Source organism: Sinohyriopsis cumingii, chromosome 8 (genome assembly GCF_028554795.1).
Source record: "Sinohyriopsis cumingii isolate HCF-2022 chromosome 8, ASM2855479v2, whole genome shotgun sequence".
Lineage (NCBI taxonomy): Eukaryota > Metazoa > Mollusca > Bivalvia > Unionida > Unionidae > Sinohyriopsis > Sinohyriopsis cumingii.
Genome location: NC_142968.1, coordinates 44682418 through 44826596, shown reverse-complemented (window position 1 = coordinate 44826596; position 144179 = coordinate 44682418). Strand labels below are relative to the sequence as shown.

General features: G+C 36.4%; 3 protein-coding genes across 4 annotated transcripts; 1 reads left to right on the top strand and 2 right to left on the bottom strand.

The window, feature by feature from the left end:
* Nucleotides 1-57655: 57655 nt before the first annotated feature.
* Nucleotides 57656-82057, bottom strand: LOC149793404 (uncharacterized). Its single transcript, XM_089967386.1, has 3 exons — nt 81945-82057; nt 75225-75293; nt 57656-67609 (listed from the first exon to the last, which is right to left on the bottom strand). Exons 2-3 carry the CDS (start codon nt 75289-75291, stop codon nt 65001-65003), a joined length of 2676 nt encoding a protein of 891 aa, XP_089823512.1. The 5' UTR covers nt 75292-75293; nt 81945-82057; the 3' UTR covers nt 57656-65000.
* An 8186-nt stretch (nt 82058-90243) lies between these two features.
* On the top strand, nt 90244-102277 carry LOC149793403 (uncharacterized). 2 transcript variants are annotated; one of them, XM_089967383.1, is made up of 6 exons: nt 90244-90346; nt 92501-92706; nt 95021-95189; nt 96074-96283; nt 100092-100564; nt 101689-102277. In XM_089967383.1, the coding sequence occupies exons 2-6, from the start codon at nt 92542-92544 to the stop codon at nt 101809-101811; spliced, it is 1140 nt and encodes a 379-aa protein (XP_089823509.1). In that variant the 5' UTR covers nt 90244-90346; nt 92501-92541; the 3' UTR covers nt 101812-102277. The 2 variants fall into 2 exon arrangements, with proteins under 2 accessions (XP_089823509.1, XP_089823510.1); XM_089967384.1 differs by lacking the exon at nt 96074-96283.
* Nucleotides 102278-108076: 5799 nt separating this feature from the next.
* Nucleotides 108077-126470, bottom strand: LOC149793402 (uncharacterized). Its single transcript, XM_089967382.1, has 6 exons — nt 126270-126470; nt 125735-125853; nt 116500-116563; nt 114139-114316; nt 113503-113611; nt 108077-108313 (listed from the first exon to the last, which is right to left on the bottom strand). The coding sequence occupies exons 1-6, from the start codon at nt 126394-126396 to the stop codon at nt 108143-108145; spliced, it is 768 nt and encodes a 255-aa protein (XP_089823508.1). The 5' UTR covers nt 126397-126470; the 3' UTR covers nt 108077-108142.
* Nucleotides 126471-144179: the final 17709 nt, after the last annotated feature.

The window sequence follows — 144179 nt, the reverse complement described above, 5'->3', positions numbered from 1 at the left end:
CAATGATGGAGAAACCGGGAGTAGATGAGTGTTGATTGCAATCCAAGATAAGGTGACAATCAAATTTGAGTGCAACATCTGGTACCAAACTAGTCTGCAACTAAAATTTCAACCGTGCAATATATGACAAATTCAAAACTAGAAAAAGATGTGAAAAAAGATCAAATAAGGTTTATGAAATAATGTAAAATAATATAGTTTTGAATTTAGCTGTAAAGTACTTCAGCGGGTATGATTTTATAATACATGATTATCTGTTTGTGTTAAGCCAACTTACCACTTTCCTGGAAATGAATCATGCTTCAGTCAAGTTAGCACATACATATAACGGATCCATCTTATCTTTTATCATGGATTAATTTAAAAGCCTGGCCATCGTGCAAGGTTTTGTATTTTGGCCTAAATAACGCATCTCATGCAGGATTTAATGATAGTTTCGTATACTATACTGAAATGCCAGTTTCGTTCATTTGAGGTAAAGTGATGGTTTTCTAACTCAGCATTGAACTTTTCTAAGGGAAAGTCCCACATGTACAAAGACAAATTCTAAGTCATTATCTGTGTATCTGATCAAATATCTGGTGGTAAGATTTACCTTGGGATTCGTGCACACCTGTCAAGTCAAGCTCGGATCATGCTGTTAACCTGTACAACACGAACGAGAGCTTCCTATCTGCTCCACAATCTGTCTGAATCGACTCGCATTAAATCCATGGCTTGATGATATTTGTCCTTGTAGTATCTAAAATGGTGAAGGAAAGTTAGTTATGGTGGAAAACAGCGCAAAACATTTAGTCTCCTACACAACAGGAAGAAAACACAGGTGAGAAGGAGCTTTGCATTATCATGAATTCTTTGTAGTAGGATGAAATTCATACAATTTAAGATTTCGAAAATTTCAAACTGTTTTGTTCTGCTCATTCTGATCAAGCTTAAATGTAATTTATGTTCAACAGTATTGTAAGCGACCTCTACTTCCTGTTTGCTAGGGAGGGTTCATTGCAGAAGTTCCACGCAGAAGTAAAATCAACAAAAATATTTAATGAAAGTGACGCAAATAAGAAGCTGTAATGCTGTCATCAGTACAAAATATTCACTTGGATAAGACATACAAACTCTTGCAATGAAACACTCGTTGTTTGCACTCTTGTATCGAAACAATTAGATACTGAAGTTAATTTTCGATGGCTTATAGCTGGATCATTTCAATAAAATGTCTCAGAAATATAAATATATAAAATATAATCTTTTTTCAATGTTAAATAAAGGAAATAATGATTTGAAATCATGGAGTGACCCCAACAGACGAGAGTTGAAGATTTGCTTCGTATTCGTTTAACTCAGGTTAATAATGTGGTGGGAGATAACTGCACGACAATTTGGAAGATGAATTTACTTACTAAAGCATTTCTTACGTAAATACCAACTTGCTTGCCTCTGCAAACAGTTGCAGATAAGGAGGTACAGATGTTCAAAATATTGCTTCTTTTACTAGCTTTTAACCTAAATAATGTCCAAATAATTCAGAGTATTATTATTACTTTGCCAGTCCGTATTATTATTATTATTATTATTATTATTATTATTATAGCAATTTATATATGTCATTACCTAAAATGGGTGCTGGACTTAAAAGTTGACTAATGTTATTTCCAGTTTTGAACTTGACTGCGCTCTGCAATTATTTGGTAAGTACTTCTTCGACTCCAATCTGTAACCTTCGGTTTTTAACCACGTGACAGTAATGAATCAATCGGAACTGGCAAACCGAATCCACCAACGAATCAGATGTGGCGAACGGGCAAACCTCAGTCTAACGCAGTTCTTAGGGTATCAACCACATACGAATAACGTTCGATATACTCAGTGTATAAAACATTCTCGCATCTTATATCTTACTCTGTCCAAAACTCTAAGACATAAACTCTATATCCTAATTTGTCTACATAGTTTCAGTAGCAGAACAACACTTCTCTAATGGATAAACTGGCAAACCAACTACAGGGTATAATGGTACTAAAATAATTGCGGATATGCAAAATAAATCAATAAATCGAACCGTTTTTATATAAAAATCGGTATGTTTCAGATATTACTTTCGGCAACAAATTCACTGTGACTTCATTCGAGAGTAAATGTATGTGAATCACATACCTGTAATATCGAACCATCGATGGCATGGGTCACAAACAAACAAACATGGCGTCCATAAGAACTTGACACGATAAATAAAAAGTTCGTTTATCGCGAGACACAAGCAACCTGAAGCTTCATATTTAATACACGTGTCATGATGTTCCCATTAAGCAACTACATAATGAGAAAATACATTTGGTGTTAAATGGGGGTATTACAGGCATTTCATTTTTGCAAGAAACGGTGCTGAATGTAAACTAATGAAACCTTGACAAGCCAAGTGTAATGATCAACATGGTAATAGCTAAAACTCATTGACAGAGATTCCCTACAGGCATAATAAACATGGGATTAGTCAACTAGTGATACAATATAATTTGACTCCATGAACAGCAGGAAGTCTGAGAACATGTCTAGGAAATGGCGCTTATCGAAAATAAGGAGAAGCTATACATTAAAATTTATGTAACCACAGAGCAACTATTCGCCATAACTACATGCTCTTGTACTGCCCAAAGTCCAATGAGCTAAACATGTTGCACTAATATCTTTAAAAGAAACCATCTCTGATAACATATCGAGATTTCACATGTTGTGGTAAATATCCACCCCAACCCCATTATGGTGCACATCTGGTTAATCCTGAGTCTATGACAGTATGTATATACTTTGATCTACGGCAGATCAGACAGTTGTTGACATATAACATAGTCACCTCCTGAAGTAAGCTATTTTACACTACAATTAATATGATGTTGAATAAGGTAACTGACAATATCCTGCCTTGAAGATCTCTGAAAAGACAGCATTCAGAAAGGGCGCTGTAACTCAGAAATGTTTCTCTTTTACAAAATTTGCCATCAAATTGTATAGGCGGACTCTTAGACTTTGGACAGGTCATTTTTGCATCGTACTTCACGTGATGCCTTAAGCTTTCTCCAAGCCGAAAAAGGCAGGTTGGTTAAAGAAAATAACTATTTGTCATTTCTTGATTGAAGTTTCTCTATCAAGTCTGACAATGTGATTTGTATGGTTCTATGTCATCTAAATCCACCTTGAACGTCTCATAACAGATAGTTTTATTCGAAAAACCACATTACTTTGTAACTAATCATCTGCTCCTTGATTTTGCAAATACAACTTGTACATCATATCGGACGATAGGTGCAAGGGCCCGGTTGGTCTTTTCCAGATTTAGGTGCTGACATCACTGTTGCTTCAAGCTAAGACTGCACGAAGACGCAAATTTCTCAGACTGCATTGAAAATGTCTAGCAGTGTATCAGCAGCATTATCAGATAAGTGTTTTAAAAGCTGATGATGTATACCATCTTATGAAACGTCATGGGCATGATCGCGAGTTTTGAAATTCTCTGAGAGTGAAAGGTTGGTTGTAATATTCAGCGTTATCAGATTTGAAAGTTAGAGGAATCTTTACGTTCAGACTTGTGACACCGGGGAAGTAATTTCGTGAGAGCTTGTCGATAATATTTCAGGCAATGTGTTTAAGATTTCTGGTACGGTTCTAACTATTTTATCAAATTTCAAAAGACTGATTTAAAATATTATCTGCAGTTGACTTACACAATTTAAATAAATTTAAATAAAGAACGAATGTTCAACCTAAAGATCTATGATGTCCAGGTTTTTCTTCTAACTTTAACTCTCTATCATTTCTGTATTTCTTCCTCTCTTTCTTTCATGTCACGACTAGTCTCTCTCTCATGGCACAAGGAGTCTCTCTCTCTCTCTCTCTCTCATGGTACGACTGGTTTTATCTTGGAATATGCGGTATTTCTTCACATTCCCAGTTGTTGCATTGGTACTGAAAGGTTTCAGGATTTTGTTTTGTTCACTGATGGCATGTATGCATACATCGTCAAATCGTAGATTGTTAACACTTTTCCGAATTGCCGAAGTTTTTTATATTGTATCTCCATCAACACCCAAGATTATCATTACAAATAGGGGTACTGGATCCAAATTGTTGTCAACTTATCAGCTCTCATAAGCGAAACATTTCCCAGTCTGTTTATCTCAATTTTCATTGAGGGTTTGAAATACTACTTCTTCAGCATTTTAGAATTTTGTTCGCTGTCACATATATCATCAACTTCCCCAGAAAAGTCTCAAAAAATATATGGATTTCATATAGTGAGATCTAAGGAAGGGAAGTATTAAGTGGTTGGATTCATGTAGGTATATGACTTATAATAGATAGGGCAACAATTGTATTTTTACACAAAGACTTACGTCTCATTTTTTACTCGTTGATATATTTACAGCCCCAAAGTCCATGGTGGCCGTGAAAGTCGTAGAAACGTATTGACAGCTATTCAGTAAGATGATCATCGATACGTTGCATGCTGATTGGAGTGCTTGGAGTTAAGTGAAGGAGTTCTGTGTCGGGATACACGAAGGGCTATATCCAATAAAGTAGTATAGACAGTGAGGAGTTTTGTTTATTATGATGGTGGAAACTCCTTCAGCAATGTTTAAGTACTTCTTGACAAGCTTCCGTATATGGTGAAGCTTTTAACATTAAATCTGTGATTTTCGTTTAGAAAGGCCTCCTGAAGTCGGAAAACTATAGGACCGTGTTCGTTAAAAGGATACTAGTTTCACAATTATGTGCCTTGAATCCTTGACTATTTATTGTGCTGTGGTGTAAGGAAGGTATATCAAAGTGGTGTACGTACTAAACTTTTGGGATCTTCCCTGGTGCGATGTCAGTGGCCTCTCCAGTGTACATACTAATTAGACCCCCAGAACTATAGAACTTAAGATGATCATCATATCCTTTCGATATCCTTGTTGATTCCTTAACTGTTTCTTTATTTCGTTTGGAGCATGTCCAACGGCTACAATGGTCTGATGCTCTTCTGGCAGCCCGGATATAATCGAGATCTTGTAATAGAGTTGAGAACTGTATGTGACACATTGTCGTTATGTCCACGGGGGCCACAGGTTTGTTGTTCTCTTCGTGGGCTGCGATTAGATGTATTTCTTTATTGTTACACTGCCATATTGATCATCTGGATTATCTACGTAAATATTGGTTTAGGTGGCTTCTAGGACGGGTATTTGCGGCGTGAATTTGTTTGGTTTTTTGGATCTGTAACATCTATTTGCACTGGAGTAGGATTTGCCAACTGTGTTAAATGGATCTGTTGCTTCCAAAACTTTCTAGCATCAGGAAATTTCATATCTTTCTCCTCTTTACGAGTTTAGGGTACTCTCTCGAGCTGGCATATGCTACGTCATCCAGGGAGAGGGCCGAATAGTGACTTTTTATGTACCCCTGTAATGTAACCGAATAAAATCAATTCGCGTGACCGGATGCGACACGCGGGCAGTAGATTGCAAACCCCATCTCATGAATATGACAAATATTCTGCCTGAAAACTCGGACAAGATAGTTTCTTTCAGCAGGATAATCTATCTGACCCCCTGCACACTTGCGACAGACAGATTTCCTCTAGCAGCCATTTTTGAGGTGACCATTCTTCTGGCAGTTGACACTGAGCAAAGAATTAGGGGAATGAAATGGTGCACAGGGATGTTCAAAAACCCGGCGTTGACTGATATAGGCAAAGAATCACAGTCGAGTTTCATGACAAATGTGTTTGTGGGAATCAGCTTGCTGTTACGGCGAATGTTGATTCGTTTCACTTGCGAAACGTTGTGAGAGCATCTCAGCCTCACTATAGTCATCCAAAGTTCTAGATCGAATATCAGTTCTTCACCAGGTGGGAGATTTGTGTGGAAATACATCACAGGACATCTACACAGACCACTTTGAGAGAAGTAGAAGGTCACGGTGAATTTTGCAAGTAGTTAGCCAAAACTACGCTTTCGTTTTACAATTATAGGTACTTGCGTTTCTCGTGTCAAAGCTACACAGGTAGCTATACTCGAACAAAGAAGAAACTTTATTCAATTTATCGTTGCTATCGCCACTGCCCTCAGCGTATGTGTTCTTTATACGGTTTAAAGAATAACAATATGTTGCTTTAATCGCAAAGGTACAAAATTCAGTGAAACTAAATGTCTTTAACATAGGCTCTGAAGTTCGGCGTGATTAGCAGATTCGTCGGGCCTGATACTTCTAACCAGCCATCTAGTTGATGTTTAGGCCAAGGTAATGAGTTGCATCAGAGTGATCACTCCAACGAAAAGACGCAACCGACGGCAAACGGGTTGCCTCCACTCATTCGTCCTTACAACATGCAGTAAAGACGCGTCGGGCCTATTTCACAAGTCAATGTCATAAAAATGCCAAAATAGCGACTTAAGAGAGGTTTAATGTATGAATTGGCTGAGCGAAGGCATTGACATTTTCATAATGGCAATTCCTCCATGATAGATTGTACGTTGCAGCTTTCAGCTTGTATTTGACCTTTGCAAATATAACACATTACAATCGGACCTGGTTATATGCAGGCATTCATGTTAGTATGGACCTCATGATAGGTGATGATCTCATTTAAATGGGATGGGGTGGGGGAGAATAGCACACTCGAAGATTTGAAAAATTCGTGAAATATTCATACGTGAAGATGCAAAGATTACAAGTTTGGTAAATTAACGGTTATGTCACTACTGGTTACTTGTTTATTAAATCAATCGATCAGACCCGAATTCCGGATATATCTTGCTTGATATGATAGTTTTCTTAAGCACAGATTATTGTAATTTTAGTTTTACTTTGATACATTTGCTCCCCGTAGACAAGACACTCTGTAGAGTCATTTCCGTTACGAAAACAGTTTTATTATTCTGGACAGCAATTCAGTAAGTTTGTACCTGACAGCAATTCCATAAGTTTATACCTGACAGCAATTCCATAAGTTTATACCTGACAGATGCCTATATGTACCGTAAGCTTTACATTCACTAGTAGTCCTGAACATACCTTAGCTTTTGTTTGTATGACTCGGTGTACCAGTTTCGAGCATTACCGTTCGGTCTAATCCTTAGTTATTTGATCTTCAAAATGTTTGTGTGTGACTTTCCGCATCTAGACAATTACTTCAACATAGACCGAGGCCTGCCTGAACAAAGTGAATACACTTTTGCTTCGACCTAGGACAACTGTCGTATCTTTTCATTCTTTGGAGTTTGCACTCAACTAAACCTGGCTCGTCTCCCTTCAAAACGAACTTACGGAATCGAAGATTTAACGTTTTCGTGTTTTATATACGCAGATTACGACGAAAGAATTTCTGAAATTCTTCGCCATTTAATTCAACAGTTGATCCACTGCATCGGGAACGTGTGTACATACATTCAAATCTGGTTAGGATGCACGAATGTTAGGACTCTCGGGCCACATTATCTGATCACGTGGTTTTTGAAGTTACTCTTGGGTCTGTATAGTTCCATTCACGTACTGCGTTCATCCAAGGCACATATAAAGAGGTCGTTTTCATTTCAACAAGAAATCGGTTATTGCTTACGCGTCTAGCCCGAACCCGAGCGTTTGATAAATTCGTGTTGTGCACATTAAAAAATGTATCCACATACCAAGCAACATGGCTATGTGGCCAATGTACTTGAAAAATTGACCACATTTTTGAACGATAAAACACGTTCACATTTTAGGTTAATATAGGGTGTGGACGGGCGGAAAGACACACCAACGCCAATGTGATCGCTATGGCCAACTTCCAACAATTAGGGGTCACCAAAAAGTGAGTCGCGGTAATCCAGATGTAGTGGTGTAGTGGCAGCACTAATGAATGTGTAGTGACAAAATAAAGTGCCATGGGAACAGGAGCGATAACTTGTTTCTGTTGTAGTGGCCTTTATATATATATATATATATATATATATATATATATATATATATATATATATATATATATATATATATATATAAACTGTTCTTATTATATTAAACGATATTGTATTATTACAATATACAAGCAGTTGTTGAAAACAAACGTCAAAAATTATCTAACCCTTTTTCCTAAAACAAATTTTATCGACTTGTTTCTTCAGACATCAGATTAGCTAGTAATAATATGTGCAGGTATAAACAACCTCAAAAGAAAGATATTAACTTCTCAAGAACTTTTTAAATTATTTATATGTTTTAGTTCAATAAAAAGCAAATAATATCATGGAATGGAAGTCTAAATTATTTATTGAAGTTAAATAGCAATCTCTACATAGGACAAATAGTCTTTTTTTTTAAATAGAACAACGAAAACTAGCAAAGCAAAGTCACGAAAGCACACATGTGTAACTACACACTAAATAAACCCGGTCTTTTAATCACGGCTGGTTTTCCTATGATGATTATTAAGATCAATTCAAACTCGCCATCATAAATCAAATATAAATAAAATATGTCATGTGTATATAGCAAATTGCAATAAATGGCAACTATATTATGACAGTTATGTCTTCTACTGGATATTCGTCGTTAAAATTATCTGTGTTTAAAATGTACCATGTAAATCAAATTCACCAAATTATCGGCGTATGCCATCTACCAGTGTTGTCTTTGGAATACTGGTGGAAGTATTTATAACAACGTGACATTTACGCATATTTTTGATCAGTGTAGATTAGCTAATATGATACACGATGTAAATGTATCTAAAAAATTGTATTATATCTTCAAGCGTTAAGCTGCTGTGTTCGTATATTCCAAATTCGTTTCCTTTATTACAGTACTTGTAATGTCTTCTGCAGCACTGACCACAGCACAATGATGGTACGATACGCAAACAGTACGAAAAAGGTTCCCGGACAAGAAGTATGGTTAGGAAGGCCATTTAGACCCGTACGGAACATATAAACCATTGATCGGTTGTTTTAATATTTCGAACTTACAGTTGTTTGAATAGAATTTACTGGGAATCGATTAACATGGTTCAAGTTGAATTAAAGCGGGTAATGGAAATTTCAATAAATGTAAGGGCGAGATGTTTGGAATCTATTCTGAAACAGTACGAAACGGTACGAAGACGACAAAACGATTGCTGGACGGCATGAAAATGGAACGGAACAAAAGGCAAGGAATCAGGATGGAAACGGTATAGTACGGAAATGGTACAGAACGGACACAGTACACATAAAAGGTTGCAAAAGAGTTCCAAATACTGTAACAGACCATTATCAACAAAAAGTATTAGGTTTGCTTTGTTCCATTGAAGCAATAAAGCTGCACGTTTGCTGGCAAAACAACCATCTCAGTTCAATGAATAAGTACATCACTGGATTGTGAGAAACATCAGTGTTTGGTGAAGATGTCTTGATTCCAATGTTTGCACAAAAATTACTTTTGTGAATAAACTAAGTAATACACACCAAAAAGGCTATTAGATCAACCATATTTATAATTTTAACCTAAGGGTCAAAATTCCGTCCTAGGGAGATTAAATCCGGTTTTGTCTCCAGGCCATGATACAAGTTACTTTATTTATAATTCGGTTCTCGTGTTGTCTTCGCTCTTAAAGCACTCAAAGATTTAAATATTAACACCATTATCATAACCTTCTTTTTAAATAAACTCACTGTAACATCTCAGTCAAGTATGTAGCTAAGCACTCTAAAACATCCAATTTCAAAATGTACTATTAAAACTGCCTAAGCTTGATTGACATGGAGAATTTTAGAAACTTAAATAGATTTAAATAAACGATTAGGCTTATTATTGACGTGGCTTGTTCAGGGAAGAATGTGATAATCCTTTATTTGGAAGTAAAACCACCGAGATGGTAAGTGAAAATCGATAAAACTCCAATATCCTTGAAATACAGAATTACAATTTGAGACAAAAAAGGAAAATAAATTTGATGGGGTTATTTTCCCTCCCTCACTTACTTCAAATAGAAAGGCATCAGTCATACACACGAATCTTTCACAGCGTGACATTACCAGAATAAAGGCCACACTGTGAGATTATCTTATGCTGCATTTAAATAATAAACTGAATTTGTTCAGCCAAGTCTAACATTTTTTTTATCTTTTGGTGCCTGTGACATTTTGAGCACTTTTAAACTTAATTAATCTACTAGCTGACAAATTAAAACTCGACACAAATATTTCATCCCTAGAGACATGTCATACTATTTCTGATTATCTAGGATATTTTAACGTAAAACTGGTGTGTGGGTTGCATAGCTAATTATCTCGGCGTGCTCGTGCTGTTTGAAGTTTTGACGGCTGATAGCGGATGGAAATACTTTTGATCAAATGCTAGTATATGCTAGCTGAGAATAAATTGTCACACGTATGTATGTATGTATATATGTATGTATGTATGCATGTATGTATGTATGTATGTACGTACGTACGTACGTACGTACGTATGTATGTATGTATGTATGTATGTATGTATGTATGTATGTGTTTAGTATGTATGTATGTATGTATGTATGTATGTATGTATGTATGTATATGTGTGTGTGTGTGTGTATGTATGTATGTATGTATGTATGTATGTATGTATGTGACTCCGTATGTGTGTGCGTGTGTATGTGTGTGTTTATTTTATAAGTTTGTATGTCTCGCAACGAAAATTGGAGGAAGATATAGTATTACCCTTGTTGTCTGTCACATCTTGATTGCTTTATGTGTTTAGGTCAGGGATTCCATACATTAACAAACGAGACGACCAGCAGAAAAGGGTTTTATGCCGTTCGTTCAGATGATGTCAAGGAAACAGGGTGGGTGTTTATATGTGGACGCATTATGAGACAACAAATATGGGTTTACGATGGTAATTTGGATCAACACTTGAGATGATTATATGTTGTATTATATTGTGAGGTATTACCGACATAATTTTAAGCAGGTATGTCCTAATCTTCTCTTATGCAAAATTGTAAATAGCTGCTCGCAATTCTATCCATGTGTATTGTGTTCTTTATTGATGCAAATTTATGTGGCAGTTTGCTAGTGCTACTTTCCTTCTGCATTATTATCAATGGCTGCTTGCAAGTGCTACATTCATAATTTTAATCATGAATTTTCTATTCTTCATTGATGCAGGCTGTAAATGTCTGCTTACAAGTGCTAAGATTTACTTTCCTTCGGCGTCATTGTATCTTGCAATTTGTAAACTACTGAATTGGTTCTGTAGTTTGTCGTATGGCAAATGATATGTCAATTATTGCAAGTTTTAATATTCTATTCATAAGCTTGCTACATTACAAATTACAGATTGCACCTTCTAAAACCATAATTATAATGTAGCATCAAGCACGTTGCAAGTTAGCATCACGGAAGATAGCATGAAATGATGCCTTATTATGACAACAGATGACGCTGTGCCACGTCAATTTCTTATAATACGACTACTCTCCTAACCCTAGCAACAAGAGTTAATACCACTTTACGGCATGTTTAGGCGTCTTATTTAAAATATAATTCGAACTATATTACCGCATTACAGTCAGTTGATTTCTCAGAGTATTAACATTCGGAAGAGAGGTGGCCAGCAAGAAACACAAAACAAATTAAACGTATCAAATTGTATACAATTAGATGCTTTTACACAATGTTATATTTCCGCTGACACTTCCCATCCCATTTTTATTTGGACATTTTGTGGGTGTAATTTACCGCTACCACACGGTGGCAGAATAAGGTAGCCGCTTACAAGCAAGATTTAAGGTCCTAATTTGTTTATATATCCTCATTCACATGGTTATCAATTATGAGCATGTTTATTATTTTATATTGCAGTGCAAATTCTGCTTTTTTATCAGCAAAGACATCATAAGGTTTGAGCAAATTGCAGATAAATGCATCTATATATATATATATATATATATATATATATATATATATATATATATATATATATATATATATATATATATATATATATATATATATATATATATATGTATGTGGGGCATTGATGATTATGCAATAACCAGCAAGTATTGGCACCAGTTGTCTGTGACAAGCATCTCATATCTCCAATTTCATTTTAAATCTCCAATTCCAATACAATAGCAAGAGGCAAATGACTTAAAACAAGGACATCACATACAAAGCACATACTGTATCATAGCTATATGCAACAAACTTAATTCATTATATAAGAAAATAAATTCTAAGAGCATGAAATATATTTTATATATCAAAACATAAAGAACATTTCCATGCAATTATGAGATGCTTTATTTCCACAGATATCAAACTGGAAACTATATTTTTTATTATTTAAAATAGTATTCATCCATCTATGAAGCGATATTTATAGCACAGGTAAGATGATTGATTGTAAGATTCTTCCTTGAAAAAACTTCAGACTCCTTTGGTATCAACTATAAAAATATAATTATATTGAATATAAATAACGTTGCTACCGCTACCAGTAGTCAGCTCGATTTGTTTTTATTATTACTGCTACAATACAGAACCAAACTTGATACATTTGGATATGCAATTGATGTAGTAGTTAAAAAGAGTAATACAAAGTTTTACATGTATCTTCTATACATGGGATTGTTTTCTGTTAGATGGGTAAGACGCACCCCACCCGACCCCACCCCATAACTTAAAAAAAAAAAAAAACTTTTAGATTGTCTACTTTAAGCTACTCAAAACTCACGCTGTTGTAGCACGCATCCCCTTACCCGCATAAAAGTATTAATTTGTCTGTGATTTTATCATTATTTTATCTGGTTTAACATATGCTAATATTGTCATGACACGTGAAATATCAGCACAATACAACTATGCAATGAAGCAAAATAAATAAATAAAAGCTATGTACAATCCTGTGTTTAACTTGTCATAGGAAATATTAGAGAATAATGAACATTTATTGAATGACCCCATGACTACCTTAAGACTGTCCTAAAACACCCTCAACTACTCAGATACAGGTAAATCAGACCACATAAAAAGACAGTGATCAGTAAAATTCTATACCCTATAATTAACGATTAAGATCAGTAGAATTTCTTCTCTTGTTGATACTTGCTGAAGGAAAAACCCTAAGACTGTCTCAAAACATACTCATCGACAAAGGATATATGTATACATTTACAATGACTTAATGAAATATGCAGTTCTTGTACTCTCTCTCTCTCTCTCTCTCTCTCTCTCTCTCTCTCTCTCTCTTACATTGCAAAGAGCAACGCATTTGAACCATTGGAATCACGCGTCACTTCATTCATATTTCAAAAATTCTTTTAAATTTTTAAGAAAATATTTATTGTGACAAAGAGCAGCTGAATAATCAGAACATAGGGTTGCTATATTTATATTCTTGACCCAATTTGTTATTTTAATTGGTTTGATAAAATATTACATGATTCGGAAGTATATTTACCTGTGCAAGCGAGATACGACGTGGCTCAAGCAACTGAGTTTGAAGAAAACTTGTAAGGTGATAGTACTTTTAAAAGCACCAATGGTTAACCAAATCGAATGCTTTTTTAAAATCAATGAAGATTGCGCTAGCAGGTTCGCCTTATTCGATCGCAAACAGACACTGGTATTTAAGTTTTGTCAATGCAGTTTGACATAAATGTTTATGCCGAAAACCTGACTGTAATGTATAGAGGAGTTTGTACTTGTTGAGATATCCGAAAAGATGCCTGCTTGCACGTTTCTTTAATAATTTTTGGAAAGTACAGATTTAACCGATACGGGTCAATAGTTGGATGGGTCATTATTTTCTTGTCCCTTACAGGGTACATTTATTTCAAGGGTACATTTATCTCATAGAGATTGTCAGGGTGGGTAGTGTAGACGTGGTCTATCAGGGTAGAAGTACATGCTATTACTCTTGTTAGAGCATTGATTACCTGTGTAATATCATGCAGTTGTATCATACGTAGCCGTTTAGTGTTAGTGTCAGAGAGGAAATCATTAGCAAAGTCCACCATTATAATTATTTCATTGTTTAAAGATAAAGAAAGTTCATGTCTTCCTTTGGAACTAAATTCGTGAACTTCTTGGCAAGGTGTCATTTCGTTTGCATCGGTACAAATAGTTTCTATATGAAGTCATCACCTTTCATTATTACTTCGCCATCAATCAATAAATGTTTTTAAGGATCTTCCGTCCGTAAGAACTATAACGGAAAAAAAATCATTTTGTGTACTAACAATGTGCATGCGTTGGGTTTTGCTTAAAGGTACATCAACACAAACGTGGCTATATAGTCATTCTAATAGCATGACGTTTTATAAGCGTAAGTGCAGTAATGAATACAATACGATTCATTTTAACTTAAATAAAACCTTTATAATTCTTTCAGAAAGGAAGTATGACCGGTTAATATCTGTTTTTAGGGGAGGCGAATCTGGTTAGAACACACAAAACATACATAAATAAAATACACCGAATAAACCCGTCCACTGTTTGCAATAGGCAATACAAAACGTGTGATGCATCTGTAACATTTACTCGTTTGCCTAGAAACACATCTCAGTTACACATTCATAAATGTTCAGGGCATTTGTAGATTCAGAGAACACACACACACACACACACACACACACGCCTCTTTTTTTATAGAGAAAATCGTGTAAGTTCGGCCAGTGTGAATCTTTCACATAATAGGGAGGCCACCAAATGCCACTGTAAAATAAACTCACGCAATTCAAACAATCGTACGGAAGTATTATCTGGTTATTTGCCTATTACGCGAATGAAGGCAGTCGTTTGGTGCATTTAACATTTCTCCGGAAAACATAAGGACTTAGCTTGCCATATCAGACCATTGGGTTTTTCATAATCAGTCACAAAACATTTGCATGTTTAAGTACCCCAAAAGAGTTAACTGGGACTTAAAACGAAATATCTGCATCGACTGCATAATCAATAGTTTTTTAAATATGACGTCACACAATTACACAGATTAAACCAGCTGGAACAGATCTGATAATGCACGTATTATTTCTTTAGAAGTTCATTGCGTTTCTCGTGACTCATATAGAAATATAATATGTTAATGTCAATGTAAAACTAAAAGTTAATTTTATAAATCACTTCACTAATACAGGCATATTCTTTATAAGTTAGATTTAGTCACTTGATGCATTTTATATTTAAAACATGGTTGAAAACAAAAATATGTTCTAAAGTCATTAAATGGGTCCATAATACATTAATAAAAATAGTTTTATATCATTGTACAGCACATACATCTACATACTGAATGCTTCTGTTTGATTCATAACATCCAAATGCCTAGAAAATCAATCATACATATATCTGGTTTGCATCGCGTACTATAACCATACGATAAACACAAGCCAGCTGGCCGAATCCATTCCGGGACCTGGATTTACTCGCATCATCGGGTTTGGCTTTTTCAGCCTGGGCCTTGAAGGAATTCGCACATGCCCTGCTTATCTTTTACTCTAACTTTTGGTTCACTGGCTATGTTTAAAAACTCGTCGGTGTTATTCAGTTCGGAGTAGTAAAAACCATCCAGCTGAGAGAGCATTCCGCTGGTGCGTACTGAACGGTGCAAATGCGAAACATGATATCCACATAGCCTGATATAATTTTTTCCTTGCGAACATCGTTATTTGTATCTGTAAAATACCATTCATAATGGGAAATACTACGAGTTACATGTTAGTTAGGTGTACGGAATGTTTTGACCATCTTTAACACAGTACACATTGAGCCTAAGATAAAGGATGTAGGGGACAAAAAACTATCATAACATTCCGTATACCCCGATTGTACACAAACAGATCCCTCCCTTCTGCTGTTTATTGTGCTTCTCTGAAAAATATCTAGCTGTGTGTAGTCATTCCATTCAAAATTGCCCTGCCTATTATGTTAATAATATAAATAGTAGCTTGTTTGCTTCAGTGTAAACACTTATTTTTATCAACATGCCCAATAGTGTCAGCACAATCAACCTTGGTGTAAGCTAAATAGTACCACTACAGGTTTAAAATCACACCATTTACCACAATTGGTGTATATATAGCAACGTCATCTCGTATGAGGAATTGACCGCTTAATTTTCGGGGATAGGGGAGGCTGCCATTCTATCCAGCAGGCATATTTTATACACGTTTATTTCAAGATAGTTTATTTTCTTTTTCAAAATAATATGGTGTTATTTTGCTGTCAATCATAATATGGTGTTATTTTGCTGTCAATTTATCATAATATGGTGTCATTTTGTTGACAGTCATATATATTTCTTCCAGCTATTTAAGAGACTGAAATTTGAAGAATATATATATATATATATATATATATATATATATATATATATATATATATATATATATATATATATATATATATATATATATATATATATATATAAGAAATTTGCATTTAAGTTCTGAATCGGAGGATGTCCGCCGTTTTCTTTAACCCAGCTATGTATTACCAGTCGTCATGTGATTTACGTAGCACTCAGGTTGTCATTAATATAATAGTCTAGTTATGACCCAATTGGAATATATATACTTAATTGTAAACTTGATAAGTGAGCAATTGTATTCCTGAATTATGTTTATGAGGTCATAAACAGAGGATATCTACAAGAATCAAAAACATAACGGATATATTCAGGGACATCATTTCAACATTTTTCGGGGGGGGGGGGTAAAACTTGATTCATGCAAATATCAACGCGCTGGCTCAGGCTGAATAACACGTTAGAGAGATAGTAATAGCAGGAACGTCATTTCAATTTTTTCATGGGGGCAAAACGTGACGGGCTTGTTAATTTTCGTATATATGCTACAGCAATTTTACAGCACATGAGAATTTGGAGGGGGGGGACGCCCCCAGCCCCCCCACCCCGCCCGCAATTACGTCCCTGGATATATTTCATCAAGTGGAAATAAAAAAAAAATCAATACTGTCACGAGTAGCGAAGCCGCGACATAAAATATATCAATTATTCACAGGTAAATTTTCATTTGATTTTATGCTCTAACGCAGTGGTTCCCGAAGTGGACGGCACCGCCCCCTCCTCCCTTTGGGAACAGTGGGATTTTTGGGGAGGGTGCGGTAATGCTGGATCATACTTTTTGCGAGGTAAGTTAGGGATTTGCTGAGGATAACCAAGGGGGCGGAGGCCCGAAAACGTTTTGGAAACACTGTTCTATCGTATTAAGCAGTGACGTCACTGGGGGGGGTGCGAGGGTCCGGACTGCACCGGATGACATCATCAGAGTAGTTGACACCAACATGACATTTCTAAGAATTCTGCATGGTCTGTTACGGAAGGAGGTCCATGAGGGTGACATCATGAGTTACCGCACTGGGTGACACCAACCCTAGTGACGCCGCTGATATTAGGTAGCAATATGTATAACAGATGTTAGTATCACATTTCTTATTACAGTATCCCAGGCGATTTTGTCAGCTATTTACCTTTTGCGTTCTGATGTGGTATGTTTTGTATATTTGCACGGAAAATAGGATTAGTAATATAATTCTTTCCTAATTCAAAGCAAAAACCACATAATCCAAAAACTGAAGAAAAAAGCATGTCATGGGATTTGAAACTTTTTGTGACAGGTGATAATACTAACCGTTAGACCAAGAGAGTGAAAAATGGAAAATTACATTTCTTTTTCATAACGTTATTTGTGTCTTTAGAGCGCAAAGAAAGAATATTTTTCATACTTCACTCCAATGAATATAAAAGCAATTGCTGTTGAAAAATTTACTAATTCACATACTTACATAAAATATAATACTTGATAGTTGCGCTGCCGAGAATGTAATGCATTTATCTCGCTGGCTGCTAACGTATTTAAGACTATATTTAAGTAAGTTAAACATTGATTCCGATGGATGGTCGTGTCCATTTGCAACTTCGAGGTCAATCTTACGGATCATAAGTCGAATGTATGTACACAGTTCCTATTCGGACCACTTTGGCCATTTACCAAAACAAGGATTGACCGATAAGTAACGAATGACATAACTATTTTTATCTTTGGAACGTCTCGGTCAATCGTACAGTCACTCCGAAAGCAGAAAGATTAGGTTTCTTTCTTGCAGAAAAAATTTCCGGCGAACAGATTGTATGATTTTTCAGAAAATTACGGCCTCAACATACTTGCGAGGGATATTTTAGTCCTGCAGAAATGGTTAGTTCCGAATAGTTATAGTCAGCACGAAGCGGTCAGATAGGATAAACAAGAAGCAGTCGGAACGAGACAGGTGGTTCTCTACACGACACAATCAATGAGGCAGACGCTTTCGACAATAGACGCAGCGGATGACGCAGACATTGTCGACAAGATGCGATCGGTATGAGAAAAACGGCACAACTACTTTATCCAGATTATATAGCGTTCTTTTTAGATGTGCTGGATCTTAAGAGTTTGTTTTGTCAAGGGTAAATTAAGTTTTATCTTATATAAAAAAGGCAAAACTTGGCTCTTTTGGGACTTGCAAACAATCTCAAAAGATATAGAAACATCAATATGTCAAGTGTAAAATAAAGCATGGTAACAGTCAGTATCAATCAAGCGATTATACGATAAAAAAAAAAGACTGCAATATATAGGTATCGTGTTTCACAATCATGATTTTATAGTGCCAGTTAAAAATTGTTCGATAAGGAAGAGTGTATAATATAATAGAAAGTTCCGTCACGATATGGTGCTATCTTTAATGTGTCATACAAAAATATATTTTGTAAATATACCAGTAATGGTCATCATTTTAATATCTGGTTAAGAAGCATTACGGTTGATTCTTAGGTCAATTTTAGATAATGATTGTTGATCGTAACAAACTTCACAAAACATACAATTTTGTTTTTGTATATCATCGTGTCCCCTTTTTTGTAAAAAGTTGAAAGCAACTTTGTTAAGGAGATTTTCATCATGTCAGACTTTCAAGATTATGTTGAATACAATTTGTGGAATATTTCTTTGCAGGAGTAAACACAGGTAATCTTGGTTGTTACGTTCTATGGAAAATAATAACATCCAAAATCATTGTGTAGAAAATGAACTTTAAAAGGTCCTTCTTGTAGAAAAAGAGATTTAAAAAGTCCTTCGTTTACGAAATATGCTTGAAAGGTCCTTTTATAAAATAAGCTTTAAGACTTTCTTGTAGCAAATAAGATTTAAAAAGTCCTTCCTTCAGAAAATAAGATTTAAAAAGTCATTTCAGAAAACAAGATTTAAAAAGTCCTTCTATTACAAAATAATCTTTAAAAGTTCATTTTATAAATTAAGTTTTAAAAAGGCCGTCTTTCAGAAAATAAGATTGAAAAAGTCCTTTCACAGCTTTAAGAAAATAAGATTTATAAGGCCCATTTAGAAAGCAAGCTTTAAAATTCTTTGTTAAGATATAAGCTTAGAAAGTCTTTCTTTCAGAAAATAAGTTTCGAAAGTCCTTATTTTACAACATAAGCTTTCAAAGGTTATTCTTGTACAAAATAATCTCTAGAAAGTCCTTCTTTCGCAAAATAAGCTTAAAGGTCCTTCTTTATGCATCGAATCTATACATTAAATTTAAAAGCATTTGAATGACATAAAATGACAACAGGATAAGGCAATAAGTTTTGCAAACTTAGAAAAGTTTTCTCTTACACTCTTTAGTTACAGAAAGAAATATTGGTATACAATTGCATTTTCGCAATCTTTCCTTTATATGCAAGATTTAAATACTTCCGTCAAATATGAAAAATCAAAGAAAAGTTGTTTAGAATGTTACAATGTTAAGCGCATTAAGCCTTGCATCGGCGTTAATGAAAGGCGTACATTTGGACACTCTCCCTCTTATTTGCCTTAGTTCAATTCATTATCACATCATCTATAAAATAAAAAAAAATTTTAACGTGTCAATGTACATATAAAAGGCATTTCCTTCTCGGAAAACAGTTGAGAGAGAGAGAGAGAGAGAGAGAGAGAGAGAGAGAGAGAGATTATACTGAATGTACTGAAGGAGGAGCATGACATGGTTTTAAAGTTTTGCCCCATATAGTTACATTCAATCATTCATAGCAAGCCATACAGGAGAAAATTTAAATAAAACTCAAAAACGTAAAAAGAACTTACAAAATTAACTATAAGGAAATCCTAAAGCGTAAAATTCAGTTTGTATTCCTTACACAGCTAAGCTACAATACATTGGAATGTACTCGTATTTACGCACTGGAATAATACAAAACAGAAAGGTTACAAGAGTGCTTTCATATGTGTTTATCTCGAATCCTCCCAAAACGTACGTTCTGCGGCAGAGGATAATGGCAACCCCGTTGTGAATAATAACTCTTTGCCCCTTTCTCTGATGGTGAAGTCTGTCTGTTAAGGTGCAAACGTAGACAGGGGTCCTGATGGTGCGGGCAGGACAATGACGCGTACTTCCCTGTATGTGTGAGGCATAAAAATCCTTTTGGTGCCCTATATCAATATCCAGCAACTCTTAAAGGTGGGCGCAATTTAAATTTAGGTGAGATTAATTTGTACGCTGATTAAAGATATTAATCTTTAATTTCATCCAGGAAGAGGGAGAGTTGTATCCTCTCCAGCAAAAAATTTCAATTTCACAAAATCAGTTTTAAAAATTCAAAGCAAATGCTCATCTTGGGGAGACAGCCGATTGAAGAATTTTTCAACAGGCACTCACACCGAAAACACTTACTGATATTTCATTAATTTTACGAATCAATTCCGTAATAAGGACGTCATAATTCTTGAAATGATTTATGATAGTACGATGTGTACCAAGTTGATCTTTCTCGCAAGTTAAAAGTGAATAAAGAAACAAACAAAGAAACATATATTTTAGCGTCATTCTAAAATAGTACGATGCTTCATGGAAATATAATTTTCTGAGGAGACACGCATTACGCACGTTAAGCAAGTCGGTAAATAACTTTTAAAAATGAAATCTAAGAATCTCGAATAGCATATTAGCCAATAACAAATTCGCAAATGTACAGACTGATTTATATTGACACAGTAGAAGCTAGAATACTAACAAACTGTAGTATATAGCATACAAATGTAAATATAAAAAACAGTGCAACTAATTCCTACAGAAATATAACGAAAACGGTATAACAAAGTACACACACTGACTTCTATATCGTGGTCGATGTAGAAATAAGCGTATCATGTGTCTTGGGTTTTCTGAAAATTGCAAGATACGGTTAGCATAGTAAGCATAATAGTCTATATCAGTTACGATGTACGGTCAATATCGTAAACACGGCACACTGTACCAATTACGATTTATGGTCAATATCGTAAACACGACACACTATATCAATTACGATGTACGGTCAATATCGTAAACACGACACACTGTACCAATTACGATTTACCGTCAATATCGTAAACACGGCAGACTGTATCAGTTGCGATTTACGGTCAATATCGTAAACACGAAACACTATATCAATTGCGATTTACGGTCAATATCGTAAACACGACACACTGTACCATTTACGATTTACGGTCAATATCGTAAACACGAAACACTATAGGGGGCGCTCACCAGTTAATATGTACTTTTGAAAGAGTGACGTATGTAAGGTGAAGTAGTTCGCATTTAAAACATGCACAGTGGAGAGAATGTTGGCATATCTCTATGCTACATTAATGTAATGTGGAGGAAATTTCTTCGGATATTGTACTTTTGGAAATTTTACATGATTTAAGCACACTGCTAACTAAAATGACTGCTCCCTTGTGTTAAAAAATCAGCCTGAATTAGTCTAAAGTACACTATTCATAGCAGCTATTAAAATAAGGAAAATGAATTTTGCTAGACTAGACAATACCAGCTTCTGAAGGTGCAATGAATGAATTAACAAATATATAAAATGTAAAAAATGTTATCGGCTCTTTTTTGTACAATTTACCTCTGAAGTTCAGTAAGTGAAAATGACCAAGTAGAGCTAGCACATTTTTGAAAGGTGCACATCTGAAGTAAGGCCAAGCTGTACACTCTATAAACTATCGTACACCCATCAATCATACACCAAAATAAAGGGAATTAAAGGTTCTTTGAATTAAACCTAAGATATACAAGGTCTTTTCTAAATAGCCAGTGGGAAATCCGGGGAAATTCTTTTTCTTTAAAATCCTATCCCTATGCAAAATAAGAAACTGTAGGGCGCCACCATATCAGTTGCGATTTACGGTCAATATCGTAAACACGACACACTGTATCAATTGCGATTTACGGTCAATATCGTAAACACGAAACACTGTATCAATTGCGATTTACGGATTGCGATTTACGGTCAATATCGTAAACCTACACACTGTATCAATTGCGATGTATGGTCAATATCGTAAACCGACACACTGTATCAATTGCGATTTTACGTCTATATTGTAAACATGACTGTATTAACTACAATATAAGGTCAATATGGGAAACATGAATACATGTATCAATTACGATATAATGTCAACATCGTAAACATGAATACATGTATCAATTACGATATAATGTCAACATCGTAAACATGAATACATGTATCAATTACGATATAATGTCAACATCGTAAACATGAATACATGTATCAATTACGATATAAGGTCAATATCGTAAACATGAATACATGTATCAATTACGATATAATGTCAACATCGTAAACATGAATACATGTATCAATTACGATATAATGTCAACATCGTAAACATGAATACATGTATCAATTACGATATAATGTCAACATCGTAAGCATGAATACATGTATCAATTACGATATAATGTCAACATCGTAAACATGAATACATGTATCAATTACGATATAAGGTCAACATCGTAAACATGAATACATGTATCAATTACGATATAATGTCAACATCGTAAACATGAATACATGTATCAATTACGATATAATGTCAACATCGTAAACATGAATACATGTATCAATTACGATATAATGTCAACATCGTAAACATGAATACATGTATCAATTACGATATAAGGTCAACATCGTAAACATGAATACATGTATCAATTACGATATAATGTCAACATCGTAAACATGAATACATGTATCAATTACGATATAATGTCAACATCGTAAACATGAATACATGTATCAATTACGATATAATGTCAACATCGTAAACATGAATACATGTATCAATTACGATATAATGTCAACATCGTAAACATGAATACATGTATCAATTACGATATAAGGTCAATATGGGAAACATGAATACATGTATCAATTACGATATAATGTCAACATCGTAAACATGAATACATGTATCAATTACGATATAATGTCAACATCGTAAACATGAATACATGTATCAATTACGATATAAGGTCAATATGGGAAACATGAATACATGTATCAATTACGATATAATGTCAACATCGTAAACATGAATACATGTATCAATTACGATATAATGTCAACATCGTAAACATGAATACATGTATCAATTACGATATAATGTCAACATCGTAAACATGAATACATGTATCAATTACGATATAAGGTCAATATGGTAAACATGACAAGTGTATTAATTGTTAGGACTCAATGGTCTTAGACTAAGTAACAGAAAAGAACGAAAACCAAGAAGTTTCGTAAAACTTATTTCCTTCGAATACTAAGTGAAAATTAAAAACAAAAAATCCCAAATAGTCTTAAAAGTTCTATCGTAACTCCAAATATATTAAGTTCTAATTAAATTCCATTGGTATTCAAACTAAATTCCTATATTGACGGTGTTGATCTGCCTGTAGTCCTGAACGTCCTAATGTTAAATGGCCTGTAATATAATGATGTGCTAACAGTCCATTGATGTATCACACTAACATAATCTAAAATGCCCTTGTCTGAATTCAGTATATTGCATAAATAATGTTTCAGTCCAAGAATATTATTGAGCACTTTGTAATTAAAGTAAATAATAATTTGTATAAATTAATCCACCCAAATCGAAACGTGAACGCAACAATGTAAATGATTCTGCTTGAGATGTTATGGCAAGAATGATAGTTTTTCAAGTAAACGATCTGTCATTTTAATGGAATTTTCCACTCTAGAAGTTTTAAGGTCAGAATCAAGACCATAAACAATGTTTACCGTTAATAATATCTGAATATTTATTAAAGAAAAATATTCAGCTATGTATTATGTTGTTTACAATATAAATGTCACTGGTTAGGTGCAACATGAACTTGATTTTGGACAAGGTCAAGTACGAAATGCAGATGTACATAACATAACATATAGTCACTACGAAAAGCCAACAAACAAAGTTATAATTTAATTCTGTCATACCATACCTATGAGGCATTAAAAGAAGATAGAATATACCAGGTTAAAGTATGAAAATGCAGTTTAAAAAGAAATAAAGGATCTCTGGATAGAAAGATTTCGTATACAAGGAAATAGAGCGTTGGACAAGTAATCAAAGGGTCGCGGGTTCTACAACCATCCAGGCCAGAACGGGTCGGCTGTCTCCGGTGTGTCCTTGACAAAGGCAAGTATTTCCAAGACATATAGTCAATAAAGTGCTTTAAAGTGCCGTTGAAACCTATAAATCAAGGAAGCAAACATTCGCAAGTCGCATGGCTAATCTCGCACAAAATCACACGAGAGTCTGGTTCAACAAGACTATATGCCCTCTTGTATTATTGATGTCTCTACTCTACAAGTTGAGTACACGTCACACCCTGTTCTGTAGGACCATTAATACAAGTGGCAGAATATTACTGAATGAGAGTTTAGGTTAATGTTGAATCTCGTTCATGAATGTGTTTAAATGTATTTTTTTTTTAAATTTTCGTCCCCGGTCAAAACTATAAAGAAACGTAGGAAGACTTAACCTCTTTCTTGTTATTCGCCCAACCCAATTTATTTCCCTTGTTAGTCACGATACAATTTTAACAGATGTAGCAAACGTTGAATATATCGCATATTTATGGACATTATGCTGTTAACGAGCCTTGGTACATCTACCTGTAAGGTACCCGAGTGTAAAACGTAACGATAGACCGGAAGTTCATGACTTCCTAGAAATTGCTTTGCCATTGGTGCCGTCATGAATATAAGGATTAAACGTGATCACCTCATGTTCGCGATGATCGTTTAACTCCAGTTTGATAATGTTTTCTGCGCTAACGGTCGAAGGAGGATCAAGGTAAAGCGACATACTTCTTTATGGAAAAGTATGATATGTGCATTTTCTGACAGAAAGATGTGGAATATAGCTTTAGGGAATATCTCTCTTGCAAGGAAGAGATACAGAATAGAAGAAAATATACGAATCCGTTAAGCAAAACGAAACTGTATCTTCGTTCCGTTTCATACGTGTTATTTATTGTGATAATTATATATACACAGAGAGAGAGAGAGAGAGAGAGAGTATAATCTTTTTATGCAAAATGATTTTCGTGCTAGGATTACTAAAATATAAATTATAAAATAGGTAGGGGTATGCAGTTTTAGCAAAGAAACAAAATTGTAAAACTTTTTTAAAAAAACGTATAATTGCAAATATGTCTGATTGTTGAAGTAAAGTGTTATATTATTACTTTCAGTCGGTAAAATAGCTCCAACGAACCAATATTTCTTATTATGTAATGCAGTTCCGATTAATAACAGAATTTGTCTACTCTCTATTTTATTATTTTAACAATTTCCTTACCACTCGATTTTCAGAGGTGAAAGCCAGAACTCGCAGATACCTTACTACTGAAACACTACCTTGCTTGTGTTATATTTTAAACATGACTACTGTATTATATAGTTATTATAAAATGTTATAATTATAGTAACTGATCATCAGATATATTAATAACAATCATCGAAGTGAAATGATGCATATAAATATTAGATATTAATGTTGTCTAGATTGATCATTTACAAAGCAGCATGATTGGAGGAGATGAAAAGCGTATTTTTACATCCTTACCGAGTTTGACGATTACATATTTAGATGTGTATATGTGGTAGGACCATCGTTACAGACGTTTCCGCCAGCATTTAAAAACAAACACACATAAACAATGTGAAAAGGCAAATAATTTATACATTCAAAAATGAAGAGAAAAAAAAAGAATGAGAGGCAAAATTAGAAACAAATACAATGTTTATGTAAAGCAACCAATACAAACGAGAGAGTCTGGTAATTAACTCTAATGTGTCATTTGTACGATCTGATTACTTTAATGCAATGATTCCCTCTACCCCATTTATTTACATAACATGTACAAAGCTCTCTCTTTTTCTCATGAGAATGCTGTGTCACTTATATGTATGAAAGGCCAGGAACGTCAATAAGACTGGGAAATTGCACATACCAGAGGTATATATGCAAGGCCAGAAACATCAATAAGACTGAGAAGTTAGGCATAACTGAGAGCTATTCAGACTGGGAAGTTATATATACCAGAGGTCTATTCAGACTGGGAAGTTATTTATATCAGAAAGCTGTTCAGATTGGGAAGTTATATATACCAGAGGGCTTTTCAGACTGGGAAGTTATATTTACTAGAGAGCTATTCAGACTGGGAAGTTCTATATACCAGAGGGCTTTTTAGACTGGGAAGTTATGTATACCAGCGAGCTATTCAGACTAGGAAGTTATTTATACCACAGAGCTATTCAGGCTGGGAAGTTATATATACCAGAGGGCTTTACATACTATGACGTTATATATACAAGAGAGCTATTCAGACTGGGAAGCTATATATACCATATGTATATATCCAATGTCAGAAACATCAATAAGGCTGAGACGTTTTACATAACTGAGAGATATTCAGACTGGGTAGTTATATATACCAGGAGGATATTCAGAATGAGAAGTTATTTATACCAGAGGGCTATTCAGACTGGGAAGTTATATCTACCAGAGGGCTTTTCAGACTGGGAAGTTTTATATACCAGATGGGCTTTCAGACTGGGAAGTTATATATACCAGATGGCTTTTCAGACTCGGAAGTTATAAATACCAGAGGGCTATTCAGACTGGGAATTATATATACCAGAGATATATATATAAGGTAAGAAACATCAAAGAGACTGAGACATATATAACTGAGGGATATTCAGTCTAGGAAGTTATATATACCATATATGCAAAGTCAGAAACGTCAATAAGACTGGGTAGTAATATATACCATATATGCAAGGTCAGAAACGTCAATAAGACTGGGAAGTTATATATATACCATATATGCAAGGTCAGAAACGTCAATAGGACTGGGAAGTTATATACACCAGATGGGCTTTTAGACTGGTAAGTTATATATACCAGATGGGCTTTCAGACTGGGAAGTTGTATATACCAGATGGCTTTTCAGACTGGGAAGAGATATATACCAGATGGCTATTCAGACTGGGAAGTTATATATACCAGCTGTGCTTTCAGGCTGGTAAGTTATATATATATATATATATATATATATATATATATATATATATATATATATATATATATATATATATATATATATATATATACCAGATGGGCATTCAGACTGAAAAGTTATATAAACCAGATGGCTATTCAGACTGGTAAGTTATATATACTAGATGGCTTTTCAGACTGGAAAGTTATATATACCAGATGGCTATTCAGACTGGGAAGTTATATATACCAGATGGCCCTTCAAACAGGGAAGTTATATATACCAAATGGCTTTTCAGACTGGGAAGTTATATACACCAGATGTCCTTTCAGACTGGGAAGTTATATTTACCAGAAGGCCTTTCAGACTGGGAAGTTATATATACCAGATGGGCTATCAGACTGAACAGTTATATATGCCAGATGGGCTTTCAGACTGGGAAGTTATATACCAGATGGCCTTTTCGGACTGGGAAGATATATATACCAGATGGCTTTTCAGACTCGGAAGTTATATATACCAGAGGGCTATTAAGACTGGGACCTATATATACCAGAGATATATATAAGATAAGAAACATCAGTAAGACAGATACATATATAACTGAGGGATATTCAGTCTAGGAAGTTATATATACCACATATACAAGGTTAGAAACGTCAATATGACTGGGTAGTTATATATACCATATATCAAGGTCAGAAACGTCAACAAGACTGGGAAGTTATATATACCATATATGCAAGGTCAGAAACGTCAATAGGACTGGGGAGTGATATACGCCAGATGGGCTTTCAGACTGGGAAGTTATTTATACCAGATGGCCTTTCAGACTGGAAAGTTATATATACCAGATGGGCTTTCAGACTGGGAAGTTATATAAACCAGATGGCTATTCAGACTGGAAAGATATATATAACAGATGGCTTTTCAGACTGGAAAGTTATATAAACCAGATGGCTATTCAGACTGGAAAGATATATATAACAGATGGTTTTTCAGACTGGAAAGTTATACATACCTGATGGCTTTTCAGACTGGAAAGTTCTATATACCAAATAGCCTTTCAGACTGGGTAGTTATATATACTATATATGCAAAGTCAGAAACGTCAATATGATTGGGAAGTTATTTGTACCTTATATGCAAGGTATGAAACGTCAGTAAGACTGGGAAGTAATAAATACCATATATGCAATGTCAGAAACGTAAACAAGAATGGGAAGTTATATACACCAGATGGGCTTTTAGACTGGGAAATTATATATGCCAGATGGCCTTTCAGACTGGAAAGTTATATATACCAGATGGACTTTAAGACTGAAAAGTTGTATATACCAGATGGCTATTCAGACTGGAAAGTTATATATACCAGATGGCTTTTCAGACTGGAAAGTTATATATACCAGATGGCTTTTCAGACTGGGAAGTTATATTAATTAGATGGTCTTTCAGACTGGGAAGTTATATATACCAGTTGGGCTTTCAGGCTGGGAAGTTATATATTCCAGATGGGCTTTCAGACTGGAAAGATATTTATACCAGAGGGCTACTAAGACTGGGACTTATATATACCAGATGTGTGTGTGTGTGTGTGTGTGTGTGTGTGTGTGTGTGTATAAGATCAGAAACGTCAATAAGACTGAGACATATATAACTGAGGGATATCCAATCTAGGAAGTTATATATGCCATATATACAAGGTCAGAAACGTCAATAAGACAGGGTAGTAATATATACCATATATGCATGGTCAGAAACGTCACTAAGACTGGGAAGTTATATATACCATATATGCATGGTCAGAAACGTCAATAAGACAGGGTAGTAATTTATACCATATATGCAAGGTCAGAAACGTCAACAAGACAGGGAAGTTATATATACCATATATGCAAGGTCAGAAACGTCAATAAGATTGGGAAGTTATATACACCAGATGGGCTTTTAGACTGGTAAGTTATATATACCAGATGGGCTTTCAGACTGGGAAGTTGTATATACCAAATGGCTTTTCAGACTGGGAAGAGATATATACCAGATGGTTATTCAGACTGGAAAGTTATAGTTACCACCTGGCCTTTCAGACTGGGAAGTTATATATACCAGATGGGCATTTAGAATGAAAAGTTATATATACCAGATGGCTATTCAGACTGGTAAGTTATATATGCTAGATGGCTTTTCAGACTGGAAAGTTATATATACCAGATGGCTATTCAGACAGGGAAGTTATACATACCAGATGACCTTTCAAACTGGGAAGTTATATATACGAAATGGTTTTTCAGACTGGGAGGTTATATATACCAGATGTCCTTTCAGGCTGGGAAGTTATATATACCAGATGGGCTATCAGACTGGACAGTTATATATGCCAGATGGGCTTTCAGACTGGAAAGTTATATATACCAGATGGCCTTTTCAGACTAGGAAGTTATACATACGAAATGGCTTTTCAGACTGGGAATATATATACCAGATGTCCTTTCAGACTGGGAAGTTATATATGCCAGATGTCCTTTCAGACTGGGAAGTTATATATACCAGATGTCCTTTCAGACTGGAAAGTTATATTTACCAGATGTCCTTTCAGACTGGGAAGTTATATTTACCAGAAGGCCTTTCAGACTGGGAAGTTATATTTACCAGATGGGCTATCAGACTGGACAGTTATATATGCCAGATGGGCTTTCAGACTGGAAAGTTATATATACCAGATGGCCTTTTCAGACTAGGAAGTTACATATACCAAAAGGCTTTTCAGACTGGAAAGTTATATATACAAGATGGCTTTTCAGAATGGAAATTTATACATACCAGATGACCTTTCAGACTGGGAATTATATATACCAGATGGCTATTCAGACTGTAAAGTTATAGTGTAGTTTTGCATATTAAATTTAGTACCACCTTAATAGATAAAGATGGCCACAAAAAATGAAGATCAAAACCTCTGCTCGATACATTAAAAATATTCCTACGCAAGCGATTTTGAATCAACCTAGAAAGTCAGACCTAGTGAGGAGCTTGCCAAGTGCATATATTGGACGCTTCGTAATACTGTGGTAGAAAACAAACAGACGACCAAATGAATCAGATGGGTAGTGAAGGGGGCCACTATAGCCTCAATGGGAATTAGCATTACAGAACCCCCCCTGGGCCACTATAGCCTCAATGGAAATTTAACATGGAGAAAAACCCTGGGCCACTTTAGCCTCAAGGGAAATTTAACATGGGGAAAACTCATGGGCCACTATAGTCTCAAGGGAAATTGAACATGGGGAATAGAGTTTGGGTTTGTCTAGGGACAAGGGGAATTTAACATGGGATTTATTTATTTTTTTTTTAAAAAAATTTTAAACAAAGGGTAGGCAATCGAAAGTCATTCTCTTTTCTAGACCTATGAGTGGCCCTGAAAAGGGCCTTTGGGTTTATGTTAATGTATCCATTAACATAAAGGGCACCGCATTCGTCTTCTTCTTGTCCTTAGGCTGCGTCTCACTGTTGGCCCGTAAATCAGCACTCTTTTGAGGCATCCTTGTCTTTCTACGTAGATCCTACGTATCCACAGACTGGTGTCTGTCCTGTGGACAACGGTCCACTTGGATCGGACATACATTAGCATGTCCGTCCTAAACATCATTGAAGACACAAGAGTGGATGATTCAAGTGTGGTCCACATCTTGAGGCGACGAGAACAGGTGAATCAATGCAGTGAATTGCGCTTATTTATAGGTAGAGGAAGGATTGAAATGGATTGAGTTCATTCACCAATCCAAACACGCGTTACAAAATTCAGTCAGTCCGCATCCAATCCGAAGAGAACAGTCTGTGACGTCACGTGGTCTATATAGATTCGCCAGCGCCTGTGTGTAGTCAATCTATGCGACAGTGACTCAACATGACGGAAACTCAGAAAACGATTCATTGGGGTGCACCAGCAGTGGAGACCACCCAAGGGAACCCGGACTTACTTTAAGAAGAGGTAAATTGGGATTTTGTGGATTTTCTCTCCTCGCAAGAATTTGTTCCGGAACCTTCGTTACCTTCTTCATTTCCGCAAGTGGAGAATTTTAGACAGAGACAGAAAGAAGAATTGGAGAAATTTATACAACGACAAAAGGAAGCGGAACAAGCTTTTCTCCTACAGCAACAAGAAGAAGAGGTAAGAAAAAACAACAACAACAAGAAGTAGCAGCAAAGAAACAAGAGGGTGAAAATCAAACGGTCACGGTACTGTTGGACATTTTAGCGGAGTTAAGAAGTCTGAAACAAATGTATCAGACTTCTTTATTACGACCAAAGAGAATACGACCTTCCCGAGCTAAACACGTCAACCCTGTGACTAAGCCTACCGTACCACCCTTAGTGATTTCAACCAAATCATCATCATCATCATCAACAGTACGCAGTCCAGAAGTAGGCCTCGGCCGTGGCAAAGGCTTAAGACAGTTAAAGTTGATTGCTTAAACTCACCCCTACACCATAAAAAAACCAAAGGCCCTTTTCAGGGCCACCCACGTCTCTCGAAAAGAAATACAATTTCAATTGCCAATAACCCAAAAAAAAAAAAAAACATTTTACCCCATAGTACGTGTATATGAGTGCGTAAGTGTACGTTCTTATCTTAAAATCAAAACTCAAAGACACTTACCTTATATAATTAATTTATTCTTTTATCCATAGTTACAATCCAATTCACAATTCACATCAGAGCACTTTAAAAAGTTCATTAACTTCTTCTGTCTCATTGTTTACTCTCTCTGTTTTTTTAAATTTCTTCACCCTCACAGGCTTTTCCACTTCTTCCTCCTCACTTTCTTCCCTTCTTCTTTTCTTCTCCTGTTTCTTTTTCTTTACCTGGCTGCTTTCTTCCTCTGAAGAATCCCTCTCTTCCTCTGAAAAATGCCTCTTTTCTTCTGACTCCTCTTGTTTCTTTTTTGGGCAATCTGGAGACCAATGTCCTTTTTCTTGACAATAATAACAGGTATCTTGACTTTTGTCTTTTCTAGCCCCTTTTTTTCTTTTTTGATGGTCTGGACACTCTGAAGACCAATACCCTTTCTTCTGACAGATATAGCAAGTATCTTGACTTTTATCTCGAAAGGAAGGAGAGTACTCCGTCGGCTGGTCTGAAGAGAATTTTCTAATGACCCCTCGCAAAGCTCTGACGAAACGTTCGATTTCGCTAGTCTCTTCCATCGTTCTCCTCGGTTTGAGAGTGAAATGAATAGTGAAAGGACAAGACACACACCCTTTTATATACGCTGGTCTGCCATGACTATAAATTAGTTTATGGTGTTTAAACTTGAGTCATTTGACGTTTTGCACTCAAGATGAAACGATCCAATTCATTTGAGAAGAAAGAAGAAGAAGAAAGTAAGAGGCAGAAACGTGATCTATCGCCTCGTACCAGAGCTGAAGTCTTGGCACAAATTTATGCCAGTGATTTTGAAGAGGACATGAGTAAACCAGAATTCGAACCCTCTAAACAAAGTTCGCCACCCTTAGTCAACCCTGAAAAATACTATTCCATTCGAGAGACGGAAAAGCGCTCCTCTAGAAAATTTAGAACCACGGCTTACAAATACACGGTGAAGTTTAAAGATTTCAAGGCTGAAGTACCGTTAGAGAAAACAGAAGGGTTCATCACCGGAGTGTGGGATTCTTTAGTCACCACACTCAAGCGACAATGTCAACCCAAAGAAGACGATCGCTTGAGACTTTCCATACAACACGACGGTTTGAAATCCCCTGTTTGGATCGAGTTTAGCACCCCTGCAGAATTGACCACTTCCAAAGTCATGGACAAAATTCAACACGTGCAACAATCTAATGACCAGTTTGACATCACCGATGGAAAAGCCACACTGGACATGACCCACGTCTCTCCTCCTCAAGGGACTGGACGCAATAAGGTGTTACTGGTGAACGACCTTCGCAGTACCAAAAAGAGTCTCGTCCAAATTCACAATTCTCAAGACCAGATGTGTTTAGCCCGTGCCATCGTGGTGGGACGAACCTATGCCAACAAGAACTACACGGTAGAATGGAAAAGAGCCTGGAAAACTATTAGACAATCGGACCGAGCCAAACAACGAAACGAAGCAGAACTCCTGTTGCAACAAGCTGGCCTGTCCAAAGACACACGCTGTGGCATTCCTGAAATGCAAAAATTGCAAGATGTCCTAGCTCCACGCTACACCATGAAAGTGCACTCTCAAGAAGTGCGTGGGCCTCTATTGTTTCGAGGCCAAGATTTTAAGGATGGAAAATACATTCATGTCTATTATCACGACGAACATTTCGATACCATTACCAGTATCACCGGATTTCTAAGATCCAGATATTACTGTGAGAAATGTGACCATGGTTATAATAATCGAGAGCAACACAAACATTGCGGATTGAAATGCTCAGGATGTTTGGCCTCTCCACCCTGTCTGAGTGAAGGACCAGTGCCTTGTTCAACTTGTCTGCGCATGTTTATCAGCCCTACCTGTTACCAACAACATTTGGAGACGCAAGGTTCACAGCTGAAATGTGCTTGTCAACTGCTAAGATTGTGTCCTACGTGTGGACAAGGCATACGTACCAATAATGACAAGGCACACGTATGTTCAGGAAAGAAAAAATGTCACATTTGTCACCACATCGTGGACTTGGAACATCAATGTTACATGCAAAAATACCAACCCCCACAAGAGGAAGAGGACGGTCTCAAGAAGACGAAGAATAAAGGCAATTTCATCTTTTTCGATTTCGAATGCATGCAAGAGACTGGCATTCACATTCCTAATTTCTGCGTGGCTCATCGAGCGTGCGAGAAGTGCATTCAAGAACCTATTTTCAGTCATTGCCCTCACTGCAGCAAGATTCCTGGAGGGCGTGAAAAAATCTTTCGAGGACCGAACACGTTAGCCGATTTTGCCCAATGGGTCTTAGACCCCATCGACAAGACGTGGAGCCAAGAGGACATCGAACATTACGGAGATTGTCATCGTCATGCCACGGTGATGGCTCACAATTTCTCCGGATACGATGGACAGTTTCTTTTGAGATACTATACGGAACAAGGCACCGAGCGTCCTAAAGTGACTTTGAACGGAGCCAAAATCATTTTCATGCAAGTGGGACAAGTACAGTTTAAAGATTCGATGAGCTATTTGGCCATGCCTTTGAGTCGAATGCCTAAAACGTTTGGAATGACAGAAATGGCTAAAAGGCACTTTCCACACTTTTCAATACGGAAGCCAATCAACATGCCGTTCTACCCCATTTACCTGAGGCTCACTATTACGACCCCGACAACATGCGTACCGAACAACGAGAAGCTTTCTACGCTTGGTACCAGGCTCACACCTCGGACCCTTTCGACTGTCAGGAAGAAATGCTAAAGTATTGTCGTTCCGACGTGGACATTTTACGGCGTTGCTGTGGAAAATTCCGAGAACTGTTCATGGAACACGGAGGGGTCGATCCTTTGAAAGAAGCTTGCACCATTGCCAAAGCGTGTTCCTTAGTGTACAGACAACGATTCATGCCTGAAAACACCGTGGCTGTCATCAGCCCTCAAACGACCAAATATGTCAAACGTCAATACTCGGTCAAAGCCCTACGCTGGTTACATTACTTGTGCGACAAGGAAGACAAATGGATTCAGCATGCCCGCAACGGAGGAGGCGAAAAGACCATCGGAACGTATTCGGTCGATGGCTGGGACTTAGAAAACCCCAAGATCGTGTACGAGTTTAACGGTTGCTTATTTCACGGATGTCCCGTCTGTTACCCTGATAGTAGCACTAAAAATCAGTTTTTACAACGGACCATGGAAGACTTGTACCAGGCCACTTGTCAGCGACGCCTAAAGTTAGAACAGGAAGGATACCAGTGGTGGAAATGTGGGAACACGAGTACGATCACCGTATGAAAACCGATCCCGAGTTTAGACGCCTCGTGGAAAGTTACAAGCTGATGGACCCCCTGAACCCGAGGGATAGTTTGTACGGAGGAAGGACCAATGCCACCTGTTTGCTGTACCAAGCCGCCGAAGAGAAAGGAGAAGAAATCAAATACTTGGACGTGTGTTCGTTGTATCCCTACGTGTGCAAATATTGTCGCTTTCCTGTAGGGCACCCGCAATTGCTGACGGAACACATCGACCTGAAAAACATTCGACAATACGAAGGTCTAATCAAGTGTAAAGTTTTGCCGCCCACGGACTTATACCATCCCGTGTTACCTCACCATTGCCAAGGCAAACTGATGTTTCTTTTGTGCCGTACTTGTGCCGAAACGTGCAACCAAGACCAGCCTTGCCATCACACCCAGGAAGAACGGGCCTTGACGGGGATGTGGGTCAGCGTGGAATTGTTCAAAGCTCTGGACATGGGATACCAACTGTTAGAAGTGTACGAAATTTGTCACTTTCCCAAGACACAACAATATCACAAGGGTGACCCCAGTGAGAAAGGCACTTTCGCCGACTACGTGGATGCTTTTTTTAAACTGAAGCAAGAAGCCAGCGGCTATCCTTCCTGGTGTCACACTGCCGAAGACCAAATACAATTCAAAGAGAAATACAATGAACAATAAGGCATCACTTTAGATCACATCGAGAAAAACGAAGGCAGGCGATCGTTTGCCAAAGTGATGTTAAATTGCTTGTGGGGTAAAATGGCACAACGACCGTGTTTACCCAAGACGGAATATTTGACAGAACCTTCCCGCTACTTCCAGATGATTCACGACAAAACCAAATACATGAAACACGTGGACGTCGTTCGCGAGGATTTGATCTTGGTCAATTACGAAGAAGATCTGGACTTTGTACAAGACGACTCTTTTGGAAATGTCATCATTGCGGCTTACGTGACAGTTCATGCTCGCTTAAAATTGTACGAAGCTTTAGAACTGTTAGGGGAACGCGTCCTGTACTTTGACACGGACAGTTGCATCTACGTTCATCACCCGAGTCAACAGCACCCTGACATCGAAGGAGACCGTTTAGGAGCCTGGACAGACGAGCATCCCGACGACAAGATTCTAAGTTTCGTCAGTGGCGGTCCCAAAAATTACGGCTACGAATACCGGGACCCACAAGGAGAAGAGCACACGACGTGTAAAGTGAAAGGATTGACTCTGAATTATCGTACCAGTCGAGTGGTCAACTTTGGGGTATTGAAAGAAGCCTTGCAATCGGGAGAGGATGGAAACTTTAAAGTGACCACCTATCAACCCAACAAGATTGTACGTTTACCCACTCACCACATCGTCAGTCGACCCTTGGAAAAAGTCTATCAAATCGTGTACCAGAAGCGAGTTCGACTTCCCAAAATCATTTCACCTTGCCGTATGGACAAGTCGGTATTGGTCTGTATATAAAAAGGAACCCTAGGCAAGATCGATAGTTTATTGGCACTACCAAGACCGAGCGAACAAGATGAATACTTTCAGAGAAACACAAAACAAGTTTAGACAGGTACACTTCAAGTGTGGGACTTCTGATGTGGATTGCGATTGTGAGCCTTGCGATGGGTACGATGCTGTACGTTGTGACCTTAGCGATGCCGTAAAGCATCATGGGAACTTTAGTGTCACTACCCCTATCATGGAAAGTGATGCTGTGCGTGTCAAACCTGAGGGATGCGAAAGCGATGCCACTCGTCCTCTTGGACATTTTACTGGGTTTCGTTTTAAAGGGGAATGTTCACCTTCACGTCTACCCCCCTACGGATGTCATCCAGCCCTGAGCAAACTCCTGTCCATGTCACCCAACCCTCATTGAAACGAACCTGGGAAAGACGAATATTCGTTTCCTGTGCGTTTGTCGGAATACTGCGACTTTGAAAATCGTCTTCAATCGTTCAAAGGAAAATGGCCTAAGTATCTGGGAGGACCGACCCCCGAAGAATTAGCCAGAGCTGGATTTTTCTACTTGGGCGAAGGAGATAAAGTCAAGTGCTTCAGTTGCGGCGTGTCACTTCATTACTGGGAACCACAAGATTCGGCCTACGTAGAACATGCTCGATGGTCACCGAATTGTCATTACTTACCCTTAGTGGGACCGAGACATTAAAGTAACTTACCATGTCGTTGACGAAGAAGAAACCAGTTTGGCTAGGAGTCAAATGTTGGACATCAACGAGACCAGTATTTAAACTTCATTTCAAAAACGATATTGAATCATTACCTAAAGAACTGCAAGAGAAGATTTACAAGGAAGTTTGGCAGGGACTTACCAGAGTGAAATCTCAATGGGTGACTGTAGAACTTTTGTGCCGAGAAATTCACAAGAGGAAAGTGCAAAAAGTCAACCAGTGTGTTAGATTCCTTTGGGTCAAGTGTGCATTCTTCCTATTGTATTACTCTAGACCGTTTACATCAAAAGAGTTCAGTGACATTCTTGGACGTTACCCTGAATGGCAGTGGTCAGAAATTACTCACTATGTGGATTACTTTTGCTCTAGGAGAAGATTGTGAATTGTACGGACTGACCTATTCATGGATACTTTACAAGAGAGCATTCGTGCTTTGCCTGTGGAATTGAGAGAAAGGATTTACCGAGAGCTGGTCAAAATACAAGTGAAACGTAAGGAACAATTGCATCCGTTACATCACCAGATCTTTAACCACTGGTACCTCAATGGTATAAGAGAACTGATTCGTCAGAAATTGTTTCAGTGGTCAGACCTTCTTAGTGAGTTAGTGAATGAACGAAATGTTCATCATTTTGGTTACTTCGAGATTCACCTAGAGCAACGCTTTGAGGAAGACGAGTTAAACGATTACCAAAATATGTTGCGTGGAATCTGCTTAGTGGAAGAGAAAACTTCTAATCGAAGTTTGAACTGTAGGTTACAGTATTCTATATTTCCTACTGGAGAACGAAGATGTCTGGGTAGAATGTACGTGTATTGCTTCCGAAAAAAAGAGAGTATAAAAACAGGAATCCATGCCAAGGCTTATGTTGTATGTAATTGAACACATTCCGTGGAAGGAACTCAATGACCATATTCAAACCGTGGATCATTACCATCAATTATTACAAGAACTGTATCCATTCAATTTGGGTCGACAAGTGGTGTGTGTCTTAGTGACTTGTTTTCTGGGATTTCGTTTACCAGCCGATTCCTTGTGGACTCTTTACGAACAGTACTTACCACCTCAATGGCCTTAAATGGTCACGAAAGACTCCTTTTGCTCAAAGCCTTGCGGTTTCATCTGGATACTTCTCGACCTCAACGGGAAAAAAAGATTCGTCAACTTTTAGCTACCCAAGACGTGTATGACGATGTGTGTGTAGCTTGTGACTTACATCCCCATTGGACAGATGTCCGTGCCTGGAAAGAATGGGATTTTGAGGCTTGGACCCAAGAAGTGGCCCAGTATGCACGAGAGTTGTTCAAGGAAAAAAGTTACTTTTCAACCTGTGTTAGTGACGGTATCAGAAGAACCCGTCACTCAGGACAGGACTGTCGAGGACAGGCCTGAAAGACCCTTTCGGGAGGACACTTGTGTGACCTTACCCCCTATAGAACTGGTCAGAACTTTACCCAAAACATGTTGTACAGACACTTGTTTTTATTCCACGTTGATGGTTATCATGTGCCTTTTATCCTTGTACTTAAGCCTTTGGCTTTTATGTATTTTTGTCTTTCGTATTCATGTTTAAAACATTCAATAAACGTGTCCTGAAAAAAGTATATAAACTCTTGTCTTGTTTGTTTTCGTGTCACAAGTGACATTCCTAACACTATGGCTACCTCTACTGTCTCTGCTCCCTCTTCCTCTACTATCAAAGTCATCGACGAACACTTACATCGTGCCAGTTGGGAGGCTTTGTATCTTCGCCATCCCTTTAACATGCTCATTGATGGACCTAGCGGTTCAGGCAAAACCGAATTCGTCAAACGTTTGATCGAACATAAACATCATTTGATCGATCGGCCACCTCAGCGGATCGTGTGGTGTTACAAAGAGTGGCAATCGGCGTACAGCCTCTTGCGAGAAAGTCAAGGCGATTCCATCGTGTTTGTGGAAGGCATTCCTAAAGAAGACGACGGCATCGTCTCTGACTCCCGTCTAACCCATTTGGTCATTTTCGACGACATGTTAGGAGAAGACGAAGAAGAAATTAAACTGTGGTTCACGCGCAAAGGGCATCACCGTAATGCCAGTGTCGTTTACATCACCCAAAACTTGTTTCAACAAAGTAAAGCCCATCGCACCATCAGTCTCAATGCACTTTACGTGGTCTTGTTTAAAAGCCCTCGAGATAAATCGCAAGTGCAAGTCTTAGCCAAACAGTTAGGAACGCCTTGGCTGACTCAGGTGTACGACGATGCCACTCGAACTCCACACGCCTATTTACTCGTCGATTTGAAACCTACGACCCCCAAGGATTTCCGATTTCGTACCCACTTGTTTCACCACTGGTGCCAAGACGGAGGGCCTGTCCTGTACATGTCTCCGTCCTCGACTTAATTTCACTCCACATAAAAAAATCTATAAAAACCTCAGACCCTTTTCATCTGTCTCACACACATTTTGAACATGACGTCCCTTCAGTCGCATCTTCCCGTCAAATTGATTCCTGCCTTGTATGGCATCAGTCGAGAAAAAAATCCACAAATACGAGCTCGTGTCTTAGAAGCCAGTCTCAAAGAAGTCTTACGATGGTTCACGGTGACGGCACGTCAATTACTCCAAGGAATCATTCAGATTCCTCATCAAACCAAACGCTTTTTTGATCGAAACAAAGTCGCTTTGACCCAACTGGCCGATCCCCGCATCGACACTCAAACCAAAAAAGCAAATCATTTTGAAACCTGGAGGGAGCGGTACTCTAGGAGGGGTCACCATTCGCTCTCTCTTAAGATGGGATCCTAATACCCCCAAACTTCTCCCCAAGAAAAAAGTCAAGCGAGGCTCCAAGAAGAAAAAGACCAGACCCCCAAGGAGAACTTCTCCAGTGGCGGGACCCTCCTCTTACCAGACACCACCCCGGAAAAAGAAAAGAAGCCCCCAGAAAAAGAAACAGAGAAAAAGTCCCCAGAAAAAGAAAATCCCACAGAAGAAAACTAGTCGCAAGAGAGGCACTTCTTAGGCCAGGACGCAACCTTACACTCGCAAACCACGACCTGCCACGGCGGTGACTGCGTCTCAGGCAGCCTCACGTTCATCCACTTCTCCGTTGATGACACCAAGAACTGAAGAGTACTTGGAGACGTTGATCACACCAAGAACTTCTCCGTTGATGACCCCAAAAAGAACTTCCCCAGTGGCAGGACCCTCCAATTTAGCGGCAGTGGCTGCTGCTCACAAAGTACCTGCTCCCAAAATCAAAGTCCAAGAAAGATCGGGCATGTTACAAAGTTTACTGGATTTGTCCAAGCAAGAACTGGCTCGATTTAGTCCGTTGCGTACCCCTACACGACGTGTCATGCCTGTCCTCGAACTGATACGACGTAAAGACAATCAGTGGCGACGCGTTCCAGTATAGAAAAGGTGTGTGACCAAGTAGGGTATCAGTGTTTTGGTGCTCCTGAAGATGTCACCCTCCAGAAAACATCCCTCTTCTAAACAGCCCCAAGGAAAGAAAAGAAAAGGACTGCCTCCTCGTTTAGTCAAACATGGGGACATGTTATCTGTCCTGTCCAAAGCTTCTCCACCTCTACGAAAAAAGCTCATTCAATCAGCCTCCAAAGAGGTCATCGATACCGTGTGCGAATGCTGCTTGAACGTCTTGAAAGGCACGATCCCTTTGTCCAAACACCAGAAACAATGTTTAGGCAAACATCGTCACGTTCTTCGACAAATGGTTCAAAAGAAAATTCTCGTTCGTCAAAAGAAGAAGATGTTGGTCCAACGTGGAGGCATTTTACCCCTCTTGTTAGGTCCCATACTGAAAGGAGTCTTGGGAACCATGTTGGGAGGACTGGTGGGAGCAAGATAAAAAGGCCCTCGGAAGTCCCAAGATCTCAGAATCGACCCCTGACAAATCCATGGAAGGACGAAAACTAGCTTTAGTGCCTTACAAACGATGGATGGAATACCATCGGTGGCAAGAACAACGCACCCCGCATTTACCTCCCAATCCCAATTTGAGCGAGATGTCCCTGTTACAACACGAATTGCAGTCCTTGATGGATCGCCAAGATTTGTCCGAAACAGAAAAATCGCAAAAGTACGGTCAACTCTTGCAACGACTGCAACTCTTTCACCAGAAAGCTTTAGACGAAACAGCTCTACCCACTCTAAAAGATTTTAAGACCTTGATGAAAAGTCCAGCACCATCATCATCACCACCACCACCACCACCACAACTACTACCATCCCCAGAGGTCACCAGAGATGCTATCCCACGAAGACCTGAGGAAGAAGAGATGCGAGAAGTGTTTCAAACACCGTCAGCAGCTCCCATTTCGAGTAAGATTGCAGCATCCTTGTTCACCCCGTCCCCCACACCCCAACGAGAAGAAATGAAAGCTTGGGTTAAAAAGATGATGCCCACTCCTCCTTCGACAGAAGTGAAAAAGAAAGAAGGGAAATAAGAAGTGAAAAAAGAAAAGAAAACCAAAGCCATTCCATTGCCACCTCCACCACCACCACTACCTTCGACTTCTACTCCCGTAGCCCATCGGACACGTAAATACGTTTTTAAACCACCCTTTCGACCCACCCAAAGTAGCATCACCGAAGAGTGGGTGACTTATTAACACACAAACAAACACAAAAAAATGGAAAAAGTCTTAGCCAGCATTTACTACGATCCCTCCCATCCTGCAGGTTACGCAGGAGTTCAAAAATTGTATCGTGCTGCCAAAACGCGACTGAAAAGTCTACGTTTACCTCAAGTGCAACGATGGTTACAAGAACAAGCTACATACACTTTACACAAATCCATTAGACGCAAGTTTGCCAGAAGTCGCACCCGAGTGGAAGGCATCGATCATCAATGGCAAGCCGATTTAGCCGATGTCTCTCATTTGGCCAACTACAATCGTGGCTACAAATATTTGTTTTGTGTCATCGACGTCTTTTCCAAATTTGCCTGGGTCGTGCCCTTGACTTCCAAATCGAGCAGCTAGTTAGTGCGAGCCCTACAACGAGTGTTGAAACAAAGCGGTTGTCACCCTCTTCGATGGCAAACGGACAAAGGCACTGAATTTCTGAACCAAGCTTTCCAAAAAGAATTAAAGAAACGTGACATTCATTTTTTACCACCGAGAATCCCGAAACCAAAGCCAGCATCGTGGAACCTTTTCAACGCACTTTGAAAGAACGCATGTGGAAATATTTTACGCATCACCACACTCTGAAGTACATCGACATCTTACCGCACCTGGTGCAAGCGTACAACCAATCTTACCATCGAAGCATCGGACGTGCCCCGCAAGAAGTGACTCCCGAGAACGAAGTGTTGGTGTTTGAGCGCCTGTTTGGTACGTCCCCGACGAGGGCTGTCCCCAAGAAAAGTGGAATGTTGGCCGTAGGAGATTGGGTGCGCATTGGCAAAAACCAAACGCACATTCGACAAAGGTTACTTACCTAACTGGACGACCGAATTGTTTCGTGTCACTGGACGAGTGCATGGTCGTCATCCTGCCGTCTATAAATTGGAAGACATGAACGGAGAAGTGCTCAAAGGAACGTTTTATTTGCCCGAGTTACAACGTGTGACCAAAAACGAAGACGACGTGTACGACATCGAAAGCATTCTCGAACGCAGAACCCGTAAAGTGGGCAAACGACGTGTCAAAGAAGTCAAAGTACGTTGGAAAGGATATCCACCCAGTTTTGATTCTTGGATCGACGCTTCGCAAGTCATCGACTATAAAAAGAAGTGACCATCATGCCCTTTCACACAGACGCAGCTACGTCGACCACTCCTTCACCCAGTTCTTCTGTGCAAGATTTACAAAAACAACCCTTGTGGGTGTGGTGTGGAGAACGTGTGCCTAAAACGCAAATCGTCTTTTTCTGCCAAATCTTCGTGGTGTATTGTGTCATCGGGGCAGCCATTGCCAATTTGAGTTTGCAACAAGGAGACAAACAATTGTGGACCATTTTATTGAGCAGTTGCATCGGTTACCTGCTTCCTAATCCCTCCCTGAAATTCACCTCGAACGGGAACCACGGGAACCTTGTGTCCAGTGCCAGTGTCAGTCACCATTCCAACAACAACCACAACCAGAACCCCATTTTGGGCGGAGACACGCCTCTGACGTCCAGTAACCCCTCAGACAGCCACATAACTCTGGAATTATGAGTCACCGAAACCAATTTTACTTAACCTTACCCAGTGAGAGTTCCATGGAGGTGTTTCCCAAGAACACGTTGTGCTGTTACACGGCCAAATTACCTCAGGCCATCCCATTAGATCACGAAGCCCATTGGGAAGTGGCTTTAGTAGAAATCATTCACCCGACCCAAGTCCTCAATGTCCTTCCCAATCAAAATGTTTTTGATGTGGAAGTTCATGACGAGCAAGTGCAACAGTACTTGGATGCCAACGTCAAATATGATAAGAAATCCCCTGGCACAAAAACTCAAAAGTACACCACCTATCACTTGTTCATTCCCCCAGGCTATTATTTTAGTGGTCAACATTTGGTCAGCACCATAGCCACCAGGTTTAATAGCGTGTTTCTGAAAGCTTTGGAGCATGTCAAAAAAAGTGTCACCATGGAATACCACAAAGCAGCTCGTCGCTTCTCGATGAAATTTGACGGGAGTAAAACCCTGTCCATTTTATTTTGTCCTGAATTGTTTGACATGTTGGTCGGAGACATGAACATGAGAATGACCATGATGAAGAAAAACGAATTACCCATCATTTACGACAACGAGTCTTTTAGCAAGTTATTTCGTACCCCGGTAGAACTGAACCAAGGACTGAATTTGATGTTCGTGTATTCCGATGTGGTGGAGTACAACGTGGTGGGACACACCTCTGTGCCGTTACTGCGTGTCATTCCTTTCGAAGTGGATTCTGTCACGAACGCTGACGAGGAAGGTGGAAACACTTATCACGTCCACCGTGAATTTGTCCATCCTCACTATTTGCCTGTCAGCAAGTCGTATTTGGACACGGTCAACATTACTATAAAAGGAGATTTGGGACAAAATATTCCATTCACCAAAGGAAAAGTCACGGTGAAACTCCATTTTCGAAAACGGTTTTCTCACGACTCGTAAGTCATGTATCCAGTGTACCGAGGGGTTGCTCGACAGCGAGGACACGGTTTAGGAGATATGTTAAAATCGGCCTTTCGTTCGGTGGCCCCGGTGTTGAAACCGATGATGACACGCGGATTGCACGCCTTGAAAGATGCGGCACTGACGCAAGGCAAAGAATTTCTCCAAAATGTCATCATCGACAAACAAAACCCTAAAGAAGCCTTCATGAGGGCAGGCAAAAATGTCTTGCTGCAAACGGGCAAAGACCTTTTGGGCCGCCGAGAAACACCTATAAATGCCCTGCACGCTACCGAGTCAGGCATTCAGCAAGGACAAGGCAGAAAGAGACGACAAAGAAAACACCCTTTCACCAGACTTCACACTTCTAAAGCGAGAAAGACAAAGAAAAGAAGAACCGTTCGAGACTTAGACGTTTTCGATTATTGAGAAAGAACAAAAAAATGATGCACCGAGAGTCTTGCGCTTGTTCCAAGTCGGAACTGGATCTGTTTGCCATGCCGCCCACCATGATGACCATGCAAGAATCCCAATGGGTGGAATTTCACCCCGTCTCCTCTTTGACGGATTCTGCTCCCATCGAGTTTGACATCAAAGGTCAGCCCGAAGATTACATCGATCTGATTAGCAGTTACCTGTACTTGAAAGTCAAAGTGATCAAAACTGACAACACCAATCCTGGAGCCAATGATAGGGTAGCGCCCGTCAACAATTTCATGCATTCCTTGTTCAGCGAAGTGGACTTGTACTTGAATAACAAACTGGTCAGCAGCAGCATGGATACTTACCCGTATCGTGCCTACCTGGAAAATCTCTTGACGTACGGAAAAGAAGCCAAGAATACTCATCTGGATGCTTGCATGGTATGGAAACCTGACACGACAGGCACGTTTAACGACACAGCCCTGTCAGAAGCTGACAATCCTCACAATGTGGGGTTTAACACACGTAGAACTAAAATTCTGCAAGGGCGAAGTTTAGAACTGATGGATCGTTTGCAAAAGACATGTGGTTACAAGAAAAGTATTTGCTCAACGGAGTGGATGTCCGCCTGAGACTGAATCGTAGCACTGCTGCTTTCCATTTGATGGCCCATGCCAACGAATACAAAACTATCATCCAAGAAGCCAGGCTCTACGTGCGTCGTGTGGAAGTGTTACCTAAAGTTACGTTGAGGAGAACCACCGCCAAGTATTCAATCCGACGCGTGGAAGTGAAAACGTTCACCATTCCTACTGGACAGCGATCCATGATCGAAGATCATCTGTTCCAAGGACAGTTACCCAAGCGTTTAATCCTTGGTATCGTCAAGAATTCAGCCTTCAACGGAGCTATCGCTGAAAATCCTTTCAACTTTCATCATTACAACGTGTCCAAAATCGAAGTCAGTCGCGATGGCAAGACCTTGTGTACCCGACCTTTCGAGCCTAACTTTGGTGACAGGAATTATTTGAGATCGTACTTGTCCCTGTACGAAGCCACCGGACAGTTAGGAACGAATACCAGTCACGGTATTACGTACGAGGATTATGCAGGAGGCTATACTTTGTGGGCTTTCGATTTCACTCCAGACCAAGGCAGCGACGAGGGACATTTCCACCCTATAAAATCCGGTCAGATTCGTGTGGAACTTCAGTTTAGAGAACCTTTACCCGCAGAGCACACAGTGAACGTCATCCTGTATGCAGAATTTGACAATACCATAGAAATCAACAGTTTGAGAGAAGTCATTCTAGATTATTAGAAGCTATGGAAGACTGTTATCCCTCTTTACCTAGTGGAGAAACTTTGGAGATGGAATGTGAGCAAACTGTGGAAGAAGAATCCCAAGACAAAGACGAAGAAGCGATCATGATGAAGTCAAGACGGTCAGAACAAGAAGCCCATTTAGTTTCCTGTTTTGCTACATCCCTGACAGATGTAATGAAAGAATTGATCAAGGAAGAGTGCTATGGATGTCACAACGATCATCCCAGTCAAATTCAACACGACAAATGTCTGATGTTGAGCCAAGAAGAAAAATTGGACGAATATCTGGACAAAGCTTGGGGTGTCATCGAGATAGAATTCGTATTGAACGAGTCGTATAAAGGCTTGGATAAACATTCGTCTCCTCCATTAACGTCTCTGGAACGCCGTCGCATCGAATCTCTCTTGGACCAGAATAAGAAGTCGGAGCCAAACGCCTTTTACTTGTCAGACATTTTCAAGCAAAAGGTCAGGATCGAATTGATCACTTATCATTACCTGTGAAGAAGAAAAAAAAACATGGATACCTGGGAACTTTATTACCTTTTGAACCACAGTTCGTATACGGCTTCTTGGAATCCCGTCGTCTGTGCTAAAGATGAACTCCCTCATCGCAAACCTCAAGACCATCTTGCTTATGTCATTAACACGGACGACAGTCATCTCCCAGGAACCCACTGGGTAGCCGTTTACTTTCCTCAAGAAGGATGTGTGGAATATTTCGATTCGTACGGATTGCCCCCTTTGGAAGACGATATCATTGACTTTATGAGAAGAAATGCTCAGACCACCCGATTCAATAATATGAAATTACAAGGCACAGATTCCTTAGTGTGTGGACAATATTGTGTGTATTTTCTGCATCATCGCAGCCTGGGCTATTCCTTAGAACATTTAGTGACTCATTTTGATCCTCGTTCTTCTTCTAGAAACGATGTGAAAGTAGATCGATGGTTCAGTGACCATTATGCTTATCTTTTGTCTCAAGCTAGGAAACGTAGTGTCCATCAATGGCCTAATGACTTCCAACAATGGAAATCACATTTTCATTCACAACGTTGCCAACCCTGTCCAAAATAATGTGTAAATTAAAAAAAATGTTTGTCATTTGAAAAGAATGTTTGATGTTATATTGTTGGATTATTGTTAAAAATGTTATAGTTGTTGGTTAGTGTTAAGTGATTTTGAATAAAAAATGTTGTGTTTTGAAAAAAATGCCTTTGTCTTTTGTTTGGCTATAAGAATGTTGATTGATGCTCTTTGACTTCTTACTATCCCTCTCATGACACTCACTGAACGTTGCGGCTCGAAAACCGTGGAGGGATGTTTTCCTTCACGTCCGCGCTTTGACTTTAAGAACCGGGGAAGTTTCCAGTCTAACCATCCATTGTCGACTCATCCTCCTACGAAGATGTGCTCCAAACTAGCTAAGCTAAACGAAGCCTACGTGAATTTGTACAGGGTCAGACACAGCCTGATACCGAAGCCAGAAGAGATAGAGAATGTGAAAATGTTAAAAGTCACTGAAGACCTGATAGAAGAGCTCTTCAGAGAAGAAGTGAACAGGGAGAAAGAAGAATGGACAGAGAAGTACAGACTTCAGAGACAGCAGCAACAGCAGCAACAACAGCAACAACAACAACAGCAGCAGGAACCTGAACCTGACAGAGACTTTGTCGATTGTCGTATCGACACCAAAGAGTTCTTCTTCTCTTTCCGAAGAAGCAGACCTATCGTCAGAAAGTCTATCCTCAGAGGACGACGCATTCTTAGAAACTAAAAGATTGCCATAGCAAACAGAAAAAAGCCCTTTTCAGGGCTACCCCAATACTCTAGAAAAGAAATAACAATCGATTTGCCAATGTGTGTATATAAGATTGTGTGTTTGTAAGTGCTCACGTACGTTGGTGTGGATAGTAGATTAAAATCATGTTGTTTTTTTGCTGTTTGACGTGTGGGAAGAGTAGATTTGGGGTTTGATTGCTTTGCGTATGTGGATAGTATATTGAAATGATTAATGAAAATAATTTAGAATAGTAATGGGTAGTATAAAAAAGTGAGTGAGTGTTTCTTTTAGGTCCGCGCGTTGTTTGGTCATGATCTAGGTAAGATCAATTTTATGTTTTTAGGGGGATGTTTTCCTTCACGTCCGCGCTTTCAGTATAAATTCAAACTCGCTGGGCAGTCTAGCTACCCTGTTCATTCGTTGACAAGACAATGCATACCAGAATTGTGAAACTGCTAGAACTCCAGATGCACCTGGAATATGCCAGGCGCATACTAAATGAACTGGCCGCGGAGGTCATTGTCGAAGAGGCAAGGATGAAAGAGGAGGAGGAAAGAAGAAAAAAAGAAGAGGAGGAAAAGGAGAGAGAAAATTTCAGAATCCCAGAGACAGAAAATTGGGATTCTGAAGCCACTTATCCCGCCTCTGCACTCCCAAGAATAAAGGTAAACGGAGACTGGGGAAGAAGATGTGTGTGCGGTGCCAGGCCTGGAAGGTGCCATCATTAGATAGGTGCATCTGGAGTTAAAAAAAACAAACAGCCCTTTTCAGGGCTACCCAATACTCTAGAAAAGAAATAACAATCGATTTGCCAATGTGTGTGTGTGTGTAGAGTAGTGTGAATATAAACACCGACTCTTTTGTGATGTGAGCGTATGTGTTTGAGTTTGTGTGTTTGTGTTTGTAAGCGCTCACGTACGTTTGTGTGAATAGTAGATTATGGGTTTGTTTATTGTTTGTTAGCGTATGTGGAGAGTATAGTTTGGGTTTTGTAACCGGTCACGTACGATTGTGTGGATAGTAGATTATGGATTTCGTTTTAATGATTTGCGTGTGTAAATAGTAGATTTGGGGTTTGTTTATTGCTGATTCACGTATGTGGATAGTAGATCATATGAAATGAGAAAGTAGGGGATGTTTTCCTTCACGTCCGCGCGTTGTTTGGTCATGATCTAGGTAATATCAATTTTATGTCTTGGGGGATGTTTTCCATCACGTCCGCACTTTCACTATAGGAACCCACAGTATTCATCATTCAAACCATTCTACAGAGAAGATGGCTTCAAACCACCTCGATAAAATGCAAACATTGCAAGACGTCCTAGACAATTTGGGCATGATGGAACAAATGCTAGTGAGACTAAATGAAGATCACTATTCTTATAGCCCCCATCGAGTAAAGATGGAGATTAACAACTTAAGAAAAGTAAAGGAAATGATAAGTGCTGTGATGAAAGAAATAAAGGAGGAGAAGGAGGATGAAGAGGAAAGGATAAGGATAAGAACATGAAATGAAAAAATTGAAAAAGAAGAAGAAAATGAGAAGAGGAAGAAAGAAGAGGAGGAGAAGAAGAAAGAAGAGAAAAAAAGGAAGAAAAGAAGAGAAAGAGTGTAGGAGAGAAAATAAGAAGTTGGTGGAGAAATAGAAAAAATTAGAAGCAGAAGAAACCCAAAGGCCCTTTTCAGGGCCACTCATAGGTCTCGAAAAGTGAATGACTTTCGATTGCCTACCCTTTTTTTTAATTTTTTTTTTTTAAAAAAAATCCCATGTTAAATTCCCCTTGTCCCTAGACAAGCCCAAACTCTATTCCCTATGTTCAATTTCCCTTGAGACTATAGTGGCCCATGAGTTTTCCCCATGTTAAATTTCCCTTGAGGCTATAGTGGCCCATGAGTTTTCCCCATGTTAAATTTCCCTTGAGGCTATAGTGGCCCGGGGTTTTTCTCCATGTTAAATTTCCATTGAGGCTATAGTGGCCCAGGGGGGTTCTGTAATGCTAAATTCCATTGAGGCTATAGTGGCCCCCTTCACTACTCAGATGTCATGAAATGAAACAACCAACGTAAGCCAGAGCTGAGCTCATGTTTGATCCGCATATCAATGAACTAGCAACACAAAATGCCCTGAATGTGAGGACAAACTATTAGACATTTCCCCACCCCTAATTGTTGGTGGTAAGTGGTTTCTTTCCTATGTACTACTGAGAAGAGAAGAGGCTTTAATTACTGAGGTTGGCATGTTTGCGGAAAATATATATTTCTTCACAAACTTAAGGATTTAGTAGTAGTAAAATAAAGAAATATCTTGAAATTTATGTAGACAAATACATCAGATAAAAAAGGCTTCTGTACTTAATCAACCCATTACAGACTTTGTTAGAAAGACAATAATGCCACCATTTATACGATTGTCGGTGGTACATAAATGAACTGAGACGAATGAACAGCAAACTATGAACAAAATCATCACGAAATGTCAAAAAGATTCACTTTAAAAAAACACATAAACTAATACAGATATTAGCACAGGAACAATGAAGATTTGTGTTAATAATAATAATGAGGACTTTGTATAGCGCCTAATCTTTAGAAGCTCTAAGCGCTTTACAACATTAGACAACACCTATAAGATAAACAAAAAACATATAATAATATTATTACAAAAACAAACACCATGAAATTAGAAAAAAACATTAAAAAATAAAAATAAAAAAACATGCTGAGAATGAGATCGAACCGTTCCTGAATTGAGAGAAGGCTGAATAAAGAGACATTTAGCATAGAACAAGCCAATGAACGTAATTGACAGAGGTAATTGACATGGACTATGTCTTTAAGTGTTTATTCAATATTTTGAATGTATGAACAAGCTAATGAACGTAATTGACAGAGGTAATTTACATGGACTATGTCTTTAAGCGTTTATTCAATATTTTGAATCTATGAACAAGCCAATGAACGTAATTGACAGAGGTAATTTACATGGACTATGTCTGATAAAACTGGTCGATGATCATTTGTTTTACCAATTTGTTGTTCTAATTATGTGCATATCAATGTCTAGTCTAAACTAGTTTTTACTTATTTATGCGCTTTCTACTCATAGAGTCTTTTTCAAAGGCCAAACAGGGACAAAAATAAAAAAAAATAAAAAAAGGGCGTTGAAATTACGAAGGTTTCTGCGAATATTTCTAATAGAATTAAAGCTTTATTTATGGGCCACTCGCTAGCTATCAGCTGTGCTAGCTGGTAACCAGTGAGGTGCCCCCCCCCCCCATTTTGCCGAAATTTATAAAGAATTTTATATGAACGTGTTGCCCCCAAGGATCTGTGATGTTGTATTTCCGTAAAAAAATCAAGAAGAATTCAGATACCAAATATTTAGATATTTTAAAATTCGGGGTTGACCTTCCCTATTCGGCACTTGTCGAAGTACCAGGTCTGCTTCCTGAAGGGAACGTTCCGACGATGAAACCATGTTAATGGGAACCATTATTTTAGATTGAGATTTTGGGATTGTAGTTGCTGCCAGGTCCCTTGTTTCCATTTGTGACCTTTTGCCAAAACATCTACTATCCTGTTTGGCTATGAGAACTGTGCTATATTGTATGTGTGCCTGTCTTCAGGTAAGGACGGCAGCTAAGTCAAATTTTATTTAGTTGCCTACTGATTTGAATTATTTTGTTGTCCAAAAAGATAAACTTTTTACATTTTATCTCTTCTCTTTACATTCCTCTTTGTTTTCCTTTTCCTTTTTCCGAGATAATGTGCTGGCCTTTATCATATGTTGACTGGTTGATTAATTTTACTGTGTCAAGATACAACGATCGGCCAGTGTTTATGGATGATTTTGCCTACTTTGGGGACCGCTCCAGTGGCCTAGTGGTTAGAGTGTCCGCCTCGGAAGCGGAAGGTCGTGGGTTCAAACCCCGGCCGAGTCATACCAAAGACTTACAAAAATGGTACTAACAGCTGCCTCGCTTGGCGCTCTGCAGTAAGAGGTTAGTGTTAGGACTGGTCGGCCCAATAATGTGACTAGGTGGGACATCATGCTACATGTCTGCGGCATGATGCCCCAGTGCTAGACATCACTATAAACTGCCACAATGCAGACATCGTAGCGATATGACTTAAAAATCGTTAAAGCTACGTTAAAAATCCCTAATCACACACACACATTGCCTTGGGATTGTCTAGTTGGTAAGTTAGGATAAATGATATCCGATAAACCTTTTCTTTTTCCCTAATATTTTAGTATGTCGATGCGGTTTTTGTGATTAAACTGCCACCACTATCAGGTCCTTGTCGTATCCTCGGTTCATCAAATGTTCAGATCATTCTTCAGGTCGTTTGGAATGTTTCAACGTCGCGACAGATTCTGTGTATCTTCAGTGCCCGTCTATACGGGGTGTTCCCAGTGCAAAGCTTTGGGTGACAGCTGGATAGGTGAGGGCACACTGGTGTTGAACAGCTGCTTTAATGTAGATGTATGTGTGGTGTTTGTGTTTCTACCAGTCTTGATGTTGTGTCCAGAAGAAAGAAAAAAAAACGTGGTTTGATTTGGAGACTTCAGGCGTTAATTGTATTGTTTGCTTTGATATGACGTCATCCAGATTTTTCTCTTCCATGTTGCCACTTCATTTCTATATCATCGATGAAGCGTGTATGGTGGGGTAAGTTCAACCGATGTTAAATGTTGACCCTCCAGTATTCCCATAAAATATTAGTATACAAGTCGGCATCGTATGCTATTTTTATGGGATGCCCCTCGTATGCTAACCAATTTTATCGAAGGGGCCCTCTCGCTGCCCCCAGTGTTACATCTCGATAGTGGTGTCCGAATAAATGAATTTAAAGTTGCATTACTACATACTAACAATATTACTGAAGAAGTGTGTTCTATTAACACATGTTAAGGCCTAAAACTCTAAAACCGCTCCGGTGGCCTAGTGGTTAGAGCGTCCGCCTCGGATGCGGGAGGTCGTGGGTTCGATGCCCGGCCGAGTCATACCAAAGTCTTACAAAAATGGTACAAACAGCTGCCTCGCTTGGCGCTCAGCATTAAGAGGTTGGTGTTAGGACTGGTCAGCCTGGTGTCAGAATAATGTGACTGGGTGGGACATCATGATACATGTCTGCAGCATGATGCTCCGGTGCTAGACATCACTATAAACTGTCACACTGCAGACATCGTAGCGATATGACTGAAACATTGTTAAAGCTACGTTAAAAATCCAAGTCGCACACACACACACAAAACTCTCATATAAACACTTTAAAATGTATTCGCAAAGTATACGTGAACCGACAAGTCATCTTCACAAAATAACGAGGAAGTTTAAAATACGACCACAACATCAATATAATTGTAGTTTTTAAAATTGCAATTCTGGCTGCGGGTCGCACGGTAATTCTAAAGAAAAAGTGGATGAGTGAGCTAAAAATATGCTTGAATCAGGTTGCAAGCCCCCATCCCATGTAGGTACGGATTTTCTTCTTGTAACATAAATTATCGACACACAATTAAACCACGTTTATATTTTTCAAAATTTAATTTGGTATATGAATACTATTTTATTATCAGACTACAATCAACTTAATCGCCAACTGTTTAGTTAGCTTATGGGCAAGTGAAAATCTTGGAATCTACAATTCTACAATTTGATGCATTAACAAATAATGATATGCATTCATACCAGATGTATTTATCATAGTAAAGAAAGATGTCTTAAATTAATTTTGTGTAGCAATATTATTTCTTAGAATCATTTTGTACACATTCGAACTTCTCTGCGACTCAACGAAAAAACAGACAAATCCAAAATATGTAACTTTCTATTTCAAATCTGAAATTAGTTAAGAACAGTTCATTAATTGCGCTGATGTCGGTGTTTTACTTACTGCAACAAATCCATCGTCACATATTAAAAAAGAGCCTCAAAAAAAAAAAAACGACTACTTGGAAAACTATCAATGCCACGCAAGAACCTACAACTACCATCACTAGAGAAACTCCAACCACTACCCGTGAGACAACATCAACTCCAACCACTACCCGTGAGACAACATCAACTCCAAAAGGTACTTCCATTTATTAAAAAAATACCAACTCACATATCAAGCGGTTGGCAATACGTACATTCAAGATTGCATCCTTGCATCTGCCAACTCACATATCAAGCGGTTGGCAATACGTACATTTAAGATGGCATCCTTGCATCTGCCAACTCACATATCAAGCGGTTGACAATACGTACATTCAAGATTGCATCCTTGCATCTGCCAACTCACATATCAAGCGGTTGGCAATACGTACATTCAAGATTGCATCCTTGCATCTGCCAACTCACATATCAAGCGGTTGGCAATACGTACATTCAAGATGGCATCCTTGCATCTGCCAACTCACATATCAAGCGGTTGGCAATACGTACATTCAAGATTGCATCCTTGCATCTGCCAGCTCACATATCAAGCAGTTGGCAATACGTACATTCAAGATTGCATCCTTGCATCTGCCAACTCACATATCAAGCGGTTGGCAATACGTACATTCAAGATGGCATCCTTGCATCTGCCAACTCACATATCAAGCGGTTGGCAATACGTACATTCAAGATGGCATCCTTGCATCTGCCAACTCACATATCAAGCGGTTGGCAATACGTACATTCAAGATGGCATCCTTGCATCTGCCAACTCACATATCAAGCGGTTGGCAATACGTACATTCAAGATGGCATCCTTGCATCTGCCAACTCAGATATCAATCGGTTGGCAATACGTACATTCAAGATGGCATCCTTGCATCTGCCAACTCACATATCAAGCGGTTGGCAATACGTACATTCAAGATTGCATCCTTGCATCTGCCAACTCACATATCAAGCGGTTGGCAATACGTACATTCAAAATTGCATCCTTGCATCTACCAACTCACATATTAAGCGGTTGGCAATACGTACATTCAAGATGGCATCCTTGCATCTGCCAACTCATATATCAAGCGGTTGGCAATACGTACATTCAAAATTGCATCCTTGCATCTGCCAACTCATATATCAAGCGGTTGGCAATACGTACATTCAAGATTGCATCCTTGCATCTGCCAACTCATATATCAAGCGGTTGGCAATACGTACATTCAAGATTGCATCCTTGCATCTGCCAACTCATATATCAAGCGGTTGGCAATACGTACATTCAAGATTGCATCCTTGCATCTGCCAACTCATATATCAAGTGGTTGGCAATACGTACATTCAAGATTGCATCCTTGCATCTGCCAACTCACATATCAAGCAGTTGGCAATACGTACATTCAAGATTGCATCCTTGCATCTGCCAACAGTTCTTTCTAAATTCGATACGCGTGATATTGTGTGCATATTTCAACATACTACACCGCATTATTCCATTCTTAAGTTCCTCTTTGCATTCTGACGTTCCATTTGATTACATATTAAACACCCTAACAGTAAAAATACAAATCAAAGAAATTACACTGTAATACTGTGAAAGTTAAAACTAAGTTGCAAGTTGGAATATTGTAATTAATGCCATCCGTTGTCATACTTGGGAATTACTGTAATGCAGAGTTTTTATATCAATCTCTGAGGAGGCAGAACTGTCCTGGGTTCAGTTTATTGCAAATTCTAAGCATGGAATACATTGCCACGAAGCTCGTATTCCACCAACAAACATTGGTTAACTTGCCGTATCTCAAGAAGAGAGAGAGAGAGAGAGAGAGAGTGAGAGAGAGCACTCCAATAGTATTTATCGTTCTAGCTATGCCTGTCCAACCTGATCCACGTTACTATTTTCATTCGGTTCTCACGGTGCCCTCTGTTGCCATAATGGTCATTAGTTTATTGCATCATGATTCATGACGAGAGTGAACTTGCAACTTTAATTGCACTACAATTGCACCTTTCAGTATGTGAACGGTTTACCTGTGTAATACTTAAAAGGTTATTATAAAAAGCAATCTGTCATTTCCATAGAGAAAAGTTGGAGCAAGAAAGACACAATGAAAAATAAAACAATCGGAAGACAAGAAATTGCAATATTGTAATGTCATACATACAAACTCAGTAAAACCTATTGGCAGATGTAAAGATGCAATCTAGAATGTGCATCTTGAACATAGAAAATGCGAACCAGAATAATGCTGCATAGAAAAGACGGCATATAACAATGATATGCATAGAATTATGGCGGTAATCCCCTTCCATAGTTCTATGTCCAACTGTTTAGACGATCCAAACTTCAGTACAGGATGCTGTAAATGCATAGATTATTGACAGCTATTTGAGGAAGAAAAATTCCAAAGTTTTCAAACCCGATAGTAATTAATGGAAATGAAAATAAATTGCACCATTTTAACTAGCAAACCGAATATGGAGAAAACTGTATCGATTTTTAAATTGTTTTTTTATTTATATCACAGATTATGTCAACTTCAGACAAAATGTCGGTGTAACTAAGTAAAATGTCTTACAAAAATACACTGAAAATGCATTATTTTGTTTTCAATCTTTGCAGTTTGACGCAAATAAAAACAACTTTACAAGAACTGACCTGGGTTAGATGATCATCTAAACCTACAACTACTACCACCAGATTACACCATTAATGAAAATTTTCCGCGACTATTTCTATTCTTTAGTATCATGCTTGTAAGTTAATAATTCATGTTGAGTGCAGCTGTTTTATGAAGGATAATCACCCCATCCCACCCACACCCACAACCCGTGTTTTTACTGATAGTCTGTATCAGCACAAATCTGGGGGAGGGGTCCTGATTTATCGGACTAAATTGATCGCACACTGCATCTACCTTTTTTTTTTTTTTTAATTTATTTATTTAGATCCTTCGATTCAACGGCCTATGGCGGAAACTGCATTGTTTTTTATGCGTTTATAAACCTGAAGCTTTATTTCTTTTTCGCTGTCTGTACACAAAGGTCTGACAACGGCTCAGCTGTTGGAGTGCAGGGAAGGAAACATGAGAACACCGTGCTAATCACAGACTCTGACTTGGCGAACGTTCACCTTGGCATGTGCTGAACCCGGGCATCGAACTCGCAACTACTGAGTTGTGAAATGACTTGTTATCAATGCGCTATTTATACCCCCCTCGTTCTTTGACTGAACCTCTAGACTGACTGACTGATTCGCTCCTTAATCTCCCCCCTTATAGTTAACAAGAGAAAGCTGCATGTTCATGGTCAAGGCAAAATTCCGAGACCATACTGAAGAGGTATTATTATTCTCCCACTTCACACATGTTGAAATGACAGATCATATCTCATAAATGTCATGTGTGGTTGTTATGGAATCCAAAAACAGATGTTTCATAATTTTAAAAATTATGAATGTCTACAATTTGACTACCAAAGTTAACCCCAATACCTTTTCAGCAATGGAAAGAAGTAACTTTAATTCGGCATATATCCATGGACTTAAACAAAATAACAGAAAAGAGCAAAACCGAAACAAGTTTCTTTTTTAAAATTCAACAAATAATTTATTTTCCTATAATACAAAGTGAAATTGTAAATAAAAAATAACTTATGTTATTGCGCATTAAATCCCAAATAATCCTAGAATTACTAACACAAGTCTTAATGAATAAAGTTCTGAATAAACTTTAGTAGTATTCCAAAATAAATCCAATGCTGAAAGTGTTGACGTGCCTGTAATGTGGAGATGAGCCAACAGCCTTTCGTTGAATCGCAAAAATATAATCCACGAATATATCCTTAATTTAATTTCACTATAACTCCAAGTCTCCATCTCTCAGAAAATTATAATGGAGCATTCTGTATTTCCACAGAAGAATTTGATTAATTCCAAATCAAAATAATGTACACAACAATGACTTCTGCCCAAATGTTAATGCAGGAATAAATAATTTTTCCAGTAAAAAAAATTACACAAAAAACTAAGAAACAAAAGAATAACCCAGATGAAGGTCAAAAGTTCATTTCTAGTAAAATCTTCGTTCCAATTAGAAGGTCTGTTACTAAAATTAATAAAGAACATGGTAAACAAAATGTCATTGATTCAGATAAATGTTTACTTCTATTGATAATGATCCTAATATTAAACCCATACTCACTGAGAAAAATGTTCGCTATGTATTAGTTGTTTACAGAATTTTACAAAACTCAGTGATTCTGGTCTAGTGGACAATAAACTTGATCTTGGACAAGGTCAGCTTCAAAATACACAAAATACAATTTTACATGACCCATTGCATATAACAAAAAACTAACAATGCAAATTGTTATATATATATATATATATATATATATATATATATATATATATATATATATATATATATATATATATATATATATTAAGTAACAGTAAAGAGCAATTTAAAATTTAAATTAAGCATATATTTCATCTGTCTGGAATACACTGTGTAAAATTAAAAAGAATTTACAATATTCCAAATGAAATCCAGTGATGTTCCCAATGAATTCCAATCCTGAAAGTGCTGATGTGCCAGTGGAATTGAATGTGCTATCTGTTTGGATGTGTAATAATGATATAATCCAGTGTCCTTAAATTAATTCACAAGAATCCCAAAATAATAATTTAGTCTTAAATTAATTAGCACTTTACTTTGTAATTCCAATTAGTGATTTAAATTAATAAATTAAATCCTCTCAACTGAAAACAACTAAAATTGATTCCTCTTAAGATACGAATGAGTAATTCTTATACAATGAACCTTAATATAAAAACTTAAAACAGTTTGAGGACTGGTATGAGGGTCATCTTAACAGCAATTTTCCCTCAAACTGTAACAAATTTTTTTTCTAGAAAACTCTAAGGTCAGAATCAAAGCTGTATCTAGAATTAAAACATAGTAAACATGTTTATCCTACATCATGACAACAGTCATGTAGGCCCAAATCCTACCCTCAATTTTTATGGATAAATTTCAATCACACACTAAATATATTTATTTTTTTTATTTTTATTTTTTGGTGAATTATGTCCCCTGTTTACAATTAGGTAAGAATATTTTTATATCATTCTACTTTGCAGAATAACTTAATTAGTATAGTATAAACTAATATCATAAAAATCAGTTTACTAATTCTTTAAAAATGAAAGTGCATTTTTAAATTAATTACCAATATAATGATTATTTATTTATAAAATACATGATAACAAGCATTATGCATGCCATAATTTTTTAAAATATAAATTGAGTTCTGATGAACTATGTAAGTGCATCATACATAATAAAAATATTAATAAAACTGTTTATCTCTATTTAGTCATAAATTTTAGATATAGTTATTAGTAGAGATATATGTATCTTTAAGATCCAGTTTTATGTATTTTTATGTATTAAGATATCATTAATCTGTTCTGTATATGCATATCTCCATGTAAATTATTCGTTAAAGTATAAGACAGGTTAAAAATGTAAGCTATGATGTCATCTTGTTTATGTCATATCATTTATTTCATTGATCACTTTGAAACAACATATTTAATGATGTAAGCAATGATATTGAATTCAGTCTGATGAAGCATTAGAGCAAAACCAGTCACACATTCTACATGTTGGTGTTGTTTATATATATATATATATATATATATATATATATATATATATATATATATATATATATATATATATATATATATGAGATACTGAAATACATCAGTGGGAGAAAAATTATATTACCAAAATGACATAAGTACTTTCATTGTCGTGGTGGTGATATACCTTGGAGCTACTTTCTTTTCCCATTTAGGAAATATGTGCCTTCATGCATGTTCTTCAGACCTGTATTTCCTTATTTAGGCTTATTTAATGTTTCTTCCTCTTCTTCTTCTTCTTCTGTCTTTCTCAGAAAGAATAGATCTTAAATTGTGTCAGCGCTATTGACTCTCTATTGCAATCAATAAAATGGCACAGTCAAGAAAATGAACCTCAAACAACAAAGAGCAGGCTTCAAATATTAAGACTGTATAATTGCTTTTTCCACAGGAATAATGCATATTATTCGTGACTGAACTTACAATGAGCTGTCATTATTCAATATTCTGTTTCACCCATAGAGTATCATACTTCTTATAATCAATGATGTTCAAGCAGCGATTGTAACTGTCATCAAAATCATAATCATATCTGAAAATGATGGAGAAATCAGTTATTGATTAGTTTTGATTGCAAAACAAAATTAAGTGACAATACAAATTTGGATACAGCATCTAATAACAAAATAGACTGCAAGCTTGCCAACACACAAATTCACATCTCAATGCAGAAATAAACAAATATAGCAGCCAAAATCCTTATTGGCAAACTCACAATCATTAAAATCAGTTGTTTAATGATGCTACATTCCGAATCCTGTTTTTCAGTCCCGCTGCTATAGTTCCTCTACCTCAGCAATGTTATTCACAATGTATCCATCTGCGCAATAAATGTGAATGTAAACATTTTTGCATGAATTTTGTCAATTTGTCAATATACAAAACCTGAAGAATTATACATCACATCTGAATTTGTAAATGTAACATCCTAAAATTATTGTAAATTTGTTTTGGTTAAAGTAGTAAGGCAACCATCAATTGCATTGCAACAGAGAAACAAATCCATACAAACTGAAGGTTTTCACATTAAAAAATTTATCTTGGAAAGAAAATCTATTATTTTTTTGCAGATGAAAGAAAAAAATCTCACTTGTAAAAGACAAAGCCACTTATGACAGTACAATATATTCATTTTCACTTGTGAAATATTTTCTTGTACTTAAATCCAAAAACATAGATATCTTAAATAAAATAATTCTCGAAGAAACTATAACTTACAGCTTAAAAAATTCATAAAAAAATAAGTGAAAAAATACTGCTTTATTGGACATGCTTGTCAAATTATCAAACACCCGTTCTCTACTGATATTATAACAAACTCACTGATACACACATCTATCTTAATTTCAAATACTGTCATTCGAAGCATATACAAGTGAACCTTCTTTTAAATCTTTTCTCAAGAGTGATTATAATTGTAAAGGCAAAATTACCCAGAAGAAAACTGTCAATCAAGGAACAATAACAGCAAAAAGAATGAACTATTAAGGGAGATAACTGTGCATATAGTAACTCATTATCAAATGAAAATGTTTTTGATTGTGAATGATTGTTTCAGTTATAAATAACCTATGCCTAATCTGCCAAAATGTTGTCCGTCTAAAATATATAGCAAAGGAAATGAGTTACTGTTTCTTTTGCACAGGTGCTGGATATAAGCTTGAACCTAAAATGGGTAAATATTAGGAATATGGTTTTGGAAGTTTCACAATTAACCTTTGGTTTCTTAATGGCATTTGCATTTAGGTGTCATTTTGATGTGGAGAAAGTTTGCTATCAACAAGCTATCACGCCTGTTATGAGTCAGAACTATGAGGCATTAAGATACAGAGAATGTCAAAATGTTTTCATCTTGTCTGGCAATGTTACAAATGCCTCAGGTCACTGTTTCATCTTGTCTGGCAATGTTACAAATGCCTCAGGTCACTGTTTCATCTTGTCTGGCAATGTTACAAATGCCTCAGGTCACTGTTTCATCTTGTCTGGCAATGTTACAAATGCCTCTGGTCACTGATATTTTCATGACTCAATCTTTACTGACACAATGTCAATCCAAAGGGAATATGCCAAAAATTATTTCTGAAAGCCTGTAATTACTTTTTACATGACAAATATTCCCAAATTACAATCAAGATGAGTATTTTAAGCATCTTGGTGAATTCCCACCAACTTTCAAATACTGCAGGCCGCTGATATATATAATGTTGAGACAACAGCTTACTGGTCAAAATCCAGATGGGGTAATGACATAGAAATGCGGTTTGCTGTGCCATATCAGGGTGGAAAAGCCCTGGGGTAAAGAAATAGAAATGTGCCAATTCTTTTAGCCAATCAGCAACTTCTTTTTTATTGCACTAATATGTAATTATCTAGAATGGTGGTTTAACCAAAATGGATAATTTTGTTCGACAGTTGGTAGTCATTGAGAAGGATGGAATTCTTTCAAATGCATGTTAATGACATTCTTCTTGTTAAAAGTAATGTGTTAATAAAGCTGCATGGTCTTGAACATACTGGTGCTTTGTGTAAGTGTAACAATGTCTAAACACACAAAAAGCATGCAATTTTGACATGAGCTTTCTCTTAACTTCTCCCATATCTTACTATTAAAGATATGTGATAGCTAGTTTAATTGGAAATTATGACTCCTAGATTATTACTTTGTTTCAGTGCAAATGTAAAATACCATGAAGAAATAAAAGGTTATGTACGTAACTGCCATTTCTCAAGTTAAAAAACTTTTGTTTAGCTAGGGAGCCATGTATCTGAATATAATATCTGCATGTTTTAACCAATTTTAGAAGCAATTTTGACCTGGTGCCTGTGGTTAATTAGCAAAAGTGTATGCAGTGTAAGGGAAGTGTAATGGGTTGTCAAATTTAAGACTTTGCAAGGCTTTCAGTGAAGAAAGCAATGCAAAAAGATGAATGTATTTTGATCAGTTTCAATGATGTTAAATGGAGACTGAGTCCAGTAACCGGCTCAAGATGGTGCTTAGGAGTTTTGCAACAGCAAATGCAACCTCATCTCCATCTCTGAAACTTCAGTATACCATGACTTAAGTCCACAATAGGAGGCTCTGATATCATTGAATTTACATTGAAAACTGATAGAATGTGGGTTTTAATAACCAAGATGGAAATATGGGGACAAGTATGCAGTGTTATCAAGACTGATTTTTGCTTTTTGATGATTTAATTTATACCCCAAAAGATGGAATGAAATATGATTTCCAACCATACAAGGATTAAGTATCTGGACCTAAAGATATCACCCCAAAAATATGATAATGAAAATATAATGAAACTATAAAATATGACAGGGATCGTCCTAGGCTTCGCCAATGTCGCAAATTGCGATTTTTTTTCCTTATTGGCGACAAAAATATCCCATCTGGCGATTTTTTTGGCGACAGACTTTTTGGTTATTTAATTTGTACATACAATCATAGATTTGGACTGGATAAATTAAAAGGGAGAACGAAAGGAAGCCACAAACTTGACTAAGCAATGCATTGGAATCAATCTGTTACACAAACAATCCTTTGTTTGTATTGACAACCCCATCTTTACAGTGCATTGTTACATCATAATCTGCTTATGCTGACATCTGGGCTGAGTATGCTGTGATACAGTCAATCATGCTACCGAACTATACCTACAACTGACCGACTTCTGAAGACGCGAATAGAACAGATACGATTAATTGAATGGCTAAATCTTCTGTTGGTTTTTTTTTTTGTTTTTTTTTTTTTTACATATACCAGTACAATAGTTTTGCTGAACCTTCATAGAAAACTGATAACCTTTGAAGTACCGACTACTGTGTATAAATACAAAGCAAATGGAAAAATCTCAATCACAATTATGTCTGTCGCCAGTGCAGCATTTTACTCATTGATCTTTTCCTTTTGCCATCAATCCGTGTTACGGCTGCTGAGACTTAAACTCCGAAACAAGAAATAGCACAAAACAAAAACAACAACCAGTTTTGCATAATTAATAATAATTATTTATTTCTCAAAATACAAGAGTGAAAGAATCTCTAAATTGGGTGTGAATTTATGCTTATATATACGGTCCAATATTGCCAGGTGTTGATTCGTGTAAGTTTCATTCGTGGGAATGTAGATCCTATTTTGTTTGTCGAGAAAATTTATACAGCATTCAGTGATCATTCTTGGGATTTAGGAAGCAATTCACTACAAGCTTTGTTAAGCTAGCCATAAGGGGGAGGGGGGGCTGCTGATAGACTACTGGTGTCACCTGTCAGTGCTGTGGACTGTGAACGTGGATTCAGTAAGATGAACCTCATAAAAACTGACATCAGAAATAAACTCTGCATCTCATCTCTCGAGAATTTCATGAGAATCAGCATGTACAGATATGAAAAATTAGACTTTGAAACTGCATTCAACAAGTGGGCAGCCCGAAAATTGCGACGGATCTTCATGTAACACTTTGTAACATTTTGTTAATGCTTGTTGTAATTAAAGAATTAAGTAACCCATCTTTTGTAATTTTCATTGCCTGTTACATTAATAGACTAAATTAACACTTGGAAAAAATGTACACTACTTGTTCTGGCGACACTTTTTGAAAATTGGCGACAAAATATTGAGGTTGGCGATTTTTTTGGCGACAGCTTTTTAAAAGCCAGGACCATCCCTGTATGATCTCAAAATGAAACAGTTTTGCACAAAAAAAATCATGTTTAGAGACACTGATGTGCAGATAATTGTAAACTAATAAAAAGTCACCATCAAGTGACAAGAAATGGACTGGAAAATAAATGCATAATTTGCGAGTTTTACATATGTGCTCAAAGAGCAAATGAAGAAAAATCTTGATGAAAAGTTAAATTTTGAGTTGCTATATACTTACAAAAAAAGTCTAAATCAATCTTTTTCTCCTTTAGAGATCATATTTCTGTATCAGACCTTGATCAAGAATGTGAAATGCATTTGATGTAATGCCATGAAATACAGGACAACAACATGACATATCCTGTGTTCATTGATGTAATGCCATGAAATACAGGACAACAATATGACATATCCTGTGTGCAGTGTTGTCAACTGCTGCAGAGAATCTTCAAGTCAAACACGTAAATGAAAGATGAAATGAAATTCCAGCCTATGTAGTCATTTCACAGTCCTACTGAAATTGTTTCAGAATTTTAATTGTTGTTTTTCCACTGGTGACCGCTTCATTCTACAAAATGCTCACATTTACAAAATCTCTGTCTTCCGTTTCCATAAGCTCAAGTCTTTTATTATCAAGTTTTGACAGCGATTCTCTTAGTTGGTGCAAGGACTTGTAAAAGGCAGACCAACTATCTCTGGACATGACAACGTTTACTAGAGTGATGTCATGAAGACTTAGGACTTCGGCCACATCAAGGATACCATCCTGAAGTTGTAGGTGCAGGAGGTTAAGCGTTCGCAGCATATGACACTTTGAAATACTGCTGCAAAAGAGGGCACTGCCTTGTCTAGATATCAATACACTGTCAAGGTATAGGATAACAATGTTTCTCAAATGATTCAAGTCTATAGGACTGTGTATTAAATCCTGGCCAACTAGATGCATGGAATATAGGCTCATTCCATTTCTAAAGCTCCGAAAAAGTTGTTCTTCACACATCTGACTCATTGTCACATTTAACAACTCTAGGGTTGTCAAGTGGACAAAGTTACCAAGTGGCAGCATGCCATTGTGAAGATTAACGTTCCGAATTATGAGTGTCTTAATTCCTGAACAGAAAACAATATTTGTGCAGATGGATCTGGCACATCCTGGAGACATTGTCACCTGAATCAGCTTGAAGTCCACAAGGTTGACCATTGGTGAGACATTAAGAACAGATTCTCCTAGATCGATGTAAGCAAGGACCAAACTTTTTAAATATGGACAGCGTGCTGGAAATCTGCACAGCTGTTCCGTGCTCTCTCGGGACAGAGTAATTGACTGCAGGTACAGATTGTTCATATTTGGGGAGTTTCTCAAATCAATCAAAGCATCTCCAAGACTGATATTACTGAGACAAAGATTAGTCAAGCTACTGGATGAAATATCAAACAAGTGACGCTGTCCAGGAAACATTATGTCAATCTTATCCAGATTTAAAGTCTTTACCTTTTCAAAATTTTGTATGCCAGAGAGTAGCAAATTGAAACTTGAATCATCCTCTGCGTAAAGATCATGTAACTGGAATTTTAATCTTCTGACCCCTGCTTCTTTCACACAATTTACATATATCCTGTTCAAACATTCAACCATAGTCCGATTCTTTTCCTCGCAATTTGGATATCTGTATGGGTGAAGATCTTCATCCATTGAACAAGCAGTATAAGCCTGCTCTAACACCTTTTCACAGAATGAAGGATACACACTAGCAAGTAACGGAATAAATCCTTCATAACAAAGTACATCCTTAGCATTTTTCAGTTGATCCAAATACAACTGCTGGCTTAAATTTCTACCAGATGAGAGGCCAACTGCCGCCAAAAACTCATACATTGATCTATGTGGAAAGCTGATCCATACCTTCCTTGTCAGAACTGAAAAAGATTCGGCTAAGGCCAAGATCCCAATTTCACAAGCTAATTGAAGCTTTTCCTTGCCATCTTTACCAAGTTCTTTGACTAGAGTATTCAATTCAAATTCTAGATAATGTGGGCACTGATTATTTACTAAAAATTTTATGGCAATATCAGAAAGGGACAGAAGGTAACCCTCTCCATACATTTTGACCAGTGCACAATTCTTCACTTGTGAAGGAAGAACCACATTTTCTTCTTCCAATGGCCAGAATCTTGAATTTCCATTGTCCTTGTTTCCAACATGTTTCAAATCATGCCTGTGCACAAGGAAATCCAAAATAGCTATTAAAAACTCCTCTGATCGGTGTGGAAACCCTTTGTTGGTATACCAATAATGAACAAGAAACAGAAGCAAAAGAGGTATATGTATGAAACTGAAAGCATACATGTTCTCATGTACTGCAGCTTCAAATTCTAATACAGCATCTCCATCAGAAAACAATTTTTCTAATACAAGTCTGGCAAACTTCATATCATTCCCCTTTGCAAATCCCTCAAGCTCTAGCCAAACATCAACATTACTAATCGGATTTAAATGAAGCTGCGTAATCTTCCAGGCTCTGGCTGTAACGATAAATGTTGAAAGAGGCAGTATCTGACGTCTGAGTGTCTTTGCCACTGCACTTGGAGTTTCAAAATGAGCATCTAAGCTGTCTATGATAAACAAAGTATACTGATCATATTCATTAACGAGGCGTTCAAAACGCCGCCTGGAAATATAGGGCCAGATACCTTGCAGCTGATGCCATGCTAAATCCATCAAACTTGATTGAGTTGTCCCAACAAGGTCAAAATAAATCAAAATATGAAAGTTGCTGAATATCTCTTCATCTATTCCATCCAGTGGAGATCCGATGGCTGCCTCTTTATCAGAATTCTCTTGATTTTTGGATAGGGCTTCATGAACATTACACCAAACTTGAGTAATATGCTTGCAAAAAAGCGTTTTTCCTCTTCCCACTTCGGCCTGCAGTAATATTCTTCTTGGTGTTTCCTTGCCAACAAAAAGTTGCCTGAAACTTTGAAATTTAATTCTCGGTGGCATGACCCCATTAAATCTGGCTCCATATGGTCGTCTGTCTTCTGGTTCTATTTCAATATACTGATCAAAATAGCCAATGCCAAGTGGGATTTCCTCTCCTTCATTGTTAGGCAACAGGGAAAATTTATCTTTAGCTCTGTAACATTCTATCAGGGCTGCCTTCAGCTTTTGTAAGTCTGAAATTAAACACAATACAGTTAAAATGTTAAAATTTACAGACTGTACTATGAAATGGCATGTCTATCATCAAATACTAAAACAAAATTAAACACATGTAATCTGATTAACTCTGAAAACCAATCTTGGGAAAAAAATTGCAGCAATGTAATTGGATTGGTTGTCTGTTGTTTACAGACACACTGGACCAACAAAGACTATTTTATGCTGAGGCAAAGAGTTACATGCCTTGCTCACAGACATAATTGGAAGGCTGGCCCAGTCCACAGAGTAACACCTGGATGGTCAACCAAGGCTCATCTAGACATGATAAAGCACATTTCTTCATTCATCCTTCAATGATCTTTACAAATACATGCATTCTTGATATCTCAACCTGTATTAAAAAGCATAAACATGCTTTTTTAAGTCCCTGATCAACAAAAAAAAAAGAGTTCCTCAAAGAAGATGATACTCTACTGGATGAAAAGAATTTCCAGGTTTTCAAGACCAGACCATTTCCTTCTTTTAAGCACCAAGTACTAAACCATCTCTTCTTCATCAGCATTAACACAATTTTCAAAATTATCTGCTATCGTGGATTGCTGACAGGTTGGCACCATTTTCATTTAGGCCAAGCTCGACATGATAAGTCTTCTGGTGGAAACCTGATGTTGATATGACTTTTTATCCTGGAAGGTAATGCTACACTTTTCAAGATGAGTGCCACTGTGGCCATATTGGAGATCAGACTATTAGCAATTCCATTTAGTACCAACTAGATATCATAAGTAGTCTTTTGGAGCAGGCATAATGTTGATATAACCAGAAGTAGTGATTACAACATTTTCAGGATGGCCATTGTGGCAGCTATGTTACAAGTTTGATTAGCAATATTTTCAATCATTCATTTTAAACATCCCTGAAACTTTACACTGACAAGAAGTCTCAAAATACCGTGTGAAAACAATATTCCCTTTAAGGGAATGATGTTCTACTGTAGGAAAAGATTTTCAAAGGATTCCTAGGCAAGAACATGTCTTCTTTTTAATTTCTGAGCATTGAAATCATCTAATATTTTTGAGCAATAACAAGGTTTTATAGCTTGATCTCAGACTGGCACCATTTTCACTCAGAACCAACATAATACAAATAGTTTTAGTGAACAACTGATGTTGACAGGACTATGCATTTAAAATAAGTTGATTTTCAAGATGGTAGAAGGGATAGTTATACTGGATATCCCAGTGGTATGATTTTCATTTAGGCATAATTAGACTTATATGTGAATATTTCATGGCAGGCAATTCTTCAAGTAATTAGAAGTGATAGTTACACTCGATATCCTAGTGGTACGATTTTCATTTAGGCATAATTGGACTTATATGTGAATGTTTCATGGCATGCAATTCTTCAAGTACTTAGAAGTGATAGTTACATTGGATATCCTAATGGTATGATTTTCATTTAGGCGTAATTAGACTTAAATGTGAATGTTTCATGGCATGCAATTCTTCAAGTAATTAGAATAAGTAGTGATAGAAAACTAACAGACAGACAACAGGATGTTCCATGAGCTCTTCTCATCTACCACTAGTAAAGCAAAGATCCACCCAAGTAGAATGAGTTATATTAATGTAGGGCCAGGTTTCAATTATCTTTTCTACAGCCAGTTCTAATATAAGAATGATAACTCCAGGAGAGCCTAATCTGTGTGTGCCATAAAATGAAAGTAATCTCTCATTAAAAAAGTTAACAAATCCTCTGATGCTATTATTCAAACTTGAGAAAAGAAGACCTATGCTGTTCACAGTTGTGTGCATATTTTAAACACGTAAACATAAATATGGCATTTCATATTTCTTTTAGTTAGGTAATATATAAATGGCATCCCAACTGAGCTTTTCATGCAGGTAAATATAAAAATTGGTTATACCTGTACTTATAGTTGTTGTAGGATTAACACCATTTTTCAGCAAAGGATAGGCTGTATTTGGCAGCCAGTATAAATGGTGGAGGAAGAAACTGGGGAAAACCCCAGAAAGAACCACCAACCCACAAGAAGCTACTGGCAAGCCTTCTCACATACCCACAATGGCCAAATCCAAGACTCCAACTTAATGCAGACAGAAGTGAGATGGCAGTGATCCATAATGGTGAGCACTTTAGACCATTCAGCCACTCAGGGCCACCTGTACTTTTATACAGGTAAGTATAAATAAGACACTCCATCTGTACTATAGATAGGTAAATATAAATATGGGTTTTCATATTTCCTTTCAACAGGTAATATATAGATGGCATCCCATCTGACCTTTTCAACAGGTAAATATAAAGATGGGATTACACCTGTACTTTTAGATTAAGTAAATATAAATATGGCATATCATCTGCCCTTCTAGACAGGTACACATAAACATGGGATTCCATCTGTCCTTTAAGACAGGTAAATGTAAATATGGGATTTCATCTGTCCTTTGAGGCAGGTAAATATAAACAATGGATTAAATCTGTGCTTTTAGACAGGTAGAGATAAATATGGCATATAATCTGACCTTTTAGACAGGTAAATGTAGATATGGATTACATCTGTCCTATTAGACAGGTAAATGTAGGTATGGATTACATCTGTCCTTTTAGACAGGTATATATATATATATATATATATATATATATATATATATATATATATATATATATATATATATGGGATGGATTTTGGAATACCACCCCAACATCATTTGATGTTACTAATGAGTGTAATTGATACATGCCAGCTTGTGACTTCAAATTCAGTTAATACTGAAACTGTAGACGGGGAATGAAAAGCTTAAAGCCCCATGTTGTTACTACTTTGTCTGTTAACCTTTGACCTTTTTTAATTACATGCAAATAAAAACCTTGGACATAAAAAATGGACATTTTGAACTGCCCTTAAGCCTGTAGTTATTAAATCATAATAACTGAATGAAGAGATAATGACGTGTCATCAAACACATATTTGTTTGTTACATACCTTACATTTTAATAGCTGCCAATGCTGCTTTTAATATTTTACCACTGTCATCTTATTTTTTTCTGCCCTTGCCAAGGAGGTATGTAGTTCATAATTCTGGATATTTACAAAATGCGATTTATTCCATGCAAATCCAAAGAACTTGGAATGCAATTTTTAATTCGACAAGTATATATGTACTTTTGTACCTGAATTAAGTATACAGTAATTATCTCCAATTCTGGTTTATTTCTAATTCCAAAAAATATATCATCTTCTGTTAAATCTAACTCAGGATGATATTTCTCTCAAAGAACTGATACAAAATTCATCAATACATGTACTCAGAGATGATCAAATCTAATAACCCATCATTCTGGACAATTCATTTTCACTGCATATTGGGCTAAGCTACTAATTTATCAATTATTAAAACACTTAAGCAAAACCAATCTGGTATGATAAGCAAGCAGTGTTTTAAATGACCTTGTTTTCACTCAACCTGGATAACCATGAGCATATCACCATTTGATTTCAATCCATGACATTATTGACAGGCACTTTACAGACAAAATCAATTATTTAATTTATAAACTAATTAAATGACACTAAAGAGTCTTTGAATTTCTTTTTATCTGAGTATACAGAAGATCAACTTTAATGCGTCATATAGCATTTGAAGTGAACTGATTACATAAAATAAGGATCAGTTGGTATTTGCATTTAAACAACAAAATATGTATTACGATAACTTCAGTTGTCAAAGGAGGTGATCTTTCCTAATCAGTTTACTAAATTATCTTTGCAAGGATGGTCACTATGAAGATTGGAAAATTAATGTGAAAGTAGAGGAATGAAACATAGCATTGCCACTCGGTCTAACATAACTATCTCTCTAATAAGGCATAAGCCAGATGCTATGGCAGCAAAAGATATCAAATATGACATGACAGAAATTTCAGACGCAGGGGTTGATAACTATCTATAGCCTAAATTCATTGATTCTAAAGGAAAGAAGTTTACGATAATACCCCAAACTGGCATAGGATGGATATTCCACAGTTTAATTGTCAATGGAACAGACAAGCAAGCTCAGGATAAATGATTCACATCTTCAGACAGTTCTGGATTTCATAAACAAAGCCTCTGCAGCACAGTAAATGCAAGACATTTGCCTATATGTGCAGAAAAAACCCTCATGTTGGATTGCTAACACCCCATAAGGAAACGCCATTTTTAAAATTAAACAAGAATGAAATGAAAAATTAAATGAGAGCTCTCTTTAAAAAGCATACACCCTAGCCCAACCTGGAAAACCCTTTTTTCCAATATGGAAATGCTTTGTCCGCCCCAATAGAAGAATGACAGTAAACTTGGGTACTAACTATAAAAACAGACTCAGTCAAGAGACTATGTTGTGTCAATGGATAAAGTCTAGAGAGAAGTCAGGGAAAGTCTTAATTCCAGTAAATTCATTTCCATTCTTGCTGATGGAAGTAAGGATGCTACTATATGGAAACAACAAATAGTGTATATCGGATATCCTGACAATAACAAGTCAAGCTGAACATGCATGTCCCCCCTCGGTAATAAATCTGGTGTACATTATTTCTTTTTTATGGATTAAAAATGCAAATCATCAAATAAGGCAAAAGAGTGAAACTTGGGACAATGAAAATATAGGTAGGATAAGCAAATTTTATGAAACTATTATGATCAGCCCTGATACTGTGCTACAAAATGACATCCACCAAACAAATGAAGCAGTTTTGTTGACTGCAGTACAAACAGTATGTAATGGTGATTCAAATATTTTTATTTCAAACAATCTACCATTAGTATAGGAAATTCTGTGGAAAACTTCTTATTTATAAAACTTAATCCTTTATTGTCATAAAGAAGGGAAAGAAAACTATTAATTTCCTACAATCATGTGAATAATTGTTTTCAAACTGAGTTATATTTGAACTGTAAGTCATTTGATCTTCCCATACTGTAAATAACTTATAAAATGATTTTGAAATTTGTCCCATTTCCTGGAAAATTGTATGTTTTCATGTAGTGGAAATTCAGACTTCCTGGTAATGCATCAAGAACTCCATAAACTTCAACGATAGCTATACTGATATTAAATTTTGGCATGAATTTACCGTATGCAAGGAAACAAGGTTGTCAAGAAGAGTACACGTACTGAAGAATTGTTTGAACTTCATAATGATTAAGTACGATGAATATCTATCAATGGATCTGGGAAATGTGAGCAATAATAAATGAACAGCCTAATACAAATTTTCTATAACTGTGACATTGACCCCAAGGAAAAAGGGGCAAATAAACAAATGGTCTTGGTTTCATAAAGAATCTTGTCAAACATAATCAGAATCTGTAAAGGCATTTAGAAAATCTATGCAATTGAAAAACTTTAACAAAAACCTTAGCAACAAGCAAGGTGATGAAACTGACACTACTGTCGCTGTCAAAGAAGCAACTGCTATGTCTCAATTTCCACACTGTCGCTGTCAAAGAAGAAACTGCTATGTCTCACTAATGCTATAAAAATGTATTAATATGTCCATTACTCCAAATTAAAGACAACAATATCTGATATTTAATGCCTGAAAAAAAATTGTGCAAACAGATACATTTTCCAGCAGAAATCTATGTGCCTTGTACATGTATTATTTTCATACAGAGATTCAAGATGTATACTGAGCAGTCAAAACAGTAGAAAATGCTCAAAGCATTTGTGGTGGTGATAATACCAATTTTAACCTACAGTCCTGGAATAACTAATGCTTGGAACATTGATGGAAAATGGTCCTGAAATTTACATTTTCCTTTTCTTTTCAAGCAAAAGTTACATGAAATTTTACCTGCCTGACAATGATTCTGTCATGTTTACCCCAACCCAGAGTAGCCCAGTTTGAAACATGTATAATCAAGGTAATTCTGACGGGTCATTGTTTGATGTTGAACACTGCCGAAGGCTAGCACTAATCCGTTACGTAAGATTGTTGTGGCTAGAATCGAAAAACCGGACATCGGAGTTGCGAGGCGCCCGATAGCCAGTTATCACCTAGGTGTCGAAATGTTTCCAAGATCAAAAGAAATTGCCTGAAGAAGTGGGAGTGTCCTAACTTCTTTCCCCTGCAAACAGACAGACAGGTTGAACTGGCCGCTAAGACAATTGGACAGGGGCACAGCGCCACCCAATCAGAATCGAGATGGGGGGAGACCTTGATTTGGGTAGAATGATATCCCTGCGTTTTCCGGCAAGAGTTAGTTCGCTGAGAGAAATTACCCAGAGAAGAGGTTAGCGTAACTCCGAATAGCCATTCGTTATTGGCGGGAAAATCTTAGAGCGGGAAATTCTAAGTACAGAAAGCTTCAAAAGGTCAGTAGATATTTGTTCGGTCTTTGTGGAATGCGACTGCATTTTAATTGTAGGTCGTATGTATACTTTATTAGTACTAGAATCGTAGCACGAAGAATTACATTGTTTTGTTAATATGTTTGCATATTTTGAAGAAATGAGTTGATATTTGTAAAGAATTATATAGCTTGCCAGCTGTCGTAAGAGTTAATATTGTAATTTACTATGTGGGTATTTTATAGTAGACTAACACATATGTTCATATGATTATAGATTTTGCCATTGTTGAATATTTGTAATGTACAGACATGCGTCTGATTTTGTCAGATTGTAGTACGATGAGATTAAATATATATGTGTATATACTGATGTGACGCAATGTATTGATGTCTGTATAACAATTCGCTGATACTGTGTTATTACGCCATTGTTTACCCTGTAAGAAGTGTGTGGGAATTTCGATGTGTATGCATGCGTGGCCGAAACAGTGACAGCTATCTGATGGTTAATTGTCGTTATAGTGTGAGGTGAGGTTTGATAAAACATTTGTTAACGCCTTGTGGTTTTTCACAGGAAGCTTTGAGGGACAGACCAGTTAAAGTTTGGTCCCGTAGTCTCAGATAGAGAGACGGAGGAAGGAGGGAAGGAGAAGAAGGTGGAGTTGAAGTCTAGGAGCGAATTGGAGGAGGAGATAATAGAGAGGGAAAGGAGAAGAAAGGAGAAGTTGAAGTCTGGAGCGAAGCTGGAGGAGATAGTAGAGAGGAAACAGAGACAAAGAAGGAGTTAGAGGAACGGAAAGAAGGAAGAATCAGCGGGAAGAAACAGATGAGTAGATGCAAGGACAGGGGGAAAATCGAACTCACACTGTAAATCACAGGATGAATTAGGCTGTCACTTGGTCGAGGGAAAGACGAGTGATTGGAAGTTATCGTTTTTAAATTATCACATTTATTAAATTGTTATTGATTGAATTTCATCTTCGTGTTCTCTATAATTTAACCGTCGGCATTGCTGACTGGGGGCTCAGAGCTGTAAATCTACATCATCACTAATTTAACTTTCTAACCTAACGAGCCAGGGTGGAACTTTCAATTTAATTTAATTAAATTATATTGGGAGAACCCCACCCCAATACGACAGAACGCCACAGATTCTTAGTTGTCAAAGCACTGTCAATATTTGTTATGATACACCAGTTTGAATGTCCCAAATCACATATCCTAAAATATGTGTTACTTACACACAAATTACATTATCATGCATTTACCCTTTGCATCCTTGGAATAGTCACGTCTTCGGTACCAACTATGTTCTTCCTCTTCATCTGAAGACATGTCTATAGAGAAAATAAATATTGTTGTTTGAATTTCATGCATGTGGACATGTAGTTGGGGGGGTAAACTGACATGGCCAAGTCAGAACAAAACCAACTGACATGGCCAGGTCAGAACAAAACCAACTGACACGGCCAGGTCAGAACAAAACCAACTGACATGGCCAAGTCAGAGCAAAACCAACTGACACGGCCAAGTCAGAACAAAACCAACTGACATGGCCAGGTCAGAACAAAACCAACTGACATGGCCAAGTCAGAACAAAACCAACTGACATGGCCAAGTCAGAACAAAACCAACTGACATGGCCAGGTCAGAACAAAACCAACTGACATGGCCAAGTCAGAACAAAACCAACTGACATGGCCAAGTCAGAACAAAATCTGATCAACATTTATGGTGTCAACATCAATACTGCCTCTGCTATACGTGGAGAAGAAACTGATTATTCATGCAGCAGTACCAATAGAACATGATGAAATGGTATTCGCCATTACATGTAGTGGGGTACGGTAATTGCCGTTAAATGTAGTGGGGTACGTAATTGCCCATACCATGCAGCGTCCAGGTCTTTCTTTGGGCACAACTGTCACGAACTACTTAAATTAAAAACAGTTCTAGAACTCATATCATGCAGAACATTCTATGACATGAACATGCATGTGCCCCCTCTGTAATCCCACCACCCCCTCCCAGGGGGTGGTACCACCCACATTGGGCACCACTGATATAGAACATTCTATGACATGAACACACATGTCCCCCCTCAGTAAACCAACCACCCCCTCCCAGGGGGCGGTACCGTCCATGTTGGGCACCACTGATATAGAACATTCTATGATATGAACATGCAAGGTAAAATTGATATGATCAATGACAACAAAATATTGTAACCAAACACAACATAATTATCACAAAACTTTACTAATAGGTAATGATGCATATGTATGTCATTAATTTATTTTTGAAACATGATTCATTATATTATTTTCCAGAATTTTTGCTGAAATTATTGACAGATGCTATTACTAAAATTAAAATATTGTCGGTAGAAATGTTTGTAGCAATCAGGCGAAGTTAAATGTGAAGTGGATGCAGAATGACTGCTTCTTTCAATGGTCTCATTTGAGCCAAACTATTGTGTATGTATTTAAGGGAGAAACTAAACGAAAAATCCACATGTACCATTGTCAAATTCCAATGATTCTTTATCAGACAATATGGAATCACATATGGCTGTTAATGAGTTATCCAACATTGGTGAGATATATAGTCACAAGAATGAACAGTAACTATAGTCAGTCTCACATGAATAACCCACACATTGATGGCACTCTAACCAGTATAAATAGCAATGATTTAATACACAATAATGACACCCAGTCTTAAGTATGGAAATAAAAAGCCACACAGTGATGAGGTACACATACAAATGACAATAGTACATTATATAGTGAAAAGACACAGACTCATGGCTGTTGCATCATACATGAATAAGGAAAGATCTGTCACATAGCAATGATATATCACACAGTTATGACCTACATGCACATACAAACTGAAACAATACACATTCACATATGAAGGAATCTATCAACATAAATGACACACCAGTTGAAATTTCTTGCGATCCTTGTTCTAAAGCGAACATTATCATGTGAAAATCAAACAGGACTTTCCTTAATACTTATGAAGCATTTCCTTTACACAGAACACATGAACCTTCTATAATTATGTACCCATATGTATTAAAGAAAACATTTTTTTTGTTATTTAAAAAAAATGACAAAAATTTCTAAAAGAATTAAAAATCAGATTTCTATGAGGACTGTAGGAACGTGAGACAGAGCCACAGGGACTCATAATACACTATTTATTACTCCCAAATTGAGAACATAAAAACAGGGTTATGGTACAGGTATATAAACTGTTCTGTTAAAAGTATTGCCAACCGATAATTTTGTTATTATATAATATAATTATACATCTTTAAAGGCTGCGACAAAATATAAACAAAAGTGTAACATGGCTATTGTTAGACTGTTGCCTTGACCTGCTTGATTACAATGGATGATTTCCAGGATTGGCACTGCACAGTAATGCAAACCATAAGAATGAAGAATATCTACATACACCTGCAAATGTCATGGACAAAGTGTCACAGCTAATTAAATCACATAAATCAAATACAGTTAGTACCAAGAAATATGCCACAAGTTAATGATAAGAGAGACAGAATGAAAAAAAAAGTCACATTTTGACAGTAATATAGAAAATACTGCAAATCGTATATCAGTATTTGAAAATATGGCAAACCAGAATCACCCTTTCATAAAATCCATAATTCAAACATCTGGCAGAACACTCAGTCGAGTCAGAAACAGATGACTGATCGAAAGAATTTCTGTTAAACAGGACAGAAACTTTTAATGTATGAGATATGCACTTGAAAGTTACCTCATACAAACAAGTGAAAGCTGGTGAATAACCTTTATTTATAGAACCTATTTTCATCCATGATAATAGTAACTTTTCTCAGTTCTTCTTGCATCTAAAAATTAAATTGACTGAACGAATACTAATAATGTAGTGATTGGTGCCACAATGAAAAAAAACTATAGTAAAAGGCATTAAGTTAGTATTTCCTGATATGATGCATGTTTAATGTTCTTGGCATCTGCACCAAAACTCAACACAAAACAAGGACTGATGATGCCACAGATACAAATACAGTGGCCATATATTGAAAATGGTATTTGGAGATAACAGACTAATTAATGCAGACAATAGTCTGTTTCAATGTCATGTCAGAAGACATCAAGTCCCATTGCAAAAGTATCAGATATTTCTCCATTACTCTGATCACATTTTATGAGACCAAATTCAAGAGACAGTCAACAAACCAGCATATAAGAAGAAGAATACTACCATGGACAAAAAAGAAATGGCCAATGGCAATCTAAAATGTTACTAGACCGACAGAAGAAATAGTCAATGTATAACTCATATGTACATGCTGATCCCTTGTGTGCCTGGGAAAATACTCACAGAAAATCACATTTTCTTGTACCTGAAACAGTCTGGCTTCCAGAACAACTTAACCCTTTACCTCATGCAAGCGTCTTTGGACGCCTCTACTCCATTCGCATGGAAGCGCTTTTTGATGCCTCTAATCCATTTGCATGGAAGTGCCTTTTGACGCCTGCTGTAAACATCAGCCATTTTGAGCTGGTTTTTGTAGTGCCACCATCGGGGAAAATCCCACTATTAGATACTACATTCATTACTGCGAATAATCAATTACATCAGATCATGTGGTCATTGTTTATGCACTGGTTGATATCTGCTATTTAAAGTAACTGGGTCGTAATCTCCACTCTCCAAAATGGCGGTCACGGATTTCATTCAGTACTTACGAAGTTTTCACGATTAGAATCACTACTATGAAAGATTCAATAACTTAGGTAAAGGCTCTGATATTGATGTAGAAAGCAATTAGTTTTTATAAATTATCAAATTCAGATGACTTAGTGACGTAGACCCAGATGAAATACTTTAAAAATTTCGAGTATGATAAATGGCAGCTACGGTTGGTCACGCGGCCTCACTGACATGACGGTGAACAAGTTCTCTCAAGATTTTAAAGCACAAAAAAAATTCTTCCGTGAAAAATAATTACACAGCTATAACAATCAGACTTTACTCTTAAATATTTCCACATTTAATAGATGTGTACCAAAAATGTAAAATGGTTAAAATTGCTGTTAAACGTAACATACACTACATTGCTTAACAGTTCACAGACAGGCCTATGCGTATGGAGTCAACTAGGTAACAGGTCTTCTATTTATAGTGCGCTGTACTTTGTAACTATGTTCTATGAGGTAAAGGGTTAAGGGCACAATATAATCTAAACTTTACAAAATTTGTGAATAAGGATCCATACTTAATCATACTGACAGAAGGGACTACCACTGCTACTGCAACAGGGGAAAAAAAATATGAACACAAAATATAGATATTAACCATTTTTGTGATTACAATCTAAAGTTTTAAATCCACTGTATTATTGCTGCTTTACAATATACTGCATTTAATCAAAATAAAGTAGGTAACCAGGGAATTTCAATACATGAATAGTTTCCCTTCAGACTGTACATGAAAATAATCAACAATTTCAGCATAAAATAACACCCATATACTAATAAGACTGGTATATGAAACTTTCAATGCAGACTTCAAAAGCTAGTCAAGCATACATCATATTCTCAGCTTTACAGGGGAGTGACTAATTACCCCGATAACCCAACCTACCCCAAAGCACCACCAGACTGTCCCAAAACACTCCCAACTACCCAGGATACATATATACAATTAAATAAAACCAAACAAAAAAGACTGTGATCAGTAAAAATGTGCACTGTATAATTATTGAGCAATATCAGTAGAGTTTATTTCCGCTGTCTGTACATGCCAAAGGAAAGACTCCAAGACACCCCAAAACACCACAAGACTGTTCAAAACCGCTATCACATACCTAAGATATATATACACAATTAAATCGAATCAAACAAACACAAAAAATGATCTGCATTGTATAATTATTGAGTAACATCAATAGGTTTTTTTCCCTTGTTGGTAATTGCCAAAGGAGAGACCCAATGACAACCTCAAAACACCAACAAACTGTCCCAAAACATGTCCAGGACACAATTAAGTAAAATAAAACAAAATAAAAGACAGTGATCAGTAAAATTCTGCAATCCTTATGTACAAACTGATATACAAAAAATTACAAGTACCATCAATTATCTACTACACTAAAGGGCAAATCAACGATGTGAAACACTTCTTTACAAAAACAAAATATCAACCAACTGGCATTGACTAAACATTTGGCCTTGGAATCTTGTATGTGACATTGTTGGTGTATTAATATCAAGGAATTGTGAGGAAAAATAAAAAATGACCATCCCATCATTCTTGGTCCTGTACTTCTGCACAAAGATGCAACAATAAAACATACAAAGCATTTCTGGAACATGTGGCAATAGAACTTGATGGGTGTGTGGAGATGATTGAAATGTGAATATCAGAAAATGTGGAATTCAGCATAGATGATAGGAAAGCTCTGACCAAGGCTATTCAACATGTGTTTCCTTCTGCAAGACGATATCTGTACACAAAACATCTAAGATAAGAGGCAATATTACGTTTTACCTAAAACAAAGACACTGTATGAATTGAAAAGACCAGGCATGTTAAAGTCATGAGGTCTTTTTGGTAGTGAGGGCATGGTGGATGCAAATACTACCATGGAGTTTGAAAACCACTCTGAAAAACTTGAGCAATTAATAAAAGAAAAGAACTACAGCTTCAAACAATACTATGTAAATAACCTAAAGCCAAGACTTAGAAAATCTGTGTTTTAACTGAATTGGCAGAACAATAGAAAGAAACACCGGGACAATAACAATGCAGAGTCCATCAATAACATTTAAAAAGTTTCAGCTGACTGGAAACCTAAACATTACTGAAAACTAATAGACAAACATTATGGTGTTACAGAACTGCATTTTTCAGATTATATTAGTTCTCTACATGACAAAGGAAATTATCAACCAACTAATGAAGAAACAAATTGACCATGTTCATGATGCTGTCTTCAAGTCTGAAGAAGGAACAAAATAAACTCTTCCAAAATTTTCTCAACAACTCAAAACAGGCAAAATTCAAAATGCATAAATCAGTAGATGAGAAATTTTCATTTATTAATAACGTGAATGGCATTGCATGCAAACCTGGAGAGCAACAGCATCCTGTTGAACAAAAGAACAAAAATGGACAGATAGTATTTCTTTAAACTTTATCATAAATGATATCAAACTGATATCAAATAAGAAAAGAAACAATGACAAATGTATGGTATATATATATATATATATATATATATATATATATATATATATATATATATATATACATACATACGTGTGCACGCGCACGTGTCTGTATCTAATAAAAACTGAAACTGAAAACAAAAACCAACCAAAAGCAATGATGAAAATCAATACAACAAAATGAATATTCAATTATTTTGCAGTGCATATGGTACTCATTTATCCAAATTTACTTAGAATCAGATGCATTAACGATAACTCTTTCGCCAATGTGGTGGACTAGGTAATCATCTTAAAACATTTCTTGGATTTTTTATTTTCAAATCTGGGGTATTTAAGACTAAATTAAACCATTTTCTGTTCAACTGATAAAAGAAAAGAATTTCAACTGTAAAACTTAATGTGATGTGTCATTGTGTGTCATGGATGTCCTAGTGTCTTTCCTTTGGCGAGTACTGACAAGGGAAAAAAATCTCTACTGTTGGTCGATAATTAAACAATGCAGAATTTTACTGATCACTGTTTATTATTTGTTATATATATATATATATATATATATATATATATATATATATATATATATATATATATATATATATATTGATTTTATTTAAGTATATGTATCATGGGGTGAGTGTTTTGGGACAGCCCTGGATTACCTTATGCACATACCAGTGAAATAGAAACTTTCTAAGAATTATGTGACCTTACAGTCACTATCACTGTCTTTCTAAAATAAGACAAGACTAATACTTTTTTTCCCTCCGTGTTTGGTTTGTATCCCTATATGTCAATGCAGCGCCTCTCCATTAAAGATTGTCGCAAAGACAAAATCTGTACTTTGATCAGCCATTTCAGCCCCAAGGAATATAGGGGAAGTAACTGCCTCAATGACCAGGATTCCACTAAATACCGCAAAGACGCACAAGCACAGGACAAAGACAGGCAAAGACATGCAAAGAGGCATACGGACATTTTAAACTGATAATAGTACGAAATATTTACTGTTCATACAAAATTCATATAAATAAATATAACATTATAAGAATTAAAAAAAAAAATTTGTCTATGTGTTGATCGTTCTTTTTTTAAAATATCTATTTAACACATTAACATGGCGGCAGTACGAGGGCAGATTCGTTTTAATTTAAAGTTACAATACTAGAAAATATTTACTATTTATATCAAATTACGGTACATGGTACTGAAGTGCTACTGTAATCCGGTTAAGGCATGGCAATGCGTTTTACAACCACAAGTAGCAGAGTCGACACGTGCTACTTTTAAATCAGTTAACATAGCAGCAGTACAAGGAAATTTTCAAAATGTTGACTATACAGTAAAATATACTAAATAAAAGAGCCCAGTATAATACTATCCAAGAATTTGTTGAACTCTATTTTAGTGTCATTGTCTGTCTTTGTCATATCTTTACCTGTCTAAGCCTGTCCTTGTTCGTCTTTGTGCGTATTTGCTGTGCAGTCTAACCATCTACAACTATCAACAACTAGATTATACACATAAATTTTATATTTCTTTAGATAAAACAATACCAATAGCGTGAAACTTTCAGTTAAGTTTTAAATGTATCTTCTATTTACCGTATGTAAATAAAATATATACATTCCTAAGGAATTTAATGCATCAATATTAAATGAGAAAATATGTTACCAAAACAATGCGAAGATTAGATTTTTTTATTTAAAAAAGGCATTTTTGAAAAATTACCGTTACTTCATTCTGAGCGCAAATACACATAATTATATATATATAAAAAAACAATAAACACGAACACCATACAGTATAAACACTTCTTTAAATAAAAAAATATTGGGAAAATTTTTCATTATTTTATACTTTTGTCAGTCTAAAATGTCTTCGCGTGTCTTTGCGATGTTTAGTAAAGACCGCTCAGTCCAAAGAATAGTTGCACGATTCTGCGCCTGTACGAGCTCAAGTTTGAGTCCATGTGCCGTGTAGATAAAGAATGAATGGTCCAACCAAGTCAATCAGCCTTACTTCATATAAAAAATGAGTATTGCTGGCCGATGTGTATGAATGTGGAAATATGCATTTATCAGAATGGGATTCAATGTTGCATTGATGATTATACGGTCAGTATGTGGTCATACTTAATCCTTTTTCCGGACCCACACAAAACAACTGTCTGCATCCCGCATCGTGCGTATATTAGCTGAAAATATACGGTTTTGTTGCTTTCCCCAGTGCCACGAAAGAGATAAAAAAAAAATCAAAGTCGAGAAATAAGATGCGTTATCTTGTTAAAATGGAAACTATTAGAGCAAGAGAAATAATGCTGCACGCTAGTTCTAGTGTCAACTCGTCTGCTCCACAGTAGCCGGTGCTTTCTCAGACGGCACACTTGTAGAAAATCCAGCCTCCTTAGTAGGAGGAGAATATCTGGACATCAACATAGGACCCATCAACAAGGAAGAATTGATATAGGCAATCATGAAATTCAAGAGTGGTAACGTCTCTGGTCCGGAAAGCATCCTACAAGAAGTCTTAAAGGTAGTTGCCCCAGTTGCAACGGACACCTTGATTGACATTCTACGGGGAAAAAGGGACACAGAAGAGGTGCCGCAAGCGTTGGGGAAGGACTACATTGTCAAGATTCCCAAGAAAGGATACCCTAGCTATTGACAGAACTGGAGAGGTATTTGTCTTCTATCCATACAGAGCAAGATTCTCGCAAAGCTGATTTTGGAGAGGACCATGTCTGCAGCAAATACCCGACTGAGAGGGAAACAAGTATAATTCTAAGATGAGAGGTTGTGTTCCGACTAGATAACAAAGCTCCGCATAATCATTTACAATTCTAAAGATGGCGGTCAGTCATGTATGTAAATTTTGTAGACTTCATGGAAGCATTTAACATGGGAGATAGAAGCATCTTCTCGCAAATATTGAGGTATTATGGCGTCGCAGAGAACACTGTCAGGATTATCCAGTTCCACTACAAAGACCTGTCATGCCACACACAACGCAGACTTGTCTCCTTATTTCTCTGCTGACAATGGCTTCAGGCACGGATGCTTGGTTTCGCCAATGCTCTTCTCACTTGTGATAGAATGGGGAAAGAGAATGGCAATGGGCCATCCACAAGGAATACAGCGGACCTTGACTCAAAAACTAGATGATCTGGACTTTTCAAATTATACTAAACTGCAGTCACATACATTCCAGTACATACAATTAAAGACATAGAGCCTACATACTGTAGCCCGTACTACTAGTCTGGAGATCAATGTCGGAAAGACTAAATCCATGCGATTCCATGCAGACCAGGATACATCTATTCTCTTAGAGGGACACATACCTTGGCAGCATTGTGAATACGTCACGAGGAGCAGATAAGGACATCAAGGCCATGCTTGTCAAGGCACACTATGCCTTTACCACTCTCATACCAGTCTGTAGGAATGATAACATCCAAAGCTTAGACCTCTCAGCTCCAAATGAAATCAGTGCTGCTCTTTGAGTCAGAGACCTGGAGGCAAAGAACTTGAAAACTAAACTGCAGGTCTTCTTCAGTATTCGTCTCCGACAGATCATGAACGTCAGATGGCCAGCCCTAATCCCAAAACCAGGATCTATGAATAAAAACACAAGAGAAACCAATATCCGACACCATTAAGGAGCGCAATTGGAGATGGATTTGACATATCATGCAGAGAGACCAGTCTAGCATCGTTCGACATGTCCGGGATTGGAATCCTCGAGGTAAACGCAGAAAAGACGACCTTGCCGAAGAACGCTGGATTCCGAAATGAAGACCATCCGCATGTCTCAGATGGAGGTAAAACAAATAGCCGAACACAGTGATAAATGGAATGCTGCAGAGAAACCTTATGTTCCAGAGGTACTTTAGAGGAATAATGATGAATGACTCATGCTGATACGTATACATGTAAAAACAAAATGAAAATGCGCATACTTAAAATTTCGCATTTCTTAATTATAAATATTAATGAGCTCTAAACATGTAGCAAATGATTGAACAAAATTTTAAAAAATAATTATGGTATGGCAGTCATATTGGCAATAATTACATATTCAACGCCGAATGAAAATAAATTCTAACCCTGTATTCAGCAATAACATGTAGAATAAAAATAATAGACTAGTTTATGTGCGGTCTTGTCAAAAATAAGCTAAGTTATCAATTGATTATAGTGGGGACGATAACTTCAAAAAAGTTTATTAAGTTAGAAGTTACTGTTATGTATATTTGATTTAATTTAATTTTGATTTAATTCAATTGCTTGGAAGTTTTAAAATGTTTTTATTTTTAATTTCATTACATGTCAAAGTAGTGTAATTTTGTTCACTATGAATTTTATATTTCCATGCCTGTTTAGTCGTAAACACCGAACTTTGTATCTTTTGCTGACCTAGTTCTTAGCCTTGATTGAGAATCAAGTAAAAAACTTCTTTTTTAAATTCATTTTTAATGTGTGAATGATAATAGTGTAATCGAGGCTGTACTTGAATACGGGATCTTAGACATGTGAATACCTTCTAAAATGTTCTAGAATGTGATCATGTGACCCTCATACGGGTATTTGTTTTGCGCATTATTTGTCTTTATAATATTTGAGTGCTCATACATAATTCTTGTACAAAGACATTTCTTTAACTTTTATTCGGAAATTCAAACACCAGAATATTGTTTGTGGTTCACAAAGAACTGTAAACATATCAGCGCTATATTGACTACAGTATACGACATCGCCTTCCATTTTGTATTCTTCGTCGGGACTCGAACTTGAATTCATTAGAACACGTCATTACTGGGACTTCTAAAATTTAATTCGTGGATTATTCCTGGATTATTTCTGGACTTTAATTCTTTAAACAGTAAGTTCTTTTTTTTTCTTCATTTTTACATGTTATTCACCAGGGAAATAAATTAATTGTTAAATTTTTCAAAGCTTGTTGTTTTCACTCTTTCTTTTGTTACTGTTTATTGGAGCCTAAAAGTAACAAGATTACCAGGAAATATGTATTAATAGAATGTGTACTGGAACTTACAATTAGTGCATATAAATTAACTGACGCTACAGTATTTACAACTTCCCAAATCTACTTGCATCATTAATTACTTTGCACCAGTCAGAATTTCTAGTATCAAGCTAAAATATATAGTCTCTGAAATGTATTTATTTGCATTTTTCTAAAGCAAATGCACAAAAAAATCATCTAAATGTTCAAATTTCGCCAATTTTATTGTCAAGACCAGCCTTTATTTCTTCCTTAAATCCTTCCTGTGTTTAGAAGGAAAAAAAATTTTTCAAGTAAGTGTGGGTGGTTCGACTCTAAAAAAACACCCTGATATGCTAATTCACATATTTAAATACTGTTAAATTTTAGAAATTTTATGCAAATAAATTTGCAATATGCACCATGTAGAAAAAATATTTTCAAACACATTTTGTTTATCAAGATAAGTTATTATGAAAACACTTTGGTCCGAATAGTGCCCTAATTTACAATTTCTATTTACTAGCCATAAATATTTTAATGAATGCAAACGTCTGCCCGAGAATCAATGGCAATGGCAAAGCCAGTGCAGGAGTCTGCCTGAGAATTAATGGCAATGGTGAAAGCAGTGCAGGAATCTACCCCTGAATCAGTGGCAGGAGTCTGAAAGAGAATTAACGGCAAGTCTGAAACCAGTAGAGAAGTCTGCCTGAGAATCAATATCAATGGCAAAACCAGTGCAAGAATCTGCCTGAGAATCAATGGCAATGGCAAAACCAATGCAACAATCTGCCTGAGAATCAATGGCAATGGGAAAACCAGTGCAGGAGTCTACCTGAGAATAAATGGCAAGGGTGAACGCAGTGCAAGAGTCTACCTGAGAATCAATGGCAAGGGCGATCCCAGTGCAGGAGTCTGCCTGTGAATCCATGTCAGTGGCAAAACCAGCGCAGGAGTCTGCCTAAAAATACATAACAGTGGCAAAACCGGTGCAAGAGTCTACCTGAGAATCAATGGCAAGGGCAAAAGCAGTGCAGGCGTCTACCTGAGAACCAATGGTAAGCGCGAAACCAGTGCAGGAGTCTACCTGAAAATCAATGGCATGGGCAAAACCAGTGCAGGAGTCTACCTGAAAATCAATGGCAAGGGTGAACGCAGTGCAAGAGACTACCTGAGAATCAATGGCAAGGGCGATCCCAGTGCAGGAGTCTGCCTGTGAATCCATGTCAGTGGCAAAACCAGCGCAGGAGTCTGCCTAAAAATACATGACAATGGCAAAACCGGTGCAAGAGTCTACCTGAGAATCAATGGCAAGGGCAAAAGCAGTGCATGCGTCTACCTGAGAACCAATGGTAAGCGCGAAACCAGTGCAGGAGTCTACCTGAAAATCAATGGCAAGTGCGAAAGCAGTGCAGGTGTCTACCTGAGAATCAATGGCAAGTGCGAAAGCAGTGCAGGACTCTACTTGAGATTCAATGGCAATGGTAAAACCTATGCAGGATTCTACCTGTGAATCAATGACAAGCGCAAAACCAGTGCAGGAGTCTACCTGAAAATCAATGGCAAGGGAGAAACCAACACAGTTTTAAAGGCAATATCTGAGACTCTCGAGCATACCCCAACATTAGGAGTAGAAACAATTTCAATGTTAGCCATTTGAGCTCTTCCTTCATCAAAATTTCATTTGATTTTGTCTTTATATGCATTAGATTTAAAGGAAATTACTTGCGTTCCTAACTTGCAGATACTATTGATGGTTGTCCAATTACCCGAACAACATAACCTCGAATTTGGATAGCTAAACATTACATTCAACTTGTTCTAGAGGACATGTATTTCCACGTAAATATTTATTGAACGTCAAGTATTCGGACAAGTAGAATATACTTTGTGGAAACGAATTTCAGCATCATCTTACCCGAATAGATAAGTGATTTTTAAAGTCAGCATCCAACCTTGCTTACATATCTCAAGGGAAGAAAAGGTATAGATAAGAAAGTTTCAATACACTTGTGAACAATGCTTTTATATATGTAAGGAGTGCTAAGATATTTTACTTTGCTCAAGATATTAAAATTAGAATTTAATTTTCAGAAACTTCATTCAAACAGGAAGAAGACTTGGACTGATTTTGCTGTCCAGGATGTAGATGCTCATACAGAATCTTACTTAATTCCAGGATGTAGATGCTCATACAGAATCTTACTTAATTCCAGGATGTAGATGCTCATACAGAATCTTACTTAATTCCAGGATGTAGATGCTCATACAGAATCTTACTTAATTCCAGGATGTAGATTCTCATACAGAATCTTACTTAATTCCAGGATGTAGATTCTCATACAGAATCTTACTTAATTCCAGGATGTAGATGCTCATACAGAATCTTACTTAATTCCAGAAAATATGCTGTTTCTTTCAATCATACCCCCTTGTCTTGAATGTCAATGTCTATACCTTCGACCCCCAAAGCCCGCAGAGCTTGGTAACAAACTAAATGGAAAAAAATATTGACAAAATAATAGTTTACAAGTAATGTTCTTTGTTATGTGGCTTACTTGAACCGATTTTCATACCATCAACAGTAAATCATGTTGGCATGCAATACATGTAAAAACAACAATACATAAACTGCTTGATCTGGCCAAACAAATTCAGAGGGCATGTTCGCTGTTTCTGACAGCTTTAAGAGAGTTGTAGGAATGTTATATTAAGTCGTTTAAACAACAACAATGTAACAACATTTTAGTTAATTCACTTAATCATATTGCCGCAACGTAATACAACAAAGATATCATATGTATGAAACAATGCTGAGACATGTTAGCTAAGATTGAAGGCAGAAGGTGAAGCATTCTTCGAGAAACACTCATTGATGTGTGTGGCTTCTACTTTAAGATTTAAGATTAATCCAGCTTTTGTCTTCCTCTATTGCAACAGTTGAAAGTTTTAAAGAGGATCACCATTTTATTTTGGTTACTGTTTATACTTAGATAGAAAATCCCCACTGTATGAGACAAAGTTAACCATGGCACCATGGAAATATCAGAGTAGTGCTTTCTCAATGAAGATTTCACATGGTCAGGTTATAGTGTAGTGTTATGTATATTTAATTTGTATTGTTTGTTAGTTACTTTGTTTTCAGTTTATGCTGCGGGTAATGAAACATTGTATTGAGCAGCTGACCTTGTCCAAAGTCAGTGACATTTCTGGTAAACAACTTTTTTTCTTCTTCTCAGAGTGAGGATCATTATCTTAAGCTGAGTCAAGAATATTATGTTTTTTTATAGCTAGACTACGCGATGATTGTCATGTGTATTATGTGCTTTTGGTGAGGGACTTTCTGATTATAACAATGATCGATCTAGAACAGTGTACGTTTGACCCTTATCCAGGGTATCTTATAACGTCTTAGTTTAAAATATAAATCTTGTTTTTTTGAAAATTAGTCATTCTTGCCGTAAGATCTAACATAATCAAGTGTATTATTGTTGTGTCCAGTAGTTCGTTTGGGCTGGAATTTATTTCTTCAAATTATTCAATTCAAGTGATTTTTCTCTGGAAATTAGGAAGTGCTCACAAAAATATTATTCTTGAACAGAGAGATTCCTTCGAATTTATAGCGATATCAAACCTGGCATTATTTGACTGTGTTTCAACAAAAGACTCTTGGTACAACAACACGTGCAGGACACCACAGGCACATCGATACTTTCTGCTTTGGACTTAATATTGATTTTCACTAAAGTTCATTCAGAACTTTTATTATTAGGACTTGTGTCTGTAAGTCTATGATTATTTTGGGATTTAATTCGCAAGACAGTATTCTTTTATTTTTTAAATTTTCACTTGTATGATATTGAAAAATAAATTATTAGTTGAATTTAACAAAAAGGTTTCTAGCTTTCCACTCATTATGTTACTTATTTTAAGAGCATAGGCTTGTAACAGTAGCCTCCCAAAATTCCGGACTCTCGGTACTGATAAGTAGCAACTTCCGTCCACTCGACACTGTTTACTGAGTCACTTAATCATCACGTTAGGCATGCACTACTATAGATAATCTTTTGTTAATAGTGACCGAGTTTGCCTCTACAACGCACATGTCCATGTTTTTTCGAAAACTTCTGAAAAATGACTCTTTGCCATAGGTAAGTTTCTACTTGTAAAAGACCTTAGGACAGATGTAGCATTGCTGGCACGATAAAACTAATAGTAATAAGCGTACGAGTAACATTAATTATGCAATTGTACAAAGATTTCAAATGTGCAGAAAGAGATACGAAACATCGACTTGAGTTCAACAAGAACGTTTTGCTACAGTGCCCTAATTAAAAGTTATACAGAGCACATTCGTTTTAAAAATTATTCTTGACCAAGCTACTATCTGTTGCTCACGTGCTTGAATTGCGAAGTGTACGGATACCTTTTGCCACTGAAATGATACAATTTAAAGTATTTTAAACACAGCAAAGGTATTTATAACCATTATAATGGTATTAATTATATAGTTCTAATGATATTTAAATACTGGTGATAAGTATTTTATGTTCTTGCAACGGTAATTGAGTTTTGAGACGATACAAATCACCATGAAAACGGTACGATTACCGTTGCAACGCTGCATTTAAGCGTTGCAACACAAAAGAAGTACATTCTCACAGGTATGTTGATACCAACAGATATAAATGCCGTTGCAACAACACCACTGTTCATCAACAATACCGTTGCACGGCAAACTATATGGTTGACGCGGCAAAAATGTCCATTGCGTCAACAAAACTTAGCTTTGTAACGATATCGTTGTAACGATATCGTTGGAACGATACTTACGGTTTTAACCCTTTTCGTACAAGATGCAAAGTGTTACCTAAAATCTCAGTTTGAATGACCAAAGACTGACAGATAATTTTCCTCAAACTAAACGAAAAAATAAAGATTGAGTACTTTAGAGCGTTAATAACTTAACATGTATTTATTAGATTTGGCATAAATGTGAATGAATATTATGTTGAAGATAGAGAATATAAATTGACTGTGAGCATTCATAACGCGAAAAGTATTGATCGGCTCTTGCTCATATTTTTAAATTCAGATGATTTTAATGTAAAGCAGCAAGTCTGTAAACGTTTACAATTTGATTTCAATTAAAACGATACCCCAATACAACAGAAATTTGAGCGAGGCCTAGAGCAAAATATGGATCTAAAAACGGAATCTCTATAGTGACTTCTTCTCGAAACATCGAACATCTATTAAATTTCTGTTTTTAAAATATTTTGATTCCCACAAAACAACCACTGTTCTTGTAAAGACAAATCAGATTAAAAGCTTTTGAGAAATACCTTTGTTGCTCTTTTTAAAATATAATTACGAACACATTTGATCAGCTTTTCTGGTTGCTTTTAAATTATTTAAACGGGCAATATTACAAAATGCAGCAAAAGAGAATCATCTTTATATTGCTTGGAAATTCTCTCGAATGCAGCTCTCAGCACCTTCATTTGCTTCTTAAATTATATATATATATATAGAGAGAGAGAGAGAGAGAGAGAGAGAGAGACAGACAGACAGACAGACACAGAGAGAAACAAAGAGGTAAGGATGAACCCAACTGAAAATATTACAGTAAAATAAAACAATTTCGGGATTTTTTTAAATTGGGTTCTGAGGTTCTTATGCCATGCATAACGAATATCTACCACGAAAATAACATTATTGAATTGGCGCCAAGATACGCTTTCAAAGATTAAAGATTCATTAAACTAAGTGACAATACGCAATTGTTGAGCGTGAATTAAATATTGCAGATAATGGGATAGATTATAAATAAGCCATTATATTAAGTTATCAATGAGTCACAAAGATTATAGAATGAAAAACAAAATCAGCCACATATTCTTTCCACCCTTCAATGAATGATACATTCTGTTCTGAAAACAAGCGAACAAAACAAAACATTGTGGAAGAAAAAAATTGTAATGAATCGGGAGAATCTGATACTGCTAGAACTAATGTAGACTCGAATTATGCTTTCATAAACTGAATTAGGATGTACTTAAATGAGGTTGATACAAATCGGGCTCGAAATCAGAGTCTCGGGCACAGATTTATGCTTAAATCGTTTGTAACAGAGGGGTTAACAGAGGTCAAGAACTCAGAACAAGATGCAAAAATGCACGATTACTGTTGGAAATCTTAAAACAGCTGCCGAGACTGCAATTTTTCTTACAGAATATTCGCTGGTTAATTGAAAAGAATTTATCAATTCCATAATTTGTCGATAACACACAATTCTCTTACAGATAGGTTTAGAAAGTATCCTGAACGGAAAAAAAGTAGGAAGATGATGGATCTATTGCGTCTATTAGTCACAGTTTTCGGGATTCTTCATGAAGCATGGGGCCACGGGCTATTAGTGGACCCTCCGGCACGCAACTATATGGGTATGGTTGGCTTTGATGTACCCATCAATTACGACAACATGGGTCTTAACTGTGGAGGATTTGCGGTGAGTCTCTCTCTCTCTCTTACGTACATGCGTAAAATTCAGCAGCAGAACTAAGTTCTAAACTTGACAATTTGTGCGTGATTCAATAATCCAATAATCATGCTAAATGTATGTGATTAAATAGACAAAACGTAGAGATGTAATACCTCTTTCATTCAAACCTTGGACGTTCTTCTAAAACTTTACAAGACTAACTGGAAGGAATAAAAATGAGATTGTATTTGATTCATTTAAACGTTACGTAGTAGGCATTTACTATAATATACAGACCACAATGAATGGCCTAACAATGAGGAATATTGCTTAAAGGAGGCATAAATACAATGAGGAATATTGCTTAAAGGAGGCATAAATACAATGAGGAATATTGCTTAAAGGAGGCATAAATACAATGAGGAATATTGCTTAAAGGAGGCATAAATACAAACAAGAATTAAACGTTTCAAAAACATCGAATCTATAGAATAACTTTATGCGTTCAAACTGAAATGAAAGAAAGAGTCTCTGTATGTTTGCATAGATAACAACGTAAAACCTAATAAGCCATGAATGATCAGGTGATCTTGTGCATATTGCTTTAAACATATAAGTATGTATGTATGCATGTATGTATGTATGTATGTATGTATGTATGTAGGTCTGTAGGTGGGTAGGTAGGTAGGTACGTATGTATGTGTACGTTCGTTCGTACGTACGTATGTATGTATATGTGTGTGTGTGTATGTATGTATGTATGTATGTATGTATGTCTCTGTGTGTGTATGTATGTATGTATGTATGTATGTATGTGTGTATGTATGTATGTATGTCTCTGTGTGTGTATGTATGTATGTATGTATGTATGTATGTATGTATGTATGTCTCTGTGTGTGTATGTATGTATGTATATATGTATGTATGTATGTATATATGTATGTATGTATATATGTAGGTCTGTAGGTGGGTAGGTATGTATGTATGTATGTATGTATGTGTACGTTCGTTCGTACGTACGTATGTATGTATATGTGTGTGTATGTATGTACGTAAGTATCTATGTATCTATGTATCTATGTATGTCTCTGTGTGTGTATGTATGTATGTATGTATGTATGTATGTATGTATGTATGTCTCTGTGTGTGTATGTATGTATGTATGTGTGTATGTATGTATGTATGTATGTATGTATTGTTGGATGGCTGTAAGCACGTAATGCTGTATGTCTATTTATCGTTCCGTCTATCTTTCGAACTGAACATTTTTCAAACCCAATATTTTGTATGCCTACTAAAATTGTGAGATATTCGATTCAAACTAATACCCTCTTTTATTCTAAAATATATATTTCATGTTATTAATCAATCATGGAACTGCTACTGTGAATGGTATTTCATTATTTATCTCTTCTCCTGCAGGATGATTCCACCAATCCGAATTTTACCAACCCAACTAGCAAAAGGGCTGGTTGACTGGTTGACTGATCGGTTCATAGACTGCTTGAGATCTTTGATTATCTTCTGTTGTTGTTGTTGTTGTTTTTTTTGTTTTTTTTTTGTTTTGTTTTTTTTTTTTTTGTAAAGATGTTAAACACACAAGGAGTTTCTGAATAGAGTTCGAGTACCAACATACATTTATTACAATGTATAAACTGATATGTATGAAGAACTATTAAGTCGTATGTTTGAACTTTTCATTAAACATTTCAATGTGGTCTTTATTTAAGATTTCCATGCCAATTTTAAATCCACATTTAGCAGGATCCATTAACTGATTCAGCTCAATCACATTTAAATGGATTTCAAATAATTGTAACAAATTTAACATCGATGGAAAACACGTTGGCTTAAAAGAGAACTTCCTGTTAAATACACAGTTGTAAAGTACGTCCCAGCAATGACATCAGTTTAAAAATTTAACTTCCTGTTAAATTCACAATTTTAAAGTACGTCCCAGCAAAAATATAGTATCAAGAAGATTAAAAAATGTACTTGTTCAGACCGAAAATGTTGCCTACATTTTTAATGAGTTACGGCAGATATAATTTTTTATATTAAAAAAAAATCAATATGACAGATGCAGCACGTGCAGCCTTGAGAACATCTGGGTTTAGCATTTAGCAGTATTTTCTAAGTGATTTAGATGTTGTCTTCGCCACTATTTGGGGTAATGTATATGCTGCTTACGCTTTGCATACCTGTGGATCAGCATCTATCAACATTATTCTCGTCAAGATTATAAAATCGGTTCACGTTTTTGATTACAGGCAAACTTTAATGTCGTTTCTTTTCACTTATGCACGTGCTACTTTATTAATTCTCCCTACATTTAACACAGAATCAGTGGAACAATCATGGTGGTAAATGTGGCATCTGCGGGGATCCGTATCAGGGACCACGTCTCCACGAGCCAAAGGGGCCATATGCCACCCCTATTATTGGACGGTGCTACCCCAAAGGGATTAAAAGCATCAAGGTTACTGTGAGAATAACAGCATATCATAAAGGTCAGTATTGGTGGATAGTATGCAGAGCCTGCTAATATGTACGCTTAATCATTCTTTCTTTGGAATTGTAACTCTTTGATGATTCTTCTAGGTTTTCTGTAAAGTTTCAGTGGGACCCTTTTCTCTGGGAAAAAAAATCGACATAACAAAAATTGTTTCAATTGAGTCTCGGGTAAATTTTACCGTAAAATCTGATGATATGAAACATTTATAAAATAAAGCGAAAGATAAGTTTACTACGTAAACTAACTGCATTTAAAACGTAAGCACCCCAGTTGTCTGGTGTTTAGAACCTGGCGCGCCCAGAGGCTATTTCAACTTCAACAGTATAAACTAGTACTCATATTTATAATAACTCTTAAAAAGTCGTTATTTCTTATTGGTAGAAACAATCTAAACCCAAGAAACTTACTTCTTTCAATATAAATAAGCAAACTTTCAAATGTGAGCTAACTCCAATTAGTACTTATTGATTTATCATATTTTAGTCTATTATGTAGGACCTTGTTAGTTTACGTTCTCACATGTTAATCATCGTTACGTAGACATGTGTAATCCTTCTTCCCATTCAAAAACTGGCGGACCTGCTGCAGGACACACATAAAGAGGTACGAAAGCGACTCAGGAAGGTTAAGCGACATGGTGGAGCTAATAATTAAAATAGAATATCACTAACATTTTCGTTAAGTTTGGTTTGGTGTTTTACAGAACATCACAGAAGTAGGTTATTTAGCGCCAGGGCAATATGAATAAATTGCCTTTCCCAAGAATACACAACTTTATCCGACCCAGGGTGATCTAGTGGTAGGATTCGAACCCGCACAATGGCGTATAAGTTCAGATTTCAATCGTTTCATAAAGAATACTTTTGGAACTAATTGCAGGCTATTTTGAATTTCGGCTGTGTCCTAACAATAACCCCAAAGCCAATGTGACACAAGAGTGTTTGGATAGGCAACTACTGGCAGTGAGCGGGACAGGGGTCACAAGATACGGTATCAGCTTGGTTGAGCAGCATCACTACACCTTCCACATAGACCTTCCGGAAGGTTTAGAATGCACCCAGTGTGTACTCCAGTGGAAATATAATACTGGTATGGATAGGAAGTGTGTACCCGGATCACTTCACATTTTCTTTCAGAGTTAGAAACACACACACACACACACACACACTATGTTTATCAACTAAATCTATTAAAATATACCAGTGAGAGACTAATGACATCTATATTACTTTTAGAACTATTTTCTTTACCCAGGAAATATATCTACCCTTGTGTTATTTAAATCTGTATTTCTACATTTAGGTCAGTTTCATTATTCATTTTGTTTCTTCGTCTGAAACTACCCCACCCCACCCTCTCACCTTCTCTATCTCTCTCACACACCCAGACACACACACACACACACACAAGCACACACACGATGAAAAGATCTTAAAATGCGTGAATAATGTAGACAGTCAAGTATACAAATATGTAACAAGGAATGCCTTAAAACGTACTCCAAACAACAAAAAGGTAGCTTGAGTCATACAAATTGTCAATGACAGAATTAACATAACAAGATGCAATTCGATATTTTGTATCTGTATTGTGTACGAAAAACGGTACACATCTTTAGGAAAAACTCTTGATTAATAGAATATAGTAACAACATTGTAAGTAGCGATTTTAATTCTCGTCACAATCATAATCATGTTTGAAAACGATTGAGAAATCGGGCATTGATGAATTTTGATTGCAAACCGAAATTAAGTGACAATCTACATTTGGATGCAGCTTCTGTTACCTAACTAGACAGCAAACTTGTCAAGGCTACCAAAAAAATTCAGGTTTTGAATGCAGAAACAAAAATAAAGAACCACAATCCTTCTAAGTAACTCAAAAATCATTATTATAATCTCTTTAAAGATGTTACAATCTGAAATCTGTCGGAAACGACATCTTTATGTTTCTTCAGTAGCCCCGCGCCAACAATGTTCACTATCAATCCGCGCAAGAAATGTGTTAACGAAAATAAAATCTTTTAATTTTTTATGTAAACAGTGATGAATTTGATAAAATACACAATTTGAAGCATTCTATGTACAAGCTAAATTTGTAAAATTGTCCTAAAATTATTGTAAAATTTCGGAACTTATTTTCTTTTCTATATAGTAATGCAGCCGTTAAACGCATTGTGACGGAATGGAGAACAACATCAATGCAAATCGCCGATTTTTGGATTTTAAAATGCATAATGCAAAGAAAATCTACCGTTTTCTATCGTATATATAAATATATATATATATATATATATATATATATATATATATATATATATATATATATATATATATTTCCCTCGTGGAATGGAAACACTTGTGCCAATACAATGCTTTCAGTTCACTCGTGAGATATTCACTTTTATTGCTTACTAGACCGTAAAAAATGGATTTTCTGAGAGAAATAAACATGATAAATATTGAAGTGAAGTACACTCAATATTGTTTCACTACCTGTGAAAGACTAATATCTTTATGGCCAAGACATTTGACAGCTAGTCAAAGAAGCTCTATTGGTCTATTGGACTAAGTGGTAAATATGGCTGCACAGGTAACCATGGATCCAACATAATGCTAGCAGCAGTTTTTGTTTTGTTTGCATTTATCTTCTTTATCTTCTATTTTTTGTTGTTGTTTGTTTGTTGGTGTTTTACCTTGAATTGGGAAGGAGAATTATGAGAATAATTATATTTCCTGTACGAATGTACACGAACACAATAGAACATAAATGGTAAACGAGCTGGATATAGTAAGAAATCAGTTACTTCAGTATATTGCTGGCGAGTACGTTAGAACATAAAATACAAAGAAAATGTGTTTACTCCGAATATATAACGGATTTATTATTTTATTTCATCGAATGCGAGAAAATACTAAAGTTTTTTACCCATAAAATGTCTGTTTTTCACCAAGTTGATATAATATATCCATTGTTCACTCTAATCTGGCTAATACTCTCTCTCTCTCTCTCTCTCTCTCCAAACAAATTCAGGTTTTGAATGCAGAAACAAACAATAAAAAACCAAAATCCTATCCAAAAAAAATCAATTAGAGATCTGTGAATAAAATTTCCCCGATTGCTAACTTCACTAGATTATGTGGAATTTAGTGATTGAATACATTTCTACATACTCACACCTTTCCAAAAAATAAGAGCTGGTAAATTTCTTACTTGGCAGCAAATAAACTTGCATTCTAAAACAAAGTGATACATTTAGACTGTCTTACTGGGTATTACATTTTGCCATCACTTATTCTAATGTTTTCTACCATTACATGCGATCATATAGGGGTCTATAAACAGCTACATATAAGATGCTGGATGTCTTTACTTCTTATTTTCCTGAGTTACTACTGGCATGGTCATTACGACACCTATAAAGGAATATTCACTTACTTTCACACATATATATTCTCTCTCTCTCTCTCTCTCTCTCTCTCTCTCATCGCTTATTCTAATGTTTTCTACCATTATATGCGATAATATAGGGGTCTATGTACAGCTACATATACGACACTGGATATCTTTACCGGTTTTACTTCCACTGCAATTTATTTATTATTTTCCCCGAGTTACTATTGGCATGTTATTAGAAATCCCGACCCCACAGGCTAACAAGAAACGTACACACACACACAAACGTACAGTCAGTTATCACTAGAAATTTGATCAACGTTTTATTCTTTCGCGCGTTTATTGGTATTGTGCACATTTTGAGTAAATATATGAATAGACTTTTACCTTGGTGCCCTTCGAGGAAAGCCATGGCCTTTCTGAAATTTTGGAAGCACACACACACACACACAAGAATTGACCTGATCTGGCCCTTCTCTCTCTCTCTCTCTCTCTCTCTCTCACACACACACACACACACACACACACACACACACTCCTCTTCTTCTTCTTCTGACGGTTTGACTAAACTTTACCATCATTCATAGGTCCGGAGACATCGTCGTATGACACAAGCGAAAATCTCCATCGCTCGTATTTTCATGGATTTTTGCCTGTATCTAGCTATGATAATCCGGGGGGGGGACAACCATTTGGATATTTTTATATTTAATAATTAAAAATCGATTTTTAGAACATTAAAATAGGTTAAGAAGCAACAGCAACAAAGCATTAAATACTCTACAGTATGTGTACCTCGTAACCGACAAATTTAACATATAAGCCTAGTGTCGACTGGCTATTGCAACTATGTATCACTGATATTATGAACACTGTAGAGTGATCCCAAGGAATACGTAAACACACCGCTACAACGAACCAGATTACTGTAGGTTACTTGGTACAAGTTCAGTTTTAATGTTTTCGTCCAGCACAATATGTTTTTCTCTCTCACTCCAGATTTTTGCTCATCATTGATCTGTAGACCTGCAGCTGAAATAATGTTTATATATTCTTATTATTGCGCCATGAGACTATCACAATTTTTTACAATAGTATTTGTATATCAATTTGCTTTATGCCAACACTTTAAATGACATTTTATTTTTAATGTATGTGATATATATATATATATATATATATATATATATATATATATATATATATATATATATATATATATATATATATATATGTAGGTGAATACAACTATAGCTATTAAGTAGACAGATTACATGTAAAATCTATTTATTCATTCAATTATAGTTTTGATCTCTATACAAATAATACATTGCAATAAAGGGCAATCTTTGTTGTCCTTAGACTGTAATTTTATCGCTTTCGTTGCTTTTTAGATAAAAGCGGTTATTTCATTTTATCGTATTGTGATTTCGTCATGTGGATTTACTGCAAGGTGTTTTTTATTTTAAATTATTTAAATTTGGACATTACGTTGTTCCAGGGAATAGTTGGGGATGTGATGAAAATTCTAAATGCGGAATAGGCTTTGGTCCTCAGGAGCAGTTCATAAACTGCGCAGATGTGGCAGTTTTACCGGACTGCACAAACGTGGCGCCAACATACTCACCATCTGTTACCTACCCGCCTCAGAGAACGAGTTTTTGGACAACTTCCACAGCCGTATCACCCTCAGACGATACCACTTCAGAACCAACGAACACTATAAGGCCTAGAACAACCCCCATGAGACAAAGAAGAACGACCTTTCAACCAACTACATTACGAAAAATGTCGCGAATGCCAACTAGTCAGACCACTAATAAATGGTTGGTGACTCAATGCCAGGCGGCAGGCATCTGGGAAGGGAATCGTAGAATGGATAAGTGGTGCATGACCAACTGTTTGCATAATCCACCCTACTGCCCGATTACTCACTGCGCATGCACAGGAAGTTATGTTGAGAGTAAAAACATGGTAAGCTATCTAACACACGTCTTACAAATGGTACTGAAAATACCGAGAAGGACCAAGAATTTACACTTGCAGCAATTTGTAATGACGAAACCATCAAATAAAAAGTTCTTGCTTAGAGTCTTCAATGTATCTGATTGTCTGAAAGCAAGAATCTCGATTTCCGTTTTGGAAAGTAGCTTTTACAAGCAAAGAATCTAGTGACTTCTACTCAATATTTTGTCAGATTTATTCAGTTCATCGTTTGCTGGTGGTATGGGTGGTTGTTATGTTGCGTTGATTATACGTTCCTTTCAATAAATATATTTCCTCTTCATGTATAAAGTCCGAATTCAATAGGCTAAACAAGCACACAGTAGTTGTTGTTGTAGGGTTTAACGCCATTTTTCAGCACAAGATAGGCTATAAATGGCAGCCAGTATAAATGGTGGAGGAAGAACCCAGGAAAACCCCACGAGAAGTTACTGTCAATCTTTCTCACATAACTACATTGGCCGAACCCTAGACTTGAACCCACGCAGACAGAGGTGAGACGGCAGTGATCCGTAACGGTGAGCGCTTTAGACCACTCTGCCACTCGGGGCCCCACAAGCACGCATAGATAAGTCTTAATGCTAGCATTTGATAATGAAACCGAATATTTAAATGTGGATATTTATCTTTTACTTTATGATCTCAACAAGTTTATGACAGTGACAGCAACAATAGCCACAATCATACTGGCATTCGTATTCAAAAAGCAAGACCTATATCTCAGGTAAAAGAGTTCCTTTTTCTATTTTTGTTGAATTCAAATTATTTTAAATTTGTGCGTGTGTCGGTTTGCGCTCCCATTTTTCCAGTGTAATATTCCACTTTCCTAGGGATTTAATTGTGCGGTATCACTCTACTAATTGATCTGAAAAAAAATGATAAATATATATAAAAATATTATTATCATAATTCGATCACGTGTTATTGTCAGCATCAGTTTTTCAAGTGCTGACAACTTTTCCTGATCAGCAATCAAGATCGCATTACTATGATAATATATATTTATGAATCTGTTTGCAATGCATACCTTTAGGCAATTTACATTTCGTAGTTCATAAGGAGTTCTATCTTTTTACAATTTTTTCATTTTGCAGACAATGAAGACATGCGTCCCAACCGCAGCATGGAGTCACGTGCCCGGATTCTCGTCTTGGTGTGATCTGAACTGCAACTGGGATAAGCCCAACTGTCCCCCTGAACACTGTACATGTTACTAACTTGTGTTACTGAATACTTGTGTTTAAAATAACAAAATTTGCAATGTACACAAACCTCTGCTTTATACTTCACGAATGAGACTGAAATGATAATGTGCATGCTGATTGTAAGTGAGCGTTTCATATCTACTCGTTCCTGTAGGACATTTCGAATGTGCCTTGAAGACAACGTGCGTTGAGCACACTGCAGTGATTAATTAATATATCCAATGTACCGTATGTACGCCACCCATAAATGCACGTTCCGTATGTCTAATTCTGACTGTTTAAGAAGTTTAAAGTTCTGCCATTTTAAAAAAGCGATAATTTTGTAAATATTATTTTCGTGGGTTTTTTTTTTTCTTCTATTTTTACCGACGGGGACGTGTTTTATTGGCTACTTTGGGGTAATGGACAACTTTTCCATCATCTGTACAAATATATAGCTTGCTTTCATTTTGAATAAAAATGCTTCAACCTTTACAAACATTATTTTATTTTCTGTGATAACTAAGTAGCCTTACATAGCCTTCCAAATAGGAAAGGATCAGCTAAAACATGTCTGTATGGGCTCAATTTTTAAATAATTGTTTAGAGGCGCTTTTATATAGAACCAAAGTGTAATTTAATAACGGTATGCATCATGTGTATATCTCCATCCATATCTCTTGAATGCAATGTATATTATATCTACATCTCAAAATTGTTCTTGATTGTAGAGTGACGCATTAATAAAAACAATAGAACAAAATATTAATTAGGCCTATTGGTCCAAAAGGATATAAGTATTACTGCTTATTAGAAAAATCCATAAAATGTTGGTTATTAGGGCAAAAAAGTACAATTGTTACTCTCTTATGGTTAAATCTTCAATCAAGAACCAATGAGTATATTGCGTATATATATTCTTCATTCACATTATACTGATAAAATTACCTGGTTCTCGGTTAAAGCGCAATGTTATCGAGAGTTCTGAACGTTATGCATGTAACCTTGAATCCCAGACAGTCATATTTGCTTACATGAACCAAATTTTAAGACTATTTTACTCTTGTAAATGAAAACATCCTTCTAAAGCTTAAAAACGTAACTTAAACCTTTTTTTGTTAAATGAATCTAAAAGAATCACAAATAGCATCTACATTGGCCAAAATGGCTGTTATTGCTCCCTTTTGAACACTTTTGTACAATGTACAAGAAATCTGCATATATTTTCAAATGATCGCATACATTTTGGTTTGTCATTAGGGTTGGGGTTGTGGGGCACACATATAATAACTCGGAAGGTATTAAGCTAAATATATGTTTATTTATTTATGGTTTCTTCGTATTTCTCATTCAGCATCTACTGAAAGATTTATCGAAGAGAAAAGAAAAGAGAAAAAAAAACATGTTCCAATGTCAAGTCCATGCAGTTATTTAACCTCAGCCTTTGTCAAAAAAGATATATCAGGCTACCATTTATCACAAAGATGTATCAAGCTGCCATTCATAAATATTCTGAGGTCATAAAATCAGCATTGCTCGTAGCTCATTAATTATCTATATAGGTATAGTTTCTTAAAAGCCGAAATATTGTTTAACATCATGCTGCAAACTATTTCACAAATGTGTACGTGTATAAACATAATACTCTGTCTTTAAATTCGGATCAAATGATCCGACATAAAACATCTAACCCTTTTAATAATTCATAATTTATTTTACATATTTATATAAATAGTGTTTCAAAGCGGCTTGACCAGGATATAGCATAATCCATAAGGACACCTGAACGGTTGGCACATCGAACAGATTCAATTTCTGTACCATATACTTCAAAGTACAGTTCTCTACATTAGCTACTTGTTGTGCTTATCAGAAAAGCAATAACTGCGTTATCTGTAAATTTTAATTTAATAATAGGTCCATTTAAAGCACCTTGTAAGTCACTATTTAGCTGGCCATCAACAATGCTAATATCTTTATCTCTAGCATTTTGTGATATATCATGTGCTTATATAGATACTGAAGAAAGCCTCAAACACTATGAAAAATCATTTATACACAATATGAAAAAGAGAAGGCCTAATTTCAAATCAGCAGCCTGAATGAATGCCACGGTGTAATCAAATTATTTTCTTAAGGTAAAAAGTCATAAAATTAATTGAAAAATATGCCCTTCTATAATTATGCTAGGAATAGGTAGAACAAATACAGGTCTATAACTAAGAAGATAAATAACTTTAGCATTTATCCAATCGTCTACAAAAGAAATTGTGCCTACGAACATATTAAATAGTTTATTGAGCCTTCAATGAGCTTCACGACAAATCATCAAAAACACTAGCTTTTGAATTAGACATATTTATAATTACTTTTTTCAACAACAAAAAAAAACGTCATTAAGATTGGGGAAAATATTAATTTATCATACGTTCAATATTCAGTAGTAACAAAGTCTTTATCAATCTTTAACCCTATAGGACAGAAATAAATCACTAAAACTATTTGAAATTTTTGGTAAATTCATTAACGACTTCGCCATCAAGAGTAAGGAAAGTTCGTATATTTATTTCAATATTTTGTGGCTTATTTGATGATTAATGAACGGTTTCGTCTATGTAGACTTCTTTTGCATCTGCATTTTTTAAAGAACCTTATTTCTACTAGACCATCAAATAGGTTAGTCAAATTTACGTTTACCTTTCTTGCTTCCTCATTCAGGAAATTCATTGAATGCATGAGTGCTGAGATACCAGCATTAGTCGAATTTTCCTAACCTGATCTAATTATATATTCTTTGAATGGTAAACGCTGATCTGTTATATGGAATAATAATTCCTTCAAGGCTAACCATGCATCGTTGATATCTTCGTATGTCTTAACTGTTTCCCAAGGCACTTGCGTTAATTCTTCCTTAAACGTCTGTTCATATAAGCACCTGAATTGCCTATATTTAATATTTATTTGAGTGCTTTGATTAATTTGGTTCCTTTTCCTGACTGGATATATCATACGATGACCGCATATACCATAGGCAATAACTCCAGCATCAGCATACATACGCATGTCAGATCTCAACTAGTATGACTGGGTCCTTCTTTTTACGAGTTAGCTTTGTAAATAGCTGATACATTCTATAATAATAATATTTCGGACCACTTAATTAAATAATGTAATTTGAAGTAGCATTCATCTTATAATTACGTTCAGTTAGAGATCTGTGAATACAAATTTCCCTGATTGCTAACTTCACTAGAATAAGTGGAATTTATTGATTTAATAAATTTATACAAACTCGGGCCTTTCCAAAAGTACGAGTTGGTAAATTTATTACTTTACAGCAAATAAAAATCGCATTCTAAAACAAAGTGATACATTTAGACTGTCTTACTGGGTATTACATTTTGCCATCACTTATTCTAATGTTTTCTACCATTACATGCGATCATATAGGGGTCTATAAACAGCTACATATAAGATGCTGGATGTCTTTACTTCTTATTTTCCCGATTTACTATTGGCATGATCTTTACGACACCTATAAAGGAATATTCACTACTCACACACATATATATTCTCTCTCTCACTTTCGCTCTTTCTCTCTCTCTCTCTCTCTCTCTCGGGCCGGATCGGGAGGGGGAATCCGGGAAATCCTGACCCCACAGGATAAAAAAAAAAAAACGTACACACACAAACGTACAGTCAGTTATCACCGGAAATTTGACCAACGTTTTATCTGTTTCGCGCGTTTATTGTTGCACATTTTGAGTACATATATACACAGACTTTTGTATCGTTCCCTTCGAGGAAAGTCATGGCCCTTCTACAATTTTGGAAACACACACACACACACACACACGAATTGACCTGATCCGGCCCTACTCTCTCTCTCTCTCTCTCTCTCTTTCTCTCTCTCTCTCTCTCTTAGTCCGATAAATTAACCCCCCCAAATCTGTGTTGATACTCATGGATGATATGTGGGTTTGATGTCACCTATCCATTAAAATGTGAAATTTTGTTACATGCTAAAATTTTCCGGAACAAACCTGCGTACACTTTAGACATACCGGTAATTGGTAACAGCCATATCTAGTGTGAAATAAAAAAACTTCACAGGACAGAGGGTTGTACTATTCTACGTTGATTAACAAATCGCCAACTATAGGATTTGCTCCGGAAATATAATTTACATGCCACCAAAAGAACACTTCAGCCAACTGTTGCTCCAATGTCGAGAGAAATGCCGGTAAGTGTATAAAATGTATACCGACGTGTGCAGCCAAACCATTCTGCAGAGTTCTGCATGTTTTAATGCACAGGAGATATCATCCCCTAAACCGCCAATCAATATTATCACGGGGGACAGGCTGATTTATAGGCCTATCTCTCTGCAAAACCTTGAAGTGTATATTAGTTCATCTCCTCTCTAATTATTGTATTCAGTGATAATAACCCCCTTACTTTCATTGACAAAAAGAAAAACAGAAATCAGAGATTATTAAGGTGGAATTTTTTGATGTTTCAGGAATTCAACACTAACACCAGGCACGACAAGGGAAAGACAATCTAATAGCAGATGCATTTATTAATATTGTTTCATGTATAATTTGTGTAATTTATAAGATTTCATCTTATGTAAATTTGTATCACATATACATTTGACTAATTTTTGAAATAATGCTTTATTGCATGTATCTTTCATTTTCTTTCTGAGGGGAAGTGTTATGTATATTAAACTTGCATTGATTGTTAGGTATTTATTCAGTATATGCTATGGATAATTGTATTTTGATCTTGATATTGTCCGAAATCACGTTCATTTTCTACCTGACCTAAATCACTGATTTTGGTTTTGTAAACAACTTGCTTATCTCCATCGTAGTCCAGAAGATTGGAAATTACACAGGAGATACCGGGTTAACATGTTGTTAACCACATTTTCCATTATAATTTTAGTAACATGCCTTCTAGTTATAATTAAGATGTTATCTCGTAAACACTTGGAACCTTCTGGAATTACATTTTCCATTAGGTCATATTTTTTTAATAGAAAATGCTCATTGTGACCTAAGGTCAACTACAGGACTATATTATCCTGTTTATCTAGAAATTATTCATTCTTGCTCTATGATCTGAGCAGTATCAGTTGTATTATTAAAATTATTTAATTCAAGTTATTCTTCTCTGAAAATACAAAGTGCTCAAATATAACATTCTTAGAGACTTGGATTGATAGTTAAATGTAAATAAAGATCTATTCTTGGATTGTACTATTGGTATTCAACAAAAGAATTTTGGCACATCACTACGATACATTGCATCATAGGCACACCAACACTTCCAGCGTTGGATTTATTTTGGAATACCACTTAAGTTTATTCAGAACTGTAATCATTAGGACATATGTCGAAATTCTAGAATCATTTGGTATTTAATTCGCAGTTCTGTAAGTTATTATTTACATTTTCATTTTGTATTTTAGGGAAATAAATTGTTTGTTGAATTTTCAAAACCTGTTGGCTTTCGCTCTTTTCTGTTTCTTAGTAAAAGATTGTAGATTCGTAATACCTTATTCTCATCAAGTTCGTTGGTCCAGAAATAAGATAATTTTCTCCTGAAACCTTTTTTTGTTCTTAATTCGCGCTGACCAAGAGATTATTTATCCAAAGGAATAGGCTTAAAATCACCTTTTGTGCAAAACAAATAAGCAGTTTAGTCAAGGTGACTAAAATTATAGCCTGGAAACCATTTGTCTGTTTTAAGGCACAGTGGCATTGACCATTGATCTCTTGCCATCTAAATTCAAAGGTTGTGTAGTTTGTTTGTTTGGGGGGGGGGGTAATTTAACTGAAAATGCCAGAAACAAAGTCTGGTCAAATTAGATAATTGATAGTTAAATTGAATATGAAGAAATCTTTAATTTTCTTGCTTCACTATGACCCTTATCTTTTGCCTTTTAACCTATAAATTAGCGGGTTCATTTATTAACGCAAGTGAAAGCTATTTACAACATTTAGTCACTGCACATTGTCCAGAACTAACGTTATTACGATGAAACTGTTTTTCTTTTCTAAATCACTGTGACCTTGACCATTCACTCTTTTCGCCAAATTTCGACTATTTTTCTCATAAGTCCGTGCGTAAGTCATCTAACATTGGTCAAAAACTAAGGTTTGTGTGCAGTATCCAGAATCTAACAAACGGTCGTATCAGACAGATAAGATCATGCAATTATACACTCAGCCTTACGTTGGTCGTATTACAACGAATCTAATTCCAAATTGATAAAGTGAGGCAAATCTCTGCATGTTTGTGCTTTTATTACATTTGTATTTTTGGTAAATGACGGCCAGCTTTTTACAATAGTTTAACTGTGTACAGAGCAATGTATATGGTTGCCCTCATCCAGGGGCGTCCCGCCAACAGCTTTACATTTGGAAATGTACTCGCTCGATCTGGCGTCGTTATGTAAATCCACTGCTCTTCCGATGTAGTGGTCTGACGGACAGTGGTGGCAAGCTCCCGCAATTTCATTTACCTGCAATGTGCAATGTTGATTTTAAAAATACAGATGGAATAACCTTTTTTAAGAAATCGATTCAATTCTTTTCAAGACGTTATTTACTTAAAACGAAACGATGACCACGACCATCCGGCCAGGTATTGATCAATGACACTTGCAAACCAAAATTAAATGACAGTTGAAATTTGGGTCCAGCGTCTGTTACCGAAATAGGCTGCAAGCTTACCAACACATAAAATTCACGTCTGAATGCAGAAAAAAATAAAGACCCAGATCCCTATGAATAAAGTCACAATAATTAAAATCTGTTTTTGTTAATGATGTTATGCTCTGATATATGTTGACCTTTCTGTCATGTTTCTGTAGTATCGCCACCAAGCATTGTTGACTATCAATCCGCGCAAGAAAAGTACGAACAAAAATAAAAAATCTCTTAATTTTCGTAGGAAAGCATTCCACAATTTGACCATCTACCCATTCTTAAGTATTATATGTACAGTCAACAAAATCAAAGTTGCTGTTCTAAAATTATTGTAAAATTTCGTAACTTCTTTTGTTGATGTAGTACTGTAGCAGCTAATCGTACTGACACAGAATCGAGAGAAAAAAACGCAAATCAAAGGGTTTTGCCTTTATATATAAATATAAATAAAAAAATTATACGATTTTGTTAGTAGACATAAGGAAACATTTCACATAGTGAAGGGGAAAGAAACTTTAATATCAGTAGTTAATTGGAATGGAGATTATCTTCATGTTATGTCCAATAAAGGGCAATTTTGTTTAAAAACTGAACTAGGTCATGAGAGTCATAATAAGATATCAATATTTTCAAACTTTTATAATCTTAAAGTTACAGGAACCATGATACTGACAGGATCTAACAGATGTCTGCAGCAAGCCAGAAATGGCGATACACTTTTTTACGTCAGCATAATCATCTACGACATCAGCATTATTATATTTCGAATATTTTTCAACATTTTCATAAATTGTGTATTTTGAAAACTATGCAATTTTTAATCACTATGTTTGTTTTAAATTGAGCATATGCGATAATAAACCAAATATTTCATTCTTACTACTTGTATTAATTTTGAAATCTTCTTACATTTGAATTTTGGAGTTTTGATCTCTTGAAAATAAAATGTTTAAAGAAAATAGTACATACATGATTCCTCACTGTTGGATGCATAGAAATAAAACATTACTTCTCGAAACAGAATAAGTAAGGGTAAAATCCTAGTGATCGCCTTACATGAAGTGTGTGTGTGTGTGTGTGTGTGTGTGTGTGTGTGTGTGTGTGTGTTTGTGTGTGTGTGTGTAGTTTTAATAATTTTAGTTATAAAGTTACGATGTCTGCAGTGTGCCAGTTTAAAGTGATGTCTAGCACTGGGGCACCATGCCACATAAATATAGCATCATGTCCCACCGAGTCACATTATCCTGACACCAGGCCAACTAGACCTAACACTAACTCTCAATGCTGAGCGCCAAGCGAGGCAGCTGCTAGTACCATTTTTATAGGTCTTTGATTTGACTCGGCTGGGTTTCGAGCCCGCGACTTTTCGCATCCGAGGCGGACACTCTAACCATTTAGGCCACCAGAGCGGTATGCTGGCCTTGAAACAATATCCATACATACTTACTACTATGTCTTTTGTGAGTTAGAGTATGACCTTCATTTCAGGTATTCTATAATTGTTCAACCAGACCTTTCGCATGGCTCCATGAGATATTCGCCACGCGAGGGTCTAAAAAAGATATATCTAGACCATTGTAATTATCAGAACGAGTCTTAACATAAATCTGGTGAAGTCCTTTGTCAGTGATGGACCGATCTTCCCACAGATCCGATGATGTCCTTTGTCAGTGAAGTGAAATGATAATTTGTTCACATATTAGTCAGCATTCGTTAAAAAATCAAACAAACAAAACTTACATCACATAATGCACAATTTTCATGTTTTCGTTTATGTTTTGGAATGACCATATAAATCCGTGCATGTAATACAGGTTTTGGAATGACCATATAAATCCGTGCATGTAATACAGGCTTTGGAATGACCATATAAAATATGTGTATGCAATACAGATTTTGGAGTGACCATATACAATCTGTTTATGTACTACAGATTTTGGAATGACCATAAAAAATCTGTGTATGTAATACAGGTTTTGGAATGACCATATAAAATCTGTGCATGTAATACTGGTTTTGGAATGACCATATAAATCGGTGTATGCAATACAGGTTTTGGAATCACCATATAAAATCGGTGTATGTACTACATGTGTTGGAATGACCATATAAAATCTGTGTATGCAATACAGGTTTTGGAATGACCATATAAAATCTATATGTAAAACGGGTTTTGGAACGACCATATAAAATCTGTGTATGTAATACAGGTTTTGTTTCTGCACGAAAATCAGTCATCATAAACCCACTTAGTGTGTAAAAGCTGCATGCATGGCGTGCGTGTTCACAACCTACTTAAGTGAACAAGCTGCATACATCGCCCGCGTGTTCACAACCCATTTAGTGCGTACAAGCTGCATGCAATGTCCGCGTGTTCACAACCCTCTTAGTGCGTACAAGTTTTATGCATCGCCCACGTGTTCACAACCCTCTCAGTGTGTACAGGCTGCATGCATTGTCCGCGTGTTCACAACCCATTTAGTGTGTACAAGCTGCATGCATTGGCCGGGTGTTCACAACCCACTTAGTGTGTACAAGCTGCATGCATCGCCCGCGTGTTCACAACCCACTTAGTGTGTACAAGCTGCATGCCTTGTCCGTGTGTTCACAACCCACTTAGTGTGTACAAGCTGCATACATCGCCCGCGTGTTTACATCTACTTAGTGCTTACAAGCTGCAGGCATCGCCCGCGTGTTCACAACCCACTTAGTGCATACAAGTTGCATTGCTCGCGTATTCAAGACCAACTCAGTGCGTACAGGCTGCATGCATTACCCGCATGTCCACCGATGCATTCGAATATCCCCAAAGTGAAGTACGAATATGCTTGCATCTCTGCTGACACATAAATAGTACTGATGGAATACGCTATGAATGTTGTATTTTTCAGACAGAGTAATATTGGAAAGAAAATAGATATCAACGACAATCAGTTAAACAGCCATTTATTTCGCTGACAACTCTTTCAACTGCGGTGCTAGTGTGACCACAAATAATGAGCGTCCTCTATCTTAGAAAAGTACGGAATGCTGTTCTTGTTGTTGCTGTTTTGGGGCTATTGCCATTTCTCAGCACACATGTCAACCAGTGTAACTGATGGAGGAAGAACCAGAGAATATGCCGGTAAGAATCACCGACTCACGGGAAGTTACTAGCAGCTTTCTTGACCATGCCCTAGACTTAACCCACTCAGACAGAGGTGAGATGGCAGTGATCTGTAAAGGCTATTGCTTTAAACCACTAGGTCACCCGGGGTTCCAAAAGTACGGAATGTGTGTACAAAGATCTCGTTTAATCACTTAAGATGGAAGATGATAGTTATCTATGGTCTCAGCACGGGAAGTGTGACGCAGTTGTCGGGGAAAAAAGTTAGTTCCGTTCGACCAGACTTGCGTGGATCTGATAAATCTTTGCAGAATTAGAGGTTGAAAAACGTATTTTTATTGGTACCCTGCCTCAGTTGGCAAGCCAATATCATCACTGGCCGGTAACTAGTCAAATAAGTCTCCCTATTTGTTAGTTGTGTTGCGGAGCAATCGAAGTAAATAAACAAATTAATGTTCGCTGTGGATCACAGATGACTACCATCCTCCATCTTAAGTGGTCATACGAGATCTCTGTAATTTTCCTGATGACTAACGGCGCATAGGTGAGGCTTCCAATCAATCAATGCAGTTACTGTTGTGTGTGTGTGTGTGTGTGTGTGTGTGTGTGTGTGTGTGTGTGTGATTTGGATATTTAAAGTAGCTTTAACAATTTTTCAGTCATATCGCTACGATGTATGCATTGTAACTGTTTATAGAGACGTCTAGCACTGGGACATCATGCCGCAGACATGTAGCATGATGTCCCACCCATTCACATTATCCTGACACCTGGCCGACCAGTCCTGACACTAACCTCTTAATGCTGAGCGCCAAGCGAGGAAGCTGTTAGCACCATTTTTGTAAGTCTTTGGTATGACTCGACCGGGGATCTAACCCACGACCTCCCGCATCCGAGGCGGACGCTGTAACCAATAGGCCACCGGAGCGGTCGCTTTACTGTTGTTTGAATTGCGTCAGTGACTAACCAATCAGAAGAAACAATAGTTTCTGATCTATGATACTGGCTTGCCATTTTAGGTCGGGTACCAGTCAACTAAGTTTTTTATTTCTGCTTTCAGACGACTTACTGCGATTCTTGAGCATTAAATACGCCTCTTAAACCAATAAATTAAAACTCTGTAGAAACAGACTAATTTTCCCAGTACAACTTCACGACTAAGACTATACTTCAAGCAGTCATTTTAGTACTAAGAGTCAACGCAACACAAAAATACTCATTTTGCACGCACACGCGCCATTATGCAAAACGTTTCCATGTATACACAAGATACTGTTTCTACTGTCTTTGTATATTTCTCGTATTATGGAGAACGTAACGACTGCACACATTATGATAGTTGCATGTTATATTATGTTTGGAGTGCGGACAGTTAATATTAATTTATGTGCTACAAATTGCTGTAAATGTGCTCGCTTCAAAGATTATAACCACTCAAAACTACATGTAACATTTAAGAGAAAATCCAGTCAGTTCAACATACACATGTTAACGAAGACGTTTCAAAATACTGCCAAATAGCCAAAACAGAAGACATAAGTTTGCCATCTACCATGGCTGGTTTTATAGAAGATTCATTTAGCTAAAACTAACTAAAAGTCAGCATGAAAATGCATAATTTATTTGATACAATATTTTACATTTTTATCCTGACGACTGTTCAGGAACATTAACGATTTTTAACGAACGAAGACCTATGAACACGTTATATGGTCCATTCAAGTGCAACCTTTGTGGTTTCAAATTGTAAGAATCGCCATTTAGTTTTTGGAAATATGTAATTTTTTCCGAAACGAATAGCTGTCATGTGACAAAATTCACTTTGTATACACCTTTACTATCTGCCATTGCAAGTAAATACAGTTGGCATTGATGACGTAGAAACTGACTACTTACGTGTAGCTGGCCATGAGTGCCAAGGTCATAAATATAGCGCAGCAAAGTCTCGCTTAAACAGACCTGACCTCCCGGTGCACCTGGGCTCCTGCACTCGGCGCAGGTATAGCTGATACAGAAAAAGAACATGGAGAAATCCGTTTCTTGGTACGATTGATGTATGTACGCCCTTGTCATTAGGATATTTAGTGCAGTTGATACCTCAAGGATTGATGATATATAAATAATTAAAGCCTCAAAAGCAGCCGATAGAAATGTAACTTCATTGAAATAAAAACAAACGAGTAAACCTTATTAAATTTCCTGTTCGAAAATATGAAATGTGTCTGGGTACCTTTCACATAATCCAAAACAACGCCTGTCAGATGTTTGCGTTATTTAGAGATCTCGACTGTAATTCGGTAGCAGTTTACTCTAGATGTTGTAAGTGCGCACATGCTCACATCCAGTCAAATTTTTACACCATCTTAATTGACATCTATAAATGGTCACTTCTTTAGAATATACGACGCTAATAGTTATTTAGTGAAATAATAAACGAAATTCTCTCTCTCTCTCTCTCTCTCTCTCTCTCTCTCTCTCTCTCTCTCTCTCTCTCTCTCTCTCTCTCTCTCTCTCTCTCTCTCTGCTACTCACTGAGAACGAGATGCCATATGTCCATTGCACGTATCCCTGATGTTATTGAGGGCGAATGCGTTGTCATTGACACCGGAGGGGTGTTGCGCCCAGAGTGAAATTTTGTGGCTATTGTGAAGAGCTAGGATCTTACAGGCGAGGTCCTGGACGGCTGCGCCACAGGAACCGGTACCGGTAGCTGCGAATAAAGGACAATGCAATAACCTATGGCGGAGTATTCGCTGATACAGAGTAGTTTATCTGCTAGTTTTTAATATCATCATCGACAATGAATGAGCATCCATTCCTAATCATCTTGCCCTAGACTCGTTCACACCCCACCATCTCCAACTCCCGCCCTTAATTAATTTTTTTTTTCGAAGTATAAAAAGCTTATGTAAAGTCCGCTGATTAAATATTCCTGTTATTGTCTTTGATTGATTGTTTAAAATAAAGAAGTCGGGATAATTATAGAACTCGAGAGTGTTCGGTTGCCATGTTTCCCTAATAAGAAGGCTTTATTCTTTCTACTAAATATTCCAATTCGCCCCCTTCTCTTAATTTCATCAAATGGATGAATCAGTACTAATTACATGTACCTGAAAATGCTGATTATATAACAATTCAAGTTTGAGTAGAAAAACTAAAAATTAGAGACAGAAGAAAGAGATTTTAAAATCACCTTTTGCCCAGGTGATTATGTACTTTCTGTCTGTGGACATGGTTAAAAAGACAACTGGTTTAAAAACACTAATTTTGAAAAGTTATAACATATCACTTTTTCAAACTGTTGGGGTATTAGTTGTTACATACTTTCAGTATTTTTTTCATCGGCATCAACCTGAATTTCACTCGTTTAGGGGGCGCTCTACAACTACCGTATTATGAACTTCTGAGAGAGGGCCGTGTTTAAGGTGAAATTGTTTACATTTGCAACATGCGCAATGGAAAAAATGTTGGTATACCTCTACGTTAAATTTAAGTACTTTGGCTGAAATTTCTTTGGTTATTTAATGGGTGGAAATTGTATATGATTGAAGCACACAGCTAACTAAAAAGACTGCTCCCTTGTGCGTAAACAAAAAAAAAAATCAGCCTGAATGAGTTTAAAGTACACTATCTTTAGCAGTTAATAAAATAGGTAAAATCTTTTTCTTTAAAATTCTAACTCTATACAAAATAAGAAACTATAGAGCGCCTCCTTATTGATATCAAGGCTGGAAATAATCCCAGTTGTCCTTGTAGGAATAGTTAAGATGAGACCCATCATAACTATGACCATTGAGTTGCATCCAATGCAGTGCACCACATATCTTGCAACAAAAACGTTCGACGATTTCCGTTTGAGACTTTGTCTTCTTTACCTGGCATATTGTGACATATTGTTCCAAATATTGTTCTCAATGGCGGTGAATTATATATGAAAATGGCCGAGGATATTTCGATTATCATATTTACGGGACGATCGAAACATCGCTCAGCCATTTCCGCCGGGTTGTGAAAATAACCTCAATTGTAATTTGCAGCCATTGAGAACTATATTCTGAACTGCTTCCGTTCATATGAAATAATATGGCTTTGGAAGGATACAAAGTCACAATCGGAACAAGCTCGGTCTTTGCTGTCGAAACATATGTAGCGCAATCTGCTAGACGCGAATGACCAAACACATTAAATTGATATTAATGTGTATTCCAGTCTGATTAAAATCAGATCTCCGCTGTCCTGCGTGAAGATCTGACGACAACTGCTTAAGGGTCATGTTCTATTGACCTTTGAATTGGCTAATGGAAATGCAGATTTTAAAAATCTTAAAGTGAATCAAATCGTTCGGTACACATTCGCGCTCTTCATCCACATTACGCTGTCTCCAAACGCGAAGATAAACGACTTAATCTGATCAGCTGATAAAATTAGCGATTATGGTAATAACATAAGCTGCCAGAACATGACCCCTAAGCTCTCACTGTCAGATCTTCATGTATAACAGTGGGGATTTGATTTTAATCACATTGATGTGTATTCCTACTACAACATCTGAAATAATTTCCCAACCAGCTATGTTCCGATCGATACACGTACCTTCACAGGGCGCCTATTATACTGTATGACCAAAACAGAACATTGCTCCCATCTACACACGAGTCAATGCGGGTTAAGTTAAATAATACCTTTAAAAGTGTGTGCAACAACAATCATCTCCCGTGCAGATATGTTTAATAACTTCTCATCATTAAATTATTCATATATCAACCAAATTAGACACAATCATTGTGACTTTGCTGATTATTCTAAAACTCATTTGTATATTTAATCTTTTAAGCTAATTAAAAGAAAAACAATTCTTTGCCTAATGTTATATTTCACCATTTCAGTACTTACACGCAGCTGTGGTACACTTTGAAGCATCGGCTGTATTCAGGTAATTACCGACTACCCAGGCATTCTAAAATTGAATATTAGCTCATTAGTCTATACAAACAGCAGCAGATAGGGTGAACAGGCCACTTGCTTTAAAGTCCATTTATGAACATAAAACCTCGTACAAAAAAAAATGAAAATAAAAGATCAATAACGTCGAACCGAAGCCTCTAACTTACCGAAAGTTTCTCTAATTGGGTTACTTTAAAGTTTCTCTAATTGGGTTACTTTATCTTTGTCGTTCGTGTTTTTCAGAATTTTGTTTACCCACCGTGACGTTCATTTGTGTTCGCACCTTCTCTGCTGCTATAAATGTGTGAGTAATTAAATGATTATTATATCAATAATGGAATCTTACATATAATCGCTCGAGAAACATTAGAAGCAATCAGAAGATTGTTCGTGACGATCTTAATCGAAAACTGCAAAATCGCCAAGAATCACAAGTTGAATATACAGAAGGTACAGAACAATTATTTAAACCTGTTACAAAGGTTACTGAAAGAGTTGTAGAAGCTAGGGAAAGTCTTCTTCTGACATTAAAAGAAACGGCTGAGCAAACTGACATGATAGCAAGAAGAACCATACAGACAAAAAGATTTTAAAATATCTTCCAGCTGCAATAGCTGCCGCTCAATCTCCACCAGAACATGAAGGTGAAGAACAAATTACAAAAAAGAAAAGAAAGAAAAGAAAGAAAAAATTAAATTGTTTAACAGATTTACCCAAAGGACTATTGATGAAATAGAGGGATATCTAAAAGTAGACGATTTAGCTGCATTTGCCGCTGAGAGTTATAGTAAAAGAGATAGATATTTAAAACCTGAATACGCTCTTAGATCAATGTCAAAAGATACTTAGTACAAGTGGATATATCGAATAAATCAAAGAGGTGATCAAGTCAGGGATAAAGATGATATTAATTATATTGCATACAGAGATAAAATAGATGAACATATTTCAGATGTGCAACAGTATGCTAAATCTAAAAGACAAAAACAACCTGAAAATCAATCTTCTCGGCAACAATTAGAAAAACTTAGAGGTAAATTTAAACTTAAAGGGTTTACAAGTTATCGAGCGGTCGAATCATGATAATCTAATATAGCATAGCTTGCAAGAAATTATGATAAAATGGAAAATATGTACGAATAAAAGATGCTTACTCTTCAACAACGGATGATTGATTTGAAAATGTATATCTTGTCAAATCTGATCAAACTTCTACCATTGATGATGCGGATTTGTTAACATTCAAGAATGATATGATGCCACAAGAAGAACCACAATCTCCTTCTTCTCAACCACAATTTGATCTTCCTCCTCCACAATCTCCTAGACTTGAGTCTTTTATTACAAATAGATTTACACCTGCTGGCTTAGAACGTATTATGGATGAAGATCTTTTAGGGTTAGGACATATTGCTGAGAAATATAATGAAAGGGATAGATAATTAAAACTGGAAAATGTTGTATCTACACCAAGATGAAATTGGGTTAAAGATCTATTTTTGGTTAGGTATGGTCGTACGATGTATGATGATAAAGCTAGGCTTAAAGGATTTATGGAACTTGTAGAAGGAATAAAAAAAATGGACGAAGACGTTACAGCAGAAAAAGAACAAGATGTTCTTAGCTGGCTGGAACCTCGTCAATCGAAACAAGAAGTGTGTTAGGAACTGGTCCTGACAGTGTTGTTGCCGATACTGAGTTGGCTATTAATGAAGTCGTTCCTGCAGAATTGACTAATGAAATTATGCCTGTAGCTATACCAAAAGAAAAAGAAAAAATATAACAGCAAGTTTAATCGCAGGAATTGGTCTTCGTGTTAGACGAGGATAGTTATAATAAAAATGTTCAAACGTATATCCGATCCAGCGGTTTATATGGATGCACAAGTTCTTAAAGATGAATCTGTTCGTGATTGTCATTATTATTCTTATGACGCACGTATACCAGATCAGCGTGGTCGAATTGAAATAAAAGTTCAATTTATAAGCAGGTATGTTTTACCTGCTGAAGAATTTATTGAAGTAGACGGAAAAATTTTCAGGATGATGGTGGATTTGGATTTGGTGAAACTCCCGGTGTTGCTAACAATACGTTATGGCGTTGTTTGACATCGCTACCTACATGATTGAAACAATTCAAAAATACGTTGATGTTGCTACAACCATACTTGGTCTTGCAAGATATTCAGATGATTATACAAGATCATCTGGCTCATCAATGATGTTTGCTAAAGATACATCTAATCATCCTGAACATGCAAACGTAACAATGAATGCAGCTGGAAATGAAGTTGCATCGATGGACGAAAATTACAACTGGGGTTTGATACACGTCGATCAATGTTAAATGATGAAGAAGCTTTTACATGTGCAATTCCAAAATCTCATATCTTTGGCTTTTGTAGAAATGTTAGAAAAGCTATTTATGGAGCTAAACATAGAGTTGTACTTGTACGAAAAGCTACTGACACTGATGCAATATGGCGTCCTGTTCCCTGATATGATTGCATGGTAAGATAACACAACTCTCACTGTGGATGACAGTAATGACTCCAACAATTGCTGAAGAAGTCAAGTTAATTAGTTTTATGAATTCAGGAGGAAAATCAATGTTATCATTATTGACAATGACCATAGCGTTTAAAGTAATATTGTTGGGTTATTTACATGGCATATTGCATCACAACAAGGCGATTCTGCGCCAAGACATATATTTATTGCTTTACATGTTAATCGACTAAACTCACAAGAACGCAGACACATGATGTTTGACATACTTGCAATTAGTGAAGTTTCTTTACGGACAAATGGACATCAAGAACCATCTGAACATACATTTTTTTAATTTTGACCGAAATCATGTAGCACGTGCATATCATGGTTTAATGACATGTATGGGGCGTAATCAAAATGTACATACTGGTTTACAAATGTCACAGCGGGATTTTACAAAACTGTATCCGATCTATTATTTTTCATTGGAGCATATATAATTATTTAAACAATCTGTCGTTGATATTCATTTTAGAGCTCGAATAGGTGTATTACCCACTGGTGGTCTTGGCTTTAGAGCAATTGCAGCTATACTAAGCGATAAAATAATGTTACGTGAAGGCACTGGCGGGTGAATGCGAGTAATTGACGCACAGATAGAAAACATGTAACATTTTCAGTTGAAAATAACCCATTACTTATAAAAATGTCATATCATCATGTTAGTGTCAGTCAGACTCCTCATCAGATTATAAAACTCCAATCAAATTCAGCAAATAACTGTGGAATAAAAATAATCACTAAAAAAAAGATCAGATCACAGGTGGTCAAAATAAATTATCATTGTTAGAACGTCAACTCAGACATTTCAATAGCGCCAAACAATCAAAAAACAGCCGTTAAACTAAATCTTTCTGATGGTGCAGTTAAAGACTCAGTTAAAACAGTTGGTATATTTCCACTTCTTGCAGCTATACCAGCATTTATAGCCGCTGCAGCCCCAGCTGTTGCAAAAGCAGCTGTACATGGTACTGTTGGAATTACAGATGGGATGGCATTAAAGAAAGCAACAGGATACGGATTTTTAAAAAGACGTGGTTGGGCTCTAAGATTAACAGGAACCCCTTATCGATATGGAAAAGGTCTGAGATTTCCAGGAACAGTTCGTTAATCTTTCCAATGTCAAATTTTGATTTACTTGATGCTGCCCAAACATTTGAATATAATTTTTTAGAGGTGTTTTGATCAATTACCAAAACAACCAAACAATATTGAAACCGCTATCGTCAATCTCGATAATAGTTCCGGTCCAGGTACTCACTGGGTGGCATACGCAATCGATCCACGTGGCATTATATATTTTGATTGTTATGGCTCCACAACCAAAGGATTTTTTAATTACGTAAACACAATAAAAACTCCAGTCTGGCATTCAACATTACCAACACAAACAATAACCGATGCGCCAATATGTGGCCGTGAAGTAATTTCTGTACTCGACGCCGTGTCATCATCAACATTACCACCTCATAACGAGTAGACGCGTCGTTTTAAACAAATCTTAAAGTTTCATGGTAGATATTTACGGAAAAGCTTTCTCTAAACCAAAACAAAAAACCGACGGAATAACTCATGAAAATATAAGTAAATAGATTAGTGATAAATATCTGAATTATTAAATCTTGCAAATGTAGTGGTTGTATTTCATGATCAGCAAGGAAAATTAATAGTTAGTAATCTTTCATTTAAAAATTGTTATCGTTAAAATTAACAGAGTGACTGAAAATAGCAAAGCTTTGTTTGATAGCAATGGAAAAATCAACCCGGTGTTATTATGTCAACGATATTTGATAGTATTCGTGGTCGAGTACAAACATTCGGTGATACAATGACTGCCTCTCTCAATATGTATCATAATAATTATTTAAAAAAACTGGTCTTGGAGAACCAGAATCAGACAATGACGCTGTAGCGAAAAAATACATCCTTCCAATGATGAAGTCGTTAATTTCAGTTAATACTGAAATTACCTCAGTTAGATCTGATTATATTTATCATGTGGGCACATTTTTAGGATTTCGTAAAAGAATAAATGGGATTGTTGATGATTTCTTTGGAAAACCACCAACCATCTATTATTAAACTCTCTGACATAAAAACAATTACCGACAATGTAGTGTATACAGTAGCGTCTCGAGAAGCATTATGGTCACCACTTAATAAATCTATTAAACATCACGCTGCTGTTACCGGTATATACAGGCTCTCAGTACCTGGCGTTGTTACAGTTACAATATCTACCACAATTTCATGGTGTTATCCACTGACTCCGTCAGGTGGATCTCCTGGATTTATGTTATTGGTGTTGGAGCGATACGACAAGGAAACATTTACTGTGGAACCGCAGAAAAAGAAAACTCGGCTTGATTTATTATTGGTGTTTTGAATTAGTCGCCGAATTCCCACTTAACTAAAATTTAATGAACATTCCGATTAACGTTCAACGTGCAGCTTAACATTACAATTAAAAATTAAGCACATGAATCGCAAAAACGCTAAAAACTATCGTTGACAAATATACAGTAAAAATAAAAAACATATCGCAGACGTGTAGTTGATGCTGACATAAATGTTTATTCAGCTGTTATTGTTAGAACAGGTGTAATATTATCAACAATAACACCACTGCTAGCGATGGCATCAGCAGTTGTAGCAATTTGTGTTAGAGCTGCAACAACAATTGCTGGCATTCTGATATCATCCCAAAAAATATGTACGTGTACAAGCTCAAAATTACATGATTATATAATAAAATTACACACAGCGACACTAGCATACTCCAGATAATCCTCGTTATTATCATCAAGCCTTAGTGACGGGAAAATGTCTGATTATTATGTTTGAGAATTGCTCATGGTGGGGTAACTTTTTTGAATGATGCAACATGAACCGGGAATTGTTAATATAACTTCAACAATCGCAGTCAATGTTGTATGTGATGTAATTGATGGCAGCTATAAAATAGATCTTGAAGAATCCAATCAGGCTCAGCAAGGATTTATTCTGTATTCATTTACACCACAAGTACCTCCAGAATATTTAATCGTACAAGAGCCAAGTGATCCTGTTTATCTACATTGACATAATCCGTTATTACCAAGAATACATTTCAAACTTACCGACAAAAATAACCACTTACTTGAGAAAGCAGATCTGATAATATTATTTGCGAGAAGGTATATTTAATAAGGCAGATATTAAAATATTTGCCAGCTACATTTGTAGATGCAACTGCTTTGGCTCTCTTATCATTACAGCCAGTCCTACCAAATTTACAATTCTCGCTCTGTGTATTTACTCGTAAATTATGTAATTAATATGATCGATTACAAGACCGTCTTCGATTACCACCCAAAAACATTCATACACGAATTTATGACAAAGATATATTTTTATTCATCCGGTATTGAATATAAGATAACCAGTATTAGTGAGAGTACAGGCTAGTTTTTTAGTCGACAGTGCCTGATTACACCATCACAGAATGCTTCATAATTCTTAATGATAGGAACTTTCACAAATTATTTTTGCTCTATTTATATATAACATTATTTGTCTAAATGATTATCTATCTAAATAATTATTTTGAAAATCTAGCGATATAATCTTCTGCATTTCTTATCACGTTTTCTTTATTATCAGTGTTGTTTTTTAAAATCATAATATCTTTTCAGTTCTCTGTATTTGTTACCACCACATTGCAAACTGTGTGTTTCTTCCAAAACCAACATTACATTTTAAATACGGTTTTGGTCTTCAACTCTCTCTTTCTCTCTCTCTTTCTCCGTACATATTGTGAGTGAAGTTCACATAATTTGTTTGCGCAAACTTTGTTACAAGGAAATTTAGAGCCTATCAAAAGCCGCTTGTGTTTATTCTTTGTTTGAATCATTATATATATATATATATATATATATATATATATATATATATATATATATATATATATATATATATATATACACATTTGTCTTAATCAAAATCTGGAATATTAACGATTAAAATTAAACCTTCAAAATCTGGAATATTAACGATTAAAATTAAAATTAAACCTGAATATAGATTCGCTGTTGATAGAAGAACCCGGGACCCAAGAAAAGGATTAAAAGTATTCGTAATGCTAAAAAAAATTCGCATTGATGTGTGGTCAACATTTCAAATCGTACGCAGCATCGATGGTGTCGATGCTACAATGAACGACTAACGAGCAGCGACGACTATTAATTATTTCGACAACCAAAGATATTTGATGTACCAGGATTGTCAGAGAAAGAATCTTGTATTAAATTATATTGTTTTAGTTCCTGTCAGTGTTGTTATGAGCGCGTTAGCTGTAGATAAAACTGCATGGACGCTATGATACGCATTGATAATTCATTCATCACAAGGATTGACCATCTCGGATACAAATGTTTGGATCGTCGATGATCGTATCGAATGGTCAAATTAAGTTTATCTAGCATGTTTCATAGCAGTTGTTCGAGTAATTTCATTATTTAATGCAGCTATCACACTTGGTAATCTTGCAACTCATTCACGAGATCTCATATCTTCCCTTTGCCTATGGATATCCCCCCCCCAAAAAAAAAGACGCTTAGCAAGTATTCGTTTAAATCGTTCACCAATTGCCTGATCACGATGAATTACAGTTTGTCCTCGTCTGAATTTGACGTTATGTTTTTTCATCACACATACTATGCGAAAAATTCATCAGACTTGGTGCAGTGGGGATATGGACCTGATTAAGTTCAAAAACTTCTTTTCAAAAGCACAATCTACCCCACACGGATTTAAAAGAATAAATTTACATGATAAAATATTTGGTTGAGAGACTGATGTAATAATGATTTACTTACAGCAGCAGAGAGAGTGCGACCACAAATAAGTGTTCCAATAGGTAAACACAAATTTGGAAAAGCACAAACGACAAAGTAACCCAATTAGAGAAACTCTCGGTAACTAAGAGGCTTCGGTTTGACGTTATTGACCTTATGTTATTCGTTTTATTAAGAAGCTTTACTTTTCCAAAATTGGACCTTCCAGCAAGTGGTCTGTTCGCCCTCTCTGCTGGTCAAACAGAGATGGAAGGAGGAGTAGCGGAGATAATGGTGTATGTAGGTAATTGTGAAGGTCATACTCTGTCAGAACTTTTCGGGCAACCTTTTCAAAATGGCGGCAGTCCAATGCTACAGCCATTTCAGATTCTTCTTTAGCACTTAGAATTTCCTCGTTTATCAAGATGATTAAAATCTAGATTTATTTATTAGAAGTATGCATGATGGGCACCAATACAATACTATGTTATATTCGACCTTTGCTTCACCAATAAAATTAAAATTTTCATATTTCTTCAACTGATAAACGTTATTCGCGACAACTTTCCCCACTACAATATTCAAACTCTATCAGAAAGGAACTTTTATTGGTGTAGATGTAAAATCTCCACCAGGTTAGACATCTCAGAGTTAATCAGCTTGCCTCATTTATTGAAACCCGCTTGATAGAAACCCTTAAAGCCTTCTGGTTGTATATATGTAATGATACACAATGAAACAGTCTTTGGGCAGATACAACATTTGAAAATCATGCATATTACAAAACCTACTACATGCGGTGCTTATCTCAGAATGACAATAGTGACCGATTAGTTACGATTACGCCATATTTTCTTACTTGCAGACTCGATGGAAACCAGAACATAGTCGCCACAAGTAGGCAAGAGCAGACATTAAAACTGATATTTGCTGAATATTGAATTTCAGTTGTGTGATAACGACGGCTGTGGTGTAGAAGCAAATGGCGAGGTGAAGGGGATGCATGACATTTTGGTAAAAATATAAATGGTACTATTTTTGGAATTGGCATGCAATTGGGGTAGCGATGATTTATTGACGGGAATGTTAGCCCAAAAACTCTCTCAACGTAAAATCAGCCTTTCTAAAATACACAAAATACACGAGAGTTAAATAGTTGAAGTGAACAGGAGTAATTATTCTTGAATATTTTTGAATATTGGTGTTGAACTGTTTTAATTTGCGAATAATTTACTAACTTCTGAACTGATCCGAACAAGTTATAGTTTTGATTGAAAGCTACGTTTGAATTTCCAATAAAAGGAACTTAATTCATCTTGTTAGATTTTGACGCTCAGGTAGTACATGACATTGAAATTTAAAGTTGCATATTCAAAGAATCTTTGTTGGGGTTTATTCAGTCTCCTTCCCCAAACAATTTAAATGATTCTGGAAATATGCTTGCGAAAATTTATTATAATTTAGGCTATTAAATGTTTATCATGAATAAGAAAATATTTTGTTTCATTAAAACGAAACTTCTGAGGTGATTCTGAGTATATGGTATAATTCTTTTGAATGATGGCAAATAATTTGTTTCTTTTATATTTTATATTCTCCCATTGTGAAACAGCAGATTTGAAACAATTACTTTAATTGATAACTGATTTAATGAATCTTGCCCGTCATCATCATCATCGTCGTCATCTTCATCGTTATCATCAATAAACTTGATACGAATTGTACAAAAATTCTTCTTCCTCCTCCTCCTCCTCTTCTTCTTCTTCTTCTTATTATTATTATTATTATTATTATTATTATTCCCTATGCTGTACTTACATGTCCGTTGACGTTCTGAAGCTGGAACCATGTGTAACCTTCTGCTGTTAAGATTCCACCGTTAAATTTGAAGCAGTCTCCATTGTTGAGGGATGCCACAACTGCCGACTGAGTGCTGTCTTAAAGTTTTGCAAAGGAAAATATAGTGCAATTTAAGGAAAATTTAAAGTGATCTTGGTTTCTCATACGGAAAAAGAAAGAAAAATCAAAAGCTGTCGTTTAGCAATAAAGGTAGCGGGAATTACATTAAAGTTTCATTACCATACACGGCTTGCTCTTTTTGTGGATTCAAGAACTCAAATTTTCGATACAGCGTGTGGCATAAAAAATAAACTACCGTGTCGATTTGAATCAGCTCAGAATTACGCCCCTGCGGATCTTGTTGGTATGGGTCAGTTCTGAACATACAATATATACAAATGAGTGACTTCTTACCTGTACAGTCCCTCATAATCTCTCTCTCTCTCTCTCTCTCACACACACACACACACACACACACACACACACTTACATATATCATACACATCGTACTTACGGTTCTCCCGAGCATTAACCGTTGAACCAGATACACAGAGACAGGACCCTGTGGCGGGATGCTGTCCAGTAATATTTGCCATCGCCTTTGTTGCTAAAGCAACAACACAAATAACCAGAAACTTCATTTTTCTTCAACGTATGGAATCAAACTACACTGAATCCAGCAAAGTTCTTGTGTCTTAGGTTCGTTTTATCTTATCTCATTTACACGAAGACACTAGCTTATCGGCCGGTCACATGACATTGTTACCCGCTCAGTGCCAAAGCAGCTCACGCTTTGAATGCAGAGAAACTAATACCAAGTGTTTAATATGTACAGTATGTTCAGCCGTTTAGTACACACAATAAAAGAAATAACTAACATATCGGGCTACATTATTCAACCTATACGTCGCCGAACCGTTTATAGTTCTCCTAACTTTTATGTACTCGTTCCCTTTATAAAACGTTTCTGGTATGCATTGGATCGTCCGTAAATCACTATGCAAAGTGGTTAGGAAGCGAAATAAAATTCAGTTGTATCCATAATTTCTAATGTTGTTCTAAGATGTTTATCTGCTCACCAATTTTTAATTCATTATTATTAACAGCAGAACAGGGCCAAAAGTTAAATCTAATTATGAAATAAATATGAACATGGTAGATGCCATCATGGTGCAAAAACGGAATATTAATATTGAATTGTCTTTAAAAAAAATCTGGTACAAAGAATACGTTTTGGAATAAAATACTCTCCATCAAGAATTTTATATATTTTGTTATCGAGGAATCAAACTGTGCACTTGCTAACTTATTTTTCAAACACTTTTAGACCAAAAAATTAAGACTAGCAAAATCCTTGCTTGTTATTATTATAGATTTATAAGAATGGACAGTGGCATTGATTGAAATTTAATGAGATGATGTCAGTGGAATTAAGAGATCATCTTGTTTTTGACAATGGAATTTAGAGATCATCTTGTTTTTTTGACAATAGACTTTAGAGACCATCTTGTATTTTGTCATTGGAATTTAGAAATCATCTTGTTTTTTGACAATGGACTTTAAAGATCATCTTGTTTTTGTCATTGGAATTTAGAAATCATCTTGCTTTTGACAATGGAATTTAGAGATCATGGGGGGGGGGTTTGGACAGTGGAATTGGGAGAACAACTTTCTGACATGTTCTTGATGATGATGGATATACTAAGTAAATGGTAAATCTACTTGTTATATCTTTCTCACAAATGCTGTTTATACCCAATATTGCCTATTAACATAAGAATAATGTACTATAAATATGAAAGTATTGGAAGCAAATACTGCTTAATACACTTTCCCTTTCTCTCAATGTATTTATTTACCTAACATGATCCTGAACCATAATTATATTAATTAGGTTACGTATTAACGGAGTCACTTCGATAAGATCCAATGCAGGAGACTTCAGGATAAGATAAACTTAAGGACCTTATAGACTATTAATCGAATTAATTATTCACTTATTCATCTATTCACTGTTAACCAGATACTCACTTCCAGCTTGTAAAATGAGAGCATGGGAAGAGCGTACTGTGACTTTCAGTGTTATTTTCTCTGTATTGTTTGTTTGTTTTTTAAAAATAAAACGAGAACGCGCTTGATTTACATGATCTGGTTAGATACGTATACCTTTTAAGAGATTTGTGTATTTCTAATTACAGCTAATTGTCGTAATGATTTACATAATCTGGTTAGATATGTATACCTTTTAAGAGATTTCTGTATTTCTAATTACAGCTAATTGTCGTAATGATTTACATGATATAGTTAGATACGTATACCTTTTAAGAGATTTCTGTGTTTCTAATTACAACTAATTGTTGTAATGATTTATTTACACTTATTTGGTGCACATTTTGTTCGCACATTTGCGTAATAACCACATAATTAAATTAAATCAGAAAGACTTAATTATGGATACATGTAAATGACATAATTGCAATTCAGTTCCTTTTTAACCTGACATTTCGTTTTAAAAAATGTTATTTGTTTTTCATATTTGTCTGCTCCATTGTTTTGGAGGTTGTTTTTTTTTTTTTTTTTTTGGTTGGGGGAGACTCTTAATAATTGCTATGCAGTCTTGTCTTGTATCTTGTGCTAATAATATTTACAGTAGGTAGCACCAACGTTCTGTACTTAGTGCTCTGATATATTTCACATCATGAAAGCGTGACGTTCTTATCAGTGGTGCTCCAAATAATTGGTATTTCTACATGTACTGTATCTCAACTCTATGTCCTACTTCTCAACAGAGCAAAGGGTATCAAACTTTGCATGTCTTGATTCTGACCGTTGCTTGTACTTGTGATATCAGGATATACCTTTGACACCGTTTCTGTTTCGAAATATATAAGCAAAGGAGGAAAAATGTATCCATTATCAACATATTCATATAAAAAAGTAGTAATATAGAAAGACAGAAGGATCGAGTAGTGGTTCTTTTTTAATTTGCTTGGAAGGGAGTAAATGATGTAGGTCAGTGGTAAGCGCGGTTAACTGTGAGTAATGTGATCCCGAGTTCAAATCTTTCTTTTTTGCGAGTCCATGAGCAAGAAACTTATTTCTTAACTTCGTCTTAGGGACGTACACCGGGCTGTCACGTATAACGGAGTCTATCCTCCCAACACGTTAAAGAATGAAAGGGAAATCCCGTATTCCTATATGAGTATCCTTTTCCTTTGTCGGGGAGCGGCTGTAGCTTAAATAACGTTGCCCATTCGTAAAACAACAATTTATTTGCTCAAATGAGGTTTTTAACTTTTAAGTCTGAATTGTATATTTTTGTCTTTAGTATCCCACTATACAGTTTCATGGGGGGGGAACATTTGTTTCAACTAACCTCATCAAGCCAAGACTGGCACGGTCCTAAAATAAGATTTAACAATAATAAACTGATCCCCGTTTAATTACAGTATAATAGCACTGCCTATTCTTCCTTGCTTTATCGCACTTGGAAGGACAGAGGCATAAAATTAAGGAAATTCAATGAAGTATTTGAGGGCTGGGGGGGGGGTGTATTGTTATAAAAAAAATTATACGAAAAACTGCACTGGTTAACATCAAACTATGTTTATCATTTCTCATTTTTCATTAAGTGCCGTTTCGCATGCGTCATTCTGTGGGTGTGCAGGATGGTGTTTATGTGTAGTTGTGTGCAGTTAAAGTCTCCACTCATCTATATGACAGGAAATGATTGTGAACTAATATAATCTATATTTAAGACAAACTTGCAATGCTTTGGGAAAAAAACTGTATATTAAAAAATATGAAATCTTGTATTCAGAGCCCGATATCTGAGCCTAACTTTATGCACTTGCTTTTTTTTTCACAGTTTGCACACAGCAGAGTATTTTCGAACAGGTAGTCAAACCATTGTATGCAGTCCTTATACGTTACTTAATAAAACCACAAACATATAACAAAAGGGCACCTGAAATATCTTAGGAGTTTCCCTCGCAGTGTTACGATAGAGGCAACAATGCAGTCTATTATGGCGACAATTAAAATAATATGTATGGTTTTTGGATGTAATGAGGACTATACTGATGTTTTCAATACAGTTTTAGCCATATGTACACATACTGTTTTTGTCGTTTTTTGTACAGAATAATTTTTTTGTTTTAAAACATCTGTCGACATTATCAGCTGTTGCTGTCAGTGTATACATCTAGTTAAAATGCTTAGAAAATAATTAAGATTTCATACTAAATATAGATATTCTAGTATGCAAATTCCGTGTACTATTTGTTTTTTTAATCTTGTCCGACAAAGTTCAGCAGGAAGACGGCACTCATGGCCTACCTGACTATTCTCAATTTTTGTTTACATGTTTACTTGAGTTTGAGTTCAGGGCCTAGCCTTGAGTAAGACTTCAGAACGTTCTGGAATCGATATTGTACACAATATATCATGGAAATTGCCATTATAAAATTATCCACGTCCTGTGCATTTTATTGTGTGATAGATCAGGTGACAATACCAGGTAAACAATTATTCATTTCAATTTGGTGTTCAGTCTGTAAAGTCATTTTTAGTTATGTTCAGATTTAACTTGAAGGGAATTATTTATTTAAATTATTCCTCTGAATGAAAATAATCACTGACTTTTTGGACTAAAACACTACCTTCGGATTATAGAGGACTCATTCAAAGACATTCTGGATCATATCATTGTGGTACATCAAAACTATTGGCACATCAGCTCATTCAAAACCGACCGTTGGTACATAAGCGCATTTTATTTAGGGTTTGCCATATATCATCAGAATTCTTTTAGTAAAACCGCAGGCTGATATGCCCTCCGTGTAAGAGGAGTAGCAATGTAAAGATTTTCAAAATGGAAGTTAGATTGTACCATTTTCATTTAGAAACAAGTAGACATCCTCAAAACTCCGTGTCGGAATGACCATTCACGTATCAGGAATAGAGATAACACGACTTTCAAGATGGATGAACAAGATTTTCAGGATTGCTGCTGTGGCGGCCATATTGGATGTTAGATCGGTGCCTATTTCATGTACAACGAACTAGATTTCTTTCAGTGGAAACCCCATATTAAGATGGCCATCAGTAGCGACAAAAGAATTCAAGATAGACAGCAATATTTTCAAGATATATACGATGGAACCATTTTCATGTAGGAACAATTAAACTATGGCATGAATGTGTTTAAAGTTTCATGCCAATGTTCCAAGTAATTTAAGAAAAGAATGGATAGCAAACAAGGGGACGGACGGACAATGGACAACAGACCATAACGTTTATGACCAATAGAGCTGATAAAGTCGGCACAATATTTGAAAACACATTTACTGTTATATTGTTCAACTTATGGTCATCTCACTCATATTTTAATTTTTGCAAGCGAATTTAAGGAAGTTCTCTTTATTACACGAACTCTTAAAACATTAGGATCTATTTCTTCTGGAAACATGCAAATCCCTTTAATGTTAAAATACGCATCTTTGAATTTTTTAAGGAATATTGTGTCAAAGTTTTCTCTACGGGACGATTGTGCATTTGCTTCGTGTTCGTAATTATCCGCCGCCGCCGCATCCAACACATTTTCGGACACAGATTGACATTATTTAGAGGGTAGATAGTTTCTGATACTCGATTACGAATTACGTTTAAAGAGACTTATGGTGTCACAATAGTCTAACAAGCTAATGCTTTCTACATCAAGCAACTTGTTGAAAATACTCATAAAGGTTTTAAATCTACATGCTTTACTCTGATACTTAACCTTTTGTACAAAGAGGAAAATAAAAAAGCCATTGAAATTGACTTTTTCTCTCTATTCCGAATAGACTTTTACTTTAAAGCCTTGTTGTCAAGACCAATCTTTCACTATATGTATCCCGGGTTCCTGGATCGAACATCCCTAATTCAACAATATTTATAGGTTACTGCATTTGTATGGGAAAATATGAACGAGTTTTGGGATGGAGTACTGCACGAACTTGTGAGTGCAGTATATCCTTCCAACAAAACGAGTTCATATTTTCCCATACAAATGCAGTAACCTTTCCATTATATGCTCATTTTTTTATTCTACCTAAGGTTTAATTATATAAACAAAATATTCTACAAGAAACAACGTAAATGAATGAATGTCGTATTCTAAAATAAATACACAAGCGCAGATTTGTCATTACACAATGACATCATTATTAATGCGCACATAACTCCGCCCAGATAAATTTGAACTTAGTCGCGCGCTCGACATAACTTTTGAAAGAAAATGGCGTGTCTAGTTAAAATTGAAATTTGCAGTCATATCGTGAATGAATGCGCATTTCAACAACTTTTCCATTTGATCTGGAATGAGTATATTTTGGTGTTTTGTTTCGATTCGACGAAAGTTTGTGATTTTGGACTGGATTCATCTGTGCAAATTATACATGAAATACATCGGATTGAAGTGGCGCGGGAGAAGCATGTTTACGTTTGCAAATATGTTTCTGTTTCTGTCATTGAATGTTTGAAATCAAAACGTGGGAAAAATATGAAATCTTTCAATTGCAATTATCAAAAAGACGCTATGGAATTTAATGCTTATTTCATTTTGAGTGTAGTAAGAAGGATGCAGTTGCACTTTTCATCGAAATTACAGCACAATTTCGAAATGTGTAATCCAGATTGAAAACCTGTGACATGGCTCATGTAATTCGGATTTGCAGAATTAAGAAAAAACATTTTGAGGAAATTCAGGATGTAAAACTGTAAGTATATTTTATTTTGCCATTCTTATCACCAGCTAAAGAAGACAGTATATGCCTTGTCACTTGCATGTTATTTGTAAGGACCTAATCTTCCGTCTTTTATATAATGTAGCTCGCCGAAATCCGTAACATTGTATCAACGCAGAATGTGCCAAAACAGCTGGGGTTTTTTTGCAGTCCACGAAACATGTTTTAGTTCATTCAGAAACAAATTTAAACAACCTCAACTCAAAGAGCCTCTTACGCGAGTGTACATGATTTGTGCACAAATCAAAAGTGCTGGCGTCTGCGTCATTGTTTGCTTACAATAGAAAGTAGTTCCTTTATGCACGTGAATGCTATATGTGTATTGTCGCGCTCGTTCATTATCGGGGCATATTGAACGATTCTGACAATGTAAATTTAACGGGGAAAAAAATGAGCATATAATAAATGTACTTATGGGTTGTGATACTATCGCTTGAGATAATTCCTTGATTTGTTTCATAAAACTAATAACATAAACCCTGACTATTATATGATATGTCTGGATAACAAACAACATATAACTCAAAGTTCCCCCAAGTGGCCGAGTGGCCTAAAACGCTATCCGTTACGGATCAATGCCATCTCACCTCTGCGTGGGTTCGAGTCTCGGATTCAGCCAATGTGGGCATGTGAGAAAGCTTGCCAGTTGCTTCTCGTGGGTCGGTGGTTCTTTCCGGGGTTTTCCCGGGTTCTTCCTCCACCGTTAATACTGGTTGCCATGTATAGCCTATCGTGTGCTGAAAACTGGCGTTAAACGCTACAACAACAACAACAACTCAAAGTTCTAAATAGACAGTTAACATCTCCCTTCATTCATAGACACTTCTTTTTGGACACAGTGAGATCTTAACTTGATACAATTCATCAGTTTGGTTATGAAAGTTTTTCACTTTTAATCCAATCATCTGTGATTTTTTTTTGGCCAGTCTAAGTCAACAACCTGTATGATATTATTGTAGGAATATATGTACGCTCGGCTGTGTGATCACTTATTTGTATGAATGACATCATTCTCCTGCATGATGGTGTTCGTTTAAAAGATTTTGTTTAAATATATGATCTTGTTCAACTTATGGTCATGTTTGTTGCGTGGTTTTGTTTATTTTGGCGATCTTCTTTGTCTCTGTTGTCTCTTTTGCGCGATTTTGTTTCTCGATGCAATCTTCTTTGTCTCTGTGGTCTCCTTCGTCTGCGTGGTTTCGTTTCTCGACGCAGTCTGCTTTGTATGGTCTTGTTTGTCTTCATTATTTTGATTGTATGAAAACGTGTTCAGCGCTTGCATCGTAACTTTCATCACCTGTGTGTGTGGAAATGTGGACTTACGTTCAGGACATCTGCATGAAAGACGCTTTTTCGGAGGCAGCTGAGATTCAAAATCACTTGCTTCCGATATTGGTGAAGTTTCGTCAGTTTTCGTCTGGTAAGTTTTCAGTCTGCTACCATTTACGACACTTTTGTATCCTAGTGAACCATATACCTTTGTTCATCATCTTCTTGGTTACGGTCCAGTCCACAGTTTACCTCCTTTATTGGTCAGTTTTCTTGTATTGTAAAGTAAACCTTATCTCCTGTCTTGTAAGCAATCTCGCTTACTTCGGCATCATGCTAATGCTTTTTGGTTTTTCTGTGCATCTCGTATGTTTTCTTCACTTCTTCGTGACAAATGTAGCAACGAATCTACCCTCACCTGCAATGTGTCACTGTTGGCGATGACATGGCTTTCCGACAGTGGAATATCGAGTTCAACCGGTAACCTATCATCCTGTATGCAAGAGAAAATGGAAACTACTTAGTAGATTTATGTTTTGCAGTCCAGTAAGCAAATAACATAAAAGGGGGCTTTCTATTCCAATGATTGCATTATTCGCCAAACGAGTAAGCATGGTACAACTTTTCTGTGTGAACCCAGGTTTGAAGATGAAAGGAAAAGGCAAAAAAGTGGCTGCAAAACGAATGACTCAATTCGTTGCAAAACTCCTCCTTCATATGTATTCAAGACCTCAGGAATTCCATGGTTACGCACTTATCTTAGTATCCATTCTGCAACAGTCGGCGCTGTAAATGCCAGGATAATTGATGATTTGCAATATAAATAGCGCCTTCAATATTCGAATTTGGTTAATGGGCTAAATTGTTGGTTAACATTCACCTCACAATCTGTAGAAGAAAGTAACGCGAATTAAACCGAAGACAAGAAACTACGCATCACATGCATCTTGTAATGTATCAAATTATAATGTCTTCAAAGGGACTGTAAACATCCACTCAAGGGGTAGTGTTGCAATAACGTTCACTCTGGAAGTCTAACCTATTATTCATAATAACTGAGAAGCCCATTGGCCAAGTAAGATGCTCTTACATGCGTTTGACTTGGCTTAAATCGGACACACACACACTGTGCAATGGTCTGTTGATGAGGCATTGAAAATAAACTATTAACAAAAACTTTATTCACCATGTTTTACATTAACAAACATCAATGTGATGAAGATGATAATGCATAATTCTATGTATAAATGAGTTGAATCGGGGTTTACGGCACACACACTAACGATATATGACGCTGTCAGATGTCTCGTATATCCTAATTCGTATTAATGAGATTAAAAGCTGTGACAAATGTGAACAAGAAATTGGATAGACCGATGGATTCTCCCAGAAATGACTACATTCGACTTTTGACTTTTAAATATAGCGTTGACCTTCTAGTTAGAAACTTATGACGTGATTGCGACAGGTGAGGTGGAATGATGTAAAACATTGTCGCAAAAGTCACAAAAATCTTTGCGTTGACTAGAAAGCAATCGAGTAACGCGAAATACTCACATTTGACCTTTGACTCCCAAATTTGACCCTAATCCTCAAGTTATGAAACTAGGAGTTCTTTATGGTATATTTACCTGGTCGAGATCAACTTTTGCATAAAGTATCATCATAATCACTTCATAGTCTATAAATGTATCGAGCCGACGCGAAATGCGGAACAAACGTACTTACACAGCGGTGACTATATGACCCACAAAGTTTTCGGCGAGGAAAGAAATAAATACATGTATATAAAAATTACAAATTGTTATAAATGAATGATTCCAATCAAAGTAGGAAATTAATGGTAAAACTGGGCGTGAATCATGACGCCGCTCTTCCAAAAGAAAGCTAGGCATGCATGCCGATTGGTTGAAGATACAATGTACTGAACTTGCGGAACCAAAATAGTAAGCAACATCATCAGACCAGAATATGCAGATGCATCTTTGCTGCGACCATTTAAGGTCGTTATTAAAATGTTACATCTGAACTTATCTTGCACCGCATAATGACGGCGAGCAAAAAATAAATACATGAAAATGTCATCCTGATTTTGGTCAACATTAAGAGAGATAACTGTGCTCCGAAGCCACCTAAGCATACACACGAATCAAAGACAAATGTAACCATTAAATAAATTATTAAGTCAATAAAATATGTTATTTTCCTTTTAGAAGAGAAAGAAAAAATAATAATGAATATATGCAGTTTCTCTGGGGGGTTTTCTTGTTTGTCTTAAGCTGTTGTCGTGCGCAGGTAAATATGAGAGCTGCAACAAGGTTTATTAGATCAGTGCAAAGTGTAGTACTGAATACAACAATGTAAGGTCATCTTCCTTGGAATAAAGGCATTACTCTGTGCACTGAAAAGATTCACACACTGGCTCTGTTTCACCACGGCCCAAGAGCGATGCCGTAATGGGTGAAGCTGACGTTTCCTTGGTAGTCAAGTCAAATGTTGATGGAACCTTTGAATCAAGACCACACTGTGGTGATGCATCCAGGCCACTTCAACTGCTGCGGCCTTTTCCAATGTCATGTCTTTAGAAGAATGAGAAAAGTGGATGAAAATAAAATGGCAGATGCATGGAATACATCCCTACATTATCATCACCTAGCATCTCCCCTTTGTAACGACCTCGAAATGCTGATTGCAAAAGAAACGAAATGGAGAGTCTGCTGGAAAATAATAATAAAGTGGGTGCTACGCATATTTAACTATGCATTGTTTGTTGTTTTTATATGAATTATATACAGTCGGTTATGTAAAATTGTATATTGCATCTGACCTTGTCCAAAATCAAGTTCACTATCTACCTGACTAGAATCATTCTGTTTATAAATATATTCTGTAAACAACTAATACACAGTTTATAGTTCTCTATGAGTGTAGGTTAATTATTAAGATTATTATCTTAGTCTCAGTCAAGGACAATATATTTAGCATGTTCTTAATTAAAATTTTAGTAATAAACCTTCTTATGATTTAAATTGTTCCAGAAATTAACTTTTGGCCCTCATGCAGGTATTCGTTTTTGTCTTAGATTTTGTATAATATTATTGTTCACTGGAAAAATTATTTATTCAATCAGTAAGATCTTGAGGCAGAATCATTTGTTGTGTCCAGTAATTAATTTGGTCTAGAATTTATTTATTCAAATTATTATTCTCTGGAACTACAATGTGCTCAATAATATTCATGGACAGAAACATTACCTGGAATAATAGTGAATTCCAACAAGGACTTCTTCGATTACAATTTTGTGATTCATCAAAAGACTGTTGACACATCATTACAACTCAGGCCATTGGTACATTAATACATTAGAGACTGCTGGCCACTACAGGCACGTGATCAACACCTTCAGTGTTTGATTTTATTTGAAACCCCACTAAAGTTTATTCAGAACTTTATTTATTATGACTTGTGTGGGAAATTCTATGACAATCTGGGATTTAACTCGCATTACTGTAAGTTCTTTTTAAATTTTCACTTCATATTCTATTTTTTGAATTTATAAAGTTATTTTGTTTTTGTTCTTTTCTATTATTTATTTTAAAACCAGAATCGCAATATGTGTAGTGTGTTACTTTCAAGCACCCGAATATATGCTCTATAAAGAAGTGAAAACAAGCAAGCCAGGTCCAAATACTGAACCTCCGGTTGTTCTTAAAATACGCCGGTAGGTAGTACAAAAACTACTTACTATGGTTAACAGAGATAGTAATCCCCCATCAAGAAACAACATTCAGAGGACATCTAATATTGTGAACAAGGATGTGTATGAGGCAAATCAAAGAGATATGGCTGAAAAAGAATAATTATTGAAATATATGTATGTGAAGCATTGAACATAGTACCTCTGACACTACAATGGATAGCAGATACAATTCGTTAAACATAGTAAGCTGCATGACGTCAGGTCAGAATGCTTCACAAGCTATTGGCTTCGAGTGTGAAACTCTGACTGAAAAGAAGTTTATTAAAGGTGTTTGCTTCCAAAATAAACTTTGCTGGATTAGAGCCTGGCTGAAGGGACAAGAAATGAATGTACAATGTCTAAGTGGTCATCCAGTGTGTACAGCAAACGTATCGCCCTTCGCTCTGCTGACGGAGTATGATATGGGAAAAAGACTTGGCAGTCAGTTTTCTGTACAAGGTACGTTTACAAAATATGAGAGCACAGACGGATATGTAACGTCAGCTCATGTTATGATTATACCCTCTGACCTCGTGCTCCATGTTGAAAAGTCAACATTGAGCTGACCCATTTCATTTGGGACATGTTTCTTGGCACAACACGAGCAGAACAAACACCGTGTAATATTTTCTTGTTCCTGTGTATTAAGTGTTGTTTCCTAATTGCTTTTGATTGTTTATCGTGCTAAAAGTCTAAATCGGGTGACTTTCCCAGAAATATGGGGAACTAATTTGACACAGTGTACCCAAATTTGCGATGTTCGATAGGGACAAGGGCTGTAAAGACTAGTGGTCATGGTAGTATAAAGTTTACATCACCAATATCTGGCACATGGCATCTAGAACATACTCTCAGACTCAGCTATGTGGACTTTAATGAGGGATGTAAATGGACAACCCGGAAGAGAATCATCTCTGCCATAATTCTCTAATTTTTTAAAGACCGCTTTTCTGCTGATGTACATGTGGGGAATGCAGAGAGAATTAAATGTGCAGACACAGGTGTTTGCAAGGAGCATGGAGAGTAGTCGCCATGCCATGTCTACTTTATATAAAGATGTAGAAAAATATCGAAAGCATTTTTTCAATTCTTAACATTTACTTTATGCTAAGCAGTGAATTACTTGATTTTCTAATTAAAATAATGTTGATATTTCACTGTAGTGAAAAAATAACAATATTTTTTCACTACAGGAACTACTTTTTTGGTCAGAACATACTTACCTCCCTTTGATTTTCTGTTTTAATAATTAAAAAAAAAATTTAAAAAAACAATTATACATTGATGAATTAATTGTGCTTGGTTTCTTATTAATAATCCCTGTCTGTTATCCTCGAAACTTGTAGTTTGTTATTCTGGAAATATCAGTTAAGTTTTATCAATCTGATGTGGAACTAATTTTGTGCGCAGGTACACATAGCACAACAGAACATGCACGGTAAACAGCTGACATTACCGTAAGAAATCTGCTAATTCACTGTGTCACAAACTTTAGGTAGCCAACGTATGTGAACATAAAATGAAAAGAATATTTGCTTGAAACAAGTCAATAACGGATACATTTCATCTCGTGGGTGAAAAACTCTAGTATTTTCACTCGTGGCTTTGCCACTCGTGAAAATAATGAGTTTTTCAGCCACGAGATGAAATATATCAGTTATTCACTCGTTTCAAGCAAATATCCTCTATTTATTAATAATAATATTACCTTTTCATGCATCATTATCACATTCAATAATATTTTAGTTGTCATCACGCTGAAACACATAAATTGATGAATGATAACTTAATATTTATTCCATAAATATCGCAATGTTCTTATCGTATTTCTCTTAATTAGATAGCTGACAATAATATATAAGTAAATGTACTAGCGACATAATTGTCCATACACATATTCAATAAGTGTGATCTGAATTGAGCATTCTTTGTTCACTTGTCGAGGGTTTTAGATCAAAACGTCCTGTATGTAATCTGATTCGCATCCTTTTAACTGCTTACATTTCAAATCTTCAGAAATCGTATTCCCTGCTGAGTAACTTTCCGTTTCATATCTGCTCTCTTTTGATGTTCATGGTTTAGCACGCGATGAAATTTCCACACTAGAATCCTCACATTTTGTAATAAATTATGCTCCATGGTTGTTCTTCAATAAGTGAATGGTTGAAGAAGCTCTACGAACCATATTCCAAGAATAGTTCACATTGGTTGGCAGTGAACCGCACAGTGATCAGTTTACTGTTTCACACTTCTGAATATCAGTATACAGTTTCATTTCTTAAATTGCTGATACACTCTCAGTTTCATTTTTAAAATTTCAAGAAGTAACTCTGTGTCACTTTCCTGCATGTTTAGGTAGTGATTTTGTGTGATCTGACATACCACCAATTACTACTTCATTACACACGACAGAGTATCATACACACCGTGAACAGTCTACAGCACAGCAGTTTTGGTGAGAACTTACTAAGAGCAGTTGTATCACCAGCATGGTGTTTAAATAGCTCCTTTAGAATAGCATTGTATCTAGCTTTTTGTTCCTGGGTAGTGTTTTTTCGTAATTGCTTATGCCTAAAAAGTATAAAAAATGGCTATTATTCTCCACAAACTTTGCTTTTGTGACCAGAACAGTGATATTTTGAAATCTGCCTATTTCCAGTGAGAAAACCGGCGAATTTGTGTCTTTTCGTTTACATAAAGTCAAACAACAAACAACTTTTGAATCAAAATTAACATTTATTTATACTAAAGAAATACACAAATAACCACAAACGATTTATAAGTGAGCAGTTTTTCGGGATTCACGATTATACTGCAAATCACTTTCACGAATCAGCCCCCAAATGTAGTCTCCCATCATGTTCTCGTTATACTGTCCTTGGTAGTAACGTTCAAAGTCCAGTATGTCCTGGTGAAAGCGCTCGCCTTGCTCATCCCGGTGCGCTGCCATGTTCTCCTTGGATGTATCAAGATCAGGAGCAAGGATATGGACTTTGAGGGACATTCTGCAGCTCATTGTGCTGTAGTTCTTCAACAGAGCCTCAACCAGCTTCACATAGTTTTCGGCCTTGTGATTGCCCAGAAAGTCCCGAGCCATTGCGACAAAGCTGTTCTAAGCCGCTCTCTCCTTACCGGTGAGCTTCTTAGGGAATTCATTGCACTCCGATATCTTGATCCAACGAAAACACCGGCCTTTACCTTTGCCTCAGACAGCTTAGGGAAGAAGTCATGAAAGCACTTAAAGGCTGCCGACTCCTTATCTAGAGCTCTGTCCAGTTGTTTCCTAAGACCACAAGTTCCTCTTTTATTTTGTTTGGGGTTTTGTGTGGATTTTGTTGTTTTTCTTGTTTGTTATTTGTCTTGGGGGTGTTTGTTTTTTGGTGGGGTGGGGGTGATTGGGGTGTTTTTTAAACCAATCACTTCTATTTAGACATTATGGGAACGTAAACTACAAGCAAGATTTACTTATCTCAACAATTTAAGAGCTTTACAACATGTAAAACTTAGCACCTCCAAAATGAAATATTTAAAAACGGAAGTCATCCAGCAAGCATCGGCCACTGTATGCTTTCCAAAACAAAATATTAACACACATTTCTGAAAGAAGTGTGCTTAGTTTACACCTGCATTCAATAAATTGCTAGACTGACTTCAATAAATCATGAAAATTAACAAAATAATGGAACCACATGTTCTGTGCTCTTAACATACAGAAGTGACCTCAGAGTTGATCGGCGCTAGGATAATATTCAAAATCGGATAGAAAGCAGATAGCAGAGTCGCTTACTTTACGACTGTGACGCAGGGTGTAGCGTCTGGTGAAGCGATAGTCTCGTTAAACCAGACCTCTCACGTGTTTCCGTGAGATCTTTGCCGTACCTGGGTCTAGTAAAGGCACGTACAAACGATTGTAATGCTTGGAATGAAGATTACCAAAAATGTGGTCAAGTCTCTGATTGGCTTGCAGATTAATCAGCGTTCTTAATCACATAAATATATAAATTTCGTATTTTTGTTTGCCTCTCGGTTCGAGCAAATGAAATATGTACTGGTAACACAGGTTGTTGCTCCTTCACAAAAGTCTAGGAAATCAACAAACTGCGACACTAACTCACTTCACCGACTGCCTAAGTACATCGAAGGTCATTTGTTGACCTTTCTGGCACTGGTGCATTCTAACATTTCGAAGGTACGTTATAAACATGTCTACATTGTCATTTCTTCTGCAATTTAATCTTCACAAATGTGTTCCGGGGTTAACATAATCGGAATATAAATTTCATATTTACTTGCACATTAGGATATTACTGCGTGAGGGTGCAGTAGCACTACCGGTCGGGATGGGTTTAATTCAAGCATCCAGAGCATAAAGGCAACAATTTGACCGTGCCGCCACATCATGATTAGAGACACCTCAAGGAAAAGAACAAACACTTGCCTGATAATACACCAGATGGTCATAAAACTGTACACCATGATATTGGGGAACCTACACCAACTCCAGAGTTAGATGCGTTTAGACGTAAATATGACTACGAGAACAGATACTTTTAAATACTAGTGAACATCGTCAGCAAATTAATTCCATTTCAGAATTTTACAAAATATCAGTCTACAGGCTTCATGCATTCTTTCCGTGTGAAGGAAACGGTCTGGCAGATGAAGATTTTACAACGTTAAACAAAGGCAACATATAATATGGTTTCCAGTTTATGTGCACAAGTTCAAAACAGAATATGTACTATACAGTCTCCACATAATCGCTGTTACAAATTAATGACGCTATAAAGTTTAGGACAGCAAGGTTTCGACAGAGATGAAGTCTTTCTGACAATGTTCCAGAAAAACATAACACTGAAAGTGAGACTGATTTATGGTTTTCGTTTCTTCTATTGCCGAGTAGCGTATTTAATAAAAATGGGTGATGCTATTAAAATCGACAAAAATTTAAAAATTTCAAAGATTAGTTTAAACTTTGCCCAGACATTACCATCAACTCCGACTTCGTAGCAAACACTACTGACACTTATTTGTTAAGGACACCTTATGCAATAAATTAAATCAAAACCATGACAGAGTCAGACCTATGTATGCACATTTATTCAAGATGTAAAAGTAAAATAAATATACATCAAAACACATTGTAAGCTAGACCTAGATCCAAGGAAAACTTCATCAGGTGGGGATGTGAACTTCGACTTCGTTTCTAACATCCGGATATCCTTTTGTACGGTTGATTTCCGTACTTGCTTGATGTCACTAATATGCAGGAACATGTTAATTTCACCCATTTTCTTTATCTGTGTGACTCGAGTCCAACTCAGTTTTATCATTCCTTAATTAATGTGTGAATTTTGTCATGGATGCTATTGAGAGTATTTTCGTTATTCATGAAATATATATAATTATGGGCAATCTTAGGCAGAAGACGACTTTTATCATTTGAAATTCTTGCAGACGATATTAACTGGAGTTTGTAGGGCTGCACCAGATTATGGGAGACAACTTGTTCTATAATTGTTTCCAATGCTTAAAAGAGTTGTGTCCCTATGACGTGTACTATACCGTTGGTACATGAAGTTTTCTGTGGTGGCTTTAGGAAAATCATGTTTTCCCGACAAAAGTAGAGAAGCTTATTTCAGTATAAGAAAATGTGATATACATTCAATGATCACACATACAATTATGGAACTGAATGGGAATAATATAAGGATAAAATTATTGTCTTCCAATGCTCACACAATTTGTATTAGCTAAAGCGTGGTATGTGAAGAGAAAATAGACTCAAAATATACTCATTCAATGACCACACACAATTAATATTAGTAAAAGCGTGGTTTGTGAAGAAACAGACTCATTCAGTGACCAAACAAAAATTAATAAGGAAGGGACGGTTTGTGTCGAGATAGTGTCATCGATGATTCCCAAAATGAAGTTGTATAACTACAATGTATCCCAACAAAACGAGAACTCTTTATGCATGTTCAACAAACTGCAACGACCTAAAAAGACTACACGCATGCATGGATCAAATAAAACCAAGCATTTTCTATAAGAAGCGATGACATCCATTAAATATCATCTCCAGTAACCAACTACTCTCCGCAATCGCCTCCAATCTATAAAACTTCATATCAAGTCAAATTTGCAAATGCGTGCTTCAGTGGAATATAAAGGGTAAATGGCGCCCGGGACGACGATAATAGCCCCGCCGGCGATTTTCGTGCAATTTAATTTTAATCAGCTGTTTTGGCTCCCAATAATCATCCGGCGTTAGCCCCAACCTCCACCCCGTTAGAAAACTACAGGCGTCCTTCGAAATCATGAATAGGTCACTCGTACATGCACACATATTGTGCGTAAGCAGCTGATGGTCCTGGCTACCATTAATAGTCTCAACTGTAACTTTGCTTCCTGTCTGAAAAATGTGCATGTTAACAAAAATCTTGTGCGTAGGACAGTAATTTTTGTGATCTTACATATCCTAGATTATAAGATTATAGTGTTTGACGAACTGTCAACAGTTACCGTAAAGAACAGAAGAGTTCCGTCTGTTACAATAGTATACCATAAAACCACAGGAGTCTGACGTTTTATCAATAAAGTACGGCGAAATCTCTAACAATAT

What these genes read in the sequence shown, in the direction of transcription:
- LOC149793404 (XM_089967386.1), bottom strand. Translation starts at nt 75,291, where the DNA reads ATGTCTTCAGATGAAGAGGAAGAACATAGTTGGTACCGAAGACGTGAC. An exon ending in CTATTCCAAGGATGCAAAGG is followed by an intron (nt 67,610 to 75,224) that starts GTAAATGCATGA and finishes GTTTAATTTCAG; the next exon opens with ACTTACAAAAGCTGAAGGCA.
- LOC149793403 (XM_089967383.1), top strand. Translation starts at nt 92,542, where the DNA reads ATGATGGATCTATTGCGTCTATTAGTCACAGTTTTCGGGATTCTTCAT. An exon ending in TTAACTGTGGAGGATTTGCG is followed by an intron (nt 92,707 to 95,020) that starts GTGAGTCTCTCT and finishes CATTTAACACAG; the next exon opens with AATCAGTGGAACAATCATGG. An exon ending in ATGTTGAGAGTAAAAACATG is followed by an intron (nt 100,565 to 101,688) that starts GTAAGCTATCTA and finishes TTCATTTTGCAG; the next exon opens with ACAATGAAGACATGCGTCCC.
- LOC149793402 (XM_089967382.1), bottom strand. Translation starts at nt 126,396, where the DNA reads ATGAAGTTTCTGGTTATTTGTGTTGTTGCTTTAGCAACAAAGGCGATG. An exon ending in AAAGTGTACCACAGCTGCGT is followed by an intron (nt 114,317 to 116,499) that starts GTAAGTACTGAA and finishes CTTTATTCGCAG; the next exon opens with CTACCGGTACCGGTTCCTGT. An exon ending in GCACTCATGGCCAGCTACAC is followed by an intron (nt 108,314 to 113,502) that starts GTAAGTAGTCAG and finishes TGCACATTGCAG; the next exon opens with GTAAATGAAATTGCGGGAGC.